Below are 121,896 nucleotides of genomic sequence, written 5' to 3' on the forward strand. Positions count from 1 at the left end.
TCCCTATGAATTGTTTGCTAGGAGTCAGAAGTCAGCAGCATCCCAAAGTGAGTAGGGGTCACAGATACCAGGCAGGTCCTCTCTCTTCTACCAACCCCCAGTAGGAAGCAGATGGGACAGGTTCCTATGGTTACAAGGGCTTGGCTGCTTTATTACTTTCATTCTTCTGGGCGTTTTTACAAGAAGTAAGCAAAGTACAAATATTTTATAGCCCTTTGGCTACAAAGTATGATATCCCATTTCAAAGAATGAAGACCCCTGTAAAGGTGAGCCCCTAACTACAAGCTTCTTTGGGAATCGATCACATTATTAAGTACGAGAGCTTATCTGATACACAAATATTTCCCTAGGTTTATGACTGGTAAGACGTAGCTCTTAGGGTTGGTAGCATAGAAACTGTGTGGGGTGGGGAAAGAGTGGCACAGAGGTAGGGGTCAAGCTTCTCTATTCACCAACCATTCACTGGAGCTTGGGCGTTACTGAACTGTGCTTAGCCGGCTCTCTCATTTGTAAAAGAGAAATAAGTATACAGTCCTGTGAAGAGTAAATAAGATAATGTGAAGAAAGCACATTGTAAGCGGCTAACCAAATGTTCGTTGCTCCTTCTCTTTCTTTGCAGATGGTGAGCTGAATTAACTAACTGGTAAGGAAGGTTTCTTTTCTTTTTTTTTTTAAAGTTTTTATTCATTAATTTTGAGAGACAGCGAGCACAAGCAAGCTGGAGAAGAGTAGAGAGAAGGGCAGGGGAGACAGAGAATCCCAAGCAGACTCCACGTTGTCAGTGTAGAGAGCCCAACACAGGGCTCGAACCCACGAACCATGCGACCGTGACCTGGGCTGAAATCAAGAGTCAGACACTTAACCGATTGAGCCACCCAGGCACCGTGGTGAGGAAGATTTCTAACAAGTATCCAAATAAGGCTCTGAAAGCCCTCAAGGGTAAGAAGAATCTAAAAAATAAGCTGCAAAAAAGAAAGCAATCTGTTTCATTAACACTTAAAATAGTGTAGAACTGGACAGTAGCCAGACCAATCCTGTTTCTATTAATTCTGTGTACTGAGTTCTCTGTGGTGGGTATCTGTCTCACCCCTGAAGTTAGAAATTCCTCAAGGGAAGGCATGAGGACCGAGAAACCTAAGACCCCTGTCTTGTTGAACCTGAATCTCCACAGAACTAGTATGGAGCCTCCTAGTTTGATGGTTGATTAAAACTGAATCATTTTATCTCCCCTCCTTGCCAGTTGGTTCTGAAATCTGATTCTCCTTAGGTAATTTTGGATCCCCTTAAGGCTTACTGATAGGCCAGCTTTCACATTTTTACCCCCATTGTATGCCCAACATGCATGAAACAAATTTACCTGTGCTTTCCAGCAGGTGATTTCTACAGGAGTGAGCCAGCTTGGGTGATATACAAGCCAAACTATGCCTGTGTTCTTATCTATACTCCATATACTCCATAATTCCACTGGTTAGTGATTGCCATTCAATGGACCCACTGTTTTCTCCCACCCAAGCGTTTTGCACCCAAGGATAGAAGCAAAGTGTGATTTCCCTCCATGTCAAAATGGCTTACTAATCCTTCACCAGTGTGAGATATTCTGTGAACTATTTGTAGCATTTAGACCCACATGCTATTTTTTCTGGGCTATATATCTACATATCTATATCTATATCTATATTTTTTGCTATCTTTTTGATCTAATAAATCCTGCATAGAAATGGAAGTGTGGTCATTACTTTATTGTTTCACAGACTTCTCTACAGGCTTCTGGATTTCCCTTCTTTTTTTACAAACAGGGAACCAACAAAGATGTGACATATCCTCTTTCCTCCCTCCTCTGTCCACATTCCTTTCTTTCCTTCTTTCACTTCCTTCTACCAATTCATAGCCATAATTCTCCCTGTAATGCACTCTAGCACCCTAATGCTAAGGACTGATGATCCTTAGCACTAGGACAGTGGACAGCCTAGAACTCTCAGGGACGTTATCAAACTGGGTACATTCTGAGTCAGTATGGTATACACAGTGATGTACATTGCATGTGGTTCAGCTGGGCCATGACAGCTCATGTCATTGATAACTCACTCATCCTGAGTAGGAGTGCCGGTGAAATTAAGTTCATGATATTTAGTTCATTCTTATCACACACCTTGAGTTTCTAGGGACATCTCCGGAGTCCCTATCAGAACATACAGATAATTCCAGAAAGGAGAGCCATGTAAGTGTGTACTTTCCCTTTGTTGTTCCTTTCTCATGCCTTGCGAGCTGCCAATGTGTTTATTCTCAGCCAGCAATATGAGAACCCAGGCGACAGTCCTGTTTGACCCTGGCCAGTTACCAGGAGAGAGAACTTCCTCCTGGTATCGTGTATGTATACTTGGTTGCTTCAGAGATGTCATTAAACTTGAACACTGTCTAAAACTTCATCAGGGCTTTGGATACACTGTAAATGACGCATCATAAAGACCCCACCCCTCTCTGATCCCGATAAGGCGAGGGTTAAGGTCCATCTCTGTTTGCCACACTCTAGTTCCTTCTGTCTAGGCCACAATACAATTTCTGGAACCAACTAGTTCCTTTCTCAGCTGGCTCTAAGAACACTGTATTCTTTCTCAGTATTGAATGGTTAACTCATACACAAAGTAAATGCCCAATACTTATTAATGACTGTGACTCAATCATCCAGGTGGTTATTAAGCTAAGATTGGTCACCCCACAGCTCCCACTTCATATCCTGCCAGAGAGAGCACTTCCACCCCTCCCTACAAAGATTGCCACCACCCACCACTATACTCTGCAGGGCAGGGCAGTCATCCGGAAGTTCCTTGACCTTCGTATTAATATTCAAAATCTGCACAGCTCAGGCTGATTTCCCATCTCCCTGCAAGAGCCTGTCATGCTAGTCAGACCATCTTATACCCCATTTGCCTCAGTCACTGCCAGAAGAACACCTTCTAGGTTACCCAACATCACATGGGCCATTCATCCCAGTACCCTTGAGTTCATCACCTAATCTAATCCAGTCCCTCTCTGCCCTCCCCAAACTCTCCCACTGCACCCTTCTCGACTCCTGCTCTGTCACCATCAAACATCCTGATAGCCTCCTCTTCTTTGACCACCCCTCCACCTCTAGGCGGTGAGTGAAACTGGCTTCCCTCCCAGGTGGAAATTGCTTTTACTTTTTCCCTCACTCTCAGGCACCTCAGGGCCAGGGGGTATGCGAGGTGTTCTGCTTGTCTTTTCCAAACTATTTCTTTAATCCTTCTGAATGTCCAGCTGCTTCAAATCCCCTGTGGTTACCCCTTACCCTTTAGGGTCCTCACTTCCGAGCTTCATTGTCACAGTTCTTCACCCTTGTCTGACCTGCATCGTTACTTCCCAACCCTGCTTAGGTGCCATGGCCCAGCACTGCCACTCCACTTTTGCAAACACCTTCCACACTAACCTCATCCTTCTTTTATCTGTCTTGTTGGCTTGGAATATCCCATTCTGTTGACCCCCTACTCCCTGGCTCTCAGAGCTTGCACCCAAGCAGCCAGTTATTGCTAGAGGAAATCACACCATGTAGCTGATTGATTTCACTTTGAATTGTGACCTGAAACCTCAAAGGAACACTCTGCACTGCCTGGCAAATACTATAAAGTTTTCCAGGAAAGTTCACTGTCCCATGCTACAATGATGTTTTCAGGGGTGTCTGGCTCAGTTGGAAGAACTTGTGACTCTTAACCTTGAAGTTGTGGGTTCGAGCCCCACACTGGGTGTAGAGATCAGTAAAAATAGATAGATAGATAGATAGATAGATAGATAGATTTGTCAGAGATTTTGCTCAAAAAAATTTTTTTAATAAAAAAGTAAAATGACGTTCTCACTTTTTCCTTTTTTTCCTCAAAATCTTCCACACTGCCGGGGCGCTTGGGTGGCTCAGTTGATTAAGTGTCTGACTTTGACTCAGGTTATAATCTCATGGTTCATGAGTTAAAGCCCTACATCAGGCTCTGTGCTGACAGCTCAGAGCCTCGAGCCTGCTTTGGATTCTGTGGACTCCCTCTCTCTCTCTGCCCCTCCCCGTCTCACACTCTCTCTCAAAAATAAATACACATTAAAAAAAAATTAAAAGCCTCCCATACTGCAAATCTTTAATAGTTGCAAAGTATCTCCCCCAGAATGTTTATCATGACTCTCATGTTTTTTTCAAGTTTTTTAAGAGTTTATTTATTTTGAGAGAGAGAGAGAGAGAACGTAAGCAGAGGAGGGACAGAGAGAGAGAGAATTCCAAGCACGTTCCACGCTATTAGTGCGGAGCCCAGTGCGGGACTTGAACTCACGAACTGTGAGATCATGACCTGAGCCGACGTCAAGAGTCGGATGCTTAACAGACTGAGCTACTCAGGTGCCCCACTGATAGGTTTTTAAAAAATGATTCTGATGGTTTTAACATAGGTCCACAAATTGTATTCCTCCATGTGGGAGGTGATGCTTCATTTGCCTCCCCTTGAGTGTGGGCCACACATAGTGACTGGTTTCAAATGAATGGAGTGGAAAAGGGAAACATAGCCACTTACAGTGGGGAAACCTGGCAGACACTACCTTACATGGTGATTCAAGTGATCCAAGTAATAAAGCATGCAAATAACAAATCAGTTTGATATCATGTACCCTGGATATGATTTAATGAGGGGGGCCTAACACCTCTGTAGTATTCTTCCCCAAACCCATGAATGACCTCTGTCTTCACATGAGAAAATATCCGACAAACCCCAGCTGAGAGACATTCCACAAAACTGTACTATACCAAAGAGTACTATACCAGTAGTACTTTTAAAAAGCATCAAAGTCATTAGAAAAAGGGAAAGACTGAGAAATGGTCACAGACTGAAGGAGACCAAGGAGAGAGGATAATTAAATGCAACATGGGATTTTAGATCAGAAACTGGAACAGTAAAAGATCATTCGTGGAAAAACTGGGAAATTCTGAATAAAGTCTGCAGCATTGGTAGTAATATCATACCAATGTTAAGTTCTTCTGGACATGTAAGATGTTAACACTAGGGGAAACGGGGTAAAGGACATATGGGAACTCTGTACTGTATTTTCAACTCTTCTGTAAATCTAAAATTATGTCAAAATAAAAATTAAAACTAATAACTCTCACATCTCGTCTTCATAGCCTTCTTTCGGCTGATGACCTTGCCTCATACATCCATGATAAGATAAAAGTGTCAGAACAGAACTTTCATTCTCTCACAGCCCATTAGCTGCTGTGTCTGTGTCTACCTCCATCTTGCTGGTGGAAGAGGAAAGCCATCCTTGCTCTCCCTGAGGGCTAACCCTTCCACTCTGGGTCCCATTCTCTCTCCCTTCTCCCTTTCTCCAAGATGCCCCTCCCTCACCTACTCCTCTTCTGTCCTACATCAGCAATCCCCCCCTCTCCTGGGTCATTTCCATCACCATGTAAACACCATCTCTCACATTAATAAGACCCTCCCTTGACTCTTCATGTCTCTCATTCCACTACCCCGTTTTCCTCATCCCCTTGGAAAATATTTTGCAAGACTTATCTACATGTGTTCTCTCCTCAATTACTGTTTCCTGTCAATTTCTCTCCATGATCGCCATGATTCTGCCAAAATTACCAAAATCCATTGGACCATTCTGTGTCATCTTATTGATTTCTCAGTGGCATTCAGTACAATTGACCATTAGCTGTCTTTTGAAAACCCTTTTCTCCTGGCTTCTGTGACACTCCTTCTCCTAGCTTATTGCTACTTCATCTGCCAGTGCTCCTCAATGCTCTATCCTGGCTCCTCCTCTTTCTTGGTCAACTGACTCAGTTGAGCACCCAGCTCTTGGTTTTGGCCCAGGTCATGATCTCACAGTTCGTGAGTTCGAGCCCCATGTCAGGCTCTATGCTGACAGCTCAGAGCCTGGAGCCTGCTTCGGATTCTGTGTCTCCCTCTCTCTCTGCAACCTCCCCTGCTCATTCTCTGTCTGTCTGTCTCTCTCTCTCTGTCAAAAATAAATAAATGTTTTTTTTAAAAATTTAAATGAATTAAATAAATAAAAAGTTTAAATAAAATAAATTCTTAAAAAGAAAATTTAACACCCATTTATGATACTCCCAGGAAACTAGAATTAAAAAAAAAAGTTTTTCAACCTGAAAAAGGGCATTCATAGTAAAAAACTCACAGCCAATATAATACTTTATACCAAGCAATTGAATGCTTTCTTTCTAGGATCAGGAATAAGGCAAGAATGTCTACTTTCATCACTTCTATTCAGTGCAATAAATAATATTTAAAAGAAAGAAGTAAAACATTTTTTGAAGATAATATGATTGTGTACATATCAGAGCCTAAGAAATCTACACACACAAAAAACCTGCTAGATCTATTAATGAATTTAACAAGGCTGAAGGGTATAACGTCAATATATAAAAATACATTGTATTTATGTATACCAGTAATGAACAATTGGAAAATGAATTTACAGTACAATTGACCCTTGATAATATGGGTTTGAACAGCACAGGTCTGCTTATAAGTGGATTTTTTACAGTACTTTATTAAAAAAATTTTTATAGTACTGTACTTTAATTGCATTTTCTTTCTTATGATTTTCTTAATAACATTTCTTTCCTCTAGCTTGCTTTATTGTAAATATATAGTATCTAATACATATAATTATTATAGTACATAACATAAAATTTTGTTAATCAACTGTTTATGTTACTGATAAGGCTTCCCATCAACAGTATGCTATTAGTAGTTAGGTTTTGGGGGAGTCAAAAGTTACACTGGGGATTTTTTTTTCTTTTTAAAAAAAATTTTTTTAACATTTTATTTATTATTGAGAGACAGAGCGAGACAGAGCACAAGCATGGGAGGGGTAGTGAGAGGTGGAGACACAGAATCTGAAGCAGGCTCCAGGCTCTGAGCTGTCAGCGCAGAGCCCGACGTGGGGCTCCAACTCACAAACTGAGATCACGACCTGGACCAAAGTCTGTTGCCCAACCAACTAAGCTACCCAGGCACCCCTACACTGGGGATTTTTGACTGTTGAGGGTCAGCACCCCTAAGCCTTGTGTTGTTCAAGGGTCAGCTATAACATCAACAGATGAAATGCTTATGGTTAAATTTAACAAACTATGCATAAGATCTTTACACTGAAAACGCCAAAACATTTTGAGAGAAACTAAAGTGAGTTCTAAATAAATGGATAGACCTTGACATAGACTAGAAAACTCAATATTACTAAAATGTTAATTCTCCCCCAAATTTGATATATAGATTTAATGTGATCCCAATAAAAATCCCAGCAGGCTTTTTTATAGAAATTGACAAGCGTAGTCTAAGATGTATATGGAAATGCAAAGGACCAAGAATAGCTGAAACAACATTGAAAAAGAACCACAACATTGGAGGGCTTCTGCTCCTTGATGTCAAGACTATCTTAACCAAGGTGGCAGAGTCCTAGAGCAAAGACAGGCACGTACGTCAACAAAACCAGAGAGTTCAGACATCGACCCCACACACATATGGTTAACTGAGTTTTGATAGGTGGCAAGGATAGTTTTTTCACTGTATGGTGCTGGAACAACTAGCCAGACATGTGAGTTAAAAAACAAAACAAAATGAAAAAAAAAATACGCGCACAAAAACCTTGACTTTTAAAAAAAAATTTTTTTTAATGTTTAGTTATTTCTGAGACAGACAGAGACAGAGCATGAGTGGGGGAGGGACAGAGAGAGAGGGAGACACAGAATCAGAAGCAGGCTCCAGGCTCTGAGCTGTCAGCACAGAGCCAGACGCAGGGCTTGAACTCGCAAATCGTGAGATCATGACCTGAGCTGAAGTGGGTCGCTCAACTGACTTAGCCACCGAGGCGCCCCCTGACATTTTTTTTAACATAAATTAACGTATTTATTATAGGCTATCAATGTTTCAAATGGTGGAGCTTCTACTGGTCTTTCAATTTCTTCAGTCTCCTGATGGCAGATTTTCCTTGTGACGGCAGAAATGGTGTTTGTTATAGATCCAGGCTCCACCAGCCACCGTTTTCATGAAGGAACCAAAGTGCCAGATCTCCACAGCTCATCTTTTCATCTTGGTTTTGCCACAGAGGGAGCAGGTGTACTCGGTGTGCTGGCTTATTTCAATTTTCTTCACCATTTTCCTGAATGAGGCACTTGAACAGTTTCCTGGTGCGGTTAGCCATGTTGCCGCAGATGAGATCCCAGCCCAGTCAAAAACTTTGACTCTTATATCATACATAAAAATTGACTTGAAGTAGATCATAGATCTAAACTTAAAAGCTAAAACTATGAAAGTTCTAGAATAAAATGTTGAGAAGACAACAAAAAGTTGGATGATTTCCGCATAAATAATAATGGAGAGACGCATGTGAGAGAACTTTGTAAGAGAGAACTGTCTTGTACAGTAGGATAGGAACATGTACCATGTGAAGCTGGGGAGAAAAAGCAGCTGACTGCCTCTAGTGGAACAGGAATCAGGGTGGGGAAGGGAGCTCCTGGTTTTTATTTTAACGCTTGTAGTACGATTTGACTTTTATACTATGTACATGCATTTATTTGATAAAAGTAAAAATCTGTATTATTTTTAATTACAATAGATTGTACCTAATGAGTATCTACATATTAATGTAGGAAATAGTGTACTAAATAATTATTATGTAGCGCTTTACATTTTATGAAAGAATTTCAAGGGCCAAAATATATAAAAAACAGTTTTTTCATGGTTAGGGGCTAGAAGTTTTGATTTGGAGACAAAGTTAACTTTTTTAATTACAGATAAAATGACACTTGATAAAAATTATACACATACATATGTGTATATATTAAGGTGGGGCCCGAATATACAAATGCAAACTAGTTTTATAAACCTAAACCAAACTGAGTAATATCTCCATTTTATCAAGAGTACATCCAATGAGGGGTGCCTGGGTGGCTCATTCGGTTAAGCATCTGTCTTCAGCTCAGGTTATGATCTCGCAGTCTGTGAGTTTGAGCCCCGCGTCAGGCTCTGTGCTGACAGCCTAGAGCCTGCTTCTGGTTCTGTGTCTCCCTCTCCCTCTGCCCCTCCCTCACTTGCACTCTGTCTCTCTCTGTCTCTCAAAAATAAACACAAAAACAATTAAAAAAAAAAAAGAGTACATCCAATGAAACCTGGTTCTTTAGAATTAATGAACACATGGCATCAAACTGTTTGACAATGATTATCTAGGAGAGAGAGAGGTTTGCTGGGTAGTGGTCAAGAAGAACTTTCATTCTTCAATCTTTTTTTTAAAGATTTTATTTTCACGTAATCTCTGTAGCCAATGTGGGGCTCAAGTTCACAACCCCAGATCAAGAATTGCATGGGCTACTGACTGAGCCAGCCAGGTGCTCCTCATTCTTCCCTGTATATAATGTACCTTTGTTTTCTACTAATATATTATTACCCATGAAATATCAAAAATTTTAAGAACTAATAGCCCATTATAGTAAACGTTCACACATTACACTTCCTTTTAGCCATCTGCAAGAATAACATTTATCCTATTTAAGGTTTCATTAAGTTCATATATTATGTGTGTGTGCAGGAGTGCGCACACACACACACAGACATATACTCTAAACCTATGTGAAGAAACTAGTATAGGATATTAACTAGGTAATGTTCTTTTTTTTTTTAATTTTTTTTCAACGTTTATTTATTTTTGAGACAGAGAGAGACAGAGCATGAACAGGGGAGGGGCAGAGACAGAGGGAGACACAGAATCTGAAACAGGCTGCAGGCTCTGAGCGGTCAGCACAGAGCCCGACGCGGGGCTCGAACTCACGGGCTGTGAGATCATGACCTGAGCCGAAGTCCGACGCTTAACCGACCAAGCCACCCAGGCGCCCCTAGGTAATGTTCTTAAAGAGCACTTCTAATTGTTTCTTAAGGAACATAATTCTTTTCTCCAATGCTGATTATATTTAATATGATATATTTTTGTTTTAGAAGTATCCTTTATATAGTCAAGAAAAACTCAAAATCCAAATCCCTATTCAATCAATTAATATTTTATATTACTCATTGCATTTTTTAAATTATTTTTTTAATATTTATTTTTTTGGGGGGAGGGGGAGGGGCAGAGATAGAGGGAGACAGAGAATCTGAAACAGGCTCCAGGCTCTGAGCTGTCAGCACAGAGCCTAACATGGGACTTGAACTCACGAACCACAAGATCACAACCGGAGCCAAAGCCGAATGCTTAACTGACTGAGTCACCCAGGCGCCCCCCCCCATAAATTTTTTTAAGTGTTTATTTTGAGAGAGAGAGAGAGAGAGAGAGAGAGAGTCTGCATGCAAACAGGAGAGAGGCAGAGAGAGAGAGAGAGAGAGAGAGAGAGACAATCCCAAGCAGGCTCTGCACTGTCAGCACAGAGTCTGATTCGGGGCTTGATCCCACCAACTGAGAGATAATGACCTGAACTGATATCAAGAGTCTGACGCTCAAATGACTGAGCCACTCAGGTCCCCCACCCATTAAATTCGTATTGACTACTTTCTCTCCTTTTCCATCCAGTCTTTGGCTTTGATGTTGTTTTTTCAGAAAGAGAGAGCATGAGAATTGGAAAGAGGGACGGGGTGAGGCGGGGAGAGAGAATCTTAATCCATGTTGAACACAGAGCCTGAAGTCTGACTCAGGACTTGGTCCCATGAGCCTGGGATAATGACCTGAGCCAAAATCAAGAGTTAGGGTCTCCATCACCTGAGCCACCCAGGAGCCCCTGATGTTGGCTTTCAAATTTGATTCTTATTTGATGGAATGCAGGAGTTTGGTCAGAAAAGTTTAATTTTGGGGTGACTGGGTGGCTCAGTCAGTTAAGCATCTGACTCTTGATTTTGGCTCAGGTCATGATCCCAGGCTCATGGGATCGAGCCCCACATCAGACAGTGCAGACCCTGCATGGGATTCTCTGTCTCCCTCTCTCTCTGCCCCTCCCTGCTCACTCTCTCTCAAAAATAAATAAACATTTTTTTAAAGTTTAATTTTGTCATATTTCTTTCTTAGTCAAATATATCAAACTGGCTTCTGTCAAAATTTAAAAGCAACATCTGTAAAATTTGAGAATAGTTTTAGGAGTATACCTGGGTATGAAATCTTGCAAAAATATTGACATTTCTTCCATATGGCACTGGAATCACAAAAGACTAACAATCAAAGCATAAAATGAGAGTAATTTTGAGCAGTGAGTGAGAAATTACAAAGGTGTTAAAGAACTATAAAAATAGATAATATCTTGGGGCATCTGGGTGGCTCAGTCAGTTAATCCTCTGACTCTTGGTTTCAACTCAGGTCATGATCTTGCAGTTCGTGGTTTTGAACCCCACATTGGGGCTCTACACTGACAGTGTGGAGCCTGCTTGAGATTCTCTTTCTCTCCCTCTCTCTCTGCCCCTCCCCTGCTTGTGCTCTCTATCTCTCAAGATAAATAAAATAAACTTTAAAAAATATTTAAACAGGGGCATCTGGGTGGCCCAGTCAGTTGGGCAACCAACTTCACTCAGGTCATGATCTCACAGATCGTGGGTTCGAGCCCCGTGTCGGGCTCTGTGCTGACAGCTCAGAGCCTGGAGCCTGCTTCACATTCTGTGTCTCCCTCTCTCTCTGCCCCTCCCCCCACTCATGTTTTCTCCTCTCTCTCTCTCTCTCTCTCTCTCTCTCTCTCTCTCTCCTTCAAGAGTAAATAACATTAAAAAAAATTTTTTTAATGTTTAAATAAAAAGTAAATAATATCTTGGATGTATATTTAGATACAGTGAGTTAGAGATTAATGTGGTATTTTGTCAATTAATAATGATTTACTCAATTCTCTTAATTTTGATGAACAATTTAATAAACAGCCTTCAAGTTATAAGAAGATGAGGTAACAGAGTTAGATCTGGCAATGAAACATTTTGCAAATAAAGCCACAAAAATTAGTGAGATTATTCTTGGGAATAGTATGTATAGTTTGGGGGTTGGCAGTGTGCAACTTCCTGAAAATACCCAAAATGCAAAAGCAACAAAAATCAGGTTGATAAATTGTTCTTGATTTGATACTATTCATTTCACTTAAATTGCTGAACAGATCATAAAGTTCCAAAACCAGGTCTAGCATCTCAGATTTACAGGTTTAAAAGACTGATAAGATTTCCTTATGAAGTCAATAATCAAATAGTTTTTTTAATGTCCTAGTAAAATTCAAATTATACAGGTAGCCATTGTAACACAGTGACTATTTACATTAATCAACTGACAATAATAGGAAGGTACAACTTAAATTATTGCTCAATAAAAGCATAAATTTTTACTTGATATATACTCAAAAAATCAAATTTAGTTGAATCTTAAAATTGCTTTTTCACCTTTCCTCTTTTGCACTTACTCTGATGATATCTAAAACAGAAAAAAAAAAAAGCCAGAAAAAAAAAATCCTCCCCCCCACCAAAAAAAAGCCTTTTAAAAACAGGCTGTCATATTACAGCTAGTCCAGATAACATTAAAAACACTCGAGTCATTACAATTATTTTAAGACTGTAATAATAGCGTGTTGTAATTTGAATTCATTTGCAATGAAATTATTGTCCTTCGTTTCTCTTTCTCTGTATTTTTTGAAAGGCCTATCGACATTGTTCTCCAATATTAATCAAAGCTGGAATCATCTCAGTTCTCAGCATTTGGCTCTTTGGGAACATATTTTCTTACATCTTCAGGTGCTAAAAATGCTTATAAAAATGGGGAGAGAATGAGAATAATTATAAAGAACACACGGATTTGTCATCTCCTGACAGCCAGGGAGAGTTTTCTTTTCTAGCTTAAAAGAGTAAACGGCCAGGTAAAGTTCAAAGGTCGACTTTTTTATTGTTGTTCCGACGGTTCTCCAGCTTCCCTTTATATTCCATTTTAGCTTCCGCCTTCCCAGACCCCTCACTCTTTCCTTCAGACCTCATTTCTTCAAGGTTTCAGAGTCGTGCTCCTTCTGGTAAAGGGAAGCCTCAGTTTTTTCAAATTTTCTCCGTAGCTACCAAGGCTCCCTGCCGGCTGTCAAGGTCATAGCCCACGGCCCCTCCAGCCCCACCAGCAGCCACTGCAGGAAGCACCTGCTGGAGGCGTGGGGCGGGGCGCCGCCCACGTACACCTGGGGACGGGGTGGCGCCCCCCCACCCCCACCCCCGACGGCCTCGCCAGGTGTGGGGGAGGGGAGCTTACTCTTTCTCTCTCCCCCGCCCCCAGGCGGTGACTCATCGCCGGAGACCTGCGGCTGAGGTGTGCAGCCCGGGGCAGGGCCCGGGAGGCGGGGCCGCCAGGTCCCGCAGGTCTGCTCCGCCCCGCCGCGCGCTCAGAGTGAGCAGTTCCTCGGGGAGCTCGCACCGTCGGTGCGGTGCGGGTATAGCTCTCCGCCGCCCTCCCGACGCTGACCCGCGCAACCCACGCCCGTCCGCCGGCTCCCAGCGCCCCGCTTCCTCCGCACGCCCTCCCGCGAGACCCCAGCCCGCCTCGCGCCTCTGTCGCACAGTATGGCGCTCCCCCAGGTTCTCGCGTTCGGGCTCCTGCTCGCGGCGGCCACCGCGGCGGTGGCCGCGGCTCAGAAAGGTAAGGAGCAGAGTTGTGGGCTGCGGCCGGGTAGGGACGTCCCACGGCATCCGAGACGGAGATGGTGGGGAAGGGGCGGCCGGCCGCGCTTTCCCGTCTGGAGCGGATGCGCGGGGCTGCAGCAACCCAGGCCCTCTGCGCTCTGCAGGCGGTGGGAAGGCTCCCGCTCGCACGGCGAGGAGGAAACCTCCTCACTATGCTGCTTTGCACCGCTGTCTAGGGAAATGGCCCGGAGCAGGGGCGGGGAGTCAGTGAACGAAGTGGCCTCGTTCGGTAACTCCTTGGCCTCGGAGTGGGCCAGGAGGGCTTGGGGAGGCGCGGCGGCCGCGCCACGTCTGGGCGCGCCCACCTACTCCCGCCGAGGCGCGCGCTTGGGGTCCTAGTGTGGCGGAACCAGCCGCGGCCGGGAGGGGAGTCGGTGGCGAAGATGGCCCGGCCCCTCCTCCCCCGGGCACCTGAGGCTGGCCCCGGATGTGGGTCTCGGGCGGGGGCAGGTGGCTGCGGGGAGGCCGTGGGGTCCGCTGCGCATCTGCGCGGGTAGCAAGTCGTCCTGGGCCTCGACTACCTGGGGTGTGAGAGTGGGTGTTTCCACTTCTTTAAGGATCGTGTAGGTAATGCCAAGTTTATTGTAGGAACCCAGAAATATCGGTAATTGTAAAGAGTAAAAAGAAAAACTCACAATCTGACCGCTTCAAGAGAATCTCCTAATAACTGACTATACTTTTTAGACATTGCTTTAAACGTTGCTGTAAACCGAAACACAGTTTTATATCTTGGTGTGTGTGTGTGTGTGTGTGTGTGTGTGTTTATCCCACATAACATCCAGATTTTCCTTTTCTTTTAATCTTGGAAACCACAATTTAAGTGGTGAAGGAACAGTCCCTGGTGTGGAAGGTCACGCCATTATCCGAACATTGGACATATGGTTTGATTACATTTTTCTTAGTTTGTTATAAACATCTTGGCTGCCATCTCTTAATGGTAAGATGGTGGCCAGAAGTAAAGTGGCAGTTGGCGGAAGCTTTCTGGAAAGGTCTTTAGACCTTCACCAACAGGGCCTGGGCTTAATTCATTACACTTTCAAACTATGCAGTTTAATTAACTCATGTTTTTCTAGCTCCAGTCTAAGGCTAAGTACTTAATCTTAAATTGTTTTAAAGTGATGATAGTTGCTATAGAGTATGTTCAGAAATCCTGTACATGATTGGTCTGTTCTAAATTTCCACATCCCTTGGGCATGAAAATGGGCTTTGGAGCAGGTATAGTAGAGTGCTGCATAAGACTTTAACTCTTGGAGGACAGCCACTATCTCCTTTTGTGATCCCAATACGGAGTTTAGTGCTGGACCGATTATATAGGTCGTTCATATCAATTATAATTTAAACAGGGAATGATTAAAGCCAACTTGAGATGAAGGGTCAATATAAAAATTCTTTGGTTTGTCACAGTAATTTTTGTTAATGATTGTATTCTCTTAGCTAGACAAATAAACGAAATTAGAGGGGCTTGCCAATTTGAAATTAAAATGAGGTTTTGAGATAGTGAAAGATAATGACTATTAAACTGGCACTAATACCCAGGATAAGCTGCTTAATATCACCTTCAAAATTGGGAACTTAGAATTCAGTTTAGTTAGGAGGCCCACAAACAAAAGTGACCCCTAAATTCACCGAAAGTATAATTTTTCTAAGGTATAAAGTTGTCCAAGGGCTGAATATATTCCCACTAAGCTTAAATCTTTAAAGTTCAGATTTTAAGAAAATGGGCTGGGAGGAGGGAGGAAATGTGAGTTACTTACAGATCCTAGAATTGCAATTGTTGATTTTCGGGAAATGAGTCAGTAGCTGACAAGCAAGGGTTTATCTAACAGAACAGAAGGAGGGAAGGATCTGAGACTGAGAGTATCATCATGGAGATAAGGCTGAATATGATGTTTGGAGGGCTGTATTCTTGGTTTAAAAAAATCAAAATGGGAATGCATGCAATTAGACTATGTGTCTGTATAATATATACAAACTATTCACCATGATATCAGCCACTCAAATTACAGCTGAAAAATAAAACATTCAGGACCATTTTTTAAGGCTTTGTGGCCCTATAACTTAAGCATTATTATTAGAACATAATTTAGCTGGGACACTAGAGTTCATAGTTGGATCCACATTTTAAAGTGGGATTTTGTTTTTTAATTTATCTAGGATGTGTCTGTGAAAACTACAAACTGACCACAAACTGCTCTTTGAACACACATGGTCAGTGCGAGTGTACTTCAATTGGTGCACAAAATTCTGTCATTTGCTCAAAACGTGAGTAGAATATCCTCATTGCCTTTAAACTGTATTTTGGTTTAGCCTTCCTTAATTGATGTGTCTTGAGTTGGGAAGTGTTGTGTTTGGTTTTTTTTTTTTTTTTGGTTCAAATTTGAATCATGTTATTTTGTCAAAATTATCTCCTGTAGCTGAACCATCTGAAAACTTAGAAAGTGAATATGGAACCATGTAAGTCTGCAATAATCTTTGGCTCTGGGAGTTTGGAGTTAAATTAAAATGTTTTTCCTTATGCATAAAACTGCAGTTACTTTTCAGTATGACATGAAGCTTTCTTTTCAGTGGCAACCAAATGTCTGGTGATGAAAGCAGAAATGACTGGCACAAAGTCTGGGAGAAGAGCGAGACCTGAGGGGGCTTTCCAAAATAATGATGGGCTTTATGATCCCGACTGTGATGAGAAGGGGCTCTTTAAAGCCAAGCAGTGCAATGGCACCACCACATGCTGGTGTGTAAACACTGCTGGGGTCAGAAGAACTGATAAGGACACGGAAATATCCTGCTCCGAACGCGTGAGGACCTAGTGAGTTGAGCTGTCAAATGTTCCTTGTTTTCATGCTTTTCAGATTCGTTTAATGACATTTATCTTTGAGTATGTAATGTGATTTGGTGGTTTAGAATTCAAAAGGTAGAAAAGGGTATACAGTGAAAAGCTTCCATTTTTTTTTCTCAAACCGCCCCCCCCCCCGCAGCTACCCAGTTTACTTCCACAGAACCGATGTCACCAGCTTATTATATAACTTTCCAGAGATACTTTTATGAATTCACTAGCAATATATTTTTGTTATTTTAAGAATTGTTTCTTATAGTAGCCTACTAAACAAGGATTTTCCTCTTACATTTTTACTTAACACTGTTCAAATTTTAAAGTTGGATTAGTGTTAAATGTATATGAAAAATTTAAGCTGTTTATGTATTTGCCTATTTATTGCGTTTTAAAACAAGGTGTGGTTGTCTCGGGCTCATGCAATAAAAAGGAGTGGAAGCATACTCAAGCTAGCTTAAGGAAAAAAATTTTTATTTAAAAAGTGACTAGAGCTGGAAAGTTATCAAGACCAAAGCAGGCACTCTCTCCTTTGGTGTTCTGAAGCCTCATGGTCACTTTTCTCTGTTTCACTCGGTGCCTTTTTGTCTGTTCCCTTGAACGTGACCCAGCGTGAGCAGCTAAGCCTTGGCTTTACGTGACCTTGAGTATAGTGGCCCAGTGCCAGAGGTTGACCTGTTGGAAGGGTGTTCTCTCCTGGATGAGTGCTTTATGAGCAATGTGTGAAGGCCAAGGAAGAAATTAAGGGCATACCTATTGCATAAACCCTTTTCTGTTAATTATACTGTAATTTCACTTGGGAATTTTCCTATTAGTCAATCAATAAATATTGTCTTTTTACTTTACAGCTGGATCATCATTGAACTAAAACACAAAACAAGAGAAACACCTTATGATATTAAAAGTTTACAGACGTACGTACTATTAAGTGCATTGTATTTGCACAGTTAATACTCAGATCTTCGTTCTACACCATTAGAAAAAGGAAAACAAGTCTTAATGCTTTGTCATATTTATGAAAAATAAGATACTATAAGTAATATTTTAATCTTATTTTGGAAATAGAGTTGCAAGAATAATACAGATTCCTATAGGAGTCTTCACTCAGATTCACCAGTCACCAATGAACATTTTGCCCCACTTTCTTTTTAAATGTGTATGTGTGTGTGTGCTTTTTATATCTATCTAAACACGTATAGATGGTTTTTTTCTGGAACCATTTGAGAGCAAGTTGTAGATATCATGCCCCTTTACCCCTAAATACTTTAATGTATCTTTTCCTAGGAACAAAAGGCACTCTTTTAGTTTCTTTCTCTTTCTTGTAATCTCTACGTGCAATGAGGGAATCAAACTCAACCTCAAGAGGAGAGTCGCATGCTCTACTGACTGAGCCAGCCAGGCGCCCCGAAAGGCACTTTTTTCTATAACCACTCTACAGTTACCAAATTCAGGAAATTTAATGTTAACACCAAATTGTGCCACTTTTCCCAGTGTTGATCTTTATGGCAGTTGTTTCCCCCTTTGACCCAGAATGCAATCTGAGATCATGCATTGCATTTAGTTGTGATTCTTCAGTCCTTTTTGATATGGAACACTGTCTTGGCCTTCGTTGGTCCTTCATTACGTTGATATTTGTGAAGAGTATAGGCAAATTAGTTCATAGAATGTCCCTCAGATTAGGATTTATCTGTGCAAGCTAAACATTTTTGACAGAAAAACTGCATAAGTGATCTTATGTCCTTTTCAGTACTTCACATTAGGAAGCACCTGATGTCTTGTCCCTTTATTAGCGATGTTAACTGTAGTTAAGGGGGTATATATATATTACGTTTGTAAGGTAGAGTTACAGTTTACTTCTTTGTAATTAATAAATATAACATATGGGCAGATACTTGGGTACTGTGTAAATATCCCATTTCTAATCAAACTAGAACTCAATTATTTTAGCATCAATGGATGATTCTAGCCTGAATCAATTATTAGTAGTTGCAAAATGGCATAAAATTTTTAAAACAAGTTTGGTTAATGACAGTCCTAGAGCTTGAGCTACCTGCTTAGTTAAAAAGTAATGCTTCTTAATGTTGTGTAGTACACTTTTTTTAAAACACAGGTTTTTAATTATTTACAGTGCACTTAAGGAGGTAATCACAACTCGTTATCAACTAGATCCAAAATATATCACAAACATTCTGGTAAGATTTTTGTTTTTTTTTTAAGTGAGCTTTTGCAGAAAGTTGGTGGGATAGTATGGTTTGGGTATGAATTTTGATAGTGGTTAAACTGCACTTGAATACCAGTTTAAACCCTGGACGCTTAATTCAAATTTCCTGTTCTTTTCCTTCCATAGCCTTTGAAAACCTCAAGTTTACCCTTAAGGAAAATGTAGTATCTCTAATTTCCGTCATGCATGCCAGTCATTTTAGCCTGGGAAACCTCTCTCAATGATTGCTTTTGGTACATTTTCTTTAGGATGCCACCTAGCTCCCATCTTCTTTGGTTTAAGGAGCTAATTCTTAACCAGGTTTCCCCTTCCTTGACTCTTTGAACTCTGGTTGAAAAATACTTGAATAGTGTAATGGAACTTTTTCAAGGCAGAAAAGTGATGTCATTTTTAAGGACAGGAAGGAATATACTTTTTTGCTCCTTAAAAGCAGAATGTGGTAAATGCATACTGCATTTTGGATTGTATTTCTTTAGTATTTTATTTTAAAAGTAGTTCTAACCAAATAAGGTGCTTTATTTTTTTATTTTGTTTTTATTTAAAGTTTACTTATTTATCCTGGGGGAGAGAGAGAGAGAGAGAGAGAGAGGTCAAGTAGCGGAAGGACAGAGAGAGAGGGAGAGGCAGAGAATCCCAGGCAGGCTCCATACTGTCGGCACAGAGCCCAGTGCAGGGCTTGAACCCATAACCTGTGAGACCATGACTGAGTGGAAATCAAGAGTCAGAAACCTTCTTTTTTTTTAATTTTTTTTTTTTAATGTTTATTTTTGAGAGAGACGAGACAGAATGCAAGTGGGTTGGGGCAGAGAGAGAGGGAGACACAGAATCCGAAGCAGGCTTCAGGCTCCGAGCTGTCAGCACCAGAGCCCGACGCGGGGCACGAACTCACGAGCTGTGAGATCATGACCTGAGCTGAAGTCGGATGCTCAACCGACTGAGCCACCCAGGCACCCCCCAAGAGTCAGAAACTTAACTGACTGAGCCATCCGGGTGCCCCTTTGCTTCTTTTTTTAAAGTAAGCTCTGTGCCCAATGTGAGGCTTGAACTCATGACCCTAAGATCAAGAGTCACATGCTCTATTGACTGAGCCAGCCAGGTGCCACCCAACTAAGATACTTTAAGATCTTGTTTGAAATCTTTTGGGCAGAAGAAATTCTCTTTTAGAAAGAAAATATGCATCATAATTATTTTTAGTTGTGTAGCTGTCTTACTTCCCTTGGATAGATTTTAAAACTTCCAAAGAGTTTTACATTATTAGTTATAAATTCAGTTACCCGCTAATGGAAAGGAACACTGACACATTTAGATTATAGAAAATAAAAAACAAAATATTCTGATTATTGACAGTAATATTTTTACATGATTTTGGTTGTGTTGGTATTAATTTGTATTTTTCATATTTTCCCCCAGTATGAGAATGATCTTATCACTATTGATCTGGTGCAGAATTCATCTCAGAAAACTCAGAATGATGTGGACATAGCTGATGTGGCTTATTATTTTGAAAAAGATGTGAGTATAATCTTCCTCATTTAATTCCTGTGTTTAGAAATGCAATGCTAGGGGCACCTGGGTGGCTTAGTTGGCTGAGCATCCGACTTTGGCTCAGGTCATGATCTCGTGGTTTGCGAGTTCGAGCCCCACATCAGGCACTGTGCTGGCTCAGAGCCTGGAGCCTGCTTCAGATTCTGTGTCTCCCTCTCTCTGTGTTCCTCCCCTGCTCACACCCTGTCTCTCTGTCAAGAATAAATAAAGAAAAAAAATTTTAAAAACTGCTTTATGAATGCAATGTTGTATGCCATGCTTCAATGGATTCAGGATCTTTCATCATCTTTTTTTTCTTTTTTAAGTTTATTTATTTATTTTGGAGAGCACACAAGCTGGGGAGGGGCAGAGAGAGAGGGGGAGAGAGAGAATCTTAAAGCAGGCTCCACTCTCAGCACAGAGACTGACACAGGGCTCAATCTTACAAACTGGAGCTCATGGCCTGAGCTAAAATTAAGTCAGACACTTAACTGACTGAGCCACCCACCCAGGCGCCCCTTCTTTCGTTATCTTTTTCTTCACTTACATATCAACCACACCTCTGTTCTCCACATGATTCTTGTGCTGCAATTAATAACATCCTCATCTCTGCCTTGCACCTTCTGCAAACACCTTTCTGACCTGTTTGTTGTGTATGAGAGAATCTCTTCTCTCATAATTCTTACCTGTTGTATCCTTGGTAGTTACTTAGTTTATGTGGATAGCCTCTTCTCCATTATAATGTCCATGAACAAGAGGTGATATAAGAAGTGCTATGTAACTAGTGTGATTTTTTTTTTCAACGTTTTTTATTTATTTTGTGACAGAGAGAGACAGAGCATGAACGGGGGAGGGGCAGAGAGAGAGGGAGACACAGAATCGGAAACAGGCTCCAGGCTCTGAGCCATCAGCCCAGAGCCCGACGCGGGGCTCGAACTCACGGACCGCGAGATCGTGACCTGGCTGAAGTCGGACGCTTAACCGACTGCGCCACCCAGGCGCCCCAGTAGTGTGATTAAAATAGTTTGTTTCGACTTTAATGTGTTATCAAAAAAATAAATTAACATAGTGAGCTATGTTTTTTTATTAAAAAATATTTTTTAATGTTTATTTATTTTTGAGAGAGAGACAGAGCGTGAGCATGGGAGGAGCAGAGAGAGAGGGAGACACAGAATCTGAAGCAGGCTCCAGACTCAGCTCTCGGCACAGAGTCCGACTAGGGGCTCGAACTCACAAACTGTGAGATCATGACCTGAGCCGAAGACAGACGCTTAACCTACTGAGCCACCCAGGCACCCCTACACTGAGCCATTTTCTGATGAAACCTGGGATTTGCTTCAAAGTAATCTGGCCCAGGGGGAGGGGGAAGGGAGGAAAGAGAGAAGGAAGAATGGATTAAGTAAGGTTGGCCATTTGTTTATATTGTTGACTCCAGATGATAGGTACATGAGATTTCGTTATGCTGTTCTTTCTACTTTCATGTGTTTGAAAATTTGCCACAATAAAAAGTTTTTTTGAAGTTTCAGCGTACGCGATTGTTACCGCTGAAACCAAAAAGACCCTTGACAGTAGTTCTTTCCGTGTATAATTGGCATCTAATTCTATGTGGCCATGGTAGGTTTTCTTAAATATTTTAAATTGCTTTTCTCCTTCTAAATATAGGTTAAAGACGAATCCTTGTTCCATTCCAATAAAATGGATCTGAGAGTAAACGGGGAGCAATTGGATCTGGATCCCGGGCGAACTGCAATTTACTATGTTGATGAAAAACCACCTGAATTTTCAATGCAGGGTCTGCAAGCTGGTATTATTGCTGTCATTGTAGTTGTGACACTTGCAATTATTGCTGGAATCGTTGTGCTGGTGAGTGTAGAACAAGTCCACTTTCTTTTTTTCTTTTTTTATTTATTTTATTTTATTTTAGAGAGAGAGAGAGTGTGCAGGAGTGGGGAAGAGAGAGGGGGGGGCAGAAAGAGAGAATCCTGAGCAGGCTTTGCACTGTCAGTGAAGAGCCCAGTGCAGGCCTTGATCCCATGACCCTGGATGATGACCTGAGCCAAAATCAAGAGTCAGAGGCTCAACCAACTGAGCCACCCAGCCATTTGAAGGCATATTTTTTCAAGAAAAGGTGACAACGTGAGAGAACTATCTCCATATTTTAGAACATATTAATGAAGCAAAATCTTCAGTTTTTATAATGCTCTATAGTGAATGAATCTCTTGCATCTGGCCCTTTTTTATAAAACACTTTATGAAGTAAGAAAGGATACTAATCTGAGAAAAGCTCATAGCTGAGCACCGCATGGGTCAGTTACGTTGCCATCAAGCAGCAAATGTCCTTTAGTTCTCTTGCTGCAAACAGTCCAACAGCCCTGCCAGCATCAGTGCAAAATACCTGAACTCCCAAACCGTTCAATGAAATGAAACAACAGAACACCAATTATTAAAGTTAGCATGGAAAGGGTTAAAAGTGGTAAATATGAGGAACGATTCTAAACAAAAGATTAGCAAATTAAATTTAGCACTGCCTCAGCAGAAGAAGGTACCACCTGGACAGGATTTATTCTAGAAATACAAGGATGCTCAGCATTAAGAAATCTTAACAACATAGCATAATTCAGAAATAGATTTGAGGGTATGTGAAAACTTAAATTTTCAGTTCAGTGGAATCATCATACTTGGCTATCCATCTGGACGAAAACAAAAGTTGAATTTCTATTTCACCCTCCCAGGGCAGGCCATATTGCCCAACTCTGGGAATGGTACATTATGGAGCAGGGTGCCCATGTTCAAACAAATTCCCGATGGATTATAGTAACAAATGTTGAAAAATAGAACAAGCCTCAAAATTAATTTAGGAAATGTTTGTACAACCTTGTGGTAAAGGAAACCAAGCAAGGCAAGAAATCTAGAGTCCATGAATGAAAAGTTACATATTTGACTAAGTTGAAATTAAACATTTTTTATGGCAAAGATATTATAAAGTGAAAAATAGCCATGATATGCTGGGGGGAAATATCCATGATGCATAAAACAAAAAAGATAGTTATGCATAATATATGAATTCTTAGAGGAGAAAATTTGCTATCAAGAATAGCAAACGGCACAGATAGATGATTCACAGAAGAAATCCAGATGGGAAATAAACACGAGAGAATCCTAGAAATCAAATTGTCCTATAGAAATGAAAGCACAGGTACATAGGAAGGACAGTATAGGTTATGTATTGCACTGTTGCTCGTAAGGGTGAATCTGGAAACAATTTGAGTGCACCCCTGTAGGAAAATGGATGAGCAGATTGTGGAATATCTATGTTATGGAATAAAGCTGTTAAAAAGAATGAGTGCAATTTATAGCTTTTGCTCATCGGAAGGTTCCTATGATGTTGATATAGGCTGTGCAAAGAGGGAAATGATACTGTATGATCCCATTTTTTTAGACTGCCCCCTTTCCCAAAACTCATGTATGGTTTTGTGTATGTTTGTATTAGGATGGAGCAAAATGTGGAAGAATGCGTAACAGGCCGTTAGATTTTATTATTAAAGATTGTTTGTTGTTTTCTCAATGCGGTTTTTTTTTGTTTTTTTGTTTTGTTTTGTTTTTGTTTTGTTTTGGTTTGGTTTGTTTAACTGGTTGTTGTAGGCTTTTTGTTGTTACTGTTCCAGAAGATTTTGGTGGGGGCTGGGCTCAAAGTTTTTTTTTTTTTTTTAATTGAAGTATAATAAACAGTGTTATATTAGTTTCTGATATATAAAATAATGATGCAACAATTCTGTATATTAGGGGCACCTGAGTGGCTCAGTCAGTTAAGTGTCTGACTTCGGCTTGGATCATGATCTCACAGTTTGTGAGTTCAAGCCATGCATAGGGCTCTGCACTGACAGCACAGAGCCTACTTGGGATTCTCTGTCTCCCTCTTTCTCTTTGCCCCTTCTCTGCTCGTGCGCACATAGTATACTGTCCTTCTCTCAAAAATAAATAAACATTTTTTAAAAACCTCTTTAATTCTGTATATTACTTAGGTCTCGTCATGGTAAGTATAGACTTTTGGTTTTTTTAGTTTAGTAGGGAAATTTTAATTTAAGAAATAATATCTGTAGATTTTAAAATTAAATTTGTTCAGATAGGAATAATGTTCATTAAAAACATTTTATGTGTCAATTTTTCTTCCATTCAGGTTATCTCCAGAAAGAACAGAATGGCAAAGTATGAGAAGGCTGAGGTAAACGGATTACTTAATAAAAAGGCCCCTTTTTAAATCTCTTACTCCTGATAATCACTATACCTACCTAGACACTGATAGGACTCCATTATACTGGAGCCCCTTCATAGTATAGTCCTTAAGGTCTTAGGGACAGTCTTTCAATGTTTCCTTAAATTCTCCTTCATGAGTTCCATGGCAGACCAGCTAATATTGAATTCTGCCTCAGTGCATAGTGGGATAGGAAACCTGCAATTTTTGTTTGACAAAGTGTCAACTTTTAATGGAATCTTTCAGAGGCGTACTCTGTGGATTCACATTACAGAAACTTAATGTGGCTGATGACCTGAGTTATTGTTTTTATTCCAGTGAAATAATTATTAAAAAAGAGCTTAATACATGTCCTAATGAGTCTCTTCCATGCTAACTAGTCACCTACATTACTGTGAAGACAAAGTGTGAGATTGTTAGCGTGTCAGTTGCTTGGAGTTGGATGTGAACCACACTTGTTCCTGAACTCTGTCAATAACACTTTCAGTATACCCACTGATTTTTATATATTTATGCATTTATTTGTAATTGTGTATGTACATTTTACTAATCTTCTACCAAGAAACACAGAAATGTAAAAGAGTATTGAAAAAAAATTGAATAGAACTAGAAAAGTTGCAGCTTTTTTTTTTTTTCCTAAACCATAGTTGACCATCTGGCTTACCTGGTTTGGTGACCACAGGTCTGGGGGACAGACTCTCCCTGAACTGAAGCATAACAAAGTTGGAATGACAATGTAGTGTTGTGGTCAAGAGCAATATAGATGTGGGTTTGATTACTTGTTAGCTGGGCAAGTTATTTAACTTCTTTAAGCCTCCATGTTTCCTTATCTGTAAAATGAGGATATATATACAGACCCATTGTAGGATTAAACACAGTAGTCTGTATACAGTGTTGGTCCACTGCTTGGCACACAGCAGAATGTTTGCCAGTGGTCGTAGTTTCCATTCATCTTGTCTCAGTTCTGGTTGTAACTAATTGTGTGATCTGTGACAAGTCAATTCTGAGCTTCAATTTCCTCGTCTGTAAAAAGAAAATATATTGTTTCTTACTGGATGTAAAAATGGCATCCATTTAATAAAGACCTTATCCATTCTTAAAGATCTAACTCACCTGCTACTTCCCCATCACTTTGGCCGTCTTACCTCCAAATAGTAGTTTGGGTCGTACATTCAGTGCATGCTTCCTTGTAGTACATTTTTTCTTTTTCCAAATGGAGCTCATAAACGTGGAGAGAATCATCTTGCTTTCCTCTTTTTTTTTTTTTTTTGTAACTATTTTAAGGATGAACAAAAGACTGGAAAATTATTTAAATTTGTTTTCTCTTTTTTTCCTCTATTTCAGATAAAGGAGATGGGTGAGATGCATAGGGAACTCAGTGCATAATGACTGTAATTTGAAGAGTAACTACAAGAAGGGAAGTTAGCAAACATTACAAATGTACAGACATGGGACAAAGAGATCTTTGAGGACTATTGTTTTGTTAGTTAACATCTGTTTGTAATAGTGAAACCTGTACTCAATATATAAGCAGCTTCAAATTGACTTTACCAATCTTAAAATTTGACCACAAGTGTCTTATTTATGCAGATCTGATACAAAACTCAGAACTTGGACTGCAGAGTTAAAATTGTTTCTGCCTAACATTGAAGTGTGTACCTTAAATATGCTTCCACAGTAGAGATTTAATGACTAGTGTCTCATCCATTTGTGATTGAACGCTGCCTTTCTGTTTACTTTGAGTCTTGTACATACAAACTTTTTTTTTTTACAAACTGAAATAAAACATTTTGAAACTAAATTTCCTAACTTTGTTTGAATCATACAGAATCAAATTTCATAGTATACAAATAAGATAACAGGTTAAGAAATGCTCAGAATGCTAACTGCAAATTGGAGTTTTATAGGAGTATTTATAATTATGTGTATTCAGTATAAAGTGTATAATCTCTATGTAACTTCTACACAGAAAAATCAGTTTTATTCTGAATGAATCTAAGTTTCTGTTTTAAACAAATTGGCATTTTGACAAACACACCTTAGGGCAGAATTGATGGATAATGTTGTGAACCATGAATGCTATGGTTGGTTGAGTTAAAGCACCAGACATTCAACATCTGACGTGACAAATACAGTAAGACACATTTTGTGTGAGTTAAGAGTATCCTGAAATTTTGCTTTTGATAGGAAATTTTTAAAAACACTATGAAGAGAACAGCATTAAAGAAAATGTAAAAGCTAGATTGAACATTTACCAACGATTTTTATCCCTTCTGTAGTAGGCAGACTTCTAGGATGGCCCCCAAGATTATTTATCCCTGTTGTACATGCCCAAATAATCCTCTCCCCTAGAGTGTGGGCGGGGCCTGTGAATATGATGAGCAGTCACTCCCAAGATTAAGTTACATTTTATGGCAAAGGTGAGGGGATTTTAGATGTAGATGTGATTGAGATCCCTAAAGCTTGACTGTATTGAAAGAGAGATTACAAAAGAGTGCCTGAAGGTAGGAGACAAGAAGTAGAAACTATAGATGAGCTCTCCCATTAGCCTTAAAGCAAACTGCCATGTGGTGGAGAGGGTCACCTATCAGGAAACAGCGGGCTGAGAGGAGGGCCTCAGTCCCACGACCACAAGAACTGAATTCTGCCAACAATCACTGATCTTGGAAGAGGACCCCAGCTCCAGATGAGATCACAGCCCTGGCCAACATTACCGCAGTCTTGAGACCGAGAAAAGGACCCACTTACGTGATGCCTAAACTCCTGACCCGTGGAAACTGATAATGTGTTTATTGTCTTAAAATGCTAAATTTGTGGTAATGCATTATGCAGCAATAGAAATTGATACAGCGAGTAGCAAGAAGGGAATAGATAATAAGGAGCAGCCATTACCCCCAGGCCTGAGAGAGCACCCAAAGAAGAGAATCTCTACTTCGCCTAAGCTCCACTCCCCGGGCTGAGATCTGGACCCTGTGGGAGAGGGCAGTGCAGCTCACTGAAGAGCAGGGAAGTTGCTATGATGCTACCCTGGAGGGACTTACTGAAAATCTGCCCCATGGAACTTGCTGGAAATAATGCCCTCTAGGACAGGAGTCCTCAGGAACTTGCTGGAAATAATGCCCTCTAGGACAGGAGTCCTCAAACCAGCTTGCAGCCTGGCCTACCACCTGTTTTTATATAGCCTGGGAAATAAGAATGGCTTCTGCATTTTTAAAGGATTGAATATTTCCTAGTATGTGAAAGTTACATGGTAAAAATGTCAGTGTCTGTAAATAAAGTTCTATTGGAGCACAGCTATGTTCATTTATTGTGTGTGGCTGTTTTGTACTACGGCAGAAGAGTAGTGTTGGACCCACTGGCTGGCAAAGCTTAAAATGTTCATTCTGGCCCTTAACAAAAAGTTTGCTGAACCCCTGCTTTAGGGTGCTGGGGAAAAACTGTTCATAGGAACATGTCCTATTAGACACCAAAGGCACTCCGTAAAGGTGCCTCCCCACCCCACCCCAACCCCCCCGAAAGAGCACAAGCAGTAGAGAGGGAGAGAATTTTAAGCAGGCCCCATGCCCAGCTCGGAGACAGGGCTCAATCTCACAATCATGAGATCATGACCTGAGCCGAAATCAAGAGTCCAACGCTTAACCGACTGAGCCACCCATGTGCCCTTAAAGCTGCTTTTTGTCATTTGGGTGTGGGAGCAGGTGCTCAGGGAAGCTGAGGAGCTGGAGAAGCCCTGGGCTCTGCAAACTGGGGAAACAGCAGGTGTTGCAAGGGGAACGCACTCCCACTTTTTCTTGCACTGTGTGTCCTGCACCCTGTACTGACAAAGCTTCAGGTGCATTTTTACACAGAAGGCAAAAGGGTGAATTTGCATGGAAGAGGCAGTAATTAAGGCACATTCTTCAATCCCATGCCTTCAAGTGTCTGTCCTCTTTTGAAGCTACACTTCTAAAGACAACACTGACTACTAATTGCCAATGGCCTTTTTTCCCCAGTGTTTAATCATGTGATTCCTCCACAGCTTATCACTATGACTGTCCCATTTCCTACCTCAGTATGTTGCTTACAGATTTTCTTCTTTGGCAGAACTGGCATTAGTCTCCCCTGGTTGTTTTCATCTTCTACTGACTCTGAAGTACTGATTCAGGATTTAGCCCTAGTATTTTCTACTCCTGTGGATGTGATCTATTTAAAAACTGTGCCTTTTCTTCTGTTAATTTGCCTTCTGTCGATTTAATTCACACACTCCCAAGAACTGAACCTAACAGGGTAGAGGAAAGTTTCTCCTCAACAAATATAACAGTTAATAATAGATACAACATAATTTCACAACTCTTTTCTGTCATCCTGAAACATGGCCCCCAAGCCCTCTAAACATTCCCACTGACCTCCCTAAAAAGCTACCATTCCTTCTCTCTTTCATATCAAACTTTTAATTTTTTAAAATGTTTTAAAATTTTAATTTCAGTATAGTCAACGTACAACTTTATATTAGTTTCAGGTGTAAAATAATCCTATTACTCAGTGCTCACCACAATAAGTGTACTCTTTATTTTTAGGTTATCTCCATACCCAACATGGGGCTCGAACTCAGGACCCCGACATCAAGAGTTACATGCTCCTCCAACTGAGCCAGCCAGGCACCCCACAATAAGTGTACTCTTAATCCCTGTCACCTATTTCATTCATCCCCCCACTCCCTCCCCTCTGGTAACCATCTGTTTGTGATCTAAAGTTAAGAGTCTGTTTTTTCGTTTGTTTCTTTTTTTCTGCTTTGATCATTTGTTTTGTTTCTGAAATTTCACACTTATGTGAAATCATAGGGTATTTGTCTTTCTCTGGTTGACTTATTTCACCTAGCATACTCTGGATCCATCCGTGTTGTTGCAAATGGCAAGATTTTATTCTTTTGTATTGCTAATATTCCATTGTGTGTGTGTGTGTGTGTGTGTGTGTGTGTGTACATACATATACATACCCACCACTTCTTTATCCATTCATCAGTTGATGGACACTTGGGCTGTTTCCATAATTTGGCTATTGTTGGTAATGTGATAAACATAAGGGTGTATACATCCTTTTGAATAGTGTTTTTGTATTTTGGGGGTAGTAGTGTGATTACTGGATTGTAGGGTAGTTCTATTTCTCCTATCCAAGTACTAACCAGGCCCAACCCTGCTTACCTTCTGAGATCAGACGAGATTGGGCATGTTCAGGGTGGTATGGTCATAGACCGGGTACTTCTATTTCTAATTTTTTGAAAAATCATAACTGTTTGTATTTGCACCAGTTTGCAGTCCCAGCAACAGTGCTTATGGGTTCCTTTCTTCTTCACATCCTTGCTAACACTTGTTTCTTGTGTTTTTGATTTGAGCCATTCTAACAGGTGTGAGGTGATATCTCACTGTTTTGATTTGCATTTCCCTGATGATGAGTGATGTTGAACATCTTTTCCTACGTCTGTTGGCCATCTGAATGTCTTCTTTGGAGAAATGTCTGTTCATGTCTTCTGCCCACTTTTAAATTGGATTCTTTGGGTTTTTTGGTGTTGAGTTATTTAAGTTGTTTATATATTTTGGATACTAACCTTTTATTGGATATCATTTGCATCTTCTCCTATTCAGTATATTGTCTTTTAGTTTTGTTGGTAGTTTCCTTTGCTGTGCAGAAGCTTTTTAGTTTGATGTAGTCCTGATAGTTTATTTTTGCTTTTCTTTTCCTTGGCTGCGGAGACATATCTAGAAAAATGCTGTTACAGCCTATGTCAGAGAAATTACTGTCTATGCTCTCTTCTAGGATTTTTGTGGTTTCAGGTGTCACATTTAGGTCCTTAATCCATCTTGAGTTTATTTTGTGTATGGTGTAAGGTATTGGTCCAGTTTCATTCTTTTGCATCTCCAGTTTTCCCAACACCATTTGTTGAAGAGACTTTTTCCCATTGCATATTCTTGCCTCTTTATCGAAGAGTGACCATACAATCATGGGTTCATTTCTGGACTTTCTATTCTGTTCCAATGATCAATGTGTATTTTGTGCAAATACCATACCGTTTTGATTACTATAGCTTTGTAGTATAACTTGAAATCTGGAATTGTGATACCTCCAGCTTTGTTTTTCTTTTTCAAGATTGCTTTGGCTATTCAGGGTCTTTTGTGGTTCTATACAAATTTCATGATTGCTTGTTCTAGTTCTGAAAAAAATGCTGTTGATATTTTGATAGGGATTGCATTAAATTTGTTAATTGCTTTGGGTAATAGTAGATTACTTGTATTTGTCTTCTTTCCAGATTTTTTCTTGTGGTTGATTTCTAGTTTCATAGTGTTGTGGTTAGAAAAGATGCATGGTTTGACTTCAATCTTGAATTTGTTCAGGTTTGTTTTGTGGCCTAAAATGTGATCCATTCTAGAGAATGTTCCATGTGCACTTGAAAAGAATGTGTATTCCGCTGTTTTAGGATGGGGTGTTCTGAATATATCTTGAAATCCATCTATCCAATGTGTCATTCAAAGCCACTGTTTCCTTATTGATTTTCTGTTTGGATGAGCTGTCTATTGATGTAAGTGGGGTGTTAAAGCCCCCACTATTATTGTATTACTATCAATTACTTTATGTTCATTATTAACTGCTTTCTGTATTTGGGTGCTTTCAAGTTGGGTGCACAAATGTGTATAATTTTTGTATCTTTTTGTTGGATTGTTCTGTTTATAATTATATAGTGTTATTCTTTGTCTCTTGTTACAGTCTTTGTTTTACAGTCTATTTTGTCTGATATAAATATTGCTACCCTGGTTTTCTTTTCACTTCTGGTTGCATAACAAATGCTTCTCCATCCCTTCACTTTCAATGTACATGTGCCTTTAGGTCTGAAATGAGTTTTATAGGCAGCATATAGATAGGTCTTATTATTATTATTTTAAAATCTATTCTGTTGCCTTATGTCTTTTGATTGGAGCATTTAGTCCATTTACATTCGAAGTAATTATTGATTAAGTATGGATTTACTGCCATTTCGTTACTTGTTTTATGGTTGTTTTTGTAGTTCTTCTCTGTTCCTTTCTTCAGTTGCTCTCTTCTCATGATTAATTGGCTTTCATTAGTGATATACTTGGATTCCTTTCTCTTTATTTTTTGCAGATCTATAACTGGGTTTTTGGTTTTTAAAAATTTTTTAACATTTATTCATCTTTGAGAGACAGAGAGAGAGAGAGAGAGAGAGCGAGCATGAGTGGGGGAGGGGCAGAGAGAGAGGGAAACACATAATCTGAAGCAGGTTCCAGTCTCTGAGCTGTCAGCACAGAGCCAGACACAGGACTCAAACCTACAGACTGTGAGATTATGACCTGAGCTGAAGTCGGATGCCTAACCAACTGAGCCACCAAGGTACTCCTATAACTGGGTTTTTGATTGATTAGGTTTATATGTAACATCTTCTGCACAGAGCAGTCTATATTAAGTTGATGGTAGCTTAAGTTTGAACCCATTCTTTACTCCTCTTCTCCCCACCTTTTGGGTATATGGTGTCGTATTTTATATCCTTTTATGTTGTGAGATGGATATACTTATTTTTACTGCTTTTGTGCTCCCTACTTTTCTTTATGGTCTTTCCACTCAAAGAGTCCCCTTTAATATTTCTTGTAGAGCTAGTTTAGTGGTCCTGAATTTCTTTAATTTTTCTTCCTCTGGAAAACTCTTTATCTCTTCTTCTATGTGAATGATAGTGCTGCTGAATACAGTATTCTTGCCTGCAGATTTTTTTTTTTTTTTTGAGAGAGAGAGAGAGATAGACAGCATGAGTCAGGGAGGGGCAGAGAGAGAGAGAGAGAGTGAGAGAAAGAATCCCAAGCAAGCCCAAGAATCGTCTGTCAGCACAGAGCCCGATGTGGGGCTGGAACTCACAAACCATGACATAACGACCCAAGACAAAATCAAGAGTAGGACACTTAATCGGCTGAGCCAGACAGGCACCCCTTGGCTGCAGAATTTTTTTTTCTTTCAACACTTTGAATATATCATGCCACTCCTGGCCTGCAAAGTTTCTGCTGAAAACTCAGATGACAGCGTTATGGGTCATGTATGTAACTGTTTTTTTTCTCTTGCTGCTTTTTAATGTTTATTTATTTTTGAGAGAGAGAGAGAATGAGTGGGGGAGGGCAGAGAGCAACTGGGACAGAGGATTCGAAGTGGGCTCTTTGTTGACAGCAGAGAGCCTAATGTGGGGCTCAAACCCACAAACTGTGAGATCATGACCTAAGCCAAAGTCAGACCAACTGACTGAACCACCCAGGTGCCCCTGCTCTTGCTGCTTTTAAAATTCTCTGTTTATCATTAATTTCTGCTGCTTTAATTACTATGTGTCTTAGTTTGGACCTCCTTGGGTTGATTTTGTTAGGGGTTCTCTGTGCCTCCTGGTTCTGGATTTCTGTTTCCTTCCCCAGTTTTGAGAAGTTTTCAGCTATTATTTCTTCAAGTAAGTTTTCTGCCCCATTTTCTTTCTTTTCTTCTGGGATCTCTATAATGCAAATGTTATTACACTTGATGGTGTCACTGAGTTCCTTAAGTCTATTCTCATATTGCTTAATTTTTTTTCTCTCACCTACTTAACTTGATTACTTTTCATTATTCTGTTCTCCAGGTCTCATTCTTCTGCTTCTTCTAGTTTATTATTTATTCTATTAGTGTATTTTTTACTTCATTTATTGTGTTCTTCATCTCTGATTTGTTCTTTTTATCTCTTTGTTAAGGATGTCATTGAAGTCCCTCTAAAATCCAGTGAGTATCTTTATGATCATTACTTTAAATTCTCTATCAGGCATTATTACTTGTTTTCATGTCACTTAGGTCTCTTGCTGTTACTTGGTACTGTTTTTTTCATTTGGGATATATGCCTCTGTGTCCTCATTTTGTCTAACTCTTTGTGTCTGTTTTTTATCAAACTTTTTAAAAGATTTTATTTTTAAGTAATCTCTACACCAAATGTGGGGCTTGAACTCACAACTCCACAATCAAGAGTCACATGCCCTACTGACTGAGCCAGCCAGGCACCCCATCAAACTTCTTAAAAACAACAAGCACATCTTGCTTTCAGAATGAACTCTTCAATCCATAGAGCTTCTGTTCTCCACAGTAACTAACCAAAGAACTTTCTCCAAAACCAGTGACTTCTTTGGGTCCTTTGTCCACTTTTAAATTGGTTTATTTATCTTTTTATTATTGAAATGTAAGATTTCTTTATATATTCTGGATACAAGTCCCTTTGGATATATGATCTGCAAATGGTTTCTCAGAAGAACATTCAGAAAACATGAAAAGGTGCTTAATGTCGGTAGTCATTAGGGGAATGAAAATCTAAATCACAAACACAGTAAGATACCATTTTTTTTTGAAGCAACAAAACATTTTAAAGTTAGATTGTGGTGATGGTTATACAACTCCTGATAATATAATCATATGATTTATTATTATTTTTTAAATAGGTTCCACACACAATGTGAGGCTTGAACTCATGATCCTGATATCAAGAGTCACATGCTCCAGGGGCACCTGGGTGGCTCAGTTGGTTGAGTGGCCAACTTCGGCTCAGGTCATGATCTCCAATTCATGGGTTTGAGCCCTGCAATAGCGAATTACATGGCTATACCATATTTTATATATACACTCATCAGTTGCTCCGAAGCAGTCACTACTTTTATTACTAAATAATATCAAGTTGCATGGCTATGCCATATTTATTCATTCATCAGACTGCTCTGAAGATGTCTCCCTCTCTCTGTGTCTCCCTCTCTCTCTCAATTGTTAAATTAACAATAATAATTTACTTTTAAGGTTAAAGCACCTTAACGTACACAATACTTTTCTATACTTGGTTGTTTTAAAATAGTAATTATTATTTCTTTAATGAGCCTCTTTGTTAGTACATATGCTTTTGTACCCAACACTTATTCTGACTATAAAAAGAAAATAGTCATTATTGTGAATTTGGAAAATATATGAGAAAATTAAAAAAACATGTTGGGGTCATGATTTTTTGCACCCTATCAGTCATGTCATGTCTTCCAGTTATATTTGTGTGAAAGTTCTCTTGCCAGTTATTTTTAGAAATGCATAGTTTCCTATGTAGGACTGGAAAACATGAAATTTCTGTAAGATGCCACTATTTGACATAACTTTAGAAATTTATCATAAATATTGTTGGGGAGAAGAAAATTACTTCCTTTATTCTCAGAAGTTCTTCTGGTTGGATTAATAATTGACACAGATTAACAGAAGAAAACAACAAAATTACATGGGCACAGAGGTTCAATAAAAAAACTGAGACCAAAGGAAATGACAAATATATGCAGTGTTTATACATTTTAGACAAAGAAACATAAATCTGTGAGGAATTGACAGGACAAAGAAAACATGTTTGGGTGTTTCAATTAGTAAAGGAATTCTAACCAGAATTTGGGCTGGGGTAGTAAATTAGTAAAAACGACAAGATTTGTTTATCTAGGCTTCTTCAGCCCTGAATTCCCACCTCTGGTGATACGGATGCTACTCTCAGTCTCCAGGTGATGTGGGGGGCACCTTTCACATGGGAGACTTATTTCCTGCATTCAGGGAGATAAAGGGCCAAGAGGCCCTTCTTGCATTTCTGCTTTTTCAGTAACTTCAATTTAAAGCAATCAACATTCCACTGTGGCATATCTTGGGGCAGACTGCACTGAGCTCCAACAACATTGAATCCATGCACATGACTTAAAAAAAAAAAAAGATGCTCTTGGGGCGCCTGGGTGGTTCAGTTGGTTAAGCGTCCAACTTTAACTTTGGCTCAGGTCATGATTTCAGGGTTCATGAGTTTGAGCCCCACGTCGGGCTCCGTGCTGACAGCTCAGAGCCTGGAGCCTGCTTGAGATTCTGTGTCTCCTCTCCCTGCCCCTCCCATTTGCAGCCTCTCAAAAGTAAACAATAAACATTAAAAACAAGATTAAAAAAATAAATAAAAAGATGCTTTTAAGACAAACTCTTAGACAAATTCATTACAAGTGCATGTCAAAGTTTTATTTCAAGCTTTTGTTTAAACAGGTTAATTTAAAGAACCCACTTCTTGGGGCACCTGGCTGGCTCAGGCAACTCTTGAAGAGCATGCAACTCTTGATCTCGGGGTTGTGAGTCTGAGCTCGATCCTCTTCTCAAAGACATTTTCTAGGGGAATGTCTGGGTGGCTCAGTCGGTTAAACATTTAACTTTGGCTCAGGTCATGGTCTCTCAGTCAGTGGGTTCAAGCCCCACATCTGGCTCTCTTCTGTCGGCACAGGACCTGCTTCGGATCCTCTGTCCCCCTCTATCTCTGCCCCTCCCCTGGTGTATGGTCTCTCTCTCTCTCTCAAAAATAAATAAACGTTAAAAAAAAAAAGACACTGTGTAGGAAAAAAGCATGTTAGGATCATTGTTATTAGCCTGGATACAAAGCAAAGGATCATTAGGTATCTTCTATGTTTTGTTAAAAGTCACTGTCCTCTGCTGAGGCTGATAGTCCTCCGGAGGAATTTTCTGGACTTTATGCCCATTATAGTCTCTCAGAAATGGTTTTAATGGGTGCCTGGGTGGCTCAGTCAGTTGAATGTCCAACTTCAGCTCAGGTCATGAGTTTACAGTTCATGAGTTAAAGCCCCACATAGGACTCTGTGCTGACAGTGCAGACCCTGCTTGGGATTCTCTCTGTCTCCCACTCTCTCTCTACTCTACCTGAACTTTCTTTCTCTCAAAATAAATAAATACACTTAAAAAAGAAACAAAGAAATGGTAATAATGTCTCAAAAAGAATGGCTAAAGACATCAGACTACAAAATTCAGGTTTCAAACACATTATCTTTTTCAGAACTGCTGGTAGAACTCCCCCTGCCCAGGAGCAACCACCACGGTTATGGTGTTTAGAAGGCTCACGCTTTGGAGATCCATCTTGATTAGCATGGTGCTTCACCCCTAAACTGTACAAATATTCTGAAATAGGGCTTTAGCTCACAATCTAGAGTGGATTTTTTCAATTTTTATTTTCTCAATTTTATTTTTTAAAATTTATATCCAAATTAGTTAGCATGTAGTGCAACAATGATTTCAGGAGTAGATTCCTTAATGCCCCTTACCCATTTAGCCCATCCCCCCTCCCACACCCCCTTCCAGTAACACTCTGTTTGTTCTCCATATTTATGAGTCTCTTCTGTTTTATCCCCCTCCCTGTTTTTATATTATTTTTGTTTCCCTTCCCTTATATTCATCTGTTTTGTCTCTTAAAGTCCTCATATGAGTGAAGTCATATGACATTTGTCTTTCTCTGACTAATTTCACTTAGCATAATACCCTCCAGTTCCATCCACGTAGTTGCAAGTGGCAAGATTTCATTCTTTTTGATTGCCGAGTAATACCCCTTGTATCTATATACCAGATCTTCTTTATCCATTCACCCACCGATGGACATTTGGGCTCTTTCCATACTTTGGCTATTGTTGACAGTGCATACCCAATAGGTGCCAGGCCTTATGGCACACAGACGGTTAAGCATACAGAATTTGGAACAAGACAGAACTGTATTACTTACTACCAGCTCTGTAATCTTGGGCCAGATACTTCACATCTCCAAGTTTCCATTGCTTCATTGTAAAATAAGAATAACAATAGTACCTAATACCTAGCGTTTCAAAGATTAAAAGAGTTAACACATGTAAAAATAAGGAAAACACCTGTCAGTGAATGGTAATGAACATTAGTCATTATCATTAACTATAAAAACTCATTGGTGTCCTTCCCAGGTGTTTAGTAAAAGAAGTGAACAGGTATTATAAAACAATGCAGAAAATATTGTTATAATATGAATAAGGTGTAGGTACTCCAGAAGATAACGCAACTGACGACACCTGCAGAAACTGGGCAGGTTGGACTGAGGAGACATTTGGAATCGAAGACAAAATGATGACTGGGAGTTTGCTACACGGACAGGAAAGGGCCATTCTGGAGCAGAGAGACAAGTTTGTGTTGAAGCCACAACCCTTGAAAGGTAAAGGACATTTAATTATTAAGTAAGCTCTGTGCCCAATGTGGGGCTTGAACTCAGGACCCTGAGGTCAAGAGTCTCGGGCTCTACGGACTGTGCCAGCCAGGTGCCCTGGAAGAGGAATTTACTGGCCCAGATAACAGACCTGGGGTGAGAGGCGAGAGCACTGCAGGCTGAGAGAGATGTTAAGTCTGTGGGAAAATTAGTCAGCAGAGGATCCAAACTTTTTCTGTTTTCCAAGATATTTGAATTTTAACTGTAGGCCACTGGTTTCAAAACTGATTGTCGGGAATACCCAAGGATGTTTTTAAAAGGATCCCAAAACCCCACCTTCATAAATTCCAAGCTTTTGTATGTGGGTGTGGCCCAGCTATATCTTTGAAAAGCCCCTGGAGTAATTCTGCAGTTGAATCAGGGTTGGAGCTGCTTCCTTGGGTAAAGAGTGAGCCAAACAGGAGAGCAGGATACCTTTCCTAAGGCAGGTAACTGTGCAGGATGCGTTCTGACCTCCTTCAGATCTTTGCTCAACATTAAAAAAAATTTCACCCTATCTTTATTTTCCACCTATACAGTTATCTTCTAATAATTTTCTTACTATACATTTACTTAATGTAGCATCTGAATTCATTCATGAGAATACAAACTGAACAAAGGCAGTGGTTTTTCTCTTTCCATTTCTAGTGATCCTCAGATTCTAGAAGAGGCTGGCACATAGAAGGCCACATAAATATGTTTTTAAATGAATGAATCAGTCAAGGAGAAACGAGAAAGAATATGGCTAATATAGAACAATAAGGAGGTTGCGGAAGAAACCTGTGATCTTGATGTTGGCAGTTTGCTTAAAAAGGAAAAGGGAGACAGGGAAAGGGGGTGATTTTATTTTTTAATTTTAGTATAACTCCAGTGTTACGTTAGTTACAAGTGTACAATATGATTCAACGATTCTAAGCATTGCTCCCTGCTCAGAGAGGGGTGCAGTTAAAAAAAATATATATTAGGACGGGAAGAAAGGCTAGTTTTTCCTTGTTTTCAAGTTTCTTTCTGATCTCACTCATACTTCCGGGTTCATAATAAACTCAAGAGAGCCAAAACGTCCCACCCGGCCGCCTTCCCTAGTTATCTATCCACCTGGATTCCTTTCGGATGCAGCAGAAAAAGTCTCGAGGACCTAAAATCTTTTAACGATGGCTGTCTGCCAGGGTCGGCGCGCGACCTAGGCTCAAGCATGCGCAGTAGACAGTTACCAGCGTGCGCGGGAAGCTGGGCCGCGTCCGTTTGTGATTGGCTGCCGCGGCGGACTCCCACCCACCGAAATGCAGCGCTCGGTGCTGATTGGGTGACTCCGCAGAGGCGGACGTCGCACGGGAGGGAGGGAAGGGAGGCGGGAAACAGCTTAGCGGGCCCGGGGTCGCGCAGTTTTTTTCTGGCAGGCGGTGGAGAGGTTCCGAAATGGCGGTGCTGCCGAAGGAGACGCTGCAGCTGGAGAGCGCGGCCGAGATCGGCTTCGTGCGCTTCTTCCAGACCATGCCGGAGAAGCCGACCACCACGGTGCGCCTCTTCGACCGGGGCGACTTCTACACGGCGCACCACGAGGACGCGCTGCTGGCCGCCCGAGAAGTGTTCAAGACCCAGGGGGTGGTCAAGTACATAGGGCCGCCAGGTGAGGGCGGGGACGGCGCGGGCTCGGGGGACCCTGCGGAGGGGGCTCCTCTCAGGCAATGCGCGGCGTGCGACTCTTGGGCGAGGAGGCACGGGGGCGGAGACGTCGGTGCCTCCCGGGGATGGCGCTTTCTGCGGCCGCTGCCTGGCCAAGTGGGGCGCCACCCGCCTCTGCCCTGCCTCCGTCCTGAGTCTGTCCCTCTGCAGCGGCCCTAGACCTGAACTAACAACGGACACAGGGAGAACGGACACGGAGAGAGCGTCCCGCCTGCCAGGCGTTGGGCGAGGCGTTTTAATACATTGTTCTTTCTTGATCCCCTGCAGTCGCGTGGGTGTCTGCCCGCCGCCCCGCCTTGGCCCTGTGGATCTTCTCGCAACTCCCGACCAGGAGTGAGATTTAAAATAGAAGGTGGTCTGGGAAACCGTTTTATGTCACCAGTGTGATTTTGCCCACACGCAGTGCAGGGATCTGGAATGGGTTACTGTTGATGGGCAGTAACTGTTGCCAAGTGGTCAGAACCTCGCTTCGAGCCAGATTGCCTGGATTCACGTCGCAATCCTCCACTTAATAGCTGTGTGACCTTGGGCTAGTTACGTATGTCTGCCTCAGTTCGTCACTCCATGTCCTCTGTAATCCCAGCCCCATCTCTCCAGCATCATCTCTCCCTCTAAGGCTACATACAAACTTCTCACCCTATGTGAGCTATATGTTCTAGATGTTGTGTGTTGATCTTTGCTGCCTGGCTCCATTCTGATGATGGAAAGAGCATTCTGGCAGGAGTGAGGAGTCGTAGCTTCTAGTGCTACTTTTGTCACATGCAGATGGGATGTTATTGACAAAAAGGATGTTTTATTCCTTAGACAAAAATTTGTTGAGTGCTCCTGTATCACGCAGGGTTATGGACACTGGGAAAGACGGTATCCCTGCCTTCACAGAGATCTTTGTGGTGGAGAGCAAGGCAGAAATAACAATTCACTGAGAAAAATTGTGGAGGTGTGCTCCGTAGCAAGTTGAAGAGACAAAAAGGCAGGAATGCCAAAGATTGGGGACCTCAGAAGCACTGCATGAGAAGCTGAATTTCACTTGAGTGTTGAAGGACCGGGTGTTTGCAGAGGAGAGGATCTGAAAAGAGGCAGATTGCTGTTGCTAGAGCAGAAAACCCTGAGGAGGGTGGCTCAGGTGGATGGGATCAGATGATGAAAGGCTCTTTATGTTGTACTGAGTTGTTGGAATTTTATGCTGTAGGTCCCTGAGAAGTTGGATGACTTAAGTAAAAGGTGAAGTGATATGTTGGATCATTTGGCTGTAGGGTGGGGGTTGTTAGAAGGGGCAAGAGTAGAGGTGTTGGGATCAATGAAGACCAGCCAGAGATCATTATGGATGGCTTCATAGTTAACGATGGTCTAAGTTGCTTTCCAGTTTTAAAGTTTTTCCAGACTAGTGCACTTAACTCTCTTATTTTTGTATTATGCAGTGTAGAATAGTTTAAGCATTTAAAATGATGTAAAAAGTTCTAAACATACTTGTATGTTTGTGTACATTGAATCACTGATTTTTCTATGCACCTGTTAATGATTCTAATAGTTTTTCTATTTTAGATTATGAAAGGAATAATGGATATTAAGCATTATACCCATTTATTGGGAAGGAAGTTTAGTATAAATATCCAGGAATCTTCTATACTGGAGTGTAGGCTTTTAAAAAACAAAAATTTTCCTTTTATTGCTCTTGAAGGTTGAAATGTGTTTACTGGGCACATTTCTAAGAATAGAGTAACCTAGACTGTCACCTCCTCTTAGTCATGCTGAGAATGGCATTAAGGGTGAATTTAACTTGGGGCCCCTGGGTGGCTCAGTTTGGTTAAGTGTCTGACTCTTGGTTTCTGCTCAGGTCATGATCCCATGCCATGGGTTTTTGGGATTGAGCCCCGCATCTGGTTCTGCACTGACAGCATGGAGCCTGCTTGGGATTCTCTCCCTCCTCCTCTCTGACCTCTCCTGATTGTGTGCGTGTGCATGGTCTCTCTCTAAATAAATAAACAAACTTTAAAAACAGGTGAATTTAACTTTTCAGAGATTAGCAAGTAAATGGGTTATTCCTAAGGATCTAGTTCTTATGTTAGACATTTATGCCAAATACACATTTTAGGTAAATGATTGTCCTAATATATGTTTGTGTAGGATAATAGTTACAAAAAGATCAGTCATTTGTTACTAGAAATCGGCTGAAATAACTGGAAGAGGGAGGGACTCAAAAGCAAAAATGTACTGTAGATCTTCAAAGCTGATGTCTTGCAGTTTTCACTATGCAGGATGCAGTGTAACTGAAGATCTTTTTAAATAATGTTTTATTTATTATTAAAAAATTTTTTTTGAAGTTTATTTATTTTGAGACCCAGAGAGCCAGTGGGGGAGAGGCAGAGAGAATCCCAAACAGACTCCATATTGTCAGCCCAGAGCCCAAAATGGGGCTCGGACTCATGAACTCTGAGATCATGACCTGAGCCTAAACCAAGAGTCAGATGATTAACTGACTGAGCCACCCAGATGCCCCTTGATTTTTTTTTTTAAGTTTATTTATTTATTTTGAGAGAGAGAGAGAGAGCATGCATGTAAGCAAGGGAGGGGCAGAAAGAGGAGAGAGAATACCAAGCAGGCTCTGCACTGCCAGCACAGAGCCTGATGTGGGGCTCGAACTCATGAACTGTGAGATCATGACCTGAGCCAAAATCAAGAGTCAGCTGCTTAACTGACTGAGCCACGTAGGCCTCCCAATAATGTGTCATCGTTGGTGTAAGGCTGCCAATACTTGTTTCTTGGGAGGAATTTTCCTTCAATTTAATACTATGCATAATGTTAAAGGGTTAAAAAAACCTTTTTCTTTGTTTCTCTGTTCCACCTGGAAACCTGATCAAGTTAAGGTTAGTTATGTTTCTAGGCATCATTGCTTATTGCAGAACTGTAAGGCATGATGAGGACCACGTGTACTTGCACTCTACAAATCTTGGACCCTGTGACCTTTTCCCATATTATTGAGCAGTTGAACTTGTTTCTGACTAGAGAAAATAGAAATCCTTAGACGAGAAGTCCCTCAATTTCCTGCCCTTAAACCTATACTTTAGGTAAAACAGATTTGTTGAGATATTATTAATATACAATATGATTTACACACTTAAAGTAAACGGTTCAGATTGTTTTTATTTTTACAAATCCGTGGTTTTTGTAATAAACCATTACACATGGCACATTTTATTTATTTATATTTACTTTCTAAAGTAATGTATGTACCCAACATGGGACTCGAACTCAAGACCCTGAAATCAAGAGTCGTCTACTCTACTGACTGAACCAGCCAGGTGCTTCCATAGTAAATTTTAAAACATTTTTTGGGGGCGCCTGGGTGGCTCGGTCAGTTAAGCATCCGATTTCGGCTAAGGTCATGATCTCATGGTCCATGAGTTCGAGCCCCGCGTCGGGCTCTGTGCTGACAGGTCAGAGCCTGGAGCCTGTTTCAGATTCTGTGTCTCCCTCTGTCTCTGCCCCTCCCCTGTTCATGCTCTATCTCTCTCTGTCTCAAAAATAAAAACGTTACAAAATAAATAAATAAATAAATAAAAATAAAAAAAAATAGAACATTTTTTGTCAGCCCCCCAAATAAACCTGTACCTATTAGCAGTCACTCCCCACCCCATCCACCCTCTCCTGTTCTCCCAAACCTAGGCAACCACTAACCTGCATTCTCTCTAGATTTGCTTATTCTGCACATTTCATAAAAATGGAACCATAAAATTGTAGTCTTTCATGACTGGCTTCTTTCCCTTAGAAATATTTTCAAGATTCATCACTGCTATTAGTACTTCATTTCTTTTTATTGCCAAATAATAATCCATTGTATGGATATACTGTATCTTGTTTTTATCCATTTGCTAGTTCACAGACATTTGGGTTATTTCCTGAACCTATACTTTTTTAAAAATTTTATTCATTTTTGAGAGAGTGAGCATACATGAGTGAGTTAGGTGCAGAGAGAGGGAGACAGAGAATCCTACTGACAGTGCAGAGCCCATTGTCGGGCTCGGACCCACAAACCACAAGATCATGACCTGAACCTAAATCAAGAGTTGGATGCTTAAGCTACTGAGCCACCCAGGCATCCCTTGAACTTATACTTTTTAATGTCATCTGTACCTTCTTTCCTTCCCTGTTGTGTCATTGAGGAGGTGGCCTTTTGCTATGGTCTGGATCCCATCCCCACTTCTCAGATGTGGCTTTCTGTTGATCCTTTCTTTCTTCTGTCTGGTTCATTCTATTAGCATTTAGACGTAGTTGCATCTTCTTAGCTACTTTTAATTTTCAACATCTAGTGATAACATTATTGTAATAAAGCCCTGTGATGAGATGGGTTAGTACCTAGCTCCCAATTTGTAGATTAGGAATCTGAATCACTGAAAAAGAAAATTACTTAGCCTTTCGCCTCTTTTGTTGTCAGATCTCAGCTTAGAAAGCGTCTCCTTTTGGAAGTCTTTTTTGATTCCCACGTTAAGATGGTCTGGTTAGCTGTGCCTCTTAGGTGTTCCCTGACCTGAGGCTTTCTTCCTACCCTAGACACGACATGTATTCTACCATATTGCCCATCTATCCCAGTAGACTGAAAGCTCCTAGAGGGCAGGAACTGTGTTTTAACCAGTGTCTTCCTCTGAACCCCAGCACCTGGCACAGTGCCCACGTGTAGCAGACACATGGTAATTGTCAGCTGAATGAGGTTGGGGGCTCCAAATTATTCCTGAAGAGAAGAATCTTGTATGAACATGAGGCTGTTCCTTCTGCTGTATCCCAGTTGGAGGCTGGGTAGCTTTCTGTCCCTTATTTCATGCAAGGAGGTCAGTTTTACCTCCCATCTGATTAGTTGTGTTTATTTTATTTTTTTACAATGTTTATTTGTTTATTTTGAGAGAGAGAAAGCAAAAGCGTGAGCAGGGGAGGGGCAGAGAGAGAGGGAGACACAGAATCCGAAGCAGGCATCAGGCTCTGAGCTGTCAGCATAGAGCCTGACACGGGATTCAAACTCATGAACTAGGAGATCATGACCTGAGCTGAAGTCAGATGTTTAACCGAGTGAGCCACCAGGCACCCCAAGTAGCTGTATTTTAGATGCCTGTCAGTAAATAAGACTTAAAATGCACTGCCACCCAGTATGTCACAAAAACTCCTTTGAGAGAAATAGTATCTTTGGAGGATAACCTTGGCAGTTGAGCAGCCCTCTGTACCTTAGCAATGGAGGTAGGGGAGGCCATGGGGGGAGGGGAATTACCTCATTTGTCTCTTCACCCCACCCACTCTTAAGAAATTACCACTGTTGTGAACCTGTGTTCTGTTGAATTTGTCGGTTGAAAGAGGTTGAAAGACTTCACCGGATTCCTTCTACCTAGAGCCAAGTAGATAACATTGATGTGCAAAGTAGTTGAATGTAATAGGGAGTGGTGGGGCTTGTGGATCTGAGAGTGCTTGTTCATCTGGTGATAGCATTCAATTTCAGAGGCTTTAAAAACCCTGTACTGGCCAGACAGTTCTGCTGACACATCGTACTGGGTTGATAATTTAAGAGCTGTTTCAGAATTTTGCCAGACTGATGATTTTTTTTCCCTCTCTTAGAATTGTTTTTGCTGAGTTAGACTTTACATTTTGCCTTCTAAAATGTAAAGGAAGATTTGAAAAGCAGTATTTTTTAAATTTATTGTATTTATTGGAAGTTGCTGATAATCTTCACAGTGGTGTTTATAAGTGTCTTTGGGAGAAATTCCTCTGTGATTTTTGTGTCAGTGCTTTCCTTGAGCAAAATTTTTTTCCTTATTTTAATGATGTTTCATCATGAATAATATTACTCACGTGGAATTCAACTGGATGGGTTGGTAGGGTGACCAATCATTCTAGTTTTCTTGGGATTGAGAGGGCTCCTGGAACATGGGACTTTTAGTATTAAAAATGAGAGGGGGGGCACCTGGGTGGCTCAGTCAGTTGAGGGTCTGGCTCTTGATTTTGGCTCAGCTCATTGTCTTCTGGTTGGTGGCATTGAGCCCCATGGTTGGGCTCTGTTGACAGCATGGAGCCTGCTTGGGATTCTCTCTCTCTCTCTCTCTCTCTCTCTCTCTCTCTCTCTCTTTGCCCTCCCCCGACTCATTCTCTCTCTCTCAAAATAAACAAACTTAAAAAAAAAAAGAGAGGGGCGCCTGGGTGGCTCAGTCAGTTAAGTGTCCTTCAGCTTGTGTCATGATCTCACGGGTCCGTGAGTTCGAGCCCCACCTCGGGCTCTGTGCTGACAGCCTGGAGCCTGGAGCCTGCTTCTGATTCTGTGTCTCCCTCTCTCTCTGCCCCTCCGCCACCTGCATTCTGTCTCTCTCTGTCTCTCAAAAACGAATAAATGTTAAAAAGAAAATTAAAAAAACAAAACACCAGAGAGTTTTGGGCAAAGTGGAATGAGTGCTAGGCAAAACCAGGAAAAAATTTAAATGGGACCTACCATTCCACTCAGGTTCTCATCGTGAGTGAGTGTTAGTTGGGAGATGTGAGTCTGTTGCAGGCTGGAGGCCTTCGTTTTGAAGGATGCCTCTGAGAAGTGTGAGTACAGGCGTTGTTGAATGGGAGTATAGAGTAAACATAATTTTCATGCAACTTGCTTTCTAAATGCAAGCTAGAGAAACAGCAATCTATTCAAGTCTAAGAAAAATGTGACTGAGTTGAAGACTGGTGGCCTAAATAGTGTTTTGCTGTATGTTTGAACTGATTGCCTGTATTTTAAACATTGGGACATTTCATGAAAAAAAATCATATTTTGAGCTGCTTTTGAAAAGTCTGCCCAGTTGAAAACTCTGGGTGTGAATATCCCCGCAGCAAAGCAGTGGGTTTGGAGCTGAGTGGCTGCTCTCTGATGTGTTCCAGATTCCTCCTTTACTCTCATGTGCTTTCCTTGTTTTGTCACTGTTCCCACCACTCTATATGATCTCTTTTGAAGCCACTTGTCATGTCAGCTCTGTTGTTCTCTTTCTTTGGCTTCCTTTGCTCATTTGATACCTGGCCTGGTCCCTGTAAATACTTGTTTGTCAGTCCTGGATGAGATGACGAGGAATGTTCTAGGGAAGAACCTTAGGCAAGATTTGAGCCCTTTTTGAGGGTGGCAGACAGTGGGGATTCTTATACTAATAACTTATAACTAATACTAGTACTTACAACTAATGAAGAAATGTTGGGAATATTAGCTGTGTTTAGGTGTACAAAACAGTTGAATTATGTCATTTAATCTTCATGCTTATTTGTATTTGATATTTATACTTGACATGATCTATTATTTAAAAGAAATTTTAAAAAATGTTTATTTATTTTTGATAGAGACAGAGTGTGAGCTGGGGAGGGACAGAGAGAGAGAGAGGGAGACACAGAAACCCAAAGCAGGCTTCAGGCTCTGAGCTGTCAGCACAGAGCCCAACATGGGGCTTGAACCCAGGAACTGTGAGATCATGACCTGAGCAGAAGTTGGATGCTTAACTGACTGAGCCACCCATGCATCCCTATTATTTTTTAAAAATGCTTCTTTTTAAGAGAGAGAGGGAGGGAGAGACAGCACAAGTTGGGGGGGGGACGGGGGGGGGTACAGAAGATCTGAAGTGGGCTCTGCTAAGAACTGAGTGCTAGATGCAGGGGTCGAACTCATGAACCGTGAGATCATGACCTGAACCTAAATTAAGAGTTGGATGCTCAACTGACTGAGCCACCCAGGCATCCCTATTCTGAATTACTTACTTTTTAGTTTTTATTTGAGAGAGAGAGAGAGAGAGAGCAGGGGAGGGAGCAAAGGGAGAGGAAGAGAATTTTAAGCAGGCTCCATGCTCAGTGTGGAGCTTAATGCAGGGTTTGATCTCAGGCCTCTGGGATATTGACCTGAGCTGGAATCAAGAATTGGATGTTCAACTGACTAAGCCACCCAGGGGGCCCCTTAAATACTTTTAAGTGGTATTATCACTGGTATTACCTGTTATTATAAGAAAATTGAATTTTTATTCAATTTGATGGTGTGAGTGATTTTATTAATTTTGTAAGAAATTGACAATTGCAAATCAAAACTAAGGTGGGACACTTTTCTAGTAAGAGTTCTTAACCTTGGCACTATTGGTATTTTGGACTGAGTAATTATTGTTGTGAGGGGCTATCCTGTGCATGTTAAAATTTTTTAAAAAATATTTTTATTTTTGAGAGAGAGACCGAGTGTGAACAGAGGAGGGGCAGAGAGAGAGAGAGGGAGACACAGAACCCGAAGCAGGCTCCAGGCTCTTATCTGTCGGTGCAGATCATGGGAGATCATGACCTGAGCTGAGGTTGGATGCCTAACCAACTGAGCCACCCAGGTGCCCCTGTATCCTGTGCAAGTTTAACAGCCCCCCTGCCTTACCCATGCGATTCCATTAGTACTCTGCTGTCCTCCCTCCCTCAGTTGACAACCCAAATGTCCCCAGGCTTTGGCAAATGTCTGCTAGAGAAGCAAGATTATTCCTAGCTCAGAACCAGTAATCTGAGATGAAGCGGATTATGTAGTGATGGAACAATCTCCAAAATATATTAGGTTAAAAAAAAGGCCAAGATACAGAGCACTGTTTGTAGTTTGCAACCATTGATGTAAGAGAGGAACAAAGTAATGTTTGTGTGTGCATGGCCTGTGTTTGGAAATATATTAAAAAAAATTAATGTTTATTTTTGAGAGAGACAGTGTGAACGGGGAGGCACAGAGAGAGGGAGACACAGAATCTGAAGCAGGCTCTAGGCTCTGAGCTGTCAGCACAGAGCCTGACACGGGGCTCAAACCCACAAACCATGAGATCATGACCTGAGCTGAAACTGGACTCTTTTTTTTTTAAATTTTGAGACTCTCTTCATTTTTTTTTTTTTTTTTACGTTTATTTATTTTTGAGAGAAGGAGAGAGACAGAGCATGAGTGGGGAAGGGACAGAGAAAGAGGGAGACACAGAATCGGAAGCAGGCTCCAGGCTCTGAGCGCTCAGCTCAGAGCCCGACGCGGGGCTTGAACTCACAGACTGTGAGATCATGACCTGAGCCGAAGTCGGATGCTTAACCGACGGAGCCACCCAGGCGCCCCTGAAACTGGACTCTTAACCCACTGAGTCACCCAGGCACACTGGAAATATATTTTATAAACTGATGGTACTTGGCTGAACTCTATGTGTAGGGGATCAGTGTGAAAGGGAAGTCTCCTTTTTACTGTACTTTTTTTTCCTTTTTTAAAAATTTAAACCAAGTTAGTTAAAATAGTATAATAATGATTTCAGGAATAGAATTTAGTAATTCATCACTTACATCTAACACTCAGTGCTCATCCCAGGTGCCCTCCTTAATGCCCATTTAGCCCATCCCCTCACCCAACACCCCTCAAGCAACCCTCAGTTCTCTTTATTTAAGAGTCTGTTATGGTTTGTCTCCCTCTCTGTTTTTTATATTATTTTTGCCTCCCTTTTCTTATGTTCATCCGTTTTGTATCTTAAATTCCACACATTAGTGAAATCATATGATTTTTGTCTTTCTCTGACTGGCTTATTTCACTTAGCAAAACTCTACTTCCATCCACATTGTTGCCAGTGTCAAGATTTCCTACTTTTTGATTGCCGAGTAATACTCCATTGTGTACGTATACCACGTTATCTTTGTCCATTCATCAGTTGATGGACATTTGGGCCCTTTTCCATACTTAGGCTGTTGTCGATAGTGCTGCTGTAAACATTGGGGGTGTGTGTGCCCCTTTGAATTAGCATTCCTGTATTCTTTGGGTAAATACCTAGTAGTGCAGTTGTTGGGTCAAAGAGTAGTTCTATTCTTAATTTTTTGAGGAACCACCATACTGTTTTCCAGAATGACTGCGCTTGCATTCCCACCTTGCTGTACTTTTTCAAACCTTTGAGTTTTGATCTGTGTTACCTAGAACATTTTGCAATGAATAATGACTAATTTGTTTTTATGGACCTTTTCGGAAAAGTTTAATTTCATACAAATATGATATAGTTATAAGACTCTTTGTTTTTAATGTTTATTTATTTAGAGAGAAAGAGAGCTAGTGGGGGAGGGACACAGAAGGAGAATCCCAAGCACGCTCTGTACTATCAGCACACAGAGCACAACGCGGGGCTCAAACCCACAAACCACGAGACCACGATCTGAGCCCAAACCAAGAATTGGCTGCTCAACCAGCTGAGCCACCCAGGCGCCCCATGTAATTATAGAACTCTATTCAGACCTCTGAGAAACTAATTATAAGAAAGGACAAGTAAGTTTATCTATATATGTATTTACTTATTCTTTTATCTTTCTTAATTTTTTGTTTTGATGTGTAGGTTCCATGAAAGCAGAAGAGCCATATCTGTTCATTTTATACCCTTCAACTACCAAAGTCCTTCAGATATGTAATAAGGGCTTGATAAACAGTTTATTGAAGAAATGAATCACTGAGAGAAGAATGTGGCTTGGGGGAACCATTGTGTTACTACTTTAAATCCTTAAATCTGTATTTTTAATATTTTTCTTTAGGAACAAAGACTCTGGAGAGTGTTGTGCTTAGTAAAATGAATTTTGAGTCTTTTGTAAAAGATCTTCTTCTAGTTCGTCAGTATAGAGTTGAAGTTTATAAGAATAGAGCTGGAAATAAGGCCTCGAAGGAGAATGATTGGTATTTGGCATTTAAGGTAATTATCTTCCTTTTTAATTTGGTTATTTTTAAGAGTAGAAAAAATAAAGATGTGAGGGAATTCTGTGTGCTTTAATATTTTAACCAGGTTGTGATAATAAAATATTTGAGAAACTAATATTCTTTAGCATATGGTTTTTAAAATCACAGTTTAATAGCAACTTTGAAATTCACTAAATCGTTACTATGAGTATGAATACTCTGAGCTTTGTCAGTATTCCTGAAACCTAAATAATAAAATAGATTTTACATAAAGTTGAGTGCCAGCATTAGACAGATTTGATTTTACTGTTTTTAAAGTAATAACGTCCAGATTTACTGTATCCCCTATATCTCCTACACATCTGTAACATGTTTGTATCTTTGTATGTGCCTTTCTCTTCCATTAAGTTTATAATTTTTGTAAGTCAGGGACTTTGTTTAATGATGATCATTTCTTGGTGTCCCTGGAAAGGCTTATTTTTTTTTTTTTTTTTTTCCTGGAAAGGACTATTGACATGCACGCTTCTGTGCCTTCATGGAGATAGCACTATTTTATTTTATATAATGACTGTCTTCATTGCCATTCTGTAAGATCCTGTTTTTGGTTGTTCAACTGCAGGTTCTGTAACCTGCAGAGTAGGTTCTCAATAAATACTGCAACAAATGAATGGTTAAAATGTTGGGGAGTTACAATTTATTCTTGAAAGGGAATAAATGTGTGGTAAGGGAGACAGTGCTTTGGGCTTATAGTCAGCATATTTCATTTCTTTTCTCCTCTGCCCTTCTGGGTGTCCTTGGTGTATTTCCCAACCATCTCCTGTATCTGTTTCTCCATAAACAGTAAAATTAGAAGGTTTTTAATGATGTTTTCCAACTTGAAAGTCCTGTGAGTTTTTTCTTGTGAGGTTTAATAGAATATCTAAACATCTGATCTTGGTACTACCTCAAATATAACATTCAGTCTATGTTCCATACTGTGTCCTCCTTCCCCCACCTGCCTTTGTAAGTATGTCTGTATTTACTGAAGATTATATCTGGGAGAATTTAGCATTCTACATTATGGAGTTTTCTGGGAATTTTCATTTGTGTTTTACTGAGAAAAGTAGGGCTTTTACTAAGAGTTTTAGTCTGTGTCTTGAAAGATTTTAGTAGAAAATTGAGGTACCACAAAGTGATGTTTTTTCATTTTTCACAGAACTCAATTAGTAATAACACCAAAATGTAGAATCCTAAATTTAAGAGGTTACCGTGATTATCATCCCATCATACCTCACTCCTCTGTGTCCTTTCAGAATCCTTCAAGATGAATTCACTTTAACTCCTACCTTTTAAGTCAGGGGGAGATTTTTTCAAATATATGTCTATCAGGTTAAAAAGGTGATAGATCTTAATCCTGACATTTTAAGAAGTTCAGATCTAAAGCTGCAAAAACTGATTTATCATGACATTTTTTAGCTTAAAAAAATTTTTTTTTAAATGTTTTTATTTATTTTTGAGACAGAGAGTGACAGAGCATGAGCAGGGGAGGGGCAGAGAGAGGGAGACACAGAATCTGAAGCAGGCTCCAGGCTCTGAGCTGTCAGCACAGAGCTCGATGCAGGGCTCGAACCTACGGATTGTGAGATCATGACCTGAGCTGAGGTCGGACACCTAACCAACTGAACCACTCAGTTGCCCCAGACGTTTTTTAGCTTTTTGATTCTATTGTAAATATTAGTGATATTTAAAGTAGTTGGTCTCTTATGATTGATTTCTTTCCCATGTTCTCAATGATATGTACAGAGTGGGAAAGGATCTTGGATACAATCTAGTTCACAGATTAACAGTCTTATGTTGAAGGACCCTTAAGAACCCAATTTTATTAGCTACTATTCCCTTTTGAAAGTTTAAAGGTGTGCTTTGTAACCTATATGTGCAAATCTGAAAAATGTATGTAAAAATATGTTTACATTTGCAATTGAATCAGTGCTTTTAAAATTTGAATGCAAGATAACCCTGTTTTTCCATTTCATTTTTAAAAAAATTAAACATTTTATTTTAAAGTAATCTCTACACCCAATATGGGGCTCAAACCACAACCCCAAGATCAAGAATCACATGCTCTACTCACTGAGCTAGCCAGGCACCCAGCCCTCCATTTCATTTTTTTTAATTGATTTTTTTTTATTTTAGAGAGTGAGGGAGAGAGAGTGCTAGCAGGGGAGGGGGCAGAGATAGAGAGAGAAAGAATCCCAAGCAGTCTCCACACTCAGCATGGCTCCCGATATGGGGCTTGATCTTGACTTTGTGATCATGACCTAAGCCAAAATCAAGAGTCAAATGTTCAACCGACTGAGCCACCCAGGCATCCCCTTCCTTTTCATTTTTGATCCAGATTTTAATCAACAATCCATAGTTACAGGATATTTAGAGTCATTTTATGGAAAAATCAATGATTATCATGATTATGATGCTAAAGTCCTTCAAGAACTGTTGGGGCATCTGAGTGGCTCAGTTGGTTAAGTGTCCGGCTTCGGCTCAGGTCCTGATCTCATGGTTCGTGACTTTGAGCCCAACATCAGGCTCTGTGCTGACAGCTCAGAGCATGGAGCCTGCTTCAGATCCTGTGTCTCCCTTTCTCTCTGCCCCTCTTCTGCTCGTGCTCTCTGTCTCTCAAAAATGAATAAATGTTTAAAAAAAAAAAAAACTATTGAACTATTGAAGGCTATTGGTTGCTTAAGTTTGGTTGTCACCGTGGTCATTGGACTCTTGGTGACTCTCCTGTTTAATACCATGGGTGGTCAGTTGTCTCAGAAAATGCCTCATGTTTACGGCTTCCTATCAGCTTCTGATCAGGTTGAAATATGTAGTGTCACCCACTGACTTGACACAAAAGTGAAGAAACTTGACCCTTTAGTTGACTTGTGCAGTCTTATAGAGAGATTTCTAATCTTTTTGAAATATTGAAAATAGGCCAAGGATCCTTTATTTTGAAATGACTGATATAGAACAGCCTCTACATTTTACAGATAAATATATTGATAGAGAATTAACTTTCCAAGGTCAGTATTTGTAGCTAATAATACTGCTCTCCTATGTGGTATAGCTAGTCAGAGAAAATACAATGTGCAACCAATAGGTAGGCATTTTGGCAGGATGTAGACATTTAAGCTTACAATTGACAGGATTATCAATTTGTATATCTTAATTATTGTGTGTGTATAAATCCAGCTGCCAAATTTCAAGTAGGCTTCATACCTGGTGCAGAGCCCAATGTGGGGCTTGAACTCAAAACCCTGAGCTTAAGACCTGAGCAGAGATTAAGAGTTGGATGCCTAACTGACTGAATGACTTAGGCGCCCCTCCAGCTGTCAGATTTCAAACTGAAAATCTTTTTTGCCCAAGTGTCCTGAAAATAATTGGAAAACTAGGGAGGATACTTTATAGAAAATAAGGTAATAGTAATTGGAATATATTGTTAGGAACAATTTTTTTGGGTAACTCTTGTTTGCTATGGAATTTTTTAAGTGCATTCAACAATTCTTCAAATATTTGTTTATTTTTGTTAAGGCTTCTCCAGGTAATCTTTCTCAGTTTGAAGACATTCTCTTTGGTAACAACGATATGTCAGCTTCCATTGGTGTTGTGGGTGTTAAAATATCTACAGTTGATGGCCAAAGACAGGTCGGTGTTGGGTATGTTGACTCCATACAGAGGAAGCTAGGACTTTGTGAGTTCCCTGATAACGATCAGTTCTCCAATCTGGAGGCTCTCCTAATTCAGATTGGACCAAAGGAATGTGTTTTACCAGGAGGAGAGACTGCTGGAGACATGGGAAAGCTGAGGCAGGTAAGGGAATCAAGTCTAGTGATGGAGAACCTAAGCCTAGGAAAGGTTCTAATTAACATGCTATTTTATTTAAGAAAAAAAATAATTTAAAAGTCAAATATTTTTGTATTTAATTACAGTAATGTTTTATATTGAGGATTATCTTGATGTTTATCTTTCACAGAAACTTTGTATATTTAAGAGGATTGTAGAACAAGTTGTTTCTTGTTTTACTTCAGATCCTTCCTCCCTCCCTCCCTCCCTCCTTCCCTCCTTCCCTCCTTCCCTCCCTCCCTGAAAGAGTAACAGAATGCCATCTTGAAGGGATCACAGCTGATGAAAGGAATGCTTTCACAGTTGTGAGGGGAGGTGATTGAGGTCCACTTAAAAAAAAACCAATTTATTACTGTATTTAGCATGGATTTATCAAATAAATAAGATGCAGATCTTCAGTTTAAGATAGTTTAAGTGGGACCTTTAGCCTCTTATTTCATTGAGTCTTTTTAGAAAATTCTGATTATACTGTTTGATTATACTGTTTGTGTAAGTATATGATTTACTTAGGTATTTAAGGGATATTGTATCCTTGAAGGATTCTTTTCTTTTTGTGGGCTTCAGATACCATAAGAACTGCTTGGGAAATAGGAAATATATAATGGGCATTGTTAGCATAGACAACTTTCCACAAGTATTATTCTGTCAAGAGGTTTTTACTATTGGGACTATTTTTGGGGTGGGGGTGCTATTTTTAAAAACCTTTATATGAACATACTTTTAAATTACATGACAACTTAGTTTATAGATTTTAAAAATATGTGTTAGTATGTATGTCTTCCCAGTGTCTTGCACATTGTATAGAAACTTAATGTGGGTCAGTAATTTAAGTTGTTCTTACTATACTTGTCAGTGATATGATTTTTTTCTCATTTATTTTTTTATTTTCCTCAAAGTAGTTTAAATTATTTTTTGTAAAATAGGTTATTCAGAGAGGAGGAATTCTGATCACAGAAAGAAAAAGAGGTGACTTTTTTACAAAAGATATTTATCAGGACCTCAACCGGTTGTTGAAAGGCAAAAAGGGAGAGCAGATGAATAGTGCTGTCTTGCCAGAAATGGAGAATCAGGTATGTGGATTATAATGTGAATTTACTCTTAAATTATAATCATGGCTTTTGGAAAGCTACTTCTTTCATCTCTCTCCAAAGTGTAAACTGTGAATCACTGATATTAATTAAGCTTATTTTTACTGTGATTAAACTTTTGAAAAACTTGAGGAAATGACTAGAAAAACTGAAACATAACCTTAAATATAATTGCATTATATTTACATAACATATATCCTTGGAGCAAGAAAGAGTTTTATTGATTTCACAGGAAAGAGCCTGATTAATGTCACTTAAGTGGATGAGATAGCATAGTGATTGTAGGGGGGAAAAAGACCTTTCAGAGCTTTATAATGTACAAGTTGTAGAGTCTTTAATAAATTACTTCATCTTTTTTTAAAAATTTTTTAAATGTTTATTCATTTTTGAGAGACAGAGACAGAACATAAGCAGGAGTGGGGCAGAGAGAGAGGGATACACAGAATCGGAAGCAGGCTCCAGGCTCTGAGCTGTCAGCACAGAGCCTGACACGTGGCTCAAACCCATGAACCATGAGATCATGACCTGAGCTGAAGCCTAATCAACTGAGCCACCCAGGGGCCTCAATTACTTTATCTTTCTGAGAGGCAGTTTCATTATTTGTTAAATACATAATAGGTCTTAAAGGATTGTTGGGGAGATCAGGAATAAGAGTGAAAGTATATATATATAGCACATAATGCATAATAAATACTACATTTAAACAGTTTGGCTAAAAAATTGGCAGATTATGTATGTGTAGTGGTAGAAATGAATATGGAAACAATGTAACTTTTATGGGATTTTCAGTGGTTGATGTGTTTCTTTGTTCAAATTTTTGAGGTCCGTGTGGCTTGAGATGTATTTTTATGGTAAAATATTGGAAGCTCTTGACAGGATATTTGTGGGTCACTGATAAGTAACATGGAAAATTCTGTTGTATACTTAAAAAGACAGGACAAGCTGTTAAACTTAGAATTCCCAAAGTAGATTTCAAACTAGAATGAACTGGGACTGTTATGACTGTCATGATTTTGTGGTTATTGCTTATCATGTAATAGTTTAATTCCTATAAACTCCGTAATTCTTTTACTTTTTGTGTGTGTAACATAATCAAAAGCCAGTATGTATGAGCAGTAATACTGGTATTAGAAACTTACCTCTTGAAAATGTGAAGAAGCTTTTAGGGCTACAAAAAGTTTTTATCTGTGCTTCCTGATGACACTGTAGGAAGTGCAGTGCTGGAGTTTGTCAAGGACAGGTAGATGACTGTTTTCAGTTGGGGAAAGCAGGTACATTTCACAAGTCTAGTATCAAATATATTTTAATATGTAGGATTTGTCGTTGGGCTGTTGGTATGATGTCCTGAACTACTTATGTTACAATAATAACAGATTATTTAAATTTTTTATTATTTAAATATACATGTAGGAAAGTGCATATATCCTAAGTGTATAACTGAATTTTCATGAATTGCAGATCCCCAGATAACCAGCACCCGTGAAGCAGAATAGAGTATCAGGACCTCAGACCTTTTAGGCTTCCTTTCAGTCATTACCCCAAGGGTAACCATCGTTCTTACCTCTGCTAGCATAGACTAGTTTGGCCTGTTTTTGTAGTTTACATTAGTGGAATCAATCATATGGTTTATATTCTTTTGTGCCTGGTTTCTTTTGTTCAGTATTGTTTTTAAGTTTTACCCATATTGTCATGTGTCACAGTTGATTGTGCTTATATCTTTGGTTGTGTAGTATTCCATAGGGGTGAACATGCCAAACTTCATTCATTTTACTCTTGATAGGCATTTGAGTCATTTCTACTTTTGGCTATTATAAATAATACTATTCTAACAGTAAATTTTCACTTTCTAAAACTAATTTTTTAACCTTAAGAGATTTATTTAAACTTTGTCTGATTTTCTTGGTTTGGATTGAGAAGGAACACAAAGGGAAATGATAGTGTTCAGAATTTATTTTCATTTTGCCATTTGTTTTTTAAATACCTCTAGGATTTGTTTATATATGTTTTTATATATACTCTAGAGAGTGAGGGAGACGAATCCAAAGCAGGCTCCAGGCTCTAAGCTGTCAGCACAGAGCCCGGTGCAGGGCTCAAATCCACAAACTGTGGGATCATAACCTGAGCCGAAGTTGGGACACTCAACCAGCTGCACCCCTAGAATCTTTAATTAAATTTTTTTTTTTTTAATTCTTAATCTTAGGTTGCAGCTTCATCATTGTCTGCAGTAATCAAGTTTTTAGAACTCTTATCAGATGATTCCAACTTTGGACAGTTTGAACTGACTACTTTTGACTTCAGTCAGTACATGAGGTTGGATATTGCAGCAGTCAGAGCCCTTAACCTTTTCCAGGTAAAAAATAACATGTCTTAAAAAACTTAATGCTTAAAAAATGTTTCCTTTATTCTATGCTGAGGAATATTATTAAGGAGCTTAAATATTTTGAAATATTATATGTAGACATGCAGCTTTAAATTACTATATTTTTCTAGGTGCAAGCTATATAAATAGTATTTGTCCTGGCTTTATGAATAATTTTATTATATTAATAGCAGTTCTTAAAAAATTAATTTTAGGAAGTTTTATGTCTAAAACTACAGTAATTACAAAGTAATTTTGGTTTGGGGAAAATACACAGCAGAAAATCTAGATTAATAGGTTGAAAGTTTGATTTTAGGAAGAGGAGCTTTTTTTTTTTAAATTTTTTTAAATTTTTTACGTGTATTTATTTTTGAGACAGAGAGAGACAGAGCATGAACGGGGGAGGGTCAGAGAGAGAGGGAAACACAGAATCTGAAACAGGCTCCAGGCTCTGAGCTGTCAGCACAGAGCCCGACGCGGGGCTTGAACTCACGAACTGTGAGATCATGACCTGAGCCAAAGTCAGTCGCCCAACCGACTGAGCCACCCAGGCGCCCCGAGGAGCTTTTTGTTTTAAGAAAAAATTATTTTATACACATTTTACTTAAATAAATTAAAAAATATTTTTTTTAAAGTTTATTTTGAAAGAGAGAGGCAAGAGAGCATGAGTTGGATAGGGGCGGGGGTTGGGAGGTGAGAATCCCAAGCAGGCTCCACACTGTGCAGAGCCTGATGTGGGGTTCTAACTGTGAGATCATGACTTGAGCCTAAACCAAGAGTTGCACGCTTAACTGACTGAGCCCCCCAGGCGCTCCCCAGAAACCTTTTTATTAAGTTTATTTATTTTGAGAGAGAGGGAGAACGTACACAAACGGGGAGGAGGAGAGAGGGAATCCCAAACAGGCTCTGCACTGGCAGCGCAGAGCCTGATATGAGGCTCAAACTCACGAACCATGAGCTCGTGACCTGAGCTGAAACCCAGAGTCAGATGTCCAACTGACTGAGCCACCCAGGCGCTCCTGCACATCTTACTTTAATAGCCACCAAGACAACTGTTTCATTTCCTCTAATGGACTCTGTCTACCAATTATGTTGGCCTTCAACATATGGCCATAGCAATACATATGAGTATGTATCATGCATTTATACACACATGCACACATTCTAAAGCACCATGAGACACAGGCTACACTTTCACAAAACTGGGGGCCTCTCATGTGCAATTGATCACTGGTTTGCTTTACTCAAGACTTTAATGGGCTTGGTCTGGCCGTTAGTCCCAGTTCTCCAGAGAGGAGTTAGGATGACATAATGAGTCACCACACTTTGGACATCATAAAAGAATGGAAATAGGCTAAATGTGAGATGGCATCTTGAAGCCTCCACTTTGACCATGTGGATTCAAAATACTCAGGTGCTGTAGTATAGACTGACCCCAGCCTGACAGTAAGCCGGCTGAGGAAGAGGAACTTCTGTGCAAATTTCTCATTTAATATCTGAAGAATATAAGTGTTCTTGTTCCCAAAATTATTTAATTATTTCTTGTAGCACCTTAAAGTTTTCACTAATGAGCATGCTATTCTTTTTTGTTTTTTGTTTACTAGGGTTCTGTTGAAGATACCACTGGCTCTCAGTCTCTGGCTGCATTGCTAAATAAATGCAAAACCCCTCAAGGACAAAGACTGGTTAACCAGTGGATTAAGCAGCCTCTCATGGATAAGAACAGAATAGAAGAGAGGTATATTACTAATGTACACTTCTGTAAGCTTTGGGTAACTTCTAATTACTCCACAGGATTATGCCATTTACTCTAATATGCAAATTTGCTCCTGTATTTTTGCATGTGACTGCACAGAGAGCTAGCTACATAGTGATAAGAGTAGTAATGATTTAGATTGATTTGATAACTTATTTTACTTTTTTTTTTTCACTATAAAAAAGTAAAGTTTTATCAGAGAGATGGATGGATAGTGTTTCAGAACATAAACTTAGGAGCGTGAGTACCTTAATGCAGGTTACGTCTCTAGCACTTATTAGCTGTGTTATCTTGGGACAGTTACTCAACCTCTGTGTTGCAGTTTCTTCCCTTTTAAAATGACAGTAATGACACACCTATTTTGTAGGGTTGTTATGACGATTGGATAATTTAGTGTATATAAAGTGCTTTGATGAGGGTGTAGCACATAGGAAGCACTTCCTCTTAATTATTTTGGAAAGGGTTTTAAGGCAACCTAAACATTTATTTCAGAAAGTCACTTTAATTGAAAAAATGAAAGGTTCTATAATTCTGCTGCTTGAATATGATTAACATTTGGGTATATTTTATTTTTATCTTTTGTTTTATATATGGGTTATAAGACTTTAAAAGAAGTATACATAAGAGTATAAATGCTAAGTGTTGCAGCTTGGTGGATTTTCACAAAGTGAACACATCAGTGTAACAACAGTCAAATCAAGAAACAACATAAGTAGCATCCTAGTGACTCTCCTGGAATCTCCTGCTAGTTACTACCCCTCCTCACTTCAAAGTAATCACTGTCCTTCTAACATCATAGATTAATTCGTTTTGCCTGTTTTTTGAACTTTATATAAATGGAGACATTTTAAATGACTTTTTTTTTTAAAATGTTTATTTTTTGAGAGAGACAGAGCACAAGGGGGGTGGGGGCAGAGAGAGAGGGAAACACTGAATCTGAAGCAGGCTCCAGGCTTGGAGCTATCAGCCTAGAGTTCGACGTGAGGCTCGAACTCACAAACCGCGAGATCATGATCTGAGCTGAAGTCAGATACTTAACCAACTGAGCCACCCAGGCACCCCTAAATGGAGTCATTTTAGATGATGCACTCTTGTATTAATCTTTTTTTTTTAAACATAGTTGTAAATCTTAATATAGTTATGTGCCCCAATTTTTCCCACTTATACGTCAATTTTCATAAGCATTTTTTACTGTTGCTGTTTTATCTTCTCATTCAACATTTTTTTTTTTTTTGAAGTTTATTTATTTACTTTGAGAGAGGAGAGAGTGTGAGCGGGGAGAGGCAGAGAGAGGAGGAGAGAGAATCGGAAGCAGGCTCATACTGTCAGTGCATAGCACAGTCCTGGGCTATATCTTGTGAACTGTGAGATCAACCTGAGCCAAAACCAAGAGTCGGTTGCTTAACTGACTGAGCCACCCAGACACCCCTCATTCAATCAACATTTTTAGTTTTTAGTAAGTACACAATATTTTATTGACAAGATGTACTTTATTTTACCTTTATCCATAATTAATTTCTTTTTTTTTTAATGCATTTTTATTTTTTTAGAGAGAGTCAGCAGGGGAAATTGGCAGAGGGAGGGAGAGAGAGAATCTCAAGCAGGCTCCACACTCAGCACAGAGCCTGATGGCAGGGCTGATCCCATGACCCTGGGATCATGACCTGAGATGAAATCAAGAGCTGGATGCTCAACTGACTGGGCTACCCAGATGTCCCAATAATTAGGTTATTTCTAATGGCCTTATTTTGTACCTAATGTTTTCCATTTGGCAAATTAAGTGACACTGCCAGAATGGGTAAAAGATTCAATTTTTTTATAGCTATGATGTCAAATCATTCAAGAATTTGTTGAATACCTACTGAATGCTGATAATATACAAAAGCATAATGATCTTTTGACTATTTGGGACATTGCCAGACATACATAAAATAGTTGATCGGTATCATAAGACACCCTGTAAATAATTACCAAACTGAGTGTTAATCCTGTGGATTCAAAGAACATTACAATAAAAATAACTCAGGCGGTTAGTGGTTTGTGGATGTGCTGGTATTTTATTGAAAATGCCAAAGTTGAGGGGTATCTGGCTGGTTCAGTTGGTAGAACATGTGACTCTTGATTTCAGGGTTGTGAGTTCAGGCCCCACACTGGGCATGGAGACTACTTAAAAAACAGACAAACAAAAAACAAGGAAATGCAGAAGTTGAGATGCTATGGTGACTTTCTGAAGTCAGGTTTACTGGGAAGAAGAGTGGGATTTAGTGACTTAAAATAAGAAATAGGAAGGATTAGATAATTGCAAGTAATTAAAGCGGTTTACAGTTTTTAATTTTAATTATTTGTGAATAAGTAATAACATGTATACGTTTCAAGATTCAAACAGAACAGAAGGTTACACAGTGGTAATTCTCCTCTTGTCCCCCAGTTCCCTGGGATCTCTTTCTCAGGGCCTCTATGTTCGACAGCTCAAGGGACACATTTCTTACTGTACTGTATGTGAGTTGCCATCGTTGCCCTGGGAGCAATCAGTCTTAATCAGCTTTTGAGTATCATTTAATGGAGAGTCTTTCTATAAACAAGCAAAATTTTATGCTGTTGTCTCTCATCTTTTAGTGTTTTGTTTTGTTTTTTTAGAAAAATTAGGTAATTTAACTCTCAAGCGCTAGGTCATTGGTTATATTTTTAACCTTGGTCTCCTGTGAACAGAGCAAGTGCCACTTGTCCCCTTCTGGCTTAACAACTAGAGCACGTATGTATTAAGACTCTTCTGAAACCTGAGATGTCATTTTTATATTATTTACCACAGTAACAAATTACTTTAGAAGATATGAAAATTAGATTTTTTTAGAGGATAAAGGTTTCTTCGCAGCACATAGCAATAATTTCCAAAATCTGGTAGTCTATAAGGCTTATTAATTAGAAATGGGAGGGGCGCCTGGGTGGCGCAGTCGGTTAAGCGTCCGACTTCAGCCAGGTCACGATCTCGCGGTCCGTGAGTTCGAGCCCCGCGTCAGGCTCTGGGCTGATGGCTCCGAGCCTGGAGCCCGTTTCCGATTCTGTGTCTCCCTCTCTCTCTGCCCCTCCCCTGTTCATGCTCTGTCTCTCTCTGTCCCAAAAATAAATAAACGTTGAAAAAAAAAATTAAAAAAAAAAAAAAGAAAGAAATAGGATTTGCAAGGATGCCTTTATGAGTCAGAATATGATCTATTTTTCTGCACCTGTAAGGTGAGAAGAAATATTTTCTCCTTTTCATCTTGGTGAGAAATTTTTTGTTTGCCAGCAAGTATAAAAGCCCTTGGTTTTCAAGACCAAATGCTGAAATTCACAGATTAGGAGGAGAAAGTTATACTCCTTATACAGGTTCTTATTTGGACAGTCCCTTGTTTTATCTCCCTTTCTCAGTTCTATCTGCTGCGATACCTCTGGCTTCCTAGTTTACACCTTCAGGGTTCTCAGGGCAAATTCATTACCCCCTTCTCTGAGCATGTAGGATTGATCTCTTCAGGGTAACAGTAAAATCAAGTTTTCTGTTTCTTACTGTCAACATTGTTATGGGATGATTCACAAAAGAGTAAGTAGTGGAAGTCTGTAAGTGAAGAGTTTATTTAATTTTCTTTTTTAAATACATTTTATTTTATTTTTTAATAAACTCTACCCCCAGCATGGGGCTTGAACTCATGACCCTGAGATCAAGAGTTGCATGCTCTACTGATTGAGCCAGCCAGGTGCCCCAAGAGTTCATTTTAGGGGCACCTGGGTGGCTCAGTTGGTTGAGCGTCTGACTGTGGCTCGGATTATGATCTCGGGGTTGTTGGGTTTGAGCTCTGCATTGGGCTCAGCTGATAGGTCAGAGCCTGGAGCCTGCTTTGGATTCTGTGTCTCCTTCTCTCCCTGCCCCTCTCCTGCTCATGTTCTGTCTCTCAAAAATAAATAAACGTTAAAAATTTTTTTTAAATTTTGTTGCTGTTGGGTGAATTCTGTTAAGGAAGGAAAAGTTTTCATTTTTCTTTTTTCATTAGAGGAGAGGTAGGGACAGATGTGATAAGATCTGAGTTTGGTGCATACATCTTATCAAGGACAGTAGCCCAGTTGATAGGTTCAGGAATAATGATGAAAATGGGATTACTTTTAGGTTATTACCAAGCTCTTAGGAGAAGGAGGATGTTAAGACTGGTATCTACTTTGTGTTTGGCACTTTGCTAAGCATCTGCTATTCATCAGCTCTGATGTGGTGGGATTGGTTTTAAAGCCAGGCTGGCCTGACACCAGAGCCCTTGCACTTAATTGCTATACTGTATTTATTGCTTCTATCAATGGTATTTAATTTGATCCAAATTGGATTTTAACACCAGAAAGGAAGCATATTATTTTGGTTTTTATTTAAATTAAATCCATGGAATTGCTTTATATGTTGTCATGCTCATGTTTCCATTCACTAAAACCTACTTGCACAGAGACTACAAATGCTGCTTATTTTTAGCTAATGGCTTAAATACTTTTTATCTCCAGTGAGAATGATAAGTTATTACCTTTTAGGAGTGAGTATCTAGGTGTTTCCTCTTTTTTGTACTTTATCTAACAAATTAGGAATTAGAATAACTGCCATCTTTTGCCTTGTTGCTTCTGAGAGAGCAAGAAGGGTCATCCTACTGGAGTCATCTAAAAAAATTGGCCAGGGATGCCTAGCTGGCTCAGTTGGTAGAGTGTTCAACTCTTGATCTCAGAGTAGTGAGTACTAGCCCCACATTGTGGACAGAATTTACTTTAAAAAAACACAGAAGTGTATATATAGAAAAAATTCAGCCAGGATTCTCCTTGCCACATTTGCATAAACCTGCCTGATACAGTCCAGAAATATGGCCTCAATATGTGCCAGTAGTGTTTCCATCAGTATGTAAAGGATACTGGCTTCATTAAGTTGGGTCAAGTGAACTTCCTTGAGTGCGTCATCCAAGGTACCCATCTTACTGCAGATGTTCAGGATACCTACCCTAGTGCTAGCTAGCTCTTTGTACATAAATTAAAAATACTTGATTTAAAAAAAGAACTATTCATATTACTGTTTTTTCCACTTTTTTTTCTTTTTTCTTTTTTTTTTTTTTAAGTTTATTTTGACAGAGAGAGGGCATGCATGCGTACAGGGGAAAGGCAGAGAGGAGAGAGAATCCTAAGCAGGCTCTGCACTATCAGTGCAGAGCCTGACCCGGGGCTTGATCTCAAGAACTGTGAGATCATGACCTGAGCCAAGATCAAAAGTTCGGATGCTTAACTGACTGTGCCACCCAGGTGTCCCATCACTTGTTTTCTGATATGTCCCAGAGTCCTCACGTTTGCTCATATACTAGGACTGTTGCTCTTAATCTTCTAGGTTTTTGGTTTTTGTCTTTCCGTAGATTCATATGAAGTCTTGGTAGTTTTCAAGTTAGAATTCTCTAAAGAAGATTGAATACATGATAGTGAGCATATGAAATAGTTCACTCCTAAGAAATTGCTGATGGGGGAACCTGGGTGGCTCAGTCCGTTAAGCGTCTGACTCTTGGTTTCGGTTCACATCATGATCTCAAGGTTGGTGAATTCCAGGCCTGCATTGGGCTCCATACTGATGGTGCAGAGCCTGTTTGGGATTCTCTCTCTCCCCCTCTTTACTCCTCCCCTGCTTGTGCTTTCTCTCTCTCTCAAATAAACTTAAAAAAAATTAAATTGCTGATGAAAAATTTTGTTTATATTAAATATGGTATTCTTACTGCCTTCTAATTTAAAATTGAATTACTTCTTTTTATATAAAATTTAGTATGATTAATGTAACAGTCTTATTAGAAACCTAAGTCTCTGAATAAAAGTATTGGTCCTGTAAATTTAGATAAGCCGTGGGGATGCTTAGGTGATAGTATATCATGCTTTTTGAGGCAGTGTACTCCTAAGGTCCCTAGACTTCTTTCCAGGTTATATTTTTGTGCCAGGGCAAACTAGTTAATAGTCCATATTTTGTGGAAACAGTGGTTTGGAGGTCATACAGTGAGTGTAGTTTCGTTATAACAGTGAAGCATTGCTCTAACCTCTAAGGAAGAGCCGGAGGGCTTACATTCCATTGCTTTCCCACCATTATTTTCTTTGCTTCTAAATCAGGTTTAGTGGCAAGGCTTTATTCTGCTCTGAGCTGATCTGCTCAGCCCTATGAAGTTCATTTGCCTCCAATTCAGCCTGCACCACAAAGGCACTGCCTTTCCAGTGCTTTCAAAGGCACCATAGAATTTCTTGTGCTCCATTGGCCCTTTGTCATGCTGGCCTCTCTCCTTAGCTGTCTTTCTCAATTAAGAGTTGCTGGCTTTCATTGCTACTCAATTCTTACTTTTTTTCTTCCTCTGACCAGATTTATTAAACATATCAAAATTCTGTGTACAAAGTGACTTGGACCTCCTGCTTTAAAACATGATCCTTCTTACTAATATCTTGATAAGTCAGTCCACTGAGTGTCAAAAAGCAGCTTAAAATTCTAAAATTAATAGAAAAGTGCCTAATGCACACCAAATAAATGGTCTAACTACTGGAACTTGAATAGTTCTACAAGATCATTAACGTAGGTAGAATCGAGCCTCTATGACAGTCTGCTGGAAGACTGACGTGAGATGTCAAGAGGCCATTTTGTGACTGCCACTGTGATCCTGTCCTGTTTTTGGCTCATAATGTTCCCATTATCTGATTCTAGACGCACCACAGGAGTATCAGTGGGGTCTGAGGTTAGCTCGCTACTTGTTGGGCTAAAATAGATAGCACGCCAGCATGCTCATCTGACAGCGTCCCATGGCAGCCCAGATTAAGTCCTTGTGAACCTGTGCACAGGACTCCCAACAGTGGATGGATTCTTCACTGTTTCCTTGAAGTGCTGCTCCAGGGTCACTTCTATCCCATCCATGGTCCACCTGGCCCAGGGTCCTGTAGCATTTTGCGTTCTCCTCTGGCCCAGGCCTGGAGCATGTCTCCTCTTATTTTACTACATGACAAGTTACAGTGACCAACCCCCAATTTTTTACTTTCCTTGAAAGCCTTCAGCTGCCTTCTGCCTCTGAACAGATGATCTCCTCCTTAATCCTTGTAATCTCTAAATATATCTGTATTTTCAGTCTTTACTCCATGGCTCTTAAAAGAAGAGATAGTGCTTTTTCCTTTCCAAAGCCAACCTTTTCATTTTACCTCTGGACATAGTTTTTTCCTATTTCTTCTCTGCTTCAGTTTTCCAGTGCATCCTGTACTTTTCTTCCTTCAAGTCTCTGCTGTGGCCTCCCATCCCAAGTTGTCTCCCCCAAGTCTTAGCTCTGTAAATCCCAATTTTTCAAAATACAGGCAAATGAAATACCCCAAAGTGAAGTTTCCTAGCTCCCATAGGAATCCTTACTTACTTATCCGCATCACATTGCATTGCATTTTGTATCTCAGTTGTTACTCAGCACTAACTGTAAGATGGAGCATGTCCTTCTCCACTAGATTGAATATTCCTTAAAAGCATTTCCTCTCTTTATATCTTGCCATACTCTTTCTTTTTTAATCTTCTCAGGCCTACCAGAATATGCATCAGATGAGTGGCTCTCGCTGCATTTAACCATACCAAATTTGTTCTCAGCCATATAAATATGCTGTCGTGAAATTCTAGTCGACTATTTTTACAACGAAAGATCAGAAATGCTAGTTTTAAAGAAAGGACAGAATGTGGATTTTAACATACAAAAACATTTCACGATTAATTTCATGATTTATTCTGTCCGAATTTTACCCTAAAAAATTGTCTTTATTCCAGTCAGTTTGCAAATTAATGTGTCAAATTGTGTATAGCTGAGTAATTTTATTGAGGATTGACAGGTATACTATGTTATGCCAACAGTAACTTTGGAGCTTCTAAAATTATGATTCTCTAAGAGTGGCATTGTCATAGAAACAGCAGAGCAGTCCTTTTTAAAAACTTTATTAGCCAGAACATAAACTGACACTGTAATTATTTCTGAAATGGTGTACTGAACAGACTTGTGAAACTAGTAATTTATTGGGCTTTTAATGATACCTGGGCCAGAAACCGAGGGGGTGGTGTATATTGCCTTGTACTATATGTTTCAGAAGTGGTTTCATTCCTGTACTGTTCAACTTCTTAATATTCTTACTGAAATTTAATGTTCTTAAACTGTTATTTATTTTTTAAGGACACAAAGGTTGCTTTAAATATTTCTTTGGAGGAGGGGATACCACACTTATATTCAATGAAGAGAAACATTTTTACAGTCTAGAGGGTGGTCTGTCTTTCTCTTTTCTTTTCTTTCTTTCTTTCTTTCTTTCTTTCTTTCTTTCTTTCTTTTTTTCTTTTCTTTTCTTTCCTTCTTTTTCTGTCATACCATGAATTCATAGGGAATGGGTTCCAGCAGTTCAGGCTCTTTTCCATTAGTTCTTACAAACTTTTCTGTGTGCAGCAGGTTGGTGCTTCATTTGGACCCATGTATCTTTCTCTTGGCTTCCTTTTTTCCTCTGATCATTTTATTTCACAGGCTTCAGGAAGCTGAATGCTTAATATGCTCAATATGTACACTAGTTGTCTTGGCAAGAATCTTGCCCCTGTTTGTTTACAACATTGTTAACAGCATGCTGGATGACACTGGAGACTCTTCCAGTTTTGCCATGGTAACGTTTGTGGGACATTCCTTTTTGAACAGTGCCATTCCCTTGATGTCTGCAGTGTCATTATCATCTCTTGTACATGTGCATGTATGTGGCTAAAGGACCATCTCTGTTTTCTAAAAGGCCTACAGAACATAGCAGGTGCCCCTCTTGCCCTTTGTGTTGGTCATTTTGGCAGATTACTGGAAGATGGTGGTATGGGCCAAAAGGTGGTGTTGATGACGTAAGACCCATTCCCTGGTGAGTTTGAGAGGAAACAGTGATAAAATAGTTGGAATAAGGAAGAAGCATGGGAAAACTCTTTTTTTTTTTTTTTTTTTAATGTTGATTTTTGAGAGAGAGAGTGAGCAGGAGAGGGGCAGAGAGAGAGGGGGAGACACAGAATCTGAAGCAGGCTCCAGGCTCTAAATTGCCAGCACAGAGTCCTGATGCAGGGCTCGAACTCATGAACCGTGAGATCATGACCTGAGCCGAAGTCTGTCGCTTAACCGACTGAACCACCTAGGTGCCCCAGCATGGGAAGATTCTTAATCAGAAATATCTTCTCTGTGGATTCTTAACATTTACCTGAGAGTAGCCTAAGGATACAAGAGTCTTGGGAAAACAAAAGAAAAAGAAAGATGAAGGGTGGGTCAGCCAAGTATCAGGTTTCTTTTATCCTTTCCTTACCCTCTTAACACTGCTTTCCCTGCTTTATCATGAGAACTCAGAGATTTCTTGTGATTGTTAAAACCGAGGCTTTATCAAACTGTTGGTGCATAAGAAGCTCGTAGAAATTTCACAGCTGAGTCCCACCCCCAGGAATATTGTACTATCCACCTCTAAGTAACTTCCATGCTGGTGATCTTAGACCAGCCTTGGAGATGCTCAGTTAGAGCCAGAGGCTTAGGTAGGAAGGCCCATGTTTGTTTCATTGGATTATGGGACTTGACTGTTCAAATTCTGGTTTGTCTTTTAAATTTAGAGTACAACCATAGAAATCTTTTCTGGAGTAGTAAGTACTTACAGCCCCAGTGACTAGTACACAGTATAATACCGGCTTGGTAGCAGATTTTTCCCCCCACTAATTTGACATTTGCCAATTTGCCATAGCACGTATATCTGCTGCCAGCTGCCTAGATATTATCTTGGCATTCTATAGAGTTTCAGTTATTTTTCTGTTAATTTTCATCTTTTAAAAAGTGAACTTTTATTCAAGTTTAAACCAGTGGTTCTCAACCTGGGGCACTTTCCCCACAAGGGAACATGTGGCAGTGCCTGGAGACATTTTGGGTTGTCACTGGAGAGTGTAGTGGGTAGAACTCAGAGATGCTATTAAAGAGCTCAGAAGAGCCCTCTCACAACAAGGAATTGTCTAGCTTAAATGTCAGTATTGTTGAGGTTCAGAAATCTTGCTTTAAATATATGTGGTCATCATGTGATTACTGTGGGGGCAGCATAATTTTCCCCTCATATAATATGCTGGATGAGCATTTTGGTGATAGAGGAATTATAAATGCTGATGGAGAGTTAAGTAAATACTTAAGAAATTTAGAAAGCTGATTTGTTTCCTTTCTCTGTCCTTATGTAATTTGAGGGTTAATTTACTGCTCATATAGTTTACAAATATAAGGAAAATGGTTGCTCATTGATAGCCTTCTGCACCTAGGACCATCTGTTATGCCCATGGCTATTTTCCTTACCTTTTTTTGTAGGCTCCACATCGAATGTGGGGCTTGAATTCACCACCCTGATATCAAGAGTTGCATGTTCTACCGACTGAGCCAGGCAGGTGCCCCTTCTCTACCTTTGATTACTCAAATTTACCTTTTGGCTATACTGAAATATGTGTTGTTGCAATAACCTCTACAACATAGTTTTCAAACTGCACGTTGTGACCCAGTGGTAGCTTATGAAATTAGTGCATTGGGTGAAAACTAGTATTTTTGACAAATTAAATATAAGAGAAAAATGAGTCCATTACATATAGTAGGAGTAAGTATTATTTGTGAAACCTGTTTTATGTATTTATTTTTAATAGTTTATTTATTTTTGAGAGAGACAGAGACAGTGTGAGCGGGAGAGGGGCAGAGAGAGAGAATCCCAACAGGCTCCCTGCCATCAGTACAGAGCCTGATGTGGAGCTCTAACTTATGAAACTGTGAGATCATGACCTGAGCCAAGAGCCAACCAAGAGTTGGACACTTAACCAACTGAGCCACCCAGGCATGCCTGTTTATTTATTTGTTTATTTTAATGTTTATTTATTTTTGAGAGAGAGAGGGAAGAGACAGCGCACTAGCAGAGGAGCAGAGACAGGGAGACAAAGAATCTGAAGCAGGGTCCAGGCTCTGAGCTGTCAGCACAGAGCCCAGTGTGGGTCTCCAACTCTCAAACCATGAGATCATGACCTAAGCCCAAGTCAGACACTTAACTGACTGAGCCACCCAGGCATCCCAGACCTATTTTAATTATATATTGTAGGTAAGAAAATTTCTTTTTTCCTACTACCCTCTAGGTTCTCTGGCAGAGACCCTATAAATTAGACTGACAAAAGACAGATTAACAAGAGAAAAACACACTGAAATTTATGCTTATACGCAGGAGCACTCAGATGAGTGACTCGGGGTTGATTAGAACTTGGGCATATATAGCATCTTAGCAAAAAGGAACAATGAATTTTCAAAGAGACTAGACAGAGGAGAAGAATTTTGAGTTCCTAAGGCGAAGTGATGGGAAACTAATGATAGATAAAGGCTAGTAAGTAAAATTTGGTGTGTGGATTCCTCGGTTCCGTTTCCAGGCTGATAAGGATCTAAAGTTGTGGTTAACTTTTGTCCTTTCTGGTAAAGAGAGAAGAGAGGACATCTGTAAATTATGTCCTGCTTTTAGGCAAATGGGGAGAAGGCAGAGAGCTTTTCTTTCTGCTTCTTAATTGTCATCAGCTCAAAACAGTCCTTAAGGACACTAAAGTAGCATGTTTTGAGGTGGCGTGTTATGCCTCCTACGATATCTATGCATGCATATGCTGGATCATGATGTAAAAACATTTCTTGCTGTGAGTTACAGGGAAGAAAATGGAAAGCCACGGATTACAATAAATTGCAAAAGTAATATGAGCTGCATGTTTTATAGTTCTTAGAACACACCAAGATTTTATTTATTGACTTGGGGAGCAATAAACTTATTTGCTTTTTAATTAGAAATTTGGGGCTTTGTACTGTCAAAAGGTAATTTTAGAATGCATTCTGAAAATTTATAAGACCTTCTGATAGAATAAGTATTGGATTTGGCAACATTCTTGAATTGTAATTCTGTTTTATTGAAGATTATTGTTTACATGTTCACTGATGTGTCAGTAACAACGATATCCCAATAATGAAATTCTTCTGCTTAAAAAATGGCAGTTCGATGAAAGGCAAATGAAATGGGTATGTGTTATATCTTCTGATACTACTACTTAACTAAACATTAATTTGGTTATTAACTAATCAGAAACTGCTTACATTTTCTACTATGGAGCTTTCCATCCTAGGAAGTTTACATTTCAGAATAGATTCAAGCTTCCTGTGTGGAATTTTTGAGTTAATTTAGTTGATTCTTATGTACGTAGTAGACAGATTTTAATTTTAAGCCAAAATATTTAACATTAATTCTAATGTAATTTATTTCAGACTAAATTTAGTGGAAGCTTTTGTAGAAGATGCAGAATTGAGGCAGAGTTTACAAGAGGATTTACTTCGTCGATTTCCAGATCTTAACCGACTTGCCAAGAAATTTCAAAGACAGGCAGCAAACTTACAAGATTGTTACCGACTCTATCAGGGTATAAATCAACTCCCTAATGTTATTCGGGCTCTGGAAAAATATGAAGGTAACAATGATTTTGTTATTGTTTTCCTTCACTCTCAATATACTTAGCAAATGTACTGTCCTTACAAAGTTGGGTCTGGTAACTCACTTCAAGTTTTTCTAATAACAGGTTTGTATTGACCTGTAGCTATGTTGTAGAAGTCCGGAATCATGAGACAACTTACAATTTTTGCTTTTTACAAGTGAATGTCAGAGTAAGTGGATTTATTGGACTAGCAGGGCTCAGTTGCCATAGAAGACTCAAGGGCCCAAAATGACATTGCTTTCAAATCTACAGTTTATTGAAGGAAAGGGGTGCAGTCTAGCAGCAGCACTAACGTAAGGATAATGTATCACAGCCAAAGTTTCACAGCAGGGGTCCAGGGAGGTCAGTTGTAGGCTCCTATTGTCCTTCCTTTTCAAAGGTCCTTGGTGAGGTGCACTTTTCTCTCACATTAGGAACCACCAATGTGTGCAGAACACCTTGGAGCTAGGGAGCTTAAAATGGAGTCTTGCTAGACTTTTTTTTTTTTTTTAAGTTTATTTATTCTGAGAGAGAGAGAGAGAGAGAGAGTACAAATGGGGGAGGGGTGGAGAGAGAGGGAGAATCTCAAGCAGACTCTGCACTGTCAGTGCAGAGCCATATGTGGGGTTCAAACTCATGAAACTGAGATCATGACCTGAGCTGAAACCAAGAGCCAGGTTGCCTCTTGCTGGACTTTTCATATATTTTCCTGATCTTGTGGGCATTTTCCTGTTCTATAACTAGCTTGTATAGCAGAACCTTCCAGTACAAGGAGGCCTCACTGAGACTCTTGCAAATCATCAATCAAAAACACTGCCGACAAGCTGAACAAACAATCTTGAATTTTCTCAGATCTATGATTACAGAACAACAGGATATGTTTGATGCCTTGACCAGGGAACATTGCCATAAAGGAACTTTAAGAAAACCATTCAGGCTAATTCCAGGCTTGCTGGAGTGAACCTTTCCAGCATACTATAAAATCAAGTTAAGACAAAAAGTTTTGATGATCTCTAACAGTTGATGTCACAGTGAAGTTACCAGAATGAAGTGAGCAAAGTTTTACATACTGATATAGTATGGATAAAATCAGTTTGCTCTTACAAGTGTAGTTTTTAACTTTTAAGTGAATCCTAAATTTCTACAACAGTTCAGTGATTATGAAGTTATATGTCTCATACATAAAGCATTTTAAATTTTAGAGTTAAAAATCCCCATCCCTTAGAACTGTTAAACCATTCAGTATTATGAGAAACCTTTTTCTGCAGACAGACTTGAAAAATTCAACTCTATGATGACAAGCTATAAAATAAGCATAGATTTAATTTAAATTTCATGATGACCTTTTCCCTTAAAGTGTAGAAGATACCTAAGGGCTGCTTATTTTAAAGTACCACTGTGGAAGAAGTATTCCCACTCAAGCCAAGGCTCCTCCGCAGACTGATGAGACTTAAATGCCCTTGCATTTTGTTCCACTAACGTGGAATTAAAGGAAATGGGTCTTTATCTTTCCTGTTTCTGCATTCCTTTAGTGTGGCTTAGGCAGCCATTTACCTTCCCTGTGTTTCAGTTTCCTTGTCCATTAAAAGAATATCTTTTATAGTGCTGTGCTTTTCTGATTCCATATCCTCTGGCCCCATTCCAATAGGATCCATTGGAAGCACAAGGGAATTGACCAGTATTAGGGCTATGATGATCAGATTATCATGGGGGTAGGCTCTATAAACAGTTAATTCACTCTTAACCACTTATAGCTATTTTGAACCTTACATCTTTTCCTTCCCATAGTAAAAAAAAAAAATAAAAATAAAAAAAAATCCTTATTCCTGTACTCTTCTTGTACCTACACCTCTTTTTTGCTTTCCATTCCTAGTCAAGATTCTGAAAGCCTACATTTCCATCTTCCATTTGCTCAGCTGCCTTTCAGCCCTGACCACAGCACTGAAATGGCATTTGCTAAGTTACTTACTATTGCTAAATCCAGACAGCACAGTCCAGTCCTTATCACACCAGCTTTAAATGCTGAGTTTGACAATTTTTTTCCTTCTAGTTTTATTGAGCTGTAACTGACATATAACACTTTATAGGCTTAGGTGTGCAACATGATTTGATATACGTACGTATTGGAAAGTAGTTACCACAGTAAGTTTAGTTAATATCTGTCACCTCACATAGTTACAATTCTTTTCTTGCAATGAGAACTTTTAAGATCTAATCTCTTAGCAGCTTTCAAATATACAGTACAGTATTTTTAACTGTAAGTCACCATGATGTACTTACATCTCCAGAACTTAAATCTTACAACTGGAAGTTTGTACCTTTAGACCCCCTTCCCCCTTTTCCCCACCCCAGCTGCTGGCAACCACCATTCTTTTCTTTTCTTTTTTCTTTTCTTTTCTTTTCTTTTCTTTTCTTTTCTTTTCTTTTCTTTTCTTTTCTTTTCTTTTCCCTTTCTTTCTTCTTTCTTTCTTTCTTTCTTTCTTTCTTTCTTTCTTTCTTTCCTTCTTTCATTTTTATTTATTTATTTATTTTTGAAGGAGAGAAAGAGTGTGAACAATGAAGGGGCAGAGAGAGAGGGAGACACAGAATCTGAAGTAGGCTCCAGGCTCTGAGCTGTCAGCACAGAGCCTGACACAGGGCTCAAACCCACGAGCTGTGAGATCATGACCTGAGCCGAAGTTGGACGCTTAACTGATTGAGACACCCAGGCACTCCTCTTTCTTTCTTTCATTTTTAAATGTTTATTTTTGAGAGAGAGCACACACGAGTGGGGGAGGGGCAGAAAGTGGGGGCGGACAGAGGATCTGTCTGATGCAGAACTTGAACTCATGAACCGTGAGATCATAACCTGAGCTGAAGTCGGATGCTTAACTGACCAAGCCACTTAGATGCCCCTCTTTTTTTCTTTTCTAAGTTTATTTTGAGAGAGAGTAGCGGGGGAGGGGCAGAGAGAGAGGGAGAAAGAGAATCCCAAGCAGGTTCTGTGTTGTCAGTGCAGAGCCCAACACAGGGCTTGATCTCACAAACAAGAGATCATGACCTAAGCTGCAACCAAGAGTCAGATGCCCACTATTTTCTGTTTCTGAGTTCAGTTTTAATTAGATTCCACATATAAGTGAGACCATACAGTATTTGACTTTCTCTGTCTGACTTACTTCACTTAGCAAAGTGCCCACCATGTTATCACAAGTGGCAGGATTTCTTTTATTTTTTAAAAAAATTTAAAACATTTTAAAAGTATTTTTATTTACTTTGAGAGAGTGCAAGTGAGCAGGGTAGGGCAGAGAGAGAAGGGGAGAGAGAGAATCCCAAGCAGGCTCTGTCAGCATGGAGCCCAGTATGGGGCTCGAACTCATGAACTGTGAGATCATGACCTGAGCTGAAATCAAGAGTCGGTCGCTTTACCAACTGAGCCACCCAGGCCCCCCAGTATTTCCTTTTTTTTAATGGCTGAGTAATATTCCATTGTATATATACACCACATTTTCTTTATCCATTAAAAAAATTATTTTTAACGTTTATCCATTTTTGAGAGACAGAACTTGAGTGGGGGAGGGGCAGAGAGAGAGGGAGACACAGAATCTGAAGCAGACTCTAAGGCTCTGAGCTGTCAGCACAGAGCCTGACCCGGGGCTAGAACTCACACACGGTGAGATCATGACCTGAGCTGGTCAGATGCTTAACCGACTGAGCCACACAGGTGCCCCATTCTTTATCCGTTTATCCATCAGTAGACCCTTAGATTATTTCTGTATCTTGTTAGTTGTAAGTCTACTGCAGTGAACAAGGAAGTGCAGATATCTCTTTCAGATAATGATTTTGTTACTTTTGGATATATACGCAGCAGTAGAATTGCTGGGTCCTTCTGTGTTTTGCCTTTCCCTTAAGACTCCTCCCACCCCAGTTCGGTTTTTGGCACTTTTTTTGTTCAATACCAGGAACTTTAAAGCTGGGAGTTTTGAATGAATTCTTAGAAGTGTCTTGACATTTCATACAAGATTTTGTGTATGTGTCTTTTCTGGGAAAAGATCTGTAATTTTCATCAGCTATTCAAAAGCATATATAAACTACTCCTCCCCCTCCAAGAGAAAGGGTAAGAAATACTCTTGTGCCCATTCTTTGGTGAATCTTTTTCATTGCCTGGGATAAGTACAGAAGTTAGGAATTGGTCTTGAGAGTAGCTTGGCTCTCTTCCTCCTGCATATATGGGGCTTCATGTACTCAAGGAGAGTTTTGCAACAGGTCAGTAATTTCCTACTTTTTGGGGGCTACACTTAAGTTATATAGACCTTTGAGAGATCGTAACATTATCTAAATCAAATGCTTCACATTATCCACTTTGGCAACATTATCCACTTTGGCAACTGATGTCTGCTTTAAAGTATTTAAGTCACCTAGCCTAGAGAATATTAGGGGAGGAAGACTGTTCCAGATATTGTGGTACCAAGGGCCACGTTCTTTTCTTTCTATAACATGGAATATTGGATACTCCAGGTGTGCCCTAGTCATTAGGAACCTAACTAATCTGAGTTTTCTCTAAAAAAACCCCCAACAGAATGGAGGTGCCTGGTTGGATCAGTCGGTGGAGCATGCAACTATTGATCTTGGGGTTATGGTTTGAGCCCATTGTTGGGTATAGAGATTGCTTAAAAATAAAATCTTACAAAACAAAATGACAGAATGACATTTTGATGAGTTTAACATAGCTCCTAGTTTACTGATTTCATGGAGAGAGCCAAAACTGAGGCCAACTTATGAGGAAAATGAACCAAATTCACTATTTTTAAAAGCAGAGTCATGACTTAAAAAATTTTTTTAAGTATGTGAGTATATTGCTAGAAATTGAGTATGTTCTCCTATCACCTTGTGATGTTTTTGTTTTTGATTAAGTCTAGGTTTAAAGTTATATTAATGTTATTCCTAAAAAAAAAAATAAAAGTAAATTCTGAGACAGCAGAGGGCAGCAACAGTCTACAAAGCTGACTTGGGTTGAGTGATAGAAGCTCTACTCTAAATCATCTTTCTCCTGTAAGAAATAGTTATTTGAAAAATATACTTGGCTTTCCTTCTTCCTTGTATCTTTTTTTTTTTTTTTTTTAATGTTTAAGTTTTGAGAGAAAGGGAGAGGGAGAGACAGAGCATGGTCAGGGGAGGGGCAGAGAGAGAGAGAAGAGAGGGAGACAAAGAATCTGAAACAGGCTCCAGGCTCTGAGCTGTCAGCATAGAGCCTAACATGGGGCTTGAACTCACAAACCATGAGATCATGACCTGAGCCAACGTCAGACAGTTAACCAACTGAGCCACCCATGTGCCCCCTTGTATCTTTTAAAATTAAAAAGTTGAGGCAAAATCTAAATAATATTGTGCATTTAGGGCAAATTTCTGATAGTGCTTAAAGCAGCTCCTATAAGTATCCAGATGATTTTATTGATAAATTTTATTGTAACAGCACTCATGCTGAGGTGCATAACTTTTCCCTCTTCCTGTATCCAGTTAATCATCTGTTTCTGTTTAATATACTTCTTAAAATTTTCACATTTGCTATTTTTCCTCCCCTGCTCTGTGCATCCTCCTCAATGAAACTATAGTTATCTTTTCTAGCTCATCTCATTTGATCATGTCATTTCTTCCCCTTCAGAACACGTTAATTGCTTCCTGTAACCTATAGGAAGAAGTCCTCTGGTCTGCCTTTTAACAGCAAGTAATTCTATACTGACAGATTACTTTTCCAAGAAGGTAGTACTCATTTATAGTTCCAGTCACAGGATTTAGAAGAAAATTTCTTTGCATCCTCACCAACACTGTTTGCTTTCTGTTATGGTGATTAGTTAGTGTATTTTAGTGGTTAGTATATTTTGTTGCAAATGTTTAGTGGGATCTGGGTGGAAGTAATTTGATGGACAGAAATACAAGGGTAATATGACTCTTAGCCCAAGAATAGATACCAAAAGATTAAATGAGAAAATTGCTATAATAAGTGATGGGTGAGAGAAAGGAAAAATAATCTTATGAAGTTGGGACTGTAAAGGAAAACTCAGTTTTTCTCCTGTGAGTCGTTTTCCTATATCTCTCCTTTGCTCTCATACAGAACACTGCACTTCTAGTCACCAGATGTTTGGAACTTTTCCCTCCACACCAAACAATTTTTTGTGACACCAGCTGGGTGTCCTACAGTGTAACTCAGCTCTGATATTGTCTCCCTGGAAATAACACCAGATTCCAAGGTTAAGGGTATAGTCCCACAAGACACCAGACCAACTGACTATAGATTGAAGATTCCTGTGATAACCTCCTTGGATTTTTTTTTTTTTTAATGTTCATTTATTTTTGAGAGAGTGAGTACGAGTGTGCAAGGGGCAGAGAGAGGGAGATAGAGGACCCAAAGTAGGCTCCCCCTGACAGAAGGGAGCCTGGTGTAGGGCTTGAACTCATGAACTATGAGATCATGACCTGGGCCAAAGTCAGACACTTAACCGACCGAGCCACCCAGGGGCTCCTGATTTGCTAGAGCAGCTCACAGAAATCAGGGAACCATATTTACCAGTTTCATTAGAGGATACAGATGAACATCTAGAGCTTCTAGTCATGGTTTGGTCTGTCTGGTAACCAGCCCTCATCCAGGAGCCCACCTTTATTTTTATTTTTATTTTTATTTTTATTTTTATTTTTATTTATTTTTTTTAAGTAAACTTTACCCCAATGTGAGGCTCAAACTCATGACCCTGATAGGTGCCCCTAGAGTCACCCTTTTAGAACAAGAGATGCTCCTAGTGCTCTTAACACTTAGGAAATTATGGGGGCTCCTGGGTGATTCCATTGGTTAAGTGTCTGACTCTTGATTTTGCCCTATATGATGATCTCATGGTTTGTGAGTTCGAGCCCCAAATGAGATTCTCTGTCTCCCTCCTCTCTGCCCTGTGATCACCTGCTCTCTTTCTCTCTCAAAAATAAACAAATATTAAAAAAAAAAACACTTAGGAAATTACAAGATTTATAGGAGCTCTGTGCCAGGAACTGGGGGCAGAGACCAATAGGTTTCTTTTGATCTCACAGGGACTAGCACAAGTATAAAATGATACTCATAAATAATCCATGAAATCAGAAGAAAAAGTCAATATAGAAAAGTACTATTTTGTCAAAATGACAGTAGTCATAAAGGAGAATGAGGATGGTGTCAGAGAAGGTATTACTTGCATGTGGGGGGACTGAGACAGGTGGCTGTGCTTAAACAAAAGGGATGATGTGGCTGGAGAAGCTGACAAGAGAACATGAGTGAAGGAAGGGGGTGGGGCATGAGGAAGGATGAGAGGCCCGTACTGTAGAGTGCTGACCAGTGCTGATGGCAGTGAAAGAAGAGCAGGAATGGCCATGTGCCAGAGGTCGTCATTCAGAGCTATCTGATTACTTAGACATTTTACCATGATTCACCTGCGCTTGGCTTTTTTGTTTAATTTGGTAATTTATTGGCTCCAGCCTTATATTTGTGTGAATACGTAAACTTTCATTAGCAGTATCTTACTAGTATTTATTCCACTTACCTGGACTTTTAAATCTATTTCATAAATTAAAGGGATCAGATAAAGTTTAATTATGCTTAATAAAACTTCTAGTTTAGAATTGATAATACAAAGAATTTGTGTACAATTAGTCAAGGAAATGTAGGCATAGAATAAATTGTTTAAATCTTTGTTAATTAAAACTCAGGTCTTTTTGTTACCATTTACCAAAATATTTAATAGAATAGGCTAACTTCATAATTAATATAGATTTTAGGTTGAGTTTCTCAGTCATGGACTATTTGAACAGTCTGATTTAGCTGACCTGTGACTAGGGCCAGGCATGGATCTGAGGATAGTGTCACAAGGGCATGTGTAAGGAGGTACCTCCTATGTGCTGTCCAGAACTGTCCTGTAGTTTGTTTTGATTTTTAGTGTTATTTGCTCATTTAACTTGAGATTAGATAGTCTTTCTTTATTTCACTTAAAATTTTTTTGAGTACAGTTGACACAATGTTACATGAGTTTCAGGTATACAGCATAGTAATTCAACAACTCTGTATGTTTTGCTATACTCAAAAGTGTAGCTGCCGCCTGTTATTGTAAATACTATTATAATACCGTCGACTATATTCCGTATGCTGTACATTTCATCCCTGTGACTTACACATTCCATAACTGGAAGCCTGTATCTCCTAATCCCCTTCACCCATTTTACCCATTTCTCTACCCCTTACCCTTCTGGCAGCTATCAGTTTTCTGTATTTATGTGTCTGTTTCTCCTTTTTGCTTATTTGTTTGTTTTGCTTTTTAGATCCCAAATATAAGTGAAATCATAAAATACTTGTCTTTCTCAGTCTGACTTATTTCACTTAACATGATACCCTCTAGATCCATCCATGTTGTCACAAATGGCAAGATCTCATCCCTTTTTTTTTTTTACGACTGATACTCCAGTGTGTGTGTGTGTGTGTGTGTCTGTTTGTGTGTGTGTGTACATCATACCACATCTTCATTCATTCATCTATCAGTGGACACTTAACATTGCTTCCATATCTTGGCTATTGTAAATAATGCTGTACGGGTGCCTGGGTTGCTCAAGTCGGTTGAGTGGCCTTCAGCTCACGTCATGATCTCAAATTTGTGCGTTCAGGCCCTGCATCGGGCTCGGTGCTGACAGCTGGGAGCCAGGACCCTGCTTCAGATTCTGTATCTCCTTTTCTCTCTCTTTTTCTCTGCCCCTCCCCTGCTGTGTGCTTGCTCTCTCTTTCTCTCTCTCAAAAATAAATAAATAAAACTTAAAATAATGTTGCAGTAAACATAGGGATGGGTATATCTTTTCAAATTAGTGTTTTCGTTATCTTTGGGTAAAAAATGACCAGTAGTGGAATTACTGAACCATACAATATTTGTTTTTAATTTTTTAAGGAACCTCCATACTGTTTTCCACAGTGGCTGCACCAGTTTGCATTCCCACCGATAATGCATGAAGGTTCCTTTTTCTCCATATCCTTGCCAACATTTATTTTTTATCTTTTTTATTCTAGCTATTCAGCAGGTGTAAGGTGATTTCTCATTGTGGTTTTGATTTGTATTTCCCTGATGATTAATAATGTTGAGTATCATTTCATGTGTCTCTTGACCATCTGTCTCCTTTGGAAAAATGTCTATTCAGATCCTCTGACCAGTTTAATCTGATTGTTTATTTGGTCTTGAGTTGTGTAAGTTCTTTATATATTTTGGATATTATTCCCTTAACGAATATATCATTTGCAAATATTTTGTCTCATTCAGTAGGTTGCCATTTTGTTTTGTTGATGGTTTTCTTCACTGCAAAAGCTTTTTATTTTGGTGTAGTCCTAATAGTTGATTTTTGCTTTTGTTTTCCTTGTCTTAGGAGACATATCTAGGAAAAAGTTGCTATGGCCATTGTCACAAATTACTGCCTATGTTTTCTTCTAGGAATTTTCTTGTTTCATGTCTCACAGTTAGGTCTTTAATCCATTTGGAGTTTATTTTTGTGTATGGTGTCAGCAACTCCAAGAAATTAAAATCTTTTGGTGGCTGGCAGCAAATCTAGTGTTCCTACAGAAATTATTTAATGATGTAATTTCTTAAATATTTCACATTTTGATGTACTTACGAAGCTAACAGTTATTTCTTTGTGTCATCTCTGGTATCCTTGCTAGATGAGTGTTGTGTGTATCAAAACTAATGACCAGGGGCACCTAGGTGTCTCAGTTGGTTAAGCGTCTGACTCTTGTTTTCGGCTCAGGTCGTAATCTTGTGGTTTGTGAGTTTGAGCCCCTTGTGGGGTTCTGTGCTGTCAGTGCAGAGCCTGCTTGGGATTCTCTCTCTCCTTCTTTCTGCCCCTCCCTTGCTCACTCAGTCTAAATAAATAAATCAATAACCAACCAGTGATTGATTGCCTTATCAGGTCCTTGCTTCCTTCCTTCAGTAAGTCATTCAACAGATGATTAATTTGTGCCAGGCCTTATCCTAGGAGGTACAATAGTAGATATGGCAGATAAGATCCCTATTCTTATGGAGGGTCAGTAATAGTGGAAGATTAGAGGGAGATAGACAATAAATCAATGAGCAAGAATTTAAATAGTAATAATACAATAAAGAAAGCATAATATATTGATAGGATAGAGTGACTTGGCTGGGGCCAGGGGAAACACTAGGTCTTTTGGTCAAGGATAACCTCTCGAATTGCTTCTAAGGTGGAACTTGTATGATGAGAAGTTGCCAGCTGGTAAGATATAGGGGGAGGTTAGTGGGACCAGCCAGTACAAGTGTCTAAGGCTTGAATTGTTGACGGAGTGAAGGAGAGCTAGAGTGGTCAAGCATAGAGATAGAGAATAAGGGCCATGTTAGGAGTAGATGCCAGAGAGGTAAGATCTAGCTGAGGTTTTTAATTTTTTTGTGCTGTGGACCCTAAATAAAGCCTATGAACCCTTCTTCAGAATAATGTTTTTAAATGCATTAAATGAAACACATAGAGTTGCAAAAGAAACCCAGTTATGTTGAAATATTGTCATCCAAATATAAAACAAAAATTTTTAACTTTAATTTGAGAGCTAGAGTAAGAGAGAGAGCGTGCACTAGTGAGGAGGGGGCAGAGAGGGAGGGAGAGAATACCAAGCAGGCTGTGTGCTATCGGTGCAGAGCCAAATGCAGGGCTTAATCCATGAGATAATGACCCAAGCCAAAATCAAGAGTCAGTTGCTTAACCAGCTGAGCCTCCTAGGCACCCCTAAAACAAATTCCTGATAAAGAAATAAGTCCTTTTTATTAATGCATTAAATAACATGATTGGAGTGAAGTTCTAACATCTTTAATGGTGGTTTATTGCCTACATTAGTATTGAAAGTTAATGCCAGATACCAGTTAGAGGTTAGAGAAAATAAAGGTGGAATTTATTTCTTTTCTCTGTTTATGTAGTATTTTATTTCAAGGGTCTGTAGTCCTTGTGTTAAGACCCTAGAATATTGTATAGGGCTTTCTAGACTGTGGTAACTAGTGAAAAATGGAGTTCATAAAAAACCAATTGATGCCCATCACTAGATGAATGGATAAATAAAATGTGCTATTTTTATGTAATGGAATATATTTGTCAATAAAAAGGAATGAAGTACTGATGCATGGTGCAGCATGGATGAACCTTGAAAACTAACTGAAAAAAAGGCAGTCACAATATCATACCCATTTGTGTGAAATAGCCAGAATAGGCAAATCTATATACCAAAAGTGGATTGCCTGGACTTGGAGGAGTGGCAGGAGGTTGGAGGGGAACTGAAAGTTACTGCTCATGGGTATGGGTTCCCAGTGTGTTGGAGGGCAGTGACAGAGTTCAAAAATCAATTGGCAGTGGTCCCACAAATCTGTGAATAAATAAAAACCATTGATTGTACCCTTTAAAATGGAGAATTGCTTGCTATGTGAATTATAGCTTAGTAAATTTAATTAACTTAATTAAAACATAACCAACTGGGGGGAAAAAAAAACTCAGTTGGAAATCAGTGCCTGGGGCTTAGTACAAAATATAGGTAGGGGAAAGAATTCAAGATGTTAGTGAACGTTTGCAGGATAGGGAGCCAGTGAGCTCAGAAGGGGCCTATTGACTCTGAGAAGAGCTGCAGTAAGGTGGGCCTATATGCTTGAGGGACTAGAGGACATGTTGAGGATGACAGGTTCTGAAGTTTATACAGATATTTCTGTAATAATACCACATGTTTATTCTTGGCATATTTTATTTCAAAGTCATATTAGAAAACATAACAGAACTTACAGAAAAAACAGAGTTAAGGTGGACCTCAAAATACATGAAAAAAATTTTAATATTACTAATTGGGCATCTGGGTGGCTTAGTTGGTTAAGCGTCCAACTCTTGAATTGGGCTCAGGTCATGACCTTGCGGTTCATGGGATCGAGCCCCGCATCAGGCTCTGCAGTGACAGCATGGAGCCTGTTTGTCATTCTCCCTCTCCCCGTCTCTGCCCCTCCCCTATTTGTGCACATGCATGCTTTCAAATAAATAAACATAAAAAAATTGTTAACAGAAGCAGTAGTAAACTTTAATAAAACAGTTGCCTACAGAAGTCTCCATTGCATTTGTACCCAGCAGCAGCATCATGTGACTCTTTGCAGCCTTAAAGTCTAGGGTTCTTGTTACCTCCTTTGAGATGCCCTGTGAGGGCATTTGCTTCTAATAAAGGTCATTTTCACAAAAGTTAAAAATCTGAACCAGGGTAAAGAATTAATAAAAATTCTAGTAAACACCAGCAGATGTTTTTGTGCTTCTCGTGTATTCTCTGCTTTTCCGTGTATCTTAGCATAATGACAAGTACACTGGCCATTAAGCCACCTACTCTGAGGTCTTCATAGGTTGCTAAGTTTACTCTTCCATTGTGTGACGCTTGCCTTGATCACTTCAAAACATTAATGGGATGGGAAAAAGATGATTTGTGAACCAGTGCCACCTCCACACTCTGCTTCCATCATTCCCCTATTTACCAATAGCATATAAGCTAGTTCAGAATAAAGAACCAGGCGTTGAAGCACAACAGACATTATATGGGCAAAGTGTTGGTTATAGACTGTCTAAATAATGTTTCACACATAGGTACTATTTTCTAAATGTGTGTAGATGCTGTTGTGATTAATAAAACATGAATTCTTAAAACAATTTTGCTGACTTCATAGTAGCTTTTCATCATTTTCTCAATCAAGAGCTACTGATATTTCTAGAAAAGGTTGAAGCAGAATGCAGTATGCTAGAGATCACTTGCAGAATTCTTGTAAAAGAATTTATTGGAGATCAAAAAAAAAAATCCTTGCAAGGTAACCAATTATAATACATGGTAACTATAGCTGGGCTTCTGTTAAGTGTCAAGCATTATGTTAAGTGTTGTGTAGCCTTATCTCATTTATTCCTCTTCTGGGTAGCTATTGTCATTACTCCTATCGTAATAGATAAGGGAAAGGGGGCTCAGAGAACATGCTGTAGATCACAGAGCCAGGAGATAACAGAGTTGGGATTGGCACCCAGGTCTGTACTCAGGCCTTTCACACTATATACTTTGTTGCTTCACTTACTCCTGTAATTCCCCAGCATGTGCTCTTAAATAGCATCAAGTAAAGTGCCAGTGTAAATACTTGACCTGATTTAACCTCTGTTAATTGGAACACTGTATTATTAATGGAAATTAGGGATATAAGGTAAGTTAGAGACATTTTAACGACTTTGACTTTGGGTTATTAAATCTACGAAGAAATGCAATTCATTTAGTTGTAATTAATGTCATGTTTCTGCATCTCTAGTGCTCTTGATGAAGGAGATTACAGACAGGCAGGGAAGGTAGTGTTTTATTAGTAGGAAGCTTAGAGAGCCAGATCATTTCCCTTTCTATAAAATAAATAACACATTTGACTTAAATTTACAGGAGTAAATAGTAACTTTGGAGACCCGCTGCACTATTTGCGCTTTTTGGATCAAATGCTGTTTGTTATCTTAGACGAAGTTTTAAAAATGGGACCATTTTGGGGCGCCTGGGTGGCTCATTCGGTTAGCCATCTGACTTCAGCTCGGGTCATGATTTCGTGGTTCGTGGGTTCTAGCCCTGTGTTGGGCTCTGCTGACAGCTTAGCCTAGAGCCTGCTTTGCCTTCTGTGTCTCCCTCTCTCTTTTTCTCAAAAATAAATAAACATTAAAAAAATTTTTAGATAAGAACATTTTATTATTTTTTGCTTTCTTTTAGGAAAACACCAGAGATTACTCTTGGCAGTTTTTGTGACTCCTCTTATTGATCTTCGTTCTGATTTCTCCAAGTTTCAGGAAATGATAGAAACAACATTAGATATGGATCAGGTATGTAATGTACTCTTTTTTTTTTTTTAATGTTTGTTTCTTTTTGAAGGAGAGAGAGACAGATTGTGAGCGGGTGAGGGGCAGAGAGAGAGAGAGGGAGACACAGAATCCAAAGCAAGCTCCAGGCTCTGAGCTGTCAGCACAGAGCCTGATGCAGGGCTCGAAACTCACAAGCTGTGAGATCATGACCTGAGCCGAAGTCGGATGCTTACCGACTGAGCCACCCAGGTGCCCTTGTAAGGCACCTTTGAGACAGTGGATGTAAGATTAAGTGATGAGGAAAGTTGTTTTTTTGTTTTTTTTAAGAATTGTTTTAGTGGACGAAGAAAGATTAACAGAGGCAATGAATATTGGGCACAACTGGCTTTGTTAAAGGAAATCTCACAAATAAAAGATTTCACATATGCAATCTAAATTTTGCTTTAATTTCAAGAGAGAAGGGAGATAGTCTCTGGAAAAGAGAAGAGGATAAATGTAGATGTGGAACATAAGAGAAGGCAACTTCTCTTTTGTTTATTTTCCATGTAGGAAAGTCTTTGGGAGAAGAGGTTAGATTATACGTGTGTCTCCTAAGTAGCTGTTGATATAACTAAAAAGTTAACTGTAGTTTAAATACTGTTTAGTTCCAAATTTTTAATTAGTTGAGGAGAGCTTTTAGATTATAAGTGACTTGTACCTCGGGTCTTTAACAATGTTAAATAGTAATTTATATATATAAATATAAAATAGGAATAGTTTTTGAAGTAGTTGAAGATACCTTTTATGAAAATGAATTTGAAAGCAAAATTTATGAAATGGTAATTTTTACTGTTAAAAGTTTATTTATAGAACAAATTTATTATGGGGCCACTGAATGTAGTGTTTTCCAATTTTGTGACATTAAAAATAATATTTAAAATATTTTCTACACTAAATTTCCTGTCAAAAATGATCATGCAGGGAATATGTGCTCTGATATTATTCATATTAAGGCAACAGTTCGGTTTGCAAATTGTTAGATTCTTTGCATTCTTAATAACTGGATTTGAGTTGTTTGTCCCATGTGATGTCGATTTATTTTGTTTTTATTGTTAACTGAGGTTTAAAGAAGTTAAACCTCATTTACTCTGTGTTCTTTGGATTTTAGAAGTACATGAATATGTATATATAGGTGTAAATGCTTCACTTTTCTGGGACTGTTTTATCAGTGATGGGCCTAAACAGCCAAAAGACTTGCATTGTTTACCCCTCATTTGGGAAAACTTGCATTTTAGTTACCTCTGTAATGTTGCTATGAGTTGAATGATTTAAGGTGTGCAACTTTCAGATCAATGGGAGGCAGAAATAATGCTAAGAAACATCTAATCCCGAAATACCACTGCCTCCCAAGCGGAAGATGTGGCCTTCCCGGTGATTGGGTGGGGTTGGATATTTGTAAACGATGTTTAAATGAAAGCTTGTAGAGGCATAGTTCTTGGAGGTTAACAAAAACTCTTACTAGTTTAGGGATGTGGGGAGGCAGGAATCTAGAGCCCCTCATTGTCACCACAGCTTAGTTCTGATGAAATGCTGCCGTTGATTTTGCCCTTTGTGGCCAGTTTTATTCTTCTAAAAGTTGCCATGCTTTAATATTGTGGGTCTCAAGCTTAAGCATGTATCAGAACCACTTGGTGGGTTTGTTGAAACAGGTTGCTGAGCTTCATCCCCAGAATCAGATTCTTTTGGTCCGGGGTGGGGTGAAAAATTCACATTTCTCTTTTTTCTTTTTCTTTCTCTTTTTCTTTTTTCCCTTTTTCCTTTTCTTTTTAAATACAAGTTAGTTAACATAAAGTGTAGTAATGGTTTCAGGAGTAGAATTTAGTGATTTGTCACTTACATATATCACCCAGTGCTCATCCCAACAGGTGCCTTCCTTAATGCCTATCATTCATTTAGCTCTTCCCCCCCCCCCCAACATCCCTCCAGCCACCCTCAGTTTGTTCTCTGTATTTAACAGTCTCTTATGGTTGGCCTCCTTCTCTGCTTTTATTTTGTTTTTCTTGTTTCCTACTCTTTTTTTTTTTTTTTAATTTTTTTAACGTTTATTTATTTTTGAGACAGAGACAGAGCATGAACGGGGGAGGGTCAGAGAGAGGGAGACACAGAATCTGAAACAGGCTCCAGGCTCTGAGCTGTCAGCACAGAGCCCGACGCGCGGCTCGAACTCATGGACCTTGAGATCATGACCTGAGCCAAAGTCGGCCGCTTAACCGACTGAGCCACCCAGGCACCCCATCTTGTTTCCTACTCTTGTGTTCATCTGTTTTGTTTCTTAAATTCCACATATGAGTGAAATCCTATGATATTTGTCTTTCTCTGACTGACTTACTTTGCTTAGCATAATACACTCCAGTTCCATCCATGTTGTTGCAAATGGAAGATTTTCATTCTTTAAAAAAAATATTTTTAATGTTTATTTTTGAGAGAAAGAGAGAGTGAGAAGGGGAGAGGCAGAGAGAGAGAGGGAGACACAGAATCTGAAGTAGGCTCTAGGCTTTGAGCTGTCAGCAACAGGGCCTGATGCAGGGCTCGAACTCACGAACCGTGAGATCATGACCTGAGCTGAAGTCGGATGCTTAACCAACTGAGACACCAGGTGCCCCAAGATTTCATTTTTTTTTTTTATGGCTGAGTAATACTCTAGTGTATATACATATCACATCTTCTTTAACCATTCATCAGTCAATGGACATTTGGGCTTTTTCCGTAATTTGGCTATTGTTGATAGTGCTATTATAAAATTGGGATGCATGTGCCCCTTTGAATCAGCATTTTTGTGTCTTTTGAATAAATGTCTAGTAGTGCAATTGCTGGGTCGTAGGTAGGGCAGCTCTATTTTTAATTTTTTTGAGGAACCTATACAGTTCTTCAGAGTAGCTGTATCAGTTTGCATTCCTGAAAATTTGCATTTCTAACATGTACCCAAATGATGCTGCCTGTCTGGGGATCACACTTTGAGAACTACTTGCTAATAAAATAAATTGCTCCTAATAAATTAGGAGTGTAATCTCATCTCAAAGTGAGATAAGTGTGCGATTTCCTTTCACCAATTTGCATCCTACTGCAAAGGCTGCGCTCTTGGGCAATCACTGGGCATTATCTGGCCAAAAGTTGGTGTATATAAATTGAGAATGTTCGAGTTTCTTAAAATTTGTAGCCCCTCTGTCAAAGTACAGATCTTCTATTGAAAACCCTGTGCAGCTATCTTTTTATCTGGGTCATCACACTGACAGCCTGTCCAGTAGATGTGGAGGCCTGCCTTTTAGGACCTGTCTTCCTCTCCTGCTCTTGGACAGTTTTAAAAGCTGTCTCCGGCAATGAGCTGTTTGTTTTCCTTATACTCAAGATGTGGGCCACTACTATGATAATTACAAGAAGCAGCAGGATGATAAAATGTTGGATACTTTTGGGGCACCTGGGTGGCTCATTGAGTTGAGCATCTGACTTTAGCTCAGGTCATGATCTTGCTGTCTGTGAGTTTGAGCCCCATGTCAGGCTCTGTGCTGACAGCTCAGAGCCTGGAGCCTGCTTTGGATTCTGTCTCCCTCTCTCTCTGTCCCTCTGCTGATTGTGCTCTGTCTCTCTGTCTCTCAAAAATGAATAAATGTTATTTAAAAAACTTTTTTTAAATGTTGGATACTTTTGGTTCATATTTTGCCTTTTGATTTATTCCCTCTCTCCCTCCCTCTCCTCTTTCTTGCTCTCCTTCCCTCCCTTCATACAATATTCTGACTGCATAGGTCCAGCCCTTGAGATACATAGCTGCTTGACAGCAAATAAGCCAAAACATTCCCTCACAAATGATGATGTACCAAAATACCAAGATGTAAATTTTTAAAGTATTTTCTTTATTTGAAGCTTTTCTACTTAATAAAGATAACACATCTGTTAGACAAGTGGAACAGGGTGCCTGGGTGGCTCAGTCAGTTAAGTGTCCAAGTCTTGATTTCGGCCCAGGTCATGATCTCAGAGTTGTGAGATCAAGCCCTGATTAGGGCTCTGCACTAGGCATGAAGACTGCATAGGATTCTGTCCCATTCACTCCATCTCCCTCTCTTTCTCTCTCTCAAAAAAACCCCCAAAAATCAAAAGCAAGTGAAACAAAACTATACGAAGAAGTATAGAGGTGAAAGTGACCATTCTTCCCTCTTCAGATGAACAGTGTTAACAGCCTAATGTGCTTCTTCCAGCTCCATCTTCCTTATTGTGGGTTAAGATGTACTTTTATCTGAAACACTTGATACATATCTGTTAATTTAAACCTTATTGTGATTGTATAAAATAGTTTTTTAGGAGATTTTTTTTTTTTTTTTTTTAAAAGAGAGAGAGGGAAAGAGAGAATCTTAAGCAGACTCCACTCCCAACATGGAGCCTGACCTCAACTCGGGGCTCAGTCCCACGACCCTGGGATCATGACTTAAGCCACATTAAGAGTTGGACCCTTAACTGGTTGGGCCACCCAGGCGCCACTTTTTAGTGTCAATTTTTGAATGGTGCTATGGGATTAGAGTGTTGTAAGATTTTGTGTCTGGGAAGAGGAGATTTTAGGAAGGCAAGCAGTGTAATTATATTGATAAAGCCTGGGAAAGGAGAGGTCCTTTGTCCTAATTTTATTGCTGTCACTTAAGATTATGACAAAACTTGATTTCTTAATCTGAAAGTAGTTAACTTTATGGGGGAGAAAAAACTTTTTTTTTTTCTGCTTTCTTTGGTTCATTGTTTGGAAGTCTGCTAGTTAAACTGATAAACAGATTATTAGCAAGAGAACAGATTTTTGGGTTCACAGAAAAATGTGACTCAAGGAGGCTATTAGAATTTGGGGCTTATGTATTATCTTAGTAGGGGAATGGGAGAGGGAGAAAGGGTACTTCCAGGAAAACAAATGACTTTTACAAGTGATTAATGAGCCAGTGAGAGAATAGATTGAGGATATGATAATTTTTACTTCCTTGGTTATGAAACTCCCTGGGAGGGGATTTAACAACAAATTAGTTCTTTTGGGAGCCTCTGTTTTTAGGGAGATAAGAGAGTGCAGAAACAAAGTCTATTCTCAGATGCTTTCATCTTGGAATAATTTTTATGCCACTATAACATATTCTGAACCCCCCTTCACTGTTAAGTACTGTGTCATTAAGTGAGCTGTGGATTTCCTCCCTGCCCCCAGTAGATTATCTGAGGTTAAACTTAGTATTAGTTAGGACTCTTTATTTTTCACATAACCTAAAACTCACTACACCCTGGCTCATGAAATTAAAAGTCTAGAGATAGGGTAGGCTTTAATTTAGAGTTGCTTATCCACCAGCTCAATAATACCATGCAAAGGACCTAATTTCTTGATCTCGTCTATCTTTTGTGATTTTAATACCAACCTAACGCAAGTTCCTCTTTTGGCCCTGCGTTGAGTATCTACCAGTAGTAATTCACGTAACATTCCTAGGAAGAGTCCTGCAGTTTGTTTTGATGGGACCATTTAAGCAGTGCTTTTGGCCAGAGATCCTAAAATGTGACGATGGACCTAAGATAGCTAGGGATGGGTTATCCCTCTGTTGCAGGTAAACAAAATGAAAGCTCTACTGGGAAGGGGAAGGAGGGAATGAATGACTGTTGTGTAGACAACCAGCCTTGTCTGCTAAGATAGGGTCCTGTAACTGAAGGCTTTCATGTTTTATGGTGTGATGCTGTCTTTTAAATAAATACAATTCCTGCTTAAAACCTTCTCTGGATTCTCTAGGGAATTGACCTGATACAATATCTTCTTTATTCTCAGTTACAAACCTTTAAACTTAGCTCGGGGTTATAAAGTGAATTCAACCCTTCACTGTCATTGTAGATATTTGTAGTGAATTTAGGCATTTAAATTACGTGACTCAGAACTACTTTGAGCAAACCTCAAGAGGATAGCAATCATTTCATGTATGATTCCTGAAAGCTTTCCTCATGTTTTCCAGCTGTGCACTTAGGAGCTCATGTGATGAAGGAACAGTCATTTATTTATTTATTTTTTTAATTTTTTTTTTTTAACATTTATTTATTTTTGAGAAACAGAGTGAGACAAAGCGTGAACGGGGGGAGGAGCAGAGAGAGTAGGAGACACAGAATCTGAAGCAGGCTCCAGGCTCTGAGCAAGCGGTCAGCACAGAGCCTGATGCGGGGCTCAAACCCACTGTGAGATCATGACCTGAGCCGAAGTCGGACACTCAACCGACTGAGCCACCCAGGCGCCCTGAAGGGAACAGTCATTTATATGAGTAGTTGCATTATTTCTTTTTTTTTTCTAGGCTTAACTTTGTATGTAATACTTAAGGTATTTTTGTGTCTACTTTCCATAGATCTTATGGAAAGATTTTCTATTTCTGAAGTACATATAAATGTATCTCTACCACCCCCAGGACAAGGTTCAAAATGGCAATGATTTTTCACAAAAAAGTAAACAATTTCAATTAGATTGGATGATTCAATGAGATGTATTAAATTTTAAAATTCATTTTATACTATATTTGGGTATTTCATCTTTGAATATTAGTTTTCTTTTTTTAAAATATAATTTATTGTCAAGTTAGCTAACTTATAGAGTATACAGTGTGCTCTTGGCTTTCAGAATAGATTCCCATGATTCATCACTTACATACAACACCCAGTGCTCATCCCAACACATGCCCTCCTCAGTGCCCATCACCCATTTTCCCCTTTCCGCCACCTTCCCCCACCTCCAGTCAACCCTCAGTTTCTTCTCTGGGGAAGAAACTCTATGTAAGAGTGTCTTATGGTTTGTCTCCCTCTCTGTTTGTAACTATTGTTTTTCCTTCCCTCCCCCCATGGTCTTCTGTTAAGTTTCTCAAATTCCACGTATCAATGAATGAAAACGTGATATCTGTCTTCTCTGACTGACTTATTTCACTTAGCATAATACCCTCCAGTTCCATCCATGTTGTTGCAAATGGCAAGATTTCATTCTTTTTCATTGTTGAGTCGTATTCCATTGTTTACATATACCACATCTTCTTTATCCATCAGTTGATGGACATTTGGGCTCTTTCCATAATTGACAGCACTGCTGTCAACATTGGGGTACATGTGCCCCTGTGAATTAGCACTCCTGTATCCTTTGGATAAATTCTTAGTACTGCTATTGCTGAGTCATAGGGTAATTCTATTTTTAATTTTTTGAGGAACCTCCACACTGTTTTCCAGAGTGGCTATACCAGTTTGCATTGCTACTGACAGTGCAAGAGGGTTCCCCTTTTTCCACATCCTTATGAACATCTGTAGTTTCCTGAGTTGTTAATTTTAGCCACTGTGACCAGTGTGAGGTAGTATCTCATTGTGGTTTTGATTTATATTTCCCTGATGATGAGTGATGTTGAGTGTCTTTTCATGTGTCTGTTGGCCATCTGGATGTCTTCTTTTGAAAAGTGTCTATTCATGTCCTCTGCCCATTTCTTCCCTATTTTTTTTTTTTTTTTTTTTTTGCATGTTGAGTTTGGTGTTCTTTCTAGATTTTAGATACTGACCCTGTATCTGATATGTCATTTGCAAATATCTTCTCCCATTCCATTGGTTGCCTTATAATTTTGCTGATTGTTTTCCTTTGCAATGCAGAAGCTTCTTATCTTGATGAGGTCCCAATAGTTCATTTTTGCTTTTATTTTCCTTGCTTTCCGGCATTTGCTGTGGCCAAGGTCAAAGAGGTTGCTGCCTGTTTTCTCCCCTAGGATTTTACTGTTCCCTGTCTCACATTTAGGTCTGTCATCCATTTCGAGTTTATTTTTGTATATGGTGTAAGAAAGTGGTCAGTTTCATTCTTTTGCATGTTGCTGTCCAGTTCTCCCAGCACCATTTGCTAAAGAGAGTGTCTTTTTTCCACTGAATACTCTTTCCTGTTTTGTCAGAGATTAGTTGGCCATATATTTGTATGTGGGCCCAATTCTGCATTCTGTATTCTGGTCCATTGGTCTATGTGTCTTTTTTTGTGCCAGTACCACGCTGTCTTGATGATTATAGCTTTGTAGTATGGTCTAAAGCTCAGGATTGTGATGCTTCCAGCTTTGGTTTTCTTTTTCAACATTACTTTGGCTATTCAGGTCTTTTGTGGTTTCATACAAATTTAGGTTTGTTTGTTCTAGCTCTAAGAATGCTGGTACTACTTTGATTAGGATTGCATTGAATGTGTAGTTTGCTTTGGGTAGTATTGACATTTTAACAATATTTGTTCTTCCAATCCATGAGCATGGAATGTTTTTCCATTTCTTTGTGTCCTTTTCAATTTCTTTCATAAGTTTTCTATAGTTTTCAGCATACAGATCTTTAACTTCCTTGGTTAGGTTTATTCCTAGGTATTTTATGGTTTTCGGTGCAATTGTAAATGGTATTGATTCCTTGATATCTTTTTCTTTTTTAAATGATTATTTATTTTGAGAGAGACAGAGACCCAGCATGAGTCAGGGAGGGGCAAAGAGAGGGAGACACAGAATCCCAAGCAGCCTCCAGGCTCTGAGCTGTCAGCACAGAGCCAGACGTAGGGCTTGAACTCAAAAACTGCGAGATCATGACCTGAGCAGAAGTCAAACACTTAACTGACTGAGCCACCCAGGCGCCCGCTCTTGATATCTTTTTATGTTGCTTCATTATTGGTGTATAGAAATGCAGCCAGTTTTTGTACATTGATTTTATATCCTGCGGCTTTGCTGAATTCATGGATCAGTTCTAGCAGTTTTGTGGTGGAGTCTTTTGGGTTTTCTATGTAGAGTATCATGTCATCTGCAAAAAGTGAAAGTTTTGACTTCTTTGCCACTTTGGATACCTTTTATTTCATTTTGTTTGATTGCTGAGGTTAAGACTTCCAAAACTATGTTAAACAACAGTGGTGTGAGTTGAATATTAGTTTTCATATACACTTACTATTGGTATATCTTCTATTATTGGAAAAGTAGTAATATTAGATAACTTTTTTAAAGTGTATTTATTTATTTTAAGAGGATAGAGAGAATCCCAAGCAGGTTCTGTGCTGCCAGCACAGAGCCCGACATGTGGCTTGAACTCATGAACTGTGAGATCATGACCTGAGCTGAAATCAAGAGTCAGATGCTTAACCGACTGAGCCACCCTGGCACCCCTAGATAAATTTTTATTGACAATACTGGGACAGAAAAAATTGAAATAGTTTTTAAAAAGCCACAGTTCCATGATCATACTACAACTAAATGATTATTGTATATGTAAGCTGTAAAGATACTAATAGTATATAAGTGATTCAATATTTTTGTTCTTGGAAATAAATATACATGTAATATATATATATAAAGGAAGTATTCATGGGGCACCTGGGTGGCTCAGTTGGTTGAGCATCCAACTTCGGCTCAGGTAATGATCTCACGGTCCATGAGTTTGAGCCCCACGTTGGGCTCTGTACTGGCAGCTCAGAGCCTGGAGCCTGCTTCTGATTTTCTCCCTGCACCTCCCCTGTTTGCTCTTGCTCTCTCTCAAAAATAAATAAAAGAGTAAACAAAAATTTTTTAAAGGGAAGTATTCATATTCTCCTACCTAGATTTAATTCTAAATACGTGTTGACATTTTTGCTTATAGTTATCCTTGTTTTCTGTTTTCTATTTTTATATTTTGATTAAACTATAGTTGACACACTATGTTAATATTAATTTCAAGCATACAACTCAGTAGGTAATGCTATGCTTACCATACAGTGCTATTACAATACCATTAACTGTATTTCCTAAGCTGCACTTTTTGTCATCCCTGTGAGTTATTCGTTCCATAACTGGAAGCCTGTACCTCCTACTCCCCTCTACTCATTTTGCCCATCCCGGACACCCCTCCTTTCTGGCAGTTATCAGTTCTTTGTAGTTATGGGTCTGTTTCTGCTTTTTGTTTGTTGGTGGACCTTTAAGTTGTTTTTAACTCTTGGTTATTATGATTAGGACTTTCATGAGCAGTCATGTACGAGTATTTGAGTATCTGTTTTTCAGTTCTTTTAGGTATATATTTAGGAATAGAAATGCTGAGTCATATGGTAATTTTATGTTTAACTTTTTGGGAATCACTAAATTGTTTTCTTTTTTAAAAAATTTTTTTTTTCAACGTTTATTTATTTTTGGGACAGAGAGGCAGAGCATGAACGGAGGAGGGGCAGAGAGAGAGGGAGACACAGAATCGGAAACAGGCTCCAGGCTCTGAGCCATCAGCCCAGAGCCTGACGCGGGGCTCGAACTCCCGGACCACGAGATCGTGACCTGGCTGAAGTCGGACGCTTAACCGACTGCGCCACCCAGGCGCCCCACTAAATTGTTTTCTAAAGTGTCTGCACCATTTAACATTCCCATCAGCAATATAGGAGGAATCCAGTTTCTTCACGTTGCTGCTAATAATTATTATTTTTTGTTTTTTGGGGTGTTGTCTTAATAGTGGGTGTGAAGTGATATTGTTTTTGTTTTTTAAGGTTTATTTATTTTTGAGAGAGAGAGACAGAGACAGAGACAGAGTGGGAGTAGGGGAGGGGCAGAGAGAGAAGAAGACACAGAATCCAAAGCAGGGCCTAGGCTCTGAACTGTGTCAGCATAGAGCCTGCCGTGGGCCACAAACCCACGAACCAAGAGATTGTGACCCAAGGTGAAGCTGGACACTCAACCAACTGAGCCACCCAGGTGCTGCCATTATGGTTTTGATTTTCATTTCCCTGGTGGCTAATGATGTCGGGCATCTTTTCATATGTTTGGTGCCCATTTATTTGTAATCTTTAGGAAAATGTCTGATCAGATCCTTTGCTCAATTTGAAATTGGGTTGTCTTTTTGTGTTTTGAGTTGTAAGAGTTCTATATATTCTGGACACTAGACCCTTTTTCTAGGAAATAAATACTTCTTTCTGGGTTTTCTACTTGCCACAAGTTGTTTGTAGTGATTTGCTTTTTTTTTTTTTTTTTTTAATTTTTTTTTTAACGTTTATTTATTTTTGAGACAGAGAGAGACAGAGCATGAACAGGGGAGGGTCAGAGAGAGGGAGACACAGAATCCGAAACAGGCTCCAGGCTCCGAGCTGTCAGCACAGAGCCTGACGCGGGGCTCAAACTCACGGACTGCGAGATCATGACCTGAGCCGAAGACAGATGCTTAACCGACTGAGCCACCCAGGCACCCCATTCCCTGTTTATTTTTAATATAATTTGTGCCTCCCCCAACATTTCCTCCCTTCCATAGTTTGTTTTTTAAGAGAATCATCTTATGACTTTTAATTTGTATTTTACAAATACAAATTTTACAAAATTTTCTTTTGTATTAATTTTTTTAAAGTAGGCTTCACTCCCTGTGTGTAGCCCAATGACCCTAAGATCAAGACCTGCTCAGAAATAAAGAATCTGTCTCTTAACTGACTCAGCCACTCAAGCACCCAACTTGTGATTTTTTTTAAATCCTCTTTTGTGTCATTGCTTTTTTGTTTCATTAATTTCAGTTCTTATGCATTTTTTCTGTCTACTTTTTTTACTTTAATTTAGTGTTCACTGTTTTTCCAGCCTTTTTCAGTAAGCATTTAAGATTACACTTTTTTTTCTATATATTTAGCTGAATGTATCCCATAAATTTTAAAGGTAAAATCTCTTACTCAGTTTTAAGAATTTTATTCCCATTATCATTTTTTTAGAAATATATGTTTTTTAATTTGTAAGCTTTTAGTACATATCAGTTTCATAAAAGTTCTCAGTGTACTTGAGGATCACTTGTGCTCCCTAATTTTGGTTGCAGAGTTTTCTATATGTCTATTAGGTTGGATAGGGCTTTAGTTGTTTTGTTCACATTGTCTGTATGCTTGCTAACTTTTGATCTGCTGAGTTACTAAGAGAAGTGTGGATTTCTTATAGTTCAGTCCATTTTTGCTTCATGTGTTTTTAAGACACAAAGCTATAGTTTCTTTGTGGTGAACTGAACCTTCATCATTCTTTAGAGACAGTATCCTTAGTAATGCTTTTTGCCTTAGATATAGTTGTCTGATAGTAAAGGGCTATGCCAGAGTCCTCCTTTTTAGTTTTTTTACATGGTATATATTTTTCTGTCCTTTGTGAGTCTTTATGGTTAGAAAGCTTATAGCTGGATTTTATTTATTTTAAATTGATTTTCATCTTAAGAAAAAAATTTTTAATGTTTATTTTTGAGAGAGGGAGAGACCGAGCACAAGTGGGGGAGGGGCAGAGAGGGGGGGGAAGACAGAATCCGAAGTGGGCTCCAGGCTCCGAGCTGTCAGCACAGAGCCTGATGCGAGGCTTGAACTCACAAACTGCAAGATCATGACCTGAGCTGAAGTCAGATACTCAACTGACTGAGCCACCCAGGCACACATTTCATGATCTTTTTTAAGTGGCACTCTGGATTTATTTCTACATTATTTTGTGATTCCTATTCTTCCTGGTTTTCCTTATTGCTCTTTCTTTCTTGTATATTGATTGGGCTTTTTAAATTCCATTTTGCCTTTCCTTGTAGCCCCTCCCCCATCCTATCACACATGCACTGGTTCGGAATTTATTCACAAATTTTTACAAAATGTGTATACATAACTCAAAGTCTGTCAGTATCTTCTCACTTAACCCCCCAAATACTAGGACCTTACGATATATGAGATCAGAATATATTTTTCTTCATTATTGGCTGGTATTTTAGTTCTGTCTTTTCCCCCCTTAAATTTCCATTCTATACAGTCAGTGTTAAATTTAGATTTGCCCATATGCTTACCAGTTTCTTAGCTATTGATTCCTTCTTCCTGAATATTCTCTAGGAGTTCTTTTATTGGCAGTCTGTTAGTCAGGTTTTGTTTGTTTGAAAATGTGTATTTCACCCATGTTCTTGAAGGATATTTTTTGTGGGTATACATTCCAGGTTGAAGATTAACAGTTATTTTTCCTTAATATCTATGAGATTGTATTGTGCTGTCCTTTGGCTTGCATTATTATTGTTTAGAAGTCTTGGTTCCAGATACTGATTCCTTTAACTGCTCTGTGTCCAAAAGTGGATTTCTTTTTCTTTTTCCTGTTTGGATTTACTGTGTTTTCTTAATCAGAGAATTCATGTCTTTTATCAATTTTGGAAAATTATCAATCATTACCTCTTTGAATGTTGTGCTCCTTCATTCTCTTCTCCTAAAACTGTGTTTGGACATATGTTACACTTTCACATTTTTTTTTCTGCCATGTGTCTGTGCTGCTCTCTTTGTGATTACTTCAGATGTTCCAATTCACTGAGTGTCTCTTCAGCTCTGATATGATGTTTAACCAGTCCATAGGGTTTTTTTTTTCAGTGATTACATTTTTTATTTATAAAAGTTATTTGGTTCATTTCTAACTCTGCCTAGACCTTTTTTTTTAAAATAATATTTTGTTCTTTGCTCATGTGTTCCATTCTCTATTATGTTACTTTAAACACTTTAATATACTTAAAAACATTTTTTTAATGTTTATTTATTTTTTAGAGTGAGAGAGAGAGAGCGCACAAGTTGGGGAAGGGGAGAGAGGGAGACACAGAATCCGAAGCAAGCTCCAAGCTTTGAGCTGTTCGCACAGAGCCCGATGTGGGGCTCGAATCCATGAACCCGCGAGATCATGACCTAAGCTGAAGTCGGTCGCTTAACTGACTGAGCCACCCAAGCGCCCCAACATTTTAATATACTTAACGTTCCGTGTCAAAAATTTCTTGGTTTAAATCTGCTCCTTGTTTCTGCAGAGGTTTTTTTTGTTTGTTTTGTTTTGTTTTTTGTGTTTTTACTCTCACTGTTGGTGGCTTCTTTCCTTGTCCATTGTTTATTTTAAATGTTTATTTATTTATTTAGAGAGAGTGGGGGGGGGCAGAGAAAGAGAGGAAAGAGAAAGAATATCAAGCAGGCTCAGTGTTGTCAGCATAGAGCCCAGCGTGGGGCTCAATCCCCTGAACCTCGAGATCATGACCTGAGCTGAAATCAAGAGTCAGACTCTTATGCCCCTGTTATGTATATTTAGATTACGAATTCTCATCTATTTGGGTTCTGTCTGTGCAGATTATGCACCACCCCCCATATAAAATTTGCCCTTTTGCTTTTGCCATATGTCCCACATTGTAATTAAGCCAGGAACACTTTTCTTTTTTAAGTGTATTTATTAATTTTGAGAGAGAGTGCAAGCAGGGGAGGGATGGAGAGAGAGGGAGAGAATCCCAAGCAGGCTCCATGTTGTCAGTGCAGACCCTGACACTGGGCTCAAACTTCAGAACCGTGAGATCATGACCTGAACCAAAATCAAGAGTTGGATGCTTAACAGATGCTTAACTGACTGAGCCACCCAGGTGCCCCTGGTACAGATAATTTGATTCAAAGGTTTCTCTTCTCTTCTCTGGTATATTGTTTATTCATATTTAAATGATAGTATGAGGATCTTTCTTTCTTTGTTCTTTGATCTTTTTTCTGAATTTCATCTTCCCATTTTGGAGTTCCAAGCCTGGGTTTCTTTCCCTCCATCTTTTTTGTGTAGTCTGATGTAATGAGAGTGTGGGTTTTCCTGGTGATAGGTGGGTGATGTTGTTGGAAAGACAACTAGAGACTAAAGGTCATATGTCTTGGTTCTGGGTTAGAATACTGAGTGTGGTGGTTTCTAATATCCCAGATTGTTTGGGAGGGGTGATGTCTTGCTGAAGGGTACCCTGTTTGGAGTGTGGGCCTAGAGTGTTTTAGTGCATTAGGACCCAGTCATTCACTTTCCCTGTTTCACTCCAGTCTCCTCAGCAGTGCTTTCACAACAGTATTTCCCCTTCCCGAGGAAGGAAAATGGAAGGATACCCATTCAACTTTCTTCTCTCCAGATTTGGGATTACTAGTGATGATTCTCAGGGTTAATTTACCAATGAATGGGCTTCTGGAAGGTGGGGGTGAGGAAAGGAATATGATTTGGCTCTGCGTCACTTCTTTTTAAGTTCATTGGAAGAGGCAAATTCTTTAGCTATGTCAATCCACCCTCGTTGCATTATTTTCCCTGAAATTATCCTCTTAGTTCTTGTTTCTGCATCATCTTCACTGTCTGTTTGAATAAACTGTATAATATTACTGAGGTACCATTGTGCAAATATTGTGATGTTTTATCATTTCTGGGTTCTGCTGTAACAGATAAATCTGCAGAGATCTTATTCATCCCTGTGTGGCTTTGCATCTGTTGCATTATTCCTTAGGTTGAATTCCTGGGAGTAGAATTGCTGTGTCAAAGGGTGTAACAAATATCTCTGAATCTTGTCGAATATTGCTTTTTTTCTAAAGGTTATAACAACTTAGGTTCTCACCAGAAATGAATGAGTACACTAATTTCACTGTAGCCTCATTAGTATTTGATGGTAATATTTTTCTTAAAAAAAAAAAAATAGCTGTAGAATAAGATCTTAAGGTTGCTTAAATATTCATATCTTTTACTGTTGAGCTTTAGCATTTTCCTGTGGTTTAGTTTACTACTTATTTTACTACTTACTTTCTCATTTGTGAGTTGTATGTTTTCATATTTGCCCATTGAATGACCTTGATATTTTTCTCATACATGCAAAACCAAGTTCCTTTATAAAAGAAAGTGTTTAACCTTTCTATTTTTACATTTTTTTACAAATATAATTAAATCTCTTATCAGTTTCAACTGAGAAATTTATGTGAATTTATGTGATAAACTGAGAAATTAAGCTAACTTTTTTGGTTAGCTTTTTGTAATTTTAATTCCTTTTTCTTGTGTTTGCCTTTGGTATGTGAGGAAGGTGTGTTCTCATTAAGTAGAAAGTAATTGGAAAGAAATTATATTAACCCCATGTACTAAGGTGTTTTGTTTTTTTAGAGAGAGAGAGAATGTGGGGAAGAGGGTCAGTGGGAGAGAGAGGGACAGAGAGAGAATCTTAAGTAGGCTCCACACTTTGTGCTGAGCCTGACAACCCACGGTTCTGATGCCAGGATCCTGGGATCGTGACCTGAGTCAAAATCAAGAGTTGGATGCTCAACCAACTGAGCCACCCAGGCACTCCGCCAACCCCCCACCCAATTTGTTTGCTAAATTAAAATAAATCTCCTTGGGACACCTGGGTGACTCAGTTGGTTAAGCAGCCAACCCTTGATTTCGTCTCAGGTCATGATCTCATGGTTCATGAGTTCCAGCTCTGCACTCACAGTGCCTGCTTTGGATCCTCTGTCTCCCTCTCTCTGCCACTCCCCCATGTGTGTGCCTACTCTGTCTGTCAAATATAAATAAATGTTAAAAAAAAAAAAAAGAATATCTCCTTGTCTTCAAGTAGGCTCTATACCCATTGTGGGGCTTGAATAGGAGTCGCATGCTGTACTGACCAAGCCAGTCAAGCGCCCCTAATTTTTTTTTTTAAGATTTTATTTTTACGTAATATCTATAGCCAATGTGGGGCTTAAATTTACAACCCAGAGATCAGGAGTTGCATGCTTCCCCAACTGAGCCAGCCACACACTCCTCCCCTAATCCTTTTTAATAGTTCTTAATGGCTGTAAGGATATGCTTCATTCATTTTTAAAAATATTCTAATTGTCTCTGGTTTTTAGTCATTTTGTTTCAAAAAGGGATTCCTATTGGACTGTCACTAGGAATGAGGAAATGCTAATGTTTGATTTAGTTTCCTCTTTCCATAGTTTACCTTTTTGCTTACCAATCGTTTTAAATATTCCAATAAGCAGTTTATATATATAAGTCCTCTATAGTGGGGTGTGTGGGTGGCTCAGGTGTACAACTTTTGATTTCGGCTTAGGTCATGATCTTGAGGTTGGTTGGTTTGGGCCCCATGTCGGGCTTTGCGCTGATTGTGCGAGGTCTGCTTGGGATTCTCTCCCTCCCTCCCTCTCTGCCCCTCCCCGCTTGCTCTCCCTCTCTCTCAAAACTAAATAAACAAAAATAAAAAAAATAAAAGTCCTATATAGGGCACCTGGGTGGCTCAATCCATTGAATGTTGGACTCTTTATTTCGACTCAGGTCATGATCTTATGGTCGTGAGATCATAGCCCGAAGTCAGGCTCTGTGCTGGGCATGGAGCCTGCTTAAGATTCTCTCTCCCCCTGCCCTTCCCCAACTTGTGAATCTGCATGGGTGTCCTTGCTCATGCTCGCTCGCTCTCCCTCCCTCCCTCCCTCCCTCCCTCCCTCCCTCAAAAATATATAAATAAGTAAATTGTGAGTTTAACATAAAAGTCTTATATAATTAAGACTTTGTTTCTAAATACCGTGTGTATACATTTGCCATTGTAAGTGAGATCTGTCTTTATGATTTCTTGCTGGCTGTTGTTGATAAGAATTTAGGGGAAACAAAGTACTTGAGAGATTTTGATGAACTTACCATTTTAAGAAATAAAATTCTATAGTTTTTTTGGTAAACTTTGAGATCTTAAGATGCATCCTTGGTTTGGGTAAAAACTACACATTCTGTTATAGGCTATGAACATTGAACATTGTTTAGTAATGTTTAGGAAGAATGTAGTGAACATTGTTTAGGGGGAACTGTAATTAAAAATACTGAATGCTGCTAGTGAAAGAAGCACTGCATTTTTTCATCCAAGTAACTTTTGGACATCTAGAGCTCTATAAGCTCCTTATAAACAGGATTTTACATCTCCTAATAAATAGAAACTCTTTAAAGTATTGGCTGAGTAACTTAAAACATAAGTTTAACTCAAAACACAGTGACATTTAAATGAAAGAAAAGAAAATACATTGGGATTCTTTACCCATCATTTATAAAATGTAGCTATTCTTGGGGCTATTCTCGGGGCGCCTAGATAGCGCCTAGATAGCTTAGTTGGTTAAGCTTCCAACTTCAGCTAAGGTCATGATCCCACATTTGGTTTGTGAGTTCCAGTCCCGCGTCGGGCCCTGTGCTGACAGCTCAGTCTGGAGCCTGCTTCAGATTCTGTGTCTCTCTCTCTCTGCTTCTCTGTCTTAAAGAATAAACAAACATTAAAAAAAAAAAATGCTGCTCTTTGTTCTGTCCGTAGGTGGAAAACCATGAATTCCTTGTAAAACCTTCATTTGATCCTAATCTGAGTGAATTAAGAGAAATAATGGATGACTTGGAAAAGAAGATGCAGTCAACGTTAGTAAGTGCAGCAAGAGATCTAGGTAAGAAGGGTTCATTGGAGGTTTTTGTCTATACAGTATCCACACTGGTGCCAGAATTACTTCCCAGGAGGACACAGTGGATCTTGCCAGTTCCTTGTTTAAATTGCCAGGCCTTTCTTCTGCACAGTAAAATTACAAACACTTCAGGTTAACATACAGGAATACTTTGCATTCAGAGCCACACCCTCTTCCAGACTTCTCTCTTACTAACTCGCTAACCCAAGGATGATCCCACATTCCTTCCAGACAGTTCAACCAAGAGTCCCTTGCATCATTTCCTTTAAACAGGATCTGGATTAAACGTCACCTCCACTACAAGCCTAATTCTACTAGGAATAGTTCGTTGATTTGGCTTTGAGGTTCCCTACTACTTCAGTAACTTCAGCTTTTTTTTTTTTTTTTTATTGGCTGCCTTCCCTACCAGATTATTAATTCCCCCAATTAATCTCAGACTATTCACACAGATTTGTTCTGAATTTGTAAACCTCTTTGCTTTGAGCATCTCTCACATGTATGTTAAATGAATAAATAAATCTTAGCATATTAGAAGACCCCTTGAGCAGTAATACTTAAACTTTTGAAGAATCTGATGAAAGTTATGAATCCTCTTTTCTGAAATATGTCCATACCTACATATACAAAAAGTTTTGCAAATAGTTTCCATGGAGAATTCATGTATGGACTAGACCCTAGGTAAAGAATCTTTGCCTTACTTTACTTCTCGTTTCATAGCACTGTCTACATTTTTTCTACAGTCTCTTTCCTCTCCAGGACAGTGATTTCCTCCCCAGTCCAGTGAGGTTTGTCTTTAGTTGTTTGCTGCTACTGATATTTCATAGCCATGCTTTAGCAGTTAAATTTGTAGGTATGATCTCTCTTCTGGTTTGTACTCTAAAGATCACATTGATGTGCAAGATGATGAGGACAGACTTAGAGAAACTTAAAAATCTTAGGTGTACAAACTCTAGCTGATTGATAATTGCTTATTTTGTGAAGTTTCCTACCCTTAACAGAAAATACATGTTATAGTTTTTCTAGAGTTTCATTGTCAAGAGTCTTAAGTTTTTGTTTGGAAAGTGTATTTGTTCACTTTAATCATCCTTTATAATAGTTCCAGAGAAATGCTTTAGTGAAGTAAAGAACCCTGGTGCAGAACTCTCCAAGGGAAGGGGCCATATCTTAGCCCACTGCTGTACTCTGCACCTTCGGATGGGTATACCCAGAAAGCACTTCGACATCAGAAGCTAATAACATTAATGCAAGAGTTTAAGGATTTTATAGACAGCCTTCATTCATGTAGTTTTTGAATGAAGTGAAGTTTGACTCTTTCCCAGTTAATCTTAATCATTTCCACTACACTGTCTTGCCATAAAAGTATGTTTTTCACCATTTAGAGTTAATTATTTTAAACATTTTATTAAAAAATGGCTCTAGGCATCTGTAACATACTTTTTCTTTATTTTCTTATCCTGAAGGCTTGGATCCTGGCAAACAGATTAAACTGGATTCCAGTGCACAGTTTGGTTATTACTTCCGTGTAACGTGTAAGGAAGAAAAAGTCCTTCGTAACAATAAAAACTTCAGTACAGTAGATATCCAGAAGAATGGTGTTAAATTTACCAACAGGTTTGTATTTATATTACTTTATTAAGTCTTCATTAGTTCCATGGAACTAAATTGTTCTGTGAAACGTGAATGCTGTATGATAAGGAAGTTTTACCTTGTTAATTGATACAAGGCATAAGGTAAGAGTGAAACATTATTTTCTTATAAGTGCCTAGTCAGGTGTTCCAACACCCCCGTGTTAAATAACTCTTCTCTTCCTCATTGACTGAAGTGACACTTTGGATCTGTTTTTAAGATTCTTTCACATGTCTGTCCCATAATTCTTTTGTCAATATGAAATAGATTAATTATGTTACAGTTATTTATACTATACTTCCATATCTGTTAGAGTTAGTTCCCCATCATATCTCTGCTTTATAGTTCTTTCCATGTTTGGTTTTTCTAAGAAAACTTTGCTATAATTTACCAATTAAAAAAAATTCTGCTATATCAATTGGATCTATAAATTAGTTTAGGGAGATGCCTACCAGCCTTAGCAAGGTCACTCATTAGATTATTGCTTTTTAAAAAATTTCTCTTTCTGGGGACGCCTGGGTGGCTCAGGCAGTTAAGCGTTTGACTTAGGCTCAGGTCATGAGCTTGTGGTTCGTGGCTTTGGGCCCCACGTCAGGTTCTGTGCTAATAGCTCAGATCCTGGAGCCTGCTTCAGATTCTGTGTCTCCCTCTCTCTCTGCTCCTCCCCTGCTCGTTCTCTCTGTCTCTCTGTCTCTGTCTCTCTCAAAAATAAACATGGACAAAAGATTTTGCGAGTTTTTCTTTTCCTTCACTGATGTTAAGTTTCTGAGGCAAATTATGTATGGGTGAAAAAAGAATTATTTTAAAATAAATCTTCTGTGGAGCTCCTGGATAGATCAGTCGGTTAAGTGTCCAACTCTTGGTTTCAGCTCAGGTCATGATCTCACGGTTTGTGAGTTTGAGCCCCGTGTTGGGCTCTGTGCTAACAGGGCATAGCCTGCTCTCGATTCTTTCTCTCTCCGTCTCTCTCTGCCCCTCCCCCACGCTTGCTCTCTGTGTCTCTCTCTCAAAAATAAACTTAAAAAAATTTGTTTTCATAAAGAAAATAAATCTTCCATTACTTGGGTGGGGGCATTTATCTTTTTCCTTCTGTACTATATTAGAATTTATGGCAGCCTAACACCCACCCCTCTTCAATAGTCCCTGTACTTTACAAGTAGTTTTTGTATATGTGATCCCCTTTTATCCATTTATTTAGCAAGTCTTTGAGTGCCTCTTATGTGCAGACATTATTCTAGGTGTTCAGACACCCCAGGAATGAAAACAATCCATCTGTTAGATTTCTCATTACAATTCTGAAATAAATAGGTTTATTTCTCTCATTTTTTACATGAAGCTGAAACTCCCAATTTCCCAGGGTTAGACAGCTAGCAACATTAGATACTCACTCCTAGATCTCCTGTCGCTAAATTTAGTAGTAGTTGTTTTTCCAGTAAACTATCCCTGACTCAAATATATATGTATATTTTGGCTTAGATAAGGCAGAACTTGTGGGGTGTTATAACCGTCTTTGAAGCACACCATGGATTAATTTATAATATATGTAGAAGAGATAGAACTGATTGCATTTATTCCAAAAGTTGTGGAAAATTTATTAATTCATTTTGGTCAACAAATGAAACGTTTGCTGTGTATCTGAGTCTTTGATCATATAATTTTCCTTCTTCCTTTTTTTTGTAATGTTTATTTATTTTTGAGAGAGAGAGAGTGAATGTGGGGGAGGTACAGAGAGAGAGGGAGACCGAAGATCTGAAGCCGGCTCTGCACTGACAACTCACAAACCACAAGATCATGACCTGAGCTGAAGTCCAACTGAGCCACCCAGGCGCCTCTATGATTTTCCTTCTTAAAAACTTCCAGTGTCTGTCTGCCATCCAGAAAAATCTGGAACTTGTATTGTAACCTGCACAGTCTTGTCCCTGGCCCCCTCCACTTTCCTCTCTTGCTACTCTTCCTTCACATAGTGGTCTCACTTTTATAATATCTTTGCCTCTTGTTTTTCTTCCTTTAATTCTTTCTCTTTGCCTGTTTCATGGTCTGCTGCTGCTCCTTGCCTGTGCACTGTTCTTGAGCTGTGTATGTGTATTATGCCATTGGCTAATCCATCAACTTCACAATTATTGCCTTGGTTGATGCCCTCCTTCATCTAGTGAATGCTTCCCCCTTTTTGTCTTCTCTGTGCCCCCCATCTTGTTTTTTTGTTTTTAAGTTTATTTATTTATTTGTTTTGAGAGAGAGTCAGCATGAGTAGGGATGGGGCGCAGAGAGAGAGAGAGAGAGAAAGGATCTCAAACAGGCTCTGTGCTTTCAGCGCAGAGGCCAATGTGGGGCTTGAACTCACGAAACCGTGAGATCATGACCTGAACCGAAACTGAGAGTCGGATGCTTAACCGACTGAGCCCCTCAGGCACCTCATTGTCTTTTTGTTTTCAATGTCCTTCCCTTCCTTTGATATTAGTGAATGTTTTTCCTTCACTTTATTATCTTTCTTCACTTTTTATTTCAACCTATAGTTTCATTTTTTCTTAACTCAATGAGATTTGGTTTTCAAAACATTTTCCTTACTTTGACAGCCTTCAGTATCAAAAGAAGGGCTCTTCTAAACAGCGTAAATGTTAACATAGTGAATTCCAGCCACATCTTCTCCTAATGAGTTGCCCATTTTCTACTCACATTTTCATTTTAATTATTGTTTTGGTTCTTTAGAGGATAGATACTCTGTATATATTTTATGTAGTATGTATTACCTCCAGTAGATGTTTTGATATTTTTAATAATATCATTATCTTGATTTGCAGTAAACTGACTTCTCTCAATGAAGAGTATACCAAAAATAAAACTGAGTATGAGGAAGCCCAGGATGCAATTGTTAAAGAAATTGTCAATATTTCTTCAGGTAAATTGAATAGACCAGTACATTAACTGTTCTGAATATAATCTGGTTTTTAGTAATAGAAACATCAGGATGTTTGAAAAGTGGTTTTTTTTTTAACAGCTGTTAAATGTTGTGACTGTTTATTATGTTAGACTGCGTATAAGTATCTTATAGGTATTGTGGTGGGACAAGTAGCTGGAAGTTACTCTTGTAAGTAGAAAGATAAGTTAGTGCAGGCTAAGGAATGCAATGGGAGCAGCCTGGAAAACAGATATACATAAAAGTGCAATTTATTGTTTTGTTTGTTTTTTTGTTTTTAAAGCACAAATTTATTGTAACAAGGAAAAGAAACACCAAGGGCTACAAGGCACTAATAATGTTAGATTATCTATGGGTTCATGCTCTAAGTTTTGGAAATAAGTACCACTGAAAAACAAATAGAAATTACACATGAGGCAAGAAGCCTTCTTTTGGGTTTTGTGTGCCGTTTTGCAGATTTCCAGAGTTTATTCTAGAGGGCACTGTTGAGCAGACTGCATGACGTGACACTGGTATTGCCTGTAGTACGGAATGAATGTGTGGTTAGCACAGGGTAGGGCTGATATGTTAAACTGGAAGGCTTTGCCTGTCATCACGGACACCTTTATTGTGCCTTTCAAAAAGATAACCAAAGAACTGCTTCAAACAAGTGATCAAAGTTGGCATCATCAATAATGGGACAAATGACATCATAAATAATGCTTCTTGATGTAGAGGGAAGAGCACGGTACTGCCCATGAGGTATTCTTGACAAAAATGTTTAACATGATAATGAATGAGAAGGGAAAAACTTAGATAAATTTAGATTTGTGAGATGCTACTTTTAAGGCCTGTACTCTTTAAAAATGTGTGTGTCGTGGAAGCAAAAAAGGAATGGGCAGGATCTGTTCTATCTAGATTAAAGAGACACGGCAAGCAAATGCAGTAGACAGTCCTTGATTGGACCCAGGACTAGGAGTTGGAGGTAGGGAATAGCTATCAAGAACCTTGAGACAAGTTGGCGAAGTTTAAAAGGAAATAATACGGTATTGGTGTCCTATTTCTTGGGTGTGTATTGTGAGTAAGTAGGAGGATGTCCTTGTTTTCATGCTGAATTATTTAGGAGTAAACAGTCATTTGAAAACTGTGTGTTTATATAATTCTGTAAATTATTTTACTATTAGCAATTTTCATAGTAAATCAGAAATATAAAACTTAAAGGGTTCTAATACACTTTATATATTGGTGTTGAGGTGAGTGAGATTTGTAAAGATTACATTTTTGCTTGGCAGTATCAGATAATTGTGGCATGACAGTCTCAGTTGAATTACATTCCTGAGTCTAGATTGCGTTTTTAAGGATGCTGTAAATACTATATATTCACACTTCCTTAAAAAAAAGAAAAATTACTAGCTCGTATTCATCAAGCACCTACTAGGTTAAAGCTGCTAGCTTTAAACATTTAAATGGAAGGGTTTTTTTTATTTAGAGTTACCTTGAATTTAAATGAAGCCTTTTCTTGTCTAATATATGCATTATTTTTATTTTAAAATGTAATGGATCATTTTTGTAGTTTTCTATCTTAGCTATTACACCAGAAAAGGTAATGCTGTTAAGAGCCAGATGATGTAAGATACCAAGTATAGACTTAAATAAGAGGCTTCGGTTTTCCTTTTTTAAAGTAATTACAGTAAGTACTCCATTAATATTTAAGTAATTTCACAGGTTCTTGTTCCTACATTATAGAGTAGTGTGAGCTGTTTCTTTTTTTAAAAGAAGTACATGTTAGGTAAAACGGAATAAATTTGAAAATGGTGAAACAGTAAGAGAGTTATTTGTATTCAACCATTCATAAGTTAATTTTTATTTTCAAAACATTTTATCACTTTTATGGGAAACAAGGGAATCAAAGATGAATTATATATCCTGCCATTTGATTAAACTCATAAATGTTTTTCTAAAACACTATTCTCTTGAATGTCCTTTGAAGCTTTTGACACGCTGATGCCCGTGTGATAGTTCTACATAATGTGTGTGTGTTATGTTACACCAACTCCTCCAAGCTATTAAAATTTAGAACCTATTCTATAAGTTTTGACCATTTTTATTGCTTAAACATGCATTGCCTGGCATGTGTCAGGGACTTTTTAGTGTCCATAATAGCTTTTAGTATTAATGTTCTTGGAGAGGAGAATCTCATTGAAAGTGTTTTAAGTGACAATTAGGGATCTAAATTATGCTAAATTTCAACTGCATGTGGTACTGGTGGGAAGAAAAAACTCAAGTAACAGTTATATGGTCAAGTTTATACATGCACAGGCCTTGATGGTCACATTATTATATTTTAAACCTAGTATTTGTATGTTTCCTAAGATAAGCAGCTGTGTGCTTTTTAATTTTAATGGATTTCGGTAAGGGAAGGCATCACACTCTATTTTTGAAATCCATTCATACTAGGGGAAGATGTAGTAATACATTTTAAACTCGTGAGGTTTTAGGTATTCCTTTCAAATTTAGCATGGCAAACTTCTGTTAATATTTTAAGTATATAAATTAGAAAATGGATTTTAAATTCCCAAATAGGGAAGTTAAACATATTTCTGTGGCTGTTTATATGTATTTTTTTTTCAGTATTCCTATGCACATTTTCTGTTTTTATACAGGTTATGTAGAACCAATGCAGACACTCAATGATGTATTAGCTCAGCTAGATGCTGTTGTCAGCTTTGCACATGTGTCAAATGGAGCACCTGTTCCATATGTACGACCGGTCATTTTGGAGAAAGGACAAGGAAGAATTACGTTGAAAGCATCCAGACATGCATGTGTTGAAGTTCAAGATGAAGTTGCATTTATTCCTAATGATGTTCACTTTGAAAAAGATAAACAGATGTTCCACATCATTACTGGTAAAACAAAAACCCAAAAAACATCTAATTTATGGGCTTTTTGGGGGTGGGGTGGGTAATGTTTCCTTTTTTTTATTTTGGAGTGGAAATATTTAAGACTGATGAAGCAAATTCTAATCCTTGATGTTAGAAAAACAACATTAATCATACTGGTTAGTAATATATTCACATTTGGGTTACAGGGAAGATTTGGAAGGAGGGGGAGGCCCATATGAGAGAATGTCATCTTTATATAAAACTTTTGTTCCAAGGGGTTTATTGGTGTATTTAAAAATGAATTTTCTGGAGTGCCTAGGTGTCTCAGTCAGTTAAGCGTCTGACTCTTGATCTCAGCTCAGGTCTTGATCTCACAGTTATGCCTTCAAGCCCCACGTTAGACTCCACTCTGGGCGTGAAGCCTACTTAAAAAAAGAACATCCCTTCAACCTAAAGATTACCGTTAGCCAGAGGTCATTGAAGGTCAAGTAGAATGGACTGCTGAATGACCTCAGCTTAAGGTAGCAGTTCTTTTAAAGACATGGGACTATATTCATGTGAAATTTGAGAAAAGTTTGCTTATAGACTAATGTAGCATGTTTCAAACTAAAGTGTTTTTACATCTTAACCAGATTCTAGAAAACAGAAGTGGAGGATGGGTGGGAGTCTTTGGACAAATATATTGGGGGAATAGTCAGTGATAATATTCTAGTTCCCCAAACGGATTTTCAAGTTGTTAATATAATCTAACCCAAACAAAGAAATTGTACTTTTGCAGAAAATGGGGTTGTTTCTTAGGGCTTTAGTGTGGAGTTTAAGTAATTTGAAAGATTTGACCATACTAATCCATTCACTAATAGCCTTGTTTATTAATGAGTTATAGTGTTTAGTTAATCATTTAGGTGTGTACTACTTTTCTGGATGACATCAAATTATCACGTAGGCGGTTCTGTGAGCTGTGAGAAAATCTATGGTTTTTCTAGGCAAATTACAGGTAAGGTATATTTTTCATGGGTCCTCTTGATGAAGGGTGCAGTGTAGGTTTGACTGAAGAGAAAATACCATTACTTAGGTAGTTGGTGGTTCTGCTGCTTATATGCCATATCATATGACCTAGGTGATTAGTCATAAATGTGCAGTTGAAGACTAAAAATTTATTCGCAGAAATAAATTTAATGATCTTGCTTTTCGATGTAATTTATTTTATAGGCCCTAATATGGGAGGTAAATCAACATATATTCGCCAAACTGGGGTGATAGTTCTCATGGCCCAGATTGGGTGTTTTGTGCCATGTGAGTCAGCAGAAGTGTCCATTGTGGACTGCATCTTAGCCCGAGTAGGGGCTGGCGACAGTCAGTTGAAAGGAGTCTCCACATTCATGGCTGAAATGCTAGAAACTGCTTCTATTCTCAGGTGAGTGAATTTCCCAGTCCCCTCAAAATGAAAATGAATGTCCCTGTCCTGTGAGAAGTACATCTGCAGATTCATCTATAAAACATCTGAGAACCTTCATCTAGTTTAATAGTTTTCTTATGAACTTTTGTCTTAAAGGGTGATTGGTAATAGTTGGGGAAAGCTTCTTTGATTTTTAAATTTGTCTTCTTAAGATTTCTGGCAGTTGTTCACCTTATAACCTCTGCCACTACTATGCTTTTGCTTGTGCTGTTCACAATTACGTGGAGTGTTTACCCATGTCCTTTCCAATCTTTAAAGGCCTGAGTGACAGACATTCTACTTCTCTGATGTCTTTCCTTGTCACATAAGCCTCAGGTCATGGATATTTCTTCTGTGAACTCTTCAACATGCCTTTAACTTTATTAGATTTTTTATTTTAGAGGTTACTAAAATCTCTTTGTTTCACTTTTAGGTGCTTCTTTAAAGGTAGGGAAGCTGTGCCTTCTGTTTCTTAGTATCTTCTAAAGTACATCACATATAGTAGATCCCTAGTAAATTACTATTGATGATTAGAGAGGTGGTACAAATATTTGGTATAGTAATTAGTCAATAAGCTAATATTTGTAATTTAAAAATTAAAGAAATAAGCAAAAGATGCCAGTGGCAATTCACAGAAAAATAAATGACCAGTAAGCACATGAAGAACTGTTACATTCTCTGATTGAGGGAAAAAAATTCCCCTCCTTACATTTAGTTAAAAATGAGAAAAGAAAGAATGCTAATGTCTGATTGGTAGGGCTGCAGCAGGCACAGGAATTTACATGACCACCAGCTGTGCGTACATGCAGGTGTCCATATGCTGACAGCCTTTTCCCATCCTCTTGTGGTATTAATCTCTAAAATATTGGTTGATTTGATTGGCAAGAAATGAATGATAGCTGATTTATTTGGAAATTGATTACTGCTAGTGAGATTGGTAATTTAAAAAATATTCACTGTTTCCTTTTCCATAGTTGTTTATTTATGGCCATGCCCATTTTTTTAAGTTTCAGTACTTTTTATTCACTGTTAAATTTTTTATATATTAAGATAATCTGTTATGTGTGTGGCGCATCTTTCCTATTACATTGCCTTAATTTTTTTTTTTTTTTTTTTTTTTGCATTACCACATATTATATAACGGGGAGTTTTCATTAATTATGTGTTTCAGGTCTGCAACCAAAGATTCTTTAATAATCATAGATGAACTGGGAAGAGGAACCTCTACTTACGATGGATTTGGATTAGCCTGGGCTATATCAGAGTACATTGCAACAAAGATTGGTGCTTTTTGCATGTTTGCAACACATTTTCATGAACTTACTGCCTTGGCCAATCAGATACCAACTGTTAATAACCTACATGTCACAGCACTAACTACCGAAGAGACCTTAACTATGCTGTATCAGGTGAAGAAAGGTGAGTGTGTACTGCTAGTGTACCGTAGATTCAGGTGTGACAGTGAGAAACGTACTACCCTTGACATCATCAGTGATTGCCTTATTCTAAGTATGAATTGTTGATATTTGTACAGAACACATTTACCTTTAAATTCATAATCTGGGTACAAGGATGTGGTACATTATTTATATTTCTGTGTCTCATAGTAGACATTCATCATAACACAGTTGCAGAAAGAATAACTCTTCAACATTATCACAGGGTTTTGTACTATCTCTACCATGGCAGCATGATTTCTTATCAGATTACCTACGGCTAATGACAATAATAAGCTTTGAAGTTCCAAGGCTTTTTAACAAACTATTTATTATATTATAATTATCTAATTGTATTTTTTTTTTTTTTAAGTTTATTTCTTCACTTTGAGAGATGGGGGCGGGAGCGGGGGGAGAGGAACAGAGAGGTAGAGAGAATCCCAAGCAGGCTCTGTGCTGTCAGCACAGAACCCTACTCGGGGCTTAATCTCACCAGCTGTGAGATCATGACCTGAACCAAGATCAAGCATTGGACGCTATTGTTGGTAGTTCTCACATACAAAATGACTTATTTGTTAGCATTTCATCCTTTCAGAAGAGTTTGTCATTTGTGGGTCTGGCAGCTAATGAGCTTACAGGGTTGATGAGATTAACATGCTGCCTAAACATTTCATCAATCATTGGAATAGTTTTTTCAGATGACTTTCTGATTTTCCAGGAACACATTTTCCTGCATTAGTGGGTTGCACATAAGTGAGACATATTTTTGGTTCTTTTATTCTTTGTTGCTTATGCTTCATTGGGAATCCTTTTGAGTTATTATTGATAAAAAATAAAGATACTTTTAGTTGGACCTGGAATTTAGCATGAAATTGAGGTTTCGTTTTGTGTTTTGTGTGATAAAGAAATGGGTTCAGAATTTTAAAAGACCAGATGATGTGAGGAGATGATAGGAATAAACCCATCCAATCCATCTCCAGCCCCAGAACGTCAGAGATAATGTAACTAGGCAAAAAAATTTTTATAGTTGATACATAGTTGAAGCAAAAATGGAATCTCCATCTTAACTGTCTGCAAGCATCACTTGTATTAAATGTCTGGAAGGAATGTCTTAAGTCAGTTTATTTTCTGCAAATGGGGATGAAGATAAGCTACCTAATCAATAAATTTACTAGTGACTTGGGTCAAAAATTCCGTTTTTTGGAATTTTTGCAGTAGTTTAGAATCAGTAGTCATGTGTTTGCAGTAGTTTAGAATCAGAATAAGATTATGTAAGAATGGTAAGTAACTTTTCTAAGACCGGTATTGTAAATATTTATATTTATCTAGCCAATTTTCTGAAGTCATTATCTCTAGAAAATGATGTAGGCAGATCTAGAGGATAGACCATTGAGTAATAAGTCTGTATATTTTGAATTAAATGCTCTTAATTAGTGACGCACATTTATCTTTTTTTTTTCTTAATACTTCATTTAGTTCCTCACTTAAGAAATGAGAAGACCTCAGGAAGATTGAATTGATTAATTTTTCTTCAGAATCTGATATTTGTGTAGACCTTTGAGGGTTCTTACCAACCTTTTTTTCCCTGAAATTTTTCCTACTACATTTGTTAAGGATAGAATATAACATTTTGTGCCAAGTCCTAGTTACTTTCCATTAAGGCCTAATTAAAATTCCTTCATCTAAGTTACTCTGAAACATTTGGCTAATGTATTTGAAATACAAAATTAAGCTTCCTAATTACAGGGTGAGATGGATAAGTTCTCTTTACATTAATTGCTGTCTTTTTCTACCCTGTTCCTCACGATCCCCAAATTTCATAGGTGTCTGTGACCAAAGTTTCGGGATTCATGTTGCAGAGCTTGCAAATTTCCCTAGGCATGTAATAGAGTGTGCTAAACAAAAAGCCCTGGAACTAGAGGAGTTTCAGAATATTGGAAAATCACAAGACTATGGTGAAATGGAACCAGCAGCAAAGAGGTGCTATCTGGAAAGAGAGGTTTGTCAGATTGTTTTTGTAATTATTTAATCCTGTATTATATCTGTCAGGTCACCAAGATGAGTTATTTCTTCCCTATGTGATTCTAATATTTATTTGTTTATCATTCATTCATTGTTGGCTTTCACTTAGATTTCTTTGCATGGCAAAGACTTCATTCATCTCTTTTTCTTTCTACACTATGTGCATGACCAAAGGAGAGCATTTCAAAGTACCAGATTTAAAACCTATGACGACAGGAATATTAGTCTAGGTGTGTGTTTGTTTAGAGAGAGAGAGTGCACATGCATGCACAAGCTGGGGAGGGGCAGAGGGAGAGGGAGAGAGAATCTCAAGCAGGCTCCAGCCCAGTGCGGAGCCCAACAGGCTCCATCTCAGGACCCTGAGATCATAACCTGAGCTGAAATCAAGAGTTGGATGCTTAACAAGACTCAGCCACCCAGGCGCCCCCTTTAAAAGTTTGTTGTGTGTGTGTGTGTGTGTGTGTGTGTGTGTGTGTGTGTGTGTTTTTGCTTGCTTGAACTTATGATCCTGACTGAGATCAAGAGTTGGAGGCTTAACTGACTGAGCCACCCCTAGTCTAGGTTTGAAGTAAGTAATTCAAAGGAGTAAAAGATGTCTGAGCACTTTTTTGATTACTTCATAAACAAATAGATCAAATCCAGTTATTTGCATATTTACTCAGTGCTTAGTTAAGATGATAACAAAGAAAGAAACATAGTTCCTGCCTTCCAATTGTTTAGAATCTGGCTGGGGAGATAAGAATAATGAATATGTCATAGGGTTCCTGGCTGGCTCAGTTGGTAGAGGATGTGAGTCTTGATCTCAGGTTTGTAAGTTCAGGCCCTATGTTGGGTGTAGAGATTACTTAAAAATAAAATCTGGGGCGCCTGGGTGGCGCAGTCGATTAAGCGTCTGACTTCAGCCAGGTCACCATCTCACGGTCCGTGAGTTCGAGCCCCACGTCAAGCTCTGGGCTGACGGCTCAGAGCCTGGAGCCTGTTTCCGATTCTGTGTCTCCCTCTCTCTGCCCCTCCCCCGTTCATGCTCTGTCTCTGTCCCAAAAATAAATAAACGTTGAAAAAAAAAAATTAAAAAAAATCTTAGGGGTGCCCAGGTGGCTCAGTCAGTTGAGCATCCGACTTTGGTTCAGATCATGATCTCGCGGTTTGCAAGTTTGAGCCCTGTGTCCAGCTCTGTGCTGACAGCTCAGAGTCTGGAGCCTGCTTCAGGTTCTGTCTTCCTCTCTCTCTGCCCCTCCCCCTTTCATGCTCATGCGCGCGCGCTCACTCTTTCTCTCTCTCTCTCTCTCTTATAAACATGGAAAAAAATTTTTTAATCTTAAAAAGAAAAATATGTCATAGAGATTAATTAAGTGGTATATGACAAATGTTTATTCTGGAAAGCTCTTTGTGGGCAGAATGTTTCAGTTCTCATGGGAGAAGTTCATCTTAAGTTAGACCTTATCTCTAAGTGATGGGTGAAATTTAGATACTAGCACAGGAAGGTACAAGCATGTGCCCAGTATATTTTTTAGAAGTTAAAGGATTCTCTGCAGTAATGAAAATAAAAGAATCTTAATTCACTGCTAGGTCCTGGCAGCATTTACTGTAGTTATACATTGTGAACTTCTTGTCATGTCTTTAGGTTTAACCAGTGAGTTTTTGGTGGTGTTCTTTGTTGAAGGATAGATAATTGTTACAGTAGATTATTATGTATGACTTTTAAGCTTTGAAAAGGCCTAGTTTCATCTGTTGTACCTATACTGGCAAGAGAAATGTATTCTATCTCGTTGCCAGTTTTAAGTTTGGAAGGTTGCTGTGAAATGGTCTTGGTGTCACCAGCACACCTAGTGGTGATCTGGGGTTACATAGGTTCCTTCATGTAATTCCTGGTTTCCAATTAGAACAGAAACCATGTACTTTTGATAATATTAATTACACTTTTTTGAAAAAATTTTAAGCTAAAGAAGATGCTCAGTCTAGATTTTATCTTTATTTGAAAAAGTACACTTGTTATTTAATAGAGAAATATTTCTTCATTTCTTACCATTTGAATATCTACCTTTCAACCCTTAAGGTACTTATCACCAACTAGCTCCCTGTATGAAAAACAGGCTTTTTAGTTCTGCTTCATATGTGATGATAAACATTTACATAGTACTTACCTTTGCCAGGCATTGTTCTAGGCACTTCTAAGCACGCATATTCACTCTCTATTTCTCCTAACAGCCCTGTGGAGGTTGGTAATATTATCATCCCATTTTATGGATGAGGAATGTGGGTTAAGGGATTTGCCCACAAATGACATGGCAAGTAATAGCCATGTTTTTTAGAATGGCAATAAATGGCCAGTAAAATAATACTGATTTTAAAATTCTGTATGTGTATGAGTACTGAATTTTCAGTGACTATTTATGCCTTACAGTATTTATAAACCTTGAGTTCTTTTTCTCCCAGAAGACTGTTTATGCATCGATTATAAAAGGTGAGGGATTTGGAAACTATTAAAATATTCAGCCCCTTTTATTAGCAGCTGAAAAGATATTTATAAATGTCTTTTAATAACTTGCTATTAAGAAATATGGTCAACTAAGGCCTTTGTGTATATTCTAGATAGTGCACACTTGTAGTTTAAAGAATATTCTTTGAATATCGGGTGGTGTGTTTAGATTGAAATTTAAAGAAACAATTCATTACAGTTCAATGTGACTTTTTAAAAAGACATTTTAAAGACTAATGGATCATTCATATGTCTTTCAGCAAGGTGAAAAAATTATTCAAGAATTTTTATCCAAGGTGAAGCAAGTGCCTTTTACTGAAATGTCAGAAGAAAACATCACGAAAAAGTTAAAACAGCTGAAAGCTGAGGTAATAGCAAAAAATAATAGTTTTGTAAATGAAATCATTTCACGAATCAAAGTTACTACATGAGGAAATCCCATCAAAGGAACGAAGATAATATTGATAAGCTATGGTCTGTAATACTTTTGTATTGTTTTTATACTAACCCTTTTTTTCATAGTGTTGGCAATTTGATGCCCATGGGATATCACCTTAATAAAATATTGAGTAATACTTTGAGTACAATTTCAAAGATCTTTATTTTGAAGAATGAGAGCTGTAACTGAGGAATACATAAATGGACATGGGCAATAGTAGTCAGTGTGTGGAATTTTATAAATAAAATCATGTAGTTTGTGAAATTTGATATGTGTTATATTTCTTTGTAATAAGACTTTCTATTTAAACATTTGTTTATGTTTTTGAGAGAAAGAGTGAGAGTGTGGGGGGGTCAGAGAGAGAGAGACCCAAGTAGGCTCCACACTGTCAGCGCAGAGCCCCATACAGGGCTTGAACTCAGAAACTGTGAGATCATGACCTGAGCCAAGATCAAGAGTCTGATGTTTAACCAACTGAGTCACACAGGCGCCCCTGTAATAGGACTTCTATATGTGTTTATTCCCAAATGGTATGGAAGAAACAAGTAGCACCCAAAGACTTTGTAAAAGTAAAGGATCTTCAAATTAGAAGGAACCATGGAAATTATTTCCATTGATTCCCCAGAGTGTCTGTTTGTTGGCAGGAGCTAGGGTAGCTGGATACACATTAGCCAAGGAATTTGTTACAAATTCCTTATTTCCTTATTTTACAGGAAAGAGATGGAGTGGTTAAGAGTTAGTGGCTAGCTTGCTGAATATGGGTGGGGGGATGGGAGGACCATCTTTTCAATAAATAGTGATTGGATGATGGGGTATCCATATAAAGAACAAAGTGAAACTGGATCCCTACTCCATATATGAAAATAAACTCCAGTGAATTTTTTTTATCTAAATGTACAAGCAAAACTGCAAAGCTTTTAGTGTTTAGTTTTGTAGTTCTACAGAAAATAATACAGGGAAGTATATTTTCATGATCTTGGCTTTGGGAAAGATTTCTTAAGTTACAACACCACCCACTCAGCTGTATTGAAACTAAGCACTTTTTTTCATTAAAAGTCATCACAAAGTGAAAAGGCTTAGATCCATGATGGGAGAATATGTTGGTACTACATAAGATATCAAAAGATTTATTACCAGAATATATAAAGCACTACTATACGGTTACTAAGAACATGAGCACTTAAGAGTCTTATTACAGAGTCGGTCGTGCAGGAGCCATCGCTCGGGCAGGTCCGGCCTTGGGGCTGGCAGGCTGAGTGGAAGAAAGATGGCAGCAGCAGTGGTGGCTGGTGGGGCCCCTGGGCTGCCGGGTCCAGTGGCACAAGGACTGAAGGAGGCATTGGTGGCTACGCTCACCTGGATCCTATCCCCAGTGCAGGAGGTGCAGTTTAAGTTGCTTGAGGTGACAGGGATAGCATAAGCACGGTCACCTGCAAAGGTTGCTCCTCAAGGATTCAGACACATCATGTGTCAGGCACTGAGCTGAGTGGAAGGCGGCCACACTTGGAAAAAAGCCGGTGGTGGAGTTTTCTTTGTTTCCTTTTAGCTGTGGTTTTTGTGGTTCTTACCAACCCCCATGAGGTAAGGGGGGCTTCTTCAGAGCTCTACTCAGAACTACCTCCTTTCCCAACCAAATTCTATTCGCAGTTCTCCCTAGTAGTGGTTTCCATGACTATCACAGCACTGCCAAGTCTCCTGTCTCTCTAGTAGACACTTAAGATGGTAGTGTATGTTTCTTAACTTATCCTTTGCCCTCCGTGCTCTCCTGTGGATCTTTCCTGCTAAGCCAAGTTTTAGATGGATAATGTTTTTGCACAGTGGGATGAAAGAGAAAGGGGAACAAGGATAATGAGAGAGAGGAGCAAGACTAAAACACCAGAGAATGAGTTAGGGAAGGAGGGCAAAAGCTTTCTTAGAAAGGAAGTCCGAGGATACCATTTTGGACTGGATAAAGGTATACTCAAGAACCTACAGTCAGGGTGAAAACCCAGATTGACAGAATGGGTCTGTCTTCACCTAAAAAGGTCTTAATACATCTCAATAACAAAAAGATAATCCAGTTAAAAGCCAAAGGATCTGAAGAGAGATTTTTTCCAACTAAGTTATGCACATGGCCAATAAGCACATGAAAAGATGCAGGGTATCAGAAAAATGCAAATCAAAGCCACAGTGTGCTACCACTTTCCACCCATTAGGATAGCTAAAATCAAAAGTCATATAGCACACTTTGATGAGGGAGTGGAATTCTCACACACTGAGAAAACGTAAATGGTGCGGTCCCTTTGGAAAACAGTCTGGCATTTTCTCAGTTACTGTATGACTCAGCATTTTAACATCCCTAGGTATATATACAATAGAAATAAACATGTCCACACAAAAACTTGTACACAAAGTTTATTAGCAGGGATTGTTCGTAATAGCCAAAAAGCAGAAGCACCCCGATTAGCCAAGGCCAATGGATGAATTAATAAACATAAAAAATGTGGGATATCTATACAGTGGAATATTATTTGGCCATAAAAGGAATGAAAGTGATACATGTTACAACTTGGATGAGCCTTGGATGGATATGAGTTGATGAAGCCAGGCACAAGAGTTTATGTATTACATCATTCCATTCATATGAATGTAGAATACCACGGAAAGAGGGGTTTAGCAGTTACGCAGGGCTGGTGCGCAGAAAATGGGTAGCTAGGGAGGTGATATGATAGCTAAAGGGTATAGTTTCCTTTTGAAGTGAAAATGTTCTACAATTGGTGGTGGTTGCACATATCTGACTATACCAAAAGCCATTGAATTGTATACTTCAAATGGGTGCATTGTATGCTTTGTGAATTTTACCTCCATAAAACTTGGTTTAAAAAAAATCCAGACACTTCACCCAAGAGAAATATAAATGGTCCATACACGAAAGGTTCTTCATTCACCATGTAGAAAAATGAAAACTGCTGTATTCCCCCTTCCTCTCTACCAGACTGACAGTCATTCAAAGTGTGACAGTGCCAACTGTTGGTGAGGATGTGGGACAACGCTGCTGGTGGGAATAATTCTCTAGTACAGCTGAAAATATGCATGTGACCCAGCAGTTCTCCTCCTAGGTGAATACTCTAGAAATGCTTGTGCGTGTACTACGATGAGTATACAAGAATGTTTGTGATGGACCCTAACTGGAAACAACCCAGCTATGGA

At 39.0% G+C, this 121,896-nt stretch overlaps 2 protein-coding genes and 1 pseudogene across 2 annotated transcripts; 2 read left to right on the forward strand and 1 right to left on the reverse strand.

Annotated features, from left to right (window-relative positions):
• Positions 1-13,336: 13,336 nt before the first annotated feature.
• On the forward strand, positions 13,337-27,784 carry EPCAM (epithelial cell adhesion molecule). The gene is made up of 9 exons (XM_027072510.2): positions 13,337-13,623; positions 15,822-15,929; positions 16,233-16,473; positions 17,343-17,408; positions 18,623-18,686; positions 20,126-20,227; positions 21,902-22,102; positions 24,417-24,461; positions 25,836-27,784. The coding sequence occupies exons 1-9, from the start codon at positions 13,548-13,550 to the stop codon at positions 25,875-25,877; spliced, it is 945 nt and encodes a 314-aa protein (XP_026928311.1). The 5' UTR covers positions 13,337-13,547; the 3' UTR covers positions 25,878-27,784.
• Positions 27,785-38,887: 11,103 nt separating this feature from the next.
• Positions 38,888-118,971, forward strand: MSH2 (mutS homolog 2). Its single transcript, XM_015074708.3, has 16 exons — positions 38,888-39,178; positions 49,759-49,913; positions 53,447-53,725; positions 54,682-54,828; positions 57,047-57,196; positions 58,810-58,943; positions 71,276-71,475; positions 85,238-85,347; positions 103,354-103,477; positions 104,953-105,103; positions 107,917-108,014; positions 110,675-110,920; positions 112,106-112,310; positions 113,503-113,750; positions 115,591-115,766; positions 118,529-118,971. The coding sequence occupies exons 1-16, from the start codon at positions 38,968-38,970 to the stop codon at positions 118,697-118,699; spliced, it is 2,805 nt and encodes a 934-aa protein (XP_014930194.1). The 5' UTR covers positions 38,888-38,967; the 3' UTR covers positions 118,700-118,971.
• LOC128311338 (ragulator complex protein LAMTOR5-like) lies at positions 65,537-65,877 on the reverse strand (annotated as a pseudogene).
• Positions 118,972-121,896: the final 2,925 nt, after the last annotated feature.

The sequence above is a fragment of the Acinonyx jubatus genome, chromosome A3 (genome assembly GCF_027475565.1).
Source record: "Acinonyx jubatus isolate Ajub_Pintada_27869175 chromosome A3, VMU_Ajub_asm_v1.0, whole genome shotgun sequence".
Taxonomy (NCBI): Eukaryota; Metazoa; Chordata; class Mammalia; order Carnivora; family Felidae; genus Acinonyx; species Acinonyx jubatus.

Coding starts and splice junctions, on each gene's coding strand:
- EPCAM (XM_027072510.2), top strand. CDS start 13,548: ATGGCGCTCCCCCAGGTTCTCGCGTTCGGGCTCCTGCTCGCGGCGGCC. Junction 16,474..17,342: donor TCCGAACGCGTGAGGACCTA/GTGAGTTGAGCT, acceptor TTTACTTTACAG/CTGGATCATCATTGAACTAA. Junction 17,409..18,622: donor GATATTAAAAGTTTACAGAC/GTACGTACTATT, acceptor AATTATTTACAG/TGCACTTAAGGAGGTAATCA.
- MSH2 (XM_015074708.3), top strand. CDS start 38,968: ATGGCGGTGCTGCCGAAGGAGACGCTGCAGCTGGAGAGCGCGGCCGAG. Junction 57,197..58,809: donor GAGCCCTTAACCTTTTCCAG/GTAAAAAATAAC, acceptor TTTGTTTACTAG/GGTTCTGTTGAAGATACCAC. Junction 85,348..103,353: donor CAACATTAGATATGGATCAG/GTATGTAATGTA, acceptor TTCTGTCCGTAG/GTGGAAAACCATGAATTCCT.